At 38.0% G+C, this 144,179-nt stretch overlaps 1 protein-coding gene and 1 long non-coding RNA gene across 2 annotated transcripts; one reads left to right on the top strand and one right to left on the bottom strand.

Annotated features, from left to right (window-relative positions):
• The first annotated feature begins 32,324 nt into the window (after positions 1-32,324).
• On the top strand, positions 32,325-69,924 carry LOC121380256 (UPF0764 protein C16orf89 homolog). The gene is made up of 7 exons (XM_041509102.1): positions 32,325-32,789; positions 50,380-50,541; positions 50,870-51,020; positions 59,855-59,972; positions 65,405-65,564; positions 68,332-68,457; positions 69,495-69,924. The coding sequence occupies exons 1-7, from the start codon at positions 32,576-32,578 to the stop codon at positions 69,704-69,706; spliced, it is 1,143 nt and encodes a 380-aa protein (XP_041365036.1). The 5' UTR covers positions 32,325-32,575; the 3' UTR covers positions 69,707-69,924.
• On the bottom strand, positions 69,465-91,200 carry LOC121380258. Its single transcript, XR_005958899.1, has 3 exons — positions 91,144-91,200; positions 79,893-79,967; positions 69,465-69,675 (listed from the first exon to the last, which is right to left on the bottom strand). It is a non-coding gene; the product is annotated as an uncharacterized LOC121380258 (long non-coding RNA).
• Between the last annotated feature and the right edge of the window lie 52,979 nt (positions 91,201-144,179).

Genomic DNA, 144,179 nt, shown 5'->3' with positions numbered 1-144,179 from the left:
TTATTTGCTAATGGATGTCAAATATTTGGTAATTTTGACATGTAGTCTTTGAGAGGAAACCCGCTACATTTTTCCGTTAGTAGCAAGAAATCTTTCATATGCACCATCCTACAGACAGGATAACACATACCACGGCAGAAAGGATTTAATTATCTCCTGCGCCAGTGCGTTAATATCTATGTATATCTATGTATATAACAGTCAACCTCGACATACATATGCACCCTATGCATACATATTTCTTATAAAAAGTATCGAATAATTGACAATATAATATGTATATATATGTATATATATATATATATATATATATATATATATATATATATATATATTAGTCGTTTTCGAGTTGAAAGACGCTATATTATAGAGTGCTCAACCGTGTGGGAGCCAGATACATCGTTAAAAGTGTATGTTTATCTCTACATGACAGGCTTGTTTCGTGAGAGAGTTGAATTGCTCTCACTCATCAGATGTAGATTTAATTACTCCGTCAACGGAAAGCTGATGACGTAATGGACTCTGTGACGTCGAGGTTACGTCACTATGCAGGTCTATAGGTGAGCAAAAGATGTAACCTCTGCCTGAAGGAAAAACTGTTCATAATGTATAAACCTGAAACCAGCACACTAAACTCCAAGAATGAACTCGTATCAGCATGTCGACACAGACGCAAATACCTTCTGTGCGCATACCACACATCACCTATAGACCTGCATAGTGACGTAACCTCGACGTCACAGAGTCCATTACGTCATCAGCTTTCCGTTGACGGAGTAATTAAATCTACATCTGATGAGCGAGTGCAATTCAACTCTCTCACGAAACAAGCCTGTCATGTAGAGATAAACATACACTTTTAACGATATATATATATATATATATATATATATATATATATATATATATATATATATATATACACATATATATATATACATATATATATATATATATATATATATGTGTATATATATATATATATATATATATATATATATATATATATATATATATATATATATATAACGTTCTTCATTAAACAACGACTTATATTTTTTATAATAAAAAGTATCAGATAATTGACAACAGATTTACACCACTTTTGTTGGAGGTTATCAAACAATCGTTTTCTAAATTTAACTATAAAACAATTTTGTATTTCCAACATCCTACGCAATACAAACATAGTCAAATCCTGATCTGAAAAGAATATCTTTAAAATGAGTAACCCGATTGGTACATCCTGCTTCATCAAGTTTCCATAATATTTATAACACTGACGGGAAAGCCGGTCACGGGTTTACACATAAATCAGAATTTCTAACTAATCTGGCTAAATCAAAATAAAAGTATCTGTCTAAAACTTTTAACTTTAATTACCGCTATATTGATGATCGTATATCATTCAGTAATAGCAGGATTACAGATTATCTTCCATTGATATACAAGAGTTAGAAATAAATGAAACATCTGAAGGTATTAAATCAGTTTCCTTCTTCGATCTATGCATAGAGATTCAAAGCGACTCTGGTCCCCAAACTAAGCTGTACGACAAAAGGGATAACTTCAACTTTCCAATAGTCAATTTTCCCTTTATGTCGAGCAATATACGTCCTGCTCTAGCTTTTGTTGTCCACATATCACAAATGCTAAGATACCTTATATAATGTAGAACATGCTCATATACAGCAGATCTGAGACAACGTCATATCATTCTGACACAGAATTTGTTCCATCAGGGTTATCATGTCAAGGGACTCCAGGGTTATCATGTCCAGTGACTCCAAGGTTATCATTATCATGTCCAGGGACTCCAGGGTTATCATGTCCTGAGACTCCAGGGTTATCATGTCCAGGGACTCCAGGGTTATCATGTCCAGGGACTCCAGGTTTATCATGTCCAGGGACTCCAGAGTTATCATGTCCAGGGACTCCAGAATTATCATGTCCAGTGACTCCAGAGTTATCATGTCCAGAGACTCCAGAGTTATCATGTCCAGAGACTCCAGAATTATCATGTCCAGGGACTCCAGAATTATCATGTCCAGTGACTCCAGAGTTATCATGTCCAGGGACTCCAGAGTTATCATGTACAGTGACTCCAGAGTTATCATGTCCAGGGACATCATGTCTAGAAACTCCAGAGTTATCATGTCCAGGGACTCCAGGTTTATCATGTTCAGGGACTCCAGGGTTATCATGTCCAGGGACTCCAGGGTTATCATGTCCAGGGACTCCAGGGTTACCATGTCCAGAGACTCCAGGGTTATCAAGTCCAGGGACTCCAGGGTTATCATGCCCAGGGACTCCAGGGCTATCGTGTCCAGAGACTCCAGAGGACATTCAAAACGTTTTATGACAGACATTTGGGGGCTATATCTACTAAATACTATGTATCACTGACCAAAATGATGACTGACGCTATTCTGTATTTTGAACTTATACATACTTTTTCATCTCTTTGGTGAAACTCTTGCACAGTTATTATTTTAAAATCGTTTTAGATAGTAACAGACTTGACAGCTGTGGTGGCAGTACGCCATCGTTGGGGCAGGCTATGACACATTTTCGCAAACACCTGCTATCATCATTGTTATGATAGTAATTCACGAGTGCATGTTAATGATATCATCACAGCTGTACTTATTCTAATTAGCTCTGTCCGCTGCTAGTTTTGATTTAGTAAACTGGTCTGGGAATGGCAGTTCTCTTTGTGGCGATGCAAGAGGGATGAAATCTCAGATAAAGGATCTTCCTGGGAGTTGTTGTCCTATAGACGAGGCACTGGATGGAGATTCACGGAATCGTCCACTATTTTCCCAAATGCCCATTGGACTTTGCTTTGTGCGGAGATACGGCCCTGATCATGTGTCATGATTTTGTCGTTCATATTCATTCAGTTTGTGGTAACTTACACCAATATTTTTATAGCTTTAGTAGTGTAAATACGTTGTAAAGGAGCTCTACCACATTTACCATAACACTACTGGTGTTTTCCCCTAATTTTAAAAATGCACTTATACATTTTTATCTGAGCATCCTCAATAATTTTACAATAACATGTACACCATACTTCTAACCATAACATAGCATATGAGTTACTGTAGCCTGTAGGTGGGATTGGGTGTGGGGTGGGTGGTGGTGTGTGGGCTGCCCTTTTGCGTCCCCTACCCAGTGCTTGAGAAAATACTCAAATTCGGGCAAAAAGGAAAGATATATTCGGGCAAAATGAGCTGACCTGAAACATTTTTTTCATGTATTTCCATCATTTTACCCATAATATTACCTGTAATCCATATAAATATGCGTAGTGATTCATGACATAATATTACCTGTAATCCATATAAATATGCGTAGTGATTCATGACATAATATTACCTGTAATCCATATAAATATGCGTAGTGATTCATGACAGTAATGCTAATATGAATAAATGTTGTTATCCAGATTCGGGCATTTTCGATAAATTCGGACAAAAATAAGTCTGTCCCCTACAAAAATAGGAGCCCATACGCCTATGCTATAACACGAGACAAACTCAAAGCTCTTTCCATTCAATACCATTTTTTAAAGCTTCAATAGAGGACCTCTAATTTTAAAAACAATGACCTTGTTCTTATATATTTTTTAAATTCAAAGCCATTACAAAACACTTTTAATGCATTAATTGTCTTTTGTAACTGTAAATATGTATCAGAAATAGATGATACATATAATGTTTTAAAATCATTTGAAATAAAATCATCTTGTCCACCACATTCTTCCATAGTTTTTACAAGCCTATTAATAACTATAATTAATATTTGCGGACTCAATATACATCCCTGTCGGGTACCGGTATTGCAATGACAATAGTCTGATAAATCATTTGATGTTCTTACACATGCATTAAGTTTAATATACATTGATGAAATTAGAGATAAATAGTTACCACATATTCCAACTTCAGCAAGGCTTTTCAAAAGAAATATATGATTAACATTATCAAGAGCCTAAGAAAAACTAAAAACGACAAGAACATAGCAATGAAAAATTATGACCAATAGTAGAATAATCTGATCTAAAACCAGCTTGGGATTCATCAATAATATTATTGTTATCACACCTTTCTTGAGGAAACTCCTTGCATGTGGGATCAATTAATTATATACCTCTATAATTATTAACATCATCACTATTACGCGATTTAAATAAAGTACATTTAATATGTTTACCTCGTATATTTGGGAAAATACATTTGTCAAATTTATTATAAAATAAGCTGAACAATACATGAAGAATTAGGTTTTGCGAGGCCTTTAAAATATTTGAAGTGATACCATCTGGCCCTGATGATTTGTGATTTGTTAGATCATTTATATGATTTACAATTTCTTCTGTAATTGGGAGCTTTATGGACATATTATTTGTATCAGTATTAATTTTTTTTCACTATTTATAATTAATAATTAATAATAATAATAATAATAATAATAATAATAATTATTATTATTATTATTCATAGCCAATGCATTTGTTTAAAAGAAGGGAAGAGAAGTACTCGATCAATAGAACTAATTTCTTGTGATATATTGGAATGCTGTTTCCCTTGTTTAATATTAATTACCAAAAGAGTTTGTGATTTGTTTTTGCGTCTATTAAAATTTCTCTCTGTTTAATAAAATAAGGACTACTTTTTCTATTAAAAGTATTTTAAAATTCTGTTAAAAATATCTCCGCGAGCTCTTAATGCTCTACATTTTCTGTTTCAAATTCTCTAAAACATCATCTCACCAAGGTGGTTGCTGATTTTGATTTTTAGTATAAGAAGAAAGGAAGGAAATGTTTTATTTAAGGATGCACTCAACACATTTTATTTAAAGTTATATGGCGTCGGGCATATGGTTAAGGACCATACAGATTTTGAGAAAGGAAACCCACTTCATGGGCTACTCTTTTCGATTAGCAGCAAGGGATCTTTTATATGCACAATCCCACAGACATACATACCACGGCCTTTGTTACACCAGTTGTGGGGCACTGGGTGAAATGAGAAATAGCCCAATGGGCTCATCGACGGGAATCGATCCCAGATCGATTGCGTATCAGGCGAGCGCTGTACCACTGAGCTACTTTCCGCTCGCTAGTATAAGAAAAACCCATATACTAGTAATCTCTTAGTATGGGGGCGAGACGTAGCCCAGTGGTAAAGCGCTCGCTTGATGCGCGGTCGGTTTGGGATCGATCCCCGTCAGTGAGTCCACTGGGCTATTTCTCGCTTCAGCCAGTGCCCCACGACTGATACATCAAAAGCAGTGGTATGTGGTATCCTGTCTATGGGATAGTGCATATAAAAGATCCCTTGCTGCTAATCGAAAAGAGTAGCCCATGAAATGGCGAAAGTAGGTTTCTTTCCTCAATATCTGTGTGGTCCTTAGCCATATGTCCGATGCCATATAACCGTAAATAAAATGTGTTGAGTGCGTCGTTAAATAAACCATTTCTTTCCTTCCTTCCTCTTAGTATGGCTTGCAGCCTCTTGATAATATATGTCACAGTTTCATTAATATTATAGGTGACTATTTCCAAAATACATTCTTCTGAATCTATGAGTAAAGACTCTAAACAGGCTAAGGAAATATATTTGATCTCATCAGTTCAGACAAATGTTTACCCATTTGCTACCTTTCTCTTTTTCCTCTTGGGTACAGAAGTTATCATCATTGTTAACTGAAGGTATAGAGTCAAATTAAGTTAACAATAAAGTGGAAAATTATTCCAAAATCAGAAAATAGTGGGACAAAAGAGAAGAAGAAGCAACCATGTAGTCCACCACACTGGCACCATTATAAGTATAGCAGGTGAAATATCCATTTTTATCACTAACTAATCTACCATTTAATACACGAATACCAAAAGATCTACACAAATTAAAACGTTTTGTTGTCCAAAGTTATTGTCAGTTAAAGCATCTTTAGTATTGCGTTGCATAAGGGGTCTATGTTATCATTCTAAGTCTATAAAATATAAAAAGTCCTTTATCCGTGCATGATCAAACAATTTGTTTAATGAAAACAGCTGTCATGATACATTAGCTGTCTATTTTGAACAGAACTCATTATTTTAATAAAATTAAGCAGGGCACTATAAAGTCTAGTTAAAAGCATTTAATGCATTAACGGCTATACATTATTATCAATGCTTGAAGAGGTGTTTATGTACGGTGGTATGTGCATTATAACTTTAACCACACTGGCGTCTGTTTAAATTAGGAATAAAGTACTTTACTTAAATAAAATGTGTTTTATGTGTTTATATACAGGAAAACAATATTGGGCAGATCATTCAGTAATCAACATTTGAAATCTCTCTTTTTTATATTTCATTCCCCATTTCTAAAAGCTTACATAAAACATGTTGATTTTGAAAGGAATATTTTTATTAACATTTTTGTTTGTGTCAAGTTGTTGATAGGTGTATGCTCGTCATTAATTTTAACCACACACACACGCACAACATAAAAGGACAAACAAAAAACCCAAAAAACCCCCAAAAAACCCCAACAACAACCAACAACTACAACAACAAGACCCCCAAAAAACCCTCCAAAACACACAAAAATCCCAAAACAAAAAGAAAACCCCAAAACAAACAGCAACAACAACCCAACAACACAAAGCAACCCCAAAAGACCCCCCCCAACCCCAACCCCCCCAACAAAACGAAATAACAACAGCAACAACCGAAATATAAAATAAATCCCCAAAGAAAGAAAAAACCCCAACAAAAAACAATAAATGAATAAATAAACAAAAAACAAGCAAGCAAACAACAACATACAACCCCCAAAACAAACAAACACAAAATACAAATATAAACCAACAAATCAGCACCGAAACAACAACAACAACAACAAAAACCCAAACAAAAACTAAAAAAAAGAAGCAAAACAAACAACAACAAAACCAACAATATTAACAACAAAAACAAACAACAACAACAACAACAAAAACCTAACAAAAACAACTCAACAACAAAAACAAACTGAAACACAAGCAAACAAAATAAAACAAAACAAAACAACAGCCCTCCTAAAAAAACCCACCCAAAAACAACTAACGAAACGAACAAACAAACAAAATCAATAAATAAACACAAAAACAGAGACAAACAAACACACAACCCCAAAAAACAAACATAAAATTCAAACACAAATCGACAAAAACCCCGTCCCACCAACAATTAAACAACATCAAAACATCGACATCTAAAACCCCTCCAGAAAGCTACAAATACGGTCCTTTGTGGAAAAAACCTTATTTGACTGTATCCTGATTTACTGACCATTCGACCGAGAGTTGTTTTTGGCTTGGTACGGCCATAATCTCGTCATAAAACTAGCTCTTTCCTTTATTTACATCCGAGTCACATCCCCGTCTTCGATCGCCATTTTTCCAGACGCATGACGATTTTCAATTCATTAAGGGGTTAATTTCCATCGCCAAATTAAATTATTCTTCTGTGATTAAACCAAAGAAGTGAGTGACGTTTGGCGTGATTTTATTTGTACAACGTAGCTCCAACTAACCCTGTTATTTTCTGCTCTGACCTTAATCGGTAAAAAAAAGAGTCTGCAATATATTCTGGTAGACAGTTCACAAGAGGACGTGACCTGGAGAGTAAAAGAGCAACAGTCAAGTAGAATCTAGTATTTGTTATCACCTTCAAGTATTTTCATTAATATTGCTTTATATTGATCTTATGTCTTAGGTCAGTTGTTTCCAATGAAATTATAATTAGTGATTGCATTCAATTCCACAATCTCTTTAAAGGACACGATGTAGCTCAGTCGTTGAGAGGTCCCTCAACCTGTATATGGCGACCGCTGACATTTACCCCCCAAGAAAAAAAGAAGAAAAAAAAAAGAAGAGAAAAAAGAAAACAACTCCAAAAGTAAGAAACAAAAGCCCCCCCCCAAAAAAAAACAAAAACAACAACAACAAAAAAACCCAAACAATACAACCCAAACCCACAACACCCCCAAAATGCAAATGTCTCCACCCCCAAAAAAGCCAAAAACACAACATCAACCCCCCAAATAAAATATTTAAATAATAAAATAAGTTAAAAAAACACACCACCAACAACCCCCATAACAAACACAAACACAAATAAGCACAACAAAGAGACAAAAATACCCATTTGCGAGGCTTGGCCAAAGCATGTTTAAAACAGCCTCATTAAAAAATGTATCCAATATTGATTACCAATATGCATATAAACGGTAACTAGATATAACATTTCGAACAGAAAAAAATATATTTTTCAATTTTAATATATATGTAGAGGCCTATTAATACCCTAATAAGTTTGTTTAATGTTTAATAATTTAGCAACTTTGTGTAAATACTGCCCGATATTATTTGTATTAAACATATTAAAATGTTAATTAATGTTTAATAATGCTTAACGTCAGATCAGGAAGATACCAAAATGCTCAGTATCATATTCGAAACATTACGAATGTAGTATCTCCCCTTGGTGCAAAAGCTTTTCTTGTAGAAGGAGCTATAGGAAATGCTTTACAAATGATGCTTCCAGCACGACAAATTCTAGTTTTTATATCCCAAGGTGGATCTAATTAACGCCTACGCTGAAAATCGAGACCACGGGATGTTCAGTTGGTAATACTATAACAGTCAAATGTTACCAATTATAGCCATCGACTCGACTGACCATCGACGAATTCTGTATTATTTAATACACGTTTAGGCATATTATTAGTGTCTATCTTTCAACATGGTTGTCATTTAGTTATTTCAGTTTCAATCCAACTATGGGTCAAGCATGCTGTCCTGAACACCCAAGTGCACTGTATGAATCGTATGTCTGGCAAGGATAAAGCTTAATGCTGGCAGTGAAAGAGGAGGTATCACATCGCTATTCCTCGTGTCATTACTTTGCGTCTTGGCTTTAATTTAATAATAATAATATAGTATACTGAAATGCCTTTCCAAATCTGTCTAGGTTGACTGCTGTATTATATAATTAACCCATTATAACTAACCTGTCTTGGATGCCCACGACAGGCGTGTTTGCCAGTTTTTATTTAGCCGTATTTACAATGTTAGTAAATTCATCTGGGAGAGGCAGTCCTCTTTGTGGCGGTCAAAATGATATAAAATTGTCCAGTTGTCACGGGGATTCTATAATACCCGCAACTGAATAAAACACGATTATCAAAATATCTCTCCTAACTGTATATCTATTAGATCTCTCTGTAACAGGCGGTTAAACCCTAGTATGGCTCGTCTAGGTATGATCAGAGATACGATCTTATATAAAGTATATATTATTATAGCACGTTAGTTCACTAGAAACACAACAAAAACACAATACACTTTGGAATCTGTATTAACCTACGCTGACAAATGTACAGCCGTAGTAGTTAATTAATAATAACAATAATAACAACCCAGAACTGATCACTTAATTAGTTAATCTCTAGGTGTCTAGTTACACAATATGCGAATCACTTCACCGTGACACAACACCCACACGTGTGATAATTGAGACGCTTCCAGGATAAGTTAATTAATAAAGGAATTGCCACTCTATTCCTAACTGGTTAATTTTTAATTAACCCTTACTACTCGTTCAGTAACGTGTGATAATTGAGAAACGCTTCTTGGGGAACTTAATTGATAAAGGAATTACAGCTCTATTCCTAACTGGTTAATTTTTAATTAACCCTAACTACTCATTCAGTAACCTTGTAACACAGAATTAATACTGGTACCTATCACAATAAAGACAATAACCTACAGTTTACCTAGGTCTTCTAGGATGACTGGCTAAGCTTTATATTACCAACTACTCATATAAAATATAGAACAGTAAGACTACGATTTACTTCGTCAGATGACCGAAGACACTGTCTAAAGAATATTGGTATAATACAGTATTAAAATATTAAAAGTCACATCAATCACATCAAGGTTATACACAGAGCAGAAATAAAATATTTACCAGTCCAAACGGACAACGTTCCCGGGAAGCCTGCCTTTTCTGGTTCCCCTCGATATCTCTAAAAACTAGCTATTTATTATAAAATCAGAATTCGCCTGGGGGTACAAGGCGGTACCTCCCCCTATCATCTGTTATTCCCACCGCGACCAAGCGGTATTATTTCTCTCTGATCGTCAGACTTACTGACGCCATCGTCGCCAAATCACGGTTGTAAAAACCGCACTCGCAGAGGTATTACGTAACTACTCGCCACATGGCTCCGCACCTGGGCTAAGAGTGTACGGTCGCGCGAAGGTATTACGTAACAATCGCCCATCTGGGCTAAGTGCAATTAGAACTGCACACGGCCTTCTAACACAATTAATATCGCCACAGGCGAAAACTAAAATTAAGAGCATGTACCGTCACACACCCCCACCTCAAAAAGGATATTTCCTCTACTCTAGGAATAGGGATATATACTACATTATAACAAAAGGGTGCGTTAACCGACGCATACGGGCATTTATAACACATGTAATAATAAGGTGACTACCAGTAATCACAATGAGTCTCTGAGTCCCTGGTATACAAATATAATATATATAAAAACAAAACAGAAATCAAGCATGTCAACACATTATCATAACGTTCAACTTCGGGACAGGGCATCAGCGATTACATTGGATGTGCCCTTGATATGTTCAATGGTAATTGGGTATTCTTGCAGAAGAAGACTCCATCTCAAAACTCTCTGGTTGGAGGCTTTCATTAGGATGGTCCAGTCCGTCTTCGTCTTCTTGGAGCAGCACAGCTCCAGCACCCACGTCACTGGCACCCACAGCTAGCTTGAAAAGCCTTCGGTACTCTCGTGCTGCCATCACGGGAGACGAGGAGAGTATCTGCTTGAGACGGTTGAATGACTTCTCGCATTCATCTGGCCAATGGAACTTCGTTTCCTTCTTTTTCAGCGTCGCACGTTTTCCAGGTTTTCTCCGATAGGCATGCTGTCAAATCGGTGTAGCGTTCGGTTCCAAGCGCACATCTTGGCTTAAGGTGTTGGTAACCGTTGGAAGGTCCTGACAAATGGAAACATTGTCTTGTTTCAACGTAGTCAACTTTGTGCGCTGGGGGTTCAAGTCTGCTAGAATCTGGCCGTTGGCCAACTTGACCTCTGCAGTCTTGACGTCATCACAGGAAATTGAGTGACTCTCAATTTGGACCGGTCTCTCTGGAACTATCGGCAGTCTGTCAAAATAACCTTTTAGCAATTTGATGTGACAATACCTACTTTTCCTAACCCTATCAGGAGTGTTTATCACATACCCTGTCTCATTAACCCGTTTGTGCACAACATAGGGCCCGAAATACCTGTTCTGTAATGAACCCCGTTTAATGGGAAGGTACAGCAGCACCTTATCCCCTGGTTTAAAATTCCGACTCCTAGCCTTCCTATCACACACTGATTTTATTTTGCTCTGAGCATGGCTCAGTTGCGTCCTAGCTAGTTCGGTCGCCGGCAACCTCCGATCTCTAACTCTCTTATTTATTAATACTCCCTTGTCCACAGTTAACAAGGTAGTGCGAGCTGCCAACAAATTTGGATCAGACCCCTGCTCTAGTACTAACTCTTGTCTATTACAAGGTAAATCCCCTCTATCAAACACAACTGGTTCAATTCCCCTCTGCGGGAGATCAACGGGTTCCACCACATTTAATTCCGCAGTTGTCTTATCTACCATTTTACTGATAACCTCATCCACTCCAATTTCATGGCTCACACACGTATCAGACAAATCACAAATATCCTCTAGGTCCCGTGCTAACCTACTGGCCATAGCCCTAGTCTTTACACACGCAGGATATTTAATCTCATCAACCTCACACTCTTCTATTGGTAACGTGCTGTCTTTAATTAACAACTGGTCACATTTCGGCTGACAACACTGACTAGTCAAATCATTTCCCAACAAAACTCCTATGTTTTCAACGGGCAAGTCCTTCACAACACCCATAATGACTGGTCCCGTCACAAACTTCGAACACAAGAAAACCTTATGTAACCTGACAACCATATTTTCTCCAGTAACCGAGGTTAAAGCCAAACTACGTCCTATGTCTGAATTTTCAATACCAGCTAAACACTCTTGCGTGATCAAACTCTGACTACACCCGGTATCTCTATAGATTGATATTGCCTTAGTACACAACTCTTGTTTCACATCACAAACCATACCAGTGGACACATACGGGTTTACTTTCTCTGCCATGGGACTAACCATTAACTCTCTCGCTAACGGAGCTGACCTCACTAAACCGACCACTTGCGCATTATCACGTTTCCTTTTAAAACAGTCCCCGATAAGATGGTTATCCTTTTTACAGTAACTGCAATGTGGACGAAAAGTTCGTGCATTGGCTGATAATGCAGGTCTATCCTTACTTTGCCCACCAGGTGCATTCCTTGCCGGACTAGCTGACCAACTAGATGACTCTCCCCGATAGTTACTTTCCCGGGAAAAACCTGGCTGAAATTTCTTCTTATCACCCTGTTGTAAAGAGCTACCCTGTACTGCCTGAGCTTTGTGTATTAACACGTAATCATCTGCCACTATGCCTGCCACCTCTATCTTTCTGACATCACGATCCTCTAAATGAATACGTAAGCTAACTGGTAATCCATTTTTAATGTCCTGTAAGATCAACAACTCCCGTAACTCGGTATATGACTCTACCTGATGAGAAATCACCCATTTATCAAACATCCCTGCCTTCTTAGCCACAAACTCACTATAAGACTGACCCTGCGTTTTTCTCAACTCGCTATACCGTAAACGATAATCCTCAGGTCGTAATTCATAAGCCCTCAACACTGCAGCCGTAACTAGGTCGTACTGAGTTGCTCGCGCATCACTCATTGAATTATAAGCTATACTAGCCTTCCCCTTAAACGTAGACACGGCTAACAATGTCCACTTAGACTGCGGCCAATTTAGCTGCTTAGCGGCCCGTTCAAAAAGTTGAAAGAACATATCTACCTCCTGGTCATCAAATACCGGCACTGATCTATAAGCCTCCGACATGTTAAACCCATTTCCGGCTTCTGGTCTGACTTCTTCAGTATTCAACTTTAACTCATGTTCCACTTTTAATTTTTCTAACTGGAATTCTCTATCCCTCTCTTCTCTTTCTCTCTCTCTCTCTCTCTCTCTCTCTCTCTCTCTCTCTCTCTCTCCCTCTCTCTCTTTCTCTATCGCTATGTCTATCTTCTCTATTTCTCTCTTCTCTCTCTCCCTCTCTATCTTCTCTATCCCTCTCTTCTCTTTCTCTCTCTCTCTCTCTATCTCTATCTTCCTTTTCTCTATCTCTATCTTCTTTTTCTCTTTCTCTCTCTCTATCTAATGCACGTTCTTCTCTTTCGTACTCAAGCTTTTTAAAAGCTAACTGTTGTTCCATACTCAAGTCACTTATCTCTATCTCTGGAACAATCTCACTTTCTTCCATAACAGGACTATCACCAAAAACTTCCTGGATAATAATTGTCCTTATATCTCCTAAGGTTTTAGCTGATGTTAAATCAATTTCTCGCTCACCCGCGATTTCAACTAACTCGGCCTTACGTGCTCGCTTAATCTCCACTACACTGAGCGTAGGCCTATCCAGCAAATTCTTATCCATGTTTAGATATGACGCACTTATTATTAATTAATTTTCTAGTGAACAACGTTGCTACTTCTGGTAAATTTGTAAAAATAATTTATAAAGCCCCCATTTACAAACAATACTTTTTTAAATATGAATGTCCCGTTTCAGATCCGGGACGAGCGCCCCAATTTTCTCCTCCTGTCACGGGGATTCTATAATACCCGTAACTGAATAAAACACGATTATCAAAATATCTCTCCTAACTGTATATCTATTAGATCTCTCTGTAACAGGCGGTTAAACCCTAGTATGGCTCGTCTAGGTATGATCAGAGATACGATCGTATATAAAGTATATATTATTATAGCACGTTAGTTCACTAGAAACACAACAAAAACACAATACACTTTGGAATCTGTATTAACCTACGCTGACAAATGTACAGCCGTAGTAGTTAATTAATAACAACAATAATAACAACCCAGAACTGATCACTTAATTAGTTAATCTCTAGGTGTCTAGTTACACAATATGCGAATCACTTCACCGTGACACAACACCCACACGTGTGATAATTGAGACGCTTCCAGGATAAGTTAATTAATAAAGGAATTACCACTCTATTCCTAACTGGTTAATTTTTAATTAACCCTTACTACTCGTTCAGTAACGTGTGATAATTGAGAAACGCTTCTTGGGGAACTTAATTAATAAAGGAATTACAGCTCTATTCCTAACTGGTTAATTTTAATTAACCCTAACTACTCATTCAGTAACCTTGTAACACAGAATTAATACTGGTACCTATCACAATAAAGACAATAACCTACAGTTTACCTAGGTCTTCTAGGATGACTGGCTAAGCTTTATATTACCAACTACTCGTATAAAATATAGAACAGTAAGACTACGATTTACTTCGTCAGATGACCGAAGACACTGTCTAAAGAATATTGGTATAATACAGTATTAAAATATTAAAAGTCACATCAATCACATCAAGGTTATACACAGAGCAGAAATAAAATATTTACCAGTCCAAACGGACAACGTTCCCGGGAAGCCTTCCTTTTCTGGTTCCCCTCGATATCTCTAAAAACTAGCTATTTATTATAAATCAGAATTCGCCTGTGGGTACAAGGCGGTACCTCCCCCTATCATCTGATATTCCCACCGCGACCAAGCGGTATTATTTCTCTCTGATTGTCAGACTTACTGACGCCATCGTCGCCAAATCACGGTTGTAAAAACCGCACTCCAGAGGTATTACGTAACTACTCGCCACATGGCTCCGCACCTGGGCTAAGAGTGTACGGTCGCGCGGAGGTATTACGTAACAATCGCCCATCTGGGCTAAGTGCAATTAGAACTGCACACGGCCTTCTAACACAATTAATATCGCCACAGGCGAAAACAAAAATTAAGAGCATGTACCCTCACACCAGTAAAGGAACTCCCCGGAGTGGCTGTCCTCCTATAAACAAAAATACGAAAAATACATCGGCTATTGGGTGTCAAACTATGGTAAATGCAACAAAAAAACCCCCAACAACAACAAAAAACAAACAAATCCTATAGACAAGACACTAGATATAGATTAATTGAATATCAACCACTATTTTGCAAAATACCCATTCGACTCTACATTGTGCAGAGATACGGCCTTCGTCACCGATAACGGTTTTGTCGTTCACGTTCTGGCGGAAGCCTGTCAAAGAGTTCCCATACTCGTTATTTTTATTACTAAATGGTAACTATTGTGCATGTGGTATGCTGCCACTTATATACCAGGTTCATTTCATTTCACCTTATTTTCATGCTTATAACCAATTAAGGTTCAAACACGCTGTCCTGGGCACACACACACACACACACACACACACACACACACACATCAGCTATCGTGAGCTGTCTGTCTAGGATAGTGGGTTAATTGTTAATTGTTAGTGGTTAGAGAGAGGGAAGAGGATGTAGTGACGTTACACCTACCCACTGAATTGTTACAACTCGCTCTGTCTGTTTATCTATCTATATATGTATGTATTGATGTATGAATATCTATATATTGTATGTATGTTGAGGTTGACGGTTACATACATAGATATTAACACACTGGCACAGGGGATAATTAAATTCTTTCTGGCCTCACAAATTGTCCCATGCCGTTGCTGGGACTCGAACCTGTGACACCGAATCGCCCACAAATTGTTAGACTAACCACAATGTGCTCTGAGCTATCGAGGCATCCATAAAAAGGATGCTATTTAACTCAACCACATGCATATTATTATTAACATATATATATGTGTGTGTGTGTGTGTGTGTGTGTGTGTGTGTGTGTGTGTGTGTGTGTGTATATATATATATATATATATATATATATATATATAGACAAACAGATAGATGAATGGATGGATGGATGGATGGATACTTATATAAATTTGATATATACACAGATATATCGATAGACAGACAGACGGACAGACCGACAGATAGATAAATAGATAGATAAATTTAATTTAAAGCAGATTGAAAACAGCAGGGAAAATAAATAAACCAACGACAAGTCATCGGAAGGAATGTAAGCCTGTTGCTATTCCAAATACTTACATATTAAACATGAACTGGACATTGCGTCTTTAATGAGTGAACAACAATCTATTTGTTGATATATTCTGCGTCATCCATGAAGAACAATCTGAATGATGATTGTCGCTGATCACTGAATATTTTATTTTTGTATTCAAGAAAACGATAGGCTGGATTAATTCTACAAGTTCATTTCCCTTTCATATTAATCATAGTGTCGATAAGGAAGCTATTACTTAAAATCAAACATCATCATACTGACAGCCACGTGGTTTTATATTTCATGGATGGTAATGTTTGCAGATGAAAAGATAGTACGACTTATGCTCTTAATAATGAAAAGGAAGTTGGTTTGATGTTTGATATACCCATGCGGAGATAAAGAATACCTTTTAAAAAACGTCATTAACTATAAATAGTTGGATCTAGAGGATAAAGGTATTTTTAAAGACGTTTTTGTAAGATGAATTTACTGAAATCAATAGGAAATAAAAGAAATGCATTTGATCCCGGAAATCGGCAATGCCGTGGAGCTTGTAATTCTCCATGGCTTCTGTTTTGCTGGTGATTATATTCGATATTTTGTCCTTGGCATTTTCTTTATTGTATGTGTTGTTATTACAATGCGATGATATAATATCTCTGCAATTCCAACCCAACCGAGATATAATGAATACCAAAAAACCCCGTGCATAAACAATGTAATTGTGTTTTCTAAGAAGAGATTAACACATACCGAGATATTGGAGAATAACATGCTAATATACCGTTTACCATTTCACAGAATGAAGCATTTGTAATCAAGTAAATGTATTCTGATTGATATACTAACCATAACCTTGAATACCTGATATGCGTTTCTTTTTGTGTTCAGTATATTTAAAAAGCGTATATTTTAAACTCCTCAACTTACATTACAGACATGAAAAGAAAATCTGAAGTCGCAAAAATGCACTTCACCAGAACCAAGCTTTTTATTTTTATTTTTATATATGAACAAGATGAAAAAACCCACAAAACAAAACAATATATAAATGGATATACGTCGAAGTTGTAGCATCTTAAGACCAACAACATAGAGACACGAATCCAGAAGTTTAATTTTGACTATAGCAATTTCTAACATTTAAATAAAACAGTTTTTCAACCATATGTAACTGGATAATAGGATATAAAGAAAATGTGATCGCATTTTGGCCACCCTTGCATTTGTTATTTACAAGGGCGAATGTGTAGATTTGACAATGAAGGCGGGGATGTGACGTATTAAGTTACTCTTTTCAACTGAAAAAAGTTAGTTCCTCGTAGGAAACCAAACCAAACGATATGTGAGCACGCGGTCCTGCATGGCTATGTGGATTTTCGTTTCATGAATGTTTCTTCTCTCCTATGTTATAGCGTGGGGGTGGGATGTGACTCAACGGTAAAGCGTCTCTCTCTCTCTCTCTCTCTCTCTCTCTCTCTCTCTCTCTCTCTCTCTCTCTCCGTGTATGTGTGTCTGTGTGTGTGTGCGTGTGTGTGTGTGTGTGTGTGTTTCTTATGAGTCGTGTACCGTTTAGTTAAATAATATATGTTGACGTTTGTTTTCATCAAATGGCCTAACACTCTAGGAACTGAAAATACATTAAGTGCCTTGAAACGGTAACTTGTTCTTTTTTTCACTTTATGAGCTTACGATCTGATCGACGAGAATCCTCTTCATAAAACGTTACAAAGCCGCTGATTGTTCCCAGTTTGCGGGACGACTTAAGAGCTTTTAACTCTTTAACGTCAAAGACAATGAACTGAAAATTAGATTAGAAACACGGGTTCACGTGAGCAGAAATGATTTAATGTAATTGAAGGCGTCGCCAAATTGGCCACACAAATATTAATTACGGGCCAACTCGATAAACAGGAAGTGAGAATATCGGATCCAAGATAGTCTTCAGATGAGGGACCAAACTCAGGAGTTGACCTCGATAATTACATTGCTTTCTTCTTATGCTCCGAAACACACCGGAACTAGATCTGGGTTTGGGTCTGGTGAGTCCGGCGTTGTCAAACTATTTATAACGCATTGTTTTATATGTCGTCTGCTTCCAGGGCCCCGTTCCACGAAGCGATCTTAGCGCTAAGACCGCCTTAAGTGTAGAAGGTAGTTATGCATTAAAGTGATCTTAACGCTAAAATCTCTTCGTGGAATGGGGCCCAGATCTGGAATAAGTTCAGTAAGCCGTTTGTCACTAACGTTTACTAGACTGGTTTTTACGCTACCCATTGAACTGAATGACCATTTTTGGAACCAATCAAAATAGTTCGCAAACGTTTGCGAAAAACGACTGGCTGAACTTAGGGCTATAGTTAGTGCCAAATCAGATGCGGTGTGTTTTGTCAAGTTCGATTCAGTGCATTTCCTTTTGGAATGGTACCATACTAGGCAGACTCAGACCCAGGTTCGATGTGTTTTTGGCATGAGGCATATATGGCGCACTTGTCATGTCTGTCCCTTGGCCAAGATCTTTAGCTGTACCATGTGTGTTTTCGGCATGAGGCATATATGGCGCACTTGTCATGTCTGTCCCTTGGCCAAGATCTTCAGCTGTACCATGTGTGTTTTTGGCATGAGGCATATATGACGCACTTGTTATGTTTGTCCCTTGGCCAAGATCTTCGGCTGTGCCATGTGTGTTTTCGGCATATGCATATATGACGCACTTGTCATGTCTGTCCCATGGCCAAGATCTCCGGCTGTACCATGTGTGTTTTCGGCATGAGGCATATATGACGCACTTGTCATGTCTGTCCCTTGGCCAAGATCTTCGGACCTGTCTGATACTGAAAAATCTTTTGTCCCCAGTTGCCGTTTCACGCGTGTTAGAGTAGCACTCGCATATAACAAACAGCGTCTCAACATGTCAAAGCTAAACGTGAAACTAACTTAAAAATAGATCAATGAATACTGCCATGCCTGCCATTGATGAAATGTGTGACGCATCTTGTTGTAATTATAAGATATTATTTCATTTTAAAATGACACATTTATACACTATATTAGATATCTAATAAATTATAATGTTGAATGGACAATCTTAATGAATGGAATATTTTTTTTAACGACACTTCAGCTGGGAACCAAAACATGTATTAACTAGTGGGTATCAAAAACACAGGTAAGTAAATCAATAACGTGTAATAAGGGAGAAGAAATCCTCGATCTGTGCATTGTAAAATGAATCTGTCTGATACAACACTCCATTTGTTTCTATAACGCGATACGCGGCGTAGACAGTCGGCATCATAAATAAAATATCGACACAACAGTTTTAGCTTACTTTCCCTGTCAGTTTCCAAGTACGTTTTATTTCCCCGTGGCTCTCGTTTCCAAACTAAATGTCCCGGCGGAAGACGATTTCGTTATTATACCAATTTTTAACAAAGCTATTGTATTCTCCAATGAACGCGCCAGCCCGGGCCAATATCAATTTGTACTGGCGCAAATTAATGACATTAAAGTTTAACGGGGAGGCGACAATGATTCCCGGGAGTCCGCGAACTAACAGCCATAACTGAGTTCGGTTACCACTATTAGAAGCAATACCGCAGCGCGTGTATCTTATTTAATATTTAATGTTGGTATAAGTTAGTCTTAACAGGGTCGTGAATATGGCCAGGACCATGTCTATGGCCTAAAATAAAAAAAAGGTGGGGTGTAACACAATATTTGTAGTATATAACACAATTAAGGTAAAATCATATTTGGTCTTACTCAGCAAGACAAAAAAGGAAGTAATTGTTCCAAACTAAAAAAAGATAACATTTTCGTATTTTTCTAACCTGCTTAATTCAGTTACCATCACTCCAGGGGTTTTCTTGACGGCATGCAGACGAGATATAGATCGAACATTAAACTTGTAGACCTTCGTTAAAAATTTTAAGTCAAAATTACCTCTTTTTTTTCAATATTGTTAAATAGTCCGATCCTCTCTTCTTTCTCTCATTTATTTTTGGTCTGTTCTTACGAAAATGCTCCAGATTATATAAATATTTGGCCGAGCAGTCAATTCCTTTTTATGTTTGGCGATTTAACTTTTTAATTAAAAGTCAGAGATTGTGCCCGGGTTAGACGTGCTTGAAACTTAATTGAATATAGGCACGTTAATATGTTATCCAATCCAATCCAATTCAGTTACGACCATGCTTGTTTCTCAATTCTGTGTACAAAGGTTTTCAAACACAGTCGGATGTATTCGTAATAACAAAACAATAAAAATTCTTTTAAAATTATACACTGAAAGTTTCCTAGCGTTCTAATACGGTGCTGAAACTTTCATGACCAAGTGTATTATTAGTGCGGAGTTATGCATAATAAATTTGGTTTTATTTGTACAATATGCATTCATCTAATTGCATACACTTTCCTGCAGACAGAACAGTACATAAGACGACCTTTGATACACCAGCTGTGAGACACTAGTTGGGACGGTCAGGTATAGGATCGATCCCCGTCAGTGGAACCATTGGTCTATTGTTCGTTCCAGCCAGTGCACCACGACTGGCTTATTAAAAGGCCGTGGTATGTGCTATCCTGTCCGCAAGATGATGCATATAAAAAGATCCATTGCTACTAACAGATAAAGGTAGCGTGTTTCCTCCCTAAGACTATTATGTCAAAATTACCAAAAGTTTGATAATCTAATGGCCGATGATTAATAAGTTTAACTTTAACTTTGATTTGGACAGTAAAAACCCAACTAAAGAATGGGTCCAGCATCGGGATTCGATCCTTTGACTTAAGCACCTCAGGTGAGCACTCTACCGACTGAGGAAGATCCTGCCTTAAGTTTTTGTTTTCATCTCTCTTTTTTTTTTTCCGAGTTTATATCCAATTAAAGTTAAAGCACGCTGACCTGGGCACACACCTCAGATGTCTGGGCTGTCTGTCCAGGACAATGGGTTAGTTGTTAATTGTTAGTGGTTAGTGAGAGAGAAGAGGATGTGGTGGCCTTACACCTACCCATTAAGTCGATAAAACTCGCTCTGGGTGTGAACCGGTACTGGGCCGCGAACCCTGTACCTACCAGCCTTATGTCCGATGGCTTAACCGCGACACCACCGAGGCTAGTATTTCACACACCGTGTCATTTACTAAAGTCGGACACTTGTCACTTTTACCAATTTGGGCGCTGTGCAGTGTCATATAATTATATAAATGCCAATTCCTCTTGGTGTTAACGGTTAAACGTCAGAAACGTCTAGTCATACACATCTGAAATAATATTTTCTGCGTTATGTTGCTTGGTTGAAGCCGTGGGGTTAGACTCGTTCAGTTGATGATTGATGATTCATGATAGTTTTGGTTTGTTTTCGCTATGGCCAAATACATTGATTGAAAACATATTTTATTGCATAAACAACAAAAAGATTGGGCACAAGTTTGCCAACTTACTAGGCCCTCTCCTAAATACATACAATATAATGACGACAATCACTTAATTATAATATAATAGTAATGTATACATATACAATTCGTATACAAGTGTATTTTAATAACAATCAAATTGAGGAAAAGAGGGTATTATGTACAACAGGATTTTGAAAGAAACTAGAAAAGAAACACGCCCGTTGTAGCACACCTGTTTACCAACTCCATCTTGTTAAGGTATGCATGTACATAGTATGTGAGGTCCATACACATAGGAGTACATCCTCCCACTTCTGACGTCTATATGGTAAAGTGGAGAGAGAGAGAGAGAGAGAGAGAGAGAGAGAGAGAGAGAGAGAGAGAGAGAGAGAGAGAGAGAGAGAGAGAGAGAGAGAGAGAGAGAGAGAGAGAGAGAGAGAGAGAGAGAGAGAGAGAGAGAGAGAGAGAGAGAGAGAGAGACACACACAGAGAGAGAGAGAGAGAGAGAGAGAGAGAGAGAGAGAGAGAGAGAGAGAGGGAGGAGTGACGGAGGAAGACAATCACCAAACATCGTAATATTGAAAACACATACCCCCAGCCCTAAAAAAAAACAACCAAAAAAACCCCACCGTCATCTTTTTACTTTCTCCTGGTGTGCATTTTTTTTCTATTTGTAATAAAAGTGACCATTGATATGTGTTGGTAATTAATGATGCTATGTGTTTGTATATAAATTATTTGAATACAGTGCTGGTTGTTTTGTTGGGGAGTTTTATGGGGTTTGTTTTACAACAAAACATAGCAATACTTTCCCAAAACTAAAACCACCATCATCGCCACTATCACCACCACCACCGCCACCACCACAACAATAAAAAAGCCAAACAAATTTAACACAGCATTAACAACAGTACAATTATAGCATCATCATCATCATCTGTGATAATGTTTGATACATTATTTACTGAAATAATTGTTGATCTATTGATTGGAATGGTTCGTGTTTCTATTTGTGTGCAAAACTGCGAGCGAGGTGTGGCGAGTAGAACCGGTGCTGACAAATCGTTCTTAATGACCTTCTCACATATGATACTGATTGATCACACCAACACTGACAGAAACCACTAATAAGAGTGATTACAACCAAAACCCTCGTAGCCCACTGGTAAAGCGCTCGCTCGATGCGCGATCGGTTTGGGATCGATCCTCGTCTGTGGGCCCAGTGCACCACGACTGGTATATCAAAGGCCGTGTTATGTGCTACCCTGTCTGTGGGATGGTGCATATAAAAGATCCCTTGAAGTGGCGAAAGCGGGTTTTCTCTCTCAATATCTGTGTGGTCCTTAATCATATGCCTGACGCCATATAACCGAAAAATAAAATGTGTTCTTTCTCTCTCTCTCTCTCTCTCTCTCTCTCTCTCTCTCTCTCTCTCTCTCTCTCCATAGTGGTGTCAGGAAAAAGGTTAAAGTTTGTTTTGTCTAACGATACCACTAGAGCACATTGATTTATTAATAATCGGCTATTGGATGTCAAACATATGGTCATTTGGACAGTCATAGAGAGGAAACCCGCTACATTGTTTCATTACTAGCAAGGAACTTTTATATGCACCATCCCACAGACAGGACAGCACATACCACGGCCTTTGATATACCAGTTGTGGTCCACTGACTGGAACGAGAAATAGCCCAATGGGCCCACCCAAGGGGATCGATCCTAGACCGACCGCGCATCAGGCGAGCGCTTTACCAGTGGTCTACGTCCTGCCCGAAATAAGGGTTAAAGTTTTTTTGACTTTTTAGACATACGTAGTTTTACTAAGGAAACAAACGTTACTTATATTTCTTCAGGATAAGACTTAAATTATGTTAAAGAAATGCGTTATTTACATCGCTTGTATGCCACAGGCCATCATTAAAACAAAAATGTTCACATACAAGTATCAAGTACTTTAGAAGAAGACCAAAATATCAAAATATCACAGAAACATTACAAAGGCGGAGAAAACTCAACAACCTTATCAAGACCGAAATATCGCTATTTCCGGAGATAATTATACTAGGAAACAAAAGAACAATTATGGGGGCGTGTGTTAATTTAACCAGTAAAACATTAAATATTCAAATTCGAATATTCTTGTTGCATTTTATTATTAATTCGAAAATGTTAAGAGCAGCCATCATAAAAAACCCCAACAACATTATAATGAATATTATGGTAAATATGCAGCATTATGCAGCATTGTTGTTTTATTATTTTCGAAATTCTGTTGACTTCCATAATTAGAACCCCGGCTGAGTACATCTGACTTATTGCTAATGTTAAATGTAGAAGACATGTACAACAATTGAATACATCTGACTTATTGCTAATGTTAAATGCAGATGACATGTACAGTTGAATACATCTGACTTATTGCTAATGTTAAATGCAGATGACATGTACAGTTGAATACATGTGACTTATTGCTAATGTTAAATGTAGATGACATGTACAACAATTGAATACATCTGACGTATTGCTAATGTTAAATGTAGATGACGTACAACAACCGAATACATGTGACGTATTGATAATGTTAAATGTAGATGACATGCACAACAATTGAATACATCTGACTTATTGCTAATATTAAATGTAGATGACATGTACAACAATTGAATACATCTGACTTATTGCTAATGTTAAATGTAGATGACATGTACAACAATTGACTATATCTGACTTATTGCTAATGTTAAATGCAGATGACATGTACAGTTGAATACATCTGACTTATTGCTAATGTTAAATGCAGATGACATGTACAGTTGAATACATGTGACTTATTGCTAATGTTAAATGCAGATGACATGTACAGTTGAATACATGTGACTTATTGCTAATGTTAAATGTAGATGACATGTACAACAATTGAATACATCTGACGTATTGCTAATGTTAAATGTAGATGACGTACAACAACCGAATAGATGTGACGTATTGCTAATGTTAAATGTAGATGACATGCACAACAATTGAATACATCTGACTTATTGCTAATGTTAAATGTAGATGACATGTACAACAATTAAATACATCTGACATACTTGAAGTCCGTCAGTTCTAGTCATTTCTATTACGACCATCACATTCCAGCGAAAAAAGGTCTGTAAATCAGTATAAACACTCCAGTGCGATAGTAGTAGTAGTAGTAGTAGTAGTAGTAGTAGTAGTGGTAGTAGTAGTAGTGGTAGTAGTAGTAGTAGTAGTAGTAGTAGTAGTAGTAGTAGTAGTAGTAGTAGTAGTAGTAGTAGTAGTAGTAGTAGTAGTAGTAGTAGCAGCAGCAGCAGCAGCAGCACTTCTATAAACGGTTACAATACAGCAGCAGCAGTACAGCCACCACAACAATGTAATGTCAATACCACCAGCAGCAGCAACACTACTAGCAGTAGCGGCACCAGCAGCAGCAGTAGCAGTAGCGGCAGCAGCAGCAGCAGTAGCAGCAGCAGCAGCAGCAGCAACAGTAGCGGCACCAGCAGCAGCAGCAACACTGCCAGCAGTTGCAACAGTAGCAGCAGTAGCGGCACCACCAGCAGCAGCAGCAGCAGTAGCGGCACCACCACCAGCAGCAGCAACACTACCAGTAGTTGCAACAGTAGCAGCAATAGCGGCACCACCACCAGCAGCAGCAGTAGCGGCACCACCACCAGCAGCAGTAGCGGCACCAGCAGCAACACTACCAGTAGTTGCAACAGTAGCAGCAGTAGCGGCACCACCAGCAGCAGCAGCAGCAACACTACCAGTAGTTGCAACAGTAGCAGCAATAGCGGCACCACCAGCAGCAGCAGCAGCAGTAGCAGCACCACCACCTGCAGCAGCAACACTACCAGTAGTTGCAACAATAGCAGCAGTAGCTGCGCCAGCAGCAGCAGCAACAAACTAAAGTTTATTTTGTTTAACGACACCACTGGAGCACATTGATTAATTAATCACCGGCTATTGGATGTCAAACAGTTGGTGATTCTGACTCGTAGTCATCAGAGGAAACCCACTACATTTTTCCTAATGCGGAAAGGGATCTTTTATATGCACCATCCCACAGACAGGATAGCACATACTACGGCCTTTGATATACCAGTCGTTGATCACTGGCTGGAACGAGAAATAGCCCAATGGGCACACCGACTGGGATCGATCCCAAACCGACCGCGCATCAAGCGAGAGTTTTACCACTGGGCTACGTCCCGCTCTGTAGCAGCAGTAGCGGCAGCAGCCAACAATAGAGGAAATAGCTAACACAGCGGTAGTCACTGTGAAAAACCTATTTATTAGCATTACAAATGTATAACATCGGATCTATTAGTCATTTAACATTCATATGAAAAACAAATTTTGCAAAAACTATTTTTTTTAAAACATTAAGTTTTGTAAATTCCTTCCACCAACACAATTTACTTTGGCTATGTTTACAAAAACTACCCAAGAGACCAACTAAACCTAAATTAGTATTATAACAGTCAAACTAAGACTAAATATTCTAACGGACCAACTATGACCAAATGCTCCGATAGGTCAGCTAAGACTAAACATTTCAACAAACGAGCTAAGTCTAGAACATATATATTCCAACAAATCTGTTAATTATATACAGTGCAACCAATCAATTAAGCCTACACATTCCACCAGTTCAACGTAGCCTAAATATCCCAATAGACCAACTAAGCCTAAATATTGCAATAGTCCAACTAATCCTAAATATTCCAATAAATCATCTAAGCCTAAATATTCCAATAGTCCAACTAAGCCCAAATAGTCCAAACGTCCAACTAAGACTAAATATTCCAACAGTCCAACTGAACCTAAATATTCTAATAGTCCACTTAAGCCTAAATATTACAATAATCTAACTAAGTCTAAATACTAGAACAGGGCAACTTGGCCTAAGCATTTCAACCAACCAAAATGAGTCTAAATATTGCATCAGACCAAGCTTAAACATTCGAATAAACCATCTAATTGTAGGCATTCCACGAGATAACTAAACCTAAACATTTCATCAGAAACATTTAACATTTCAACAAATCAAGCATGGCTAAAGAGGTCAACAAACCACTCAAAACTAAAAATAGGGCTCTATTTCGCTTGCCCACTCTTTGTGGTGCAATTATTTCTAAAACAACCATTAAGATGATTCATTGTTTGAACATCATACATTTTAAAAAACAACTGGGCCTGAATGGCCAGTTTGACTGGATATATATATATATATATACACATACATATATATATATATATATATATATATATATATATATATATATATATATATATATATATATATATATATATATATATATATATATATATATATATATATATATATATATATATACAGTCAAACCTGCCTTCGCGGCCACCTCCATATGGCGGCCACCTGTCCATGACGGCCACCCTGAGGTCCCCCAATGAATTTTACTGTATATTTTACCTCTATATGGCAACCACTTGCTCAACGCGGCCAGCGGCCACACTTTTGTCATAAAAAAGCGAAAATTAACCTGCTATCGCGGCCACAATTGTTTTTTAGTGCAAGTTATAAAGAAATGTCGGCAATCGTAAAAAAAACCGTAAGATGTTTTTGTTGATATAACTAATTGGCTTGATAAACAGCGGTCGTTTAAAGGTCGTCGGTCGCTTAGCTGTGTTCGTTAATTAACAAGTGTTTTTAATCTGGATTAACGGTGCGATGTACTAGTCATCGGCGGTGGTCATTAAATGCAGTTGATAAGAGGGTATCTAGCCTAAAACAACTGGAGTTAAACGTGTCAACTCTAGAAGGAATTAAATACTGCTGCAGATTATTTCTGATATTTATTTTCAAAATGCCACCTAAACCCAGTAAGCCGATCGCGTTAACGTTGGAACAGAGTAGAGGTCATTAAAAAATCAGAGAAAGACAAATTGAGTGCTAGAAAAATTGCTGAACATTTCGGGGTGGGTAGAACTCAGATTGATGGCATTTTAAAGAGAAAAGCGGAGGTGTTGGCAGATTATGATAACAACCAGCCATCTGACAGAAAAGGGCAGAGAAAACTTACAAGCAATGAGGATATTAACATGTTGGTTTGGAAATGGTTCCAAGATGCCACTGCTCGTAGAATAAATGTAAGCGGTCCACTGATTAAGGAGAAGGCGTTAAAATGTGCCGAAGATTTGGCAATAGCGAGTTTCAAAGCGTCAAATGGGTGGCTGGATTCATTCAGGCATAGGCACAACATCGTCGCAGGTACACTAAGTGGGGAGCGAGGTGACGTAAGTGACATTGCAGTTCGGACTTATATATGACCTGCATACGGCGGCCACCTCTATGGCGGCCACTTTTGTCATGTCCCACGAGTGGCCGCCATAGACAGGTTCGACTGTATATATATATATATATATAGGTACCGAGGTCAGATATGTCCTGATACCGAGTAGAACTACTATCCAGGGCAAGTGCTCTACTGGGATTAAACATAGACGAACGGGCTCTTTTATATGCATCATCCCACAGACAGGATAGCACACACCACGGCCAGAGAAATAGACCAATGAGCCCACCGACGGGGATCGATCCCACACCGACCGCGCATCGAACTATCGCTGTACCACTAGCAGTGCCGGATTAACAACGTAGCAGATGTAGCAAATGCTTTCAGGGGCCCCGCGCTTTCAGGGCTTTTTTTTTTTAGTTTAAACTTTATACAGCACGAGCACGGCGTGCTAAAAGTGAAGGGCGCGTGCAATTGATAGATAGAAATTCTGTCCCGGCATAAAAACGCACGCGCGACTGTGTTGTCATTGGTAATTTGATAATCGGAGCCTGAATCACACTTGTCTACTGGCCTAAACTTTGACCCACGTTTTCGGGGCATACACGCAGTTACATTATAGTTTAATGGCATTTGCACTGGTTTTTAATACTGTTGGCAAGATTCCTTTTGTTTCGACAATACATCTGACTGATTGTTCAAACATTAAGGTGTGATTATGTAGTATGTAAAGCTATAATAATAGTGGGCGTGGGTTGAGGGGGGGGGGGGGGGGGTACGTTTACTTTTGTAACTAGCCAGTAGTAGGGGCCTATGCTATGTTTTGCTACGGGCCCCGCAGTTGCTTAATCCGGCTCTGACCACTGGGCTACGTCCCGCCCTTAGAATGATGGAAATACACGGTGAAAAGGTTTCAGGAAAGCCCATTTTGCCAGAATATCTCTGTTTTGCCCGAGTTTGAGGATTTGTTCCAACCTTAAGGGGAGGAGGGCAGTTCCCCCTGCTCCCATGACTCGTACGAATATGACGGTTTTTCCCCCCTTAATCAGGGCCGTAGCTAGCGGAGGGGAGGGGGGAGGGGGCAAGTCCGGAACAAATTATAGTAACTTAAAGAAAATTCTCTTCTTAACCGTTTGAGAAGTTTTTAACTATTAACTAGTGTTGCCCCCCCCAAAAAAAAAATATCAAATTTTTTCCCCACAAAAATCCTAGCTACGACCCTGTTAATGATATCAGTATGCAGTATAAAGCTAATCCTATTCCTTATACTGTCTTGTTTATATTGCAGACTCTTATAACTGGTGCAGTTGATAAAGTACGAGTTAATAGGTACAAATGCATACCACAATTGTATCTTTCATTACGAATTTACGACACAGTTCACACGTCTGCTTACATATGCATGCTTAATCACGTGATAACAATATGACATCAACATGTGTGGCATTTTGCCAACACGTCCATTACGAGCATTGGTTATTGGTAGTAAAGTAAAAAAAAAAAAGAATGTCAATAGCGCAGGCTCGCACCATAAAACAGCGCTTGTTATCTGATAAAAATCACAGCAGATGCCAGAAATCGGTTCGCATATTCACGACAGGAAGTAACATTTTATGCGATATCGTTGTCGCTATAATGTCTGCAACCGGAAGACAACGGTTTGCTTTTCGGAAGAGAGATGGTATTTGATGAGATTTGTACACGCATTTAGCGGCAGTTGTATATCGAAAGCCAATATAACCAAGTTTAACGTACGCAACTGACTGGAGAATATTTGTCAGCAATGCAAACACAGGCAGCTAACGTTTCATCCAAATCAATGTAGATAAATCAGGCTGCTGTTTTAAATCCATACAAAATACATAAAATAAAACCAAACAGGAGCGGGTACAGGATTCGTATAGGGTGTGGGCGCAACGTTCGAAAATTACACCTACATTATTCAATTGATACCCTCATATATATTACTTATCTGGCCATCTTCCTCAGAAACATCAAAAACAACCAGGGGCAGGACGTTGCTCAGTGGTAAAGCGTTCGCTTGATGCGCGGTCGGTTTGGGATCGATCCCCATCAGTGGGCCCATTGGGCTATTTCTCGCTCCAGCCAGTGCATCACGACTGGTATATCAAAGGCCATGGTATGTGTTATCCTGTCTGTGGGATGGTGCACATAAAGATCCCTTGCTGCTAATCGAAAAGAGTAGCCCATGAAGTGGCGACAGCGGGTTTCCTCTTTCTATATCTGTGTGTTTCTTAACCATATGTCTGACGCCATATAACCGTAAATAAAATGTACTGAGTGCGTCGTTAAATAAAACATTTCTTTCTTTTTTTCTCATATATATTACTTATCGTCCTCAGAAGCACCAAAACAACCAAGATATTACATATCCACCATCATTCTAAAACAACTACCTGCAAAACAACAAAAAACAACAACAACAACAACAAAACAACAACCCTAGATTCCCCAACATCCTTTACCCCAGAACACATGAAAAAGAAAATTCTAATCTGCAAAGCATAGCAGAGCATTTCGGGGGTATTTCGATGTTCAAGGGGGAGGGAAGGTACACCCCCTAGTACACTTCCACTCCATCTGCACCTGTACGATACTTGAAACATAAAAAGTGTCCCAAACGGTGTAATTCTTTTGCTCTTCGAGTTCTTCATCCCAATATCTATTTATCAAATTATGGATTCTTTGGAAGAATTAGAAAGACATCGTAACCGGCCTCGGTGGTGTCGTTGTTAAGCCGTCGGACATAAGGCTGGTAGGTACAGGGTTCGCAGCCCGGAACCGACTCCCACCTAGAGTTTTTAAAGACTCAATGAGTAGGTGTAAGACCACTACACTCTCTTCTCTCTCACTAACCACTAACAACTAACTCGCTGTCCTGGACAGACAGCCCAGATAGCTGAGGTGTGTGCCCAGGACAACGTGCTTGAACCTTAATTGGATATAAGCACGAAAATAAGTTGAAATGGAATGAAAATGAAAGACATCGAGAGAGAATGTTCGCACAAGAATTGGCAAGCTTATTTTTATGGCGTACTAGATAACTGCCAAGCATCATGATACCAGCAACACTGGTTTAAATCAAATGGCAGGAATTCATTGAAAAAACCAAACACAATATTTTTTATGATCACAGATCCTGTTACACATCTCGCCTACGGCATTCGAGGCACTTTGGGGCGAGACGTAGCCCAGTAATAAAGCGTTCGCTTGATGCGTGGTAGGTTTGGGATCGATCCCCGTAAGTGGGCTCATTAAGCTATTTCTCGTTCCAGAGAGTGCACTACGACTGGTACATAAAGGCCGTGGTATGTGCTATCCTGTCTATGGGATGGTTCATATAAACGATCCATTGCTGCTAATAGAAAAAGAGTGGCCCACGAAGTGGCGACAGCGGGTTTCCTCTCTCAATATCGGCGTGGACCGTAACCATATCTTCGTCCCCTGCGCATGCTATAACCTCACCGTGGTGCAGGGGTGTAACATTCTCTTTGAGAATGGCCAATACAGCCAATATTTTTGCACAGTTCTTTACACTGTTTTTATTTAAATCTTGAATTGTTATATTGATGTTGATCATCACCTTATTTGTTTGCATTACCATAGTTTGACACCCAATAGCCGATGTATTTTTCGTGCTGGGGGTGTCGTTAAACATTCATTCATTCATTCATTCATTCATTCATTCATTCCATATTTCCGACGCCATATAACCGTAACAAATGTGTTGAGTGCGTCGTTAAATAAAACATTTCCTTCCTTCCTTCGAGACACTTTAAACTTCTCTATCAGAGGTAGATGCACTTCAAATTTAGAGCCAGACGAGATGCTATTTGGTAATACATCCACCTATACAAAATTTAAAGTCTAGATTTCGGTACTAACTTTTTTTCCGATGTATTACTTTTTTTTCAATTTTAAAAAAATAATACGTATGGGCAAATATAGTGAAACAAATAAAAAATATAAAAACAAATATACAAGAACCCACCCCACAAAACCCCCCAAAATGCAACCAAAAATAAAAGAAAGCCAACAAATAAAAAACAACAAACCCCAAACTCCCCCCAACCCCCCCCCCCCCCCCCCCACCCCCCACCCCAACAAACAAAACCTAATAAAGAATTTAAAAAAAAAAAAAATTAAATAAAAACCCCGATCTACTCTACCTAATTTGGTTTCGACACGTTACCGGAAAAACACCATTTTTTGTGTGGTTGTTATCCTAAAGTATTTTTTTTTTAAATCTCAAATGAACACAAAGTTCGTTTCCGGGTCGTGCATTATTCAAACAACATATGCATGCATTGAACCGCGTGCGATCCCTATTATCGCTCTGTGGAAACAACAACGCCAAGAGTGTGTGTGCGTCTGTGTGAAATCGATGGAATCGCGGTGCCACTACGATAGGTTCGTCACAGAAGGGCTGGAACTGTCGTCGTCTGAATGTTTTCTCCCGACACAAAAGATCACTGTCACCTACGCTCATCAGTGTGGGATCAAACGGACAGTAGTAAATAACCAATAGAACACTCGCAAATCGTCGTATGCCATGACCACGTGTCAACAGGGGTGCGACTTGGCGACCGTTTTGTAAGATGGTCGCGAAAGTCATGAGACATTTTCGAGAAAGTCGCGCACCTTGAGAGAATGAGGCCGGGAACGTGCGCGAGTCTGGGGTTGCTGCTGCTGTTTTCCGTCTGTCCGAGCGTCCATCTGACCGAGGTCGTGCTTGACACCGGCAACAGTACCGAAAGTCAGCTGGCTTCTGCCATTCGAGCACTGAACTCCGCGCTACACTTTTTTCACCAGGAGTATAGAAATGTAAACTTGGATGCCATAATCGGCACTAGAACAGTCGAAGGTAAGTTTGCATGTTATGTATAAGGTGAATTTCGTTTTCTGCCTTCAGTTTGTTTATACGGGGCGGGGTGTAGTCCACTGGTAAAGCGCTCGCTTGATGCGCGGTTGATTTGGGATCGCTCCCCGTCGGTGGGCCCATTAGAAAGCCGAGGTCTTGTTAATATTAATTTTCTTTTCTTGCTACTTCTCGTTCCGGCCAGTTCACCACGACTGGTATATCAAAAGCCGTTGTATGTGCTATCCTGTCTGTGGGATTGTGCATATTAAAGATCCATTGCTACTACTAAAACAATATAGCGGGTTTTTTCTCTAAGACTATATGTCAAAATTGCCAAATATTTGACATCTTATAGCCGATGATTAATACATCAATGTGCTCTAGTGGTATCGTTAAACAAGAACAAACTTGTTTTCAATTTGTTAAGTTCCACATTGTATTTTATAACTTACGTATTCAATATAGGCTAATGGGCTTTTAAGTTAATCTATATATTTTTTATAAGGTATGTAATGAACCAAAGACCTCGTCAATGATATTAACAATTTTTTTCTGTTGATGAAACAAAATTCAGTGTTAAAATGAATTCAGTATCGCACATAAATCGTTAAAATATTTATCAAGATATGATTAGAATTTGTGTAACAATTTAATTGAAAATAGATCTGTACCTTGTACACCAGTTTTTACAAAGGGTATCTATGCAATGTCATGCTTATTTTCTTTCCATACAATGAATAATTTTATAATACAAATTAATATAAGCCAATGTCCTTTTATATTCATAGCATTTCGAATTTCATATTAATAACATTTCGTATTTTATATTCATAACATTTCGTATTTTATATTCATAACATTTCGTATTTTATATTCATAACATTTTGCCTCATTATTATTTATTAATAAAAACTACACACACACATTTCATTTCATTTCAACTTATTTTCGTGCTTATATCCAATTAAGGTTCAAGCACGCTGTCCTGGGTACACATCTCAGCTATCTGGGCTGTCTGTCCAGGACAGTGGGTTAGTTGTTAGTTGGTTAGGGGTTAGTGAGAGAGAAGAGGGTGTAGTGGCCTTACACCTACCCACTGAGCCCTTAAGAACTCGCTCTGGGTTGGAGCCGGTACCGGGCTGCGAACCCTGTACCTACCAGCCTGTAGTCCGATGGCTTAACCACTGCGCCACCGAGGCCGGTTCACACACACATCTAGTTTTGATAAACTCCTGTGTCATCGCTTTCAATAGTTATCGTTAACAGCACCCCTGCGTGTGCTGTAACCTCACCGTGGTGCAGGGGTGTAACATTCTCTTTGAGAATGGCCACTACAGCACAAAATTGAAGTTTTGAGTACAATTCAGTATCCGTAAAATTCTGTGATAGTTGTGTTTTTGCACAGTTCTTTACACTGTTTTTGTTTAAGTCTTGAATTTTTATATTGATGTTGATCATCACTTTATTTATTTGCATTACCATAGTTTGACACCAAATAGCCGATGTATTTTTCGTGCTGGGGTGTCGTTAAACATTCATTCATTCGTTAACAGCTTTCATGCAACACCCGAGTCGGTTACCATGTTTTTTACCACGCAACACAAACACAAATCAGTGGAGGAAGGAAGGAAATGTTTTATTTAACGACGCACTGAACACATTTATTTACGGTTATATGGCGTCAGACATATGGTTAAGGACCACACAGATATTGAGAGAGGAAACCCACTGTCGCCACTTTATGGGCTACTCTTTTCGATTAGCAGCAAAGGATCTTTTATGTGTACCATCTCACAGACCGGGTAGTACATACCACGGCCTTTGATATACCAGTCGTGGTGCACTGGCTGGAACGAGAAATAGCCCAATGTGCCCACCAACGGGGATCGATCCCAGACCGACCGCGCATCAAGCGAGCATTGTACCACTAAGCTACGTCCCGGCCCCTAAATCAGTGGAATACGGCTCAGGTCAGGTGTGTTAAAATTAAGAATTGTTCACACCGTTATGTGACGTTAATGAGCGACCACTGCCAAAGGATTTTAAAAAATGGCATGTTTCGATAAAGAAAACAAGGGGAAAAGAAGAAGAAGAATAATAGAAGAAGAAGAAATTTTCTTTTGTTTTTTCAAAGAAGATTTTTTTCTTTTGTTTAATGACACCACTAGAGCACATTGATATATTAATCATCGGCTATTGGATGTCAAACATTTGGTAATTTTGTGACATAGTCTTAGAGAGGAAAACCGCTATATTTTTCGAATAATAGCAAGGGATCTTTTTATATGCACCATCCCACAGACAGGATAGCACATACCAGTCATGGTGCACTGGCTGGAACGAGATATAGCCCAATGGGCCCACCGACGGGGATCGATCCCAAGCCGACCGCGCATCAGGCGGATTTTTTTTTACGACTGGGCTACGTCCCGCCCATTTTCACAGAAGCAGAATGGCACAAACTTCTTCCTAAAACATATCACAAGTTTATATTACGATTCAACCATTGTTTAAAACAAACATGGTTCACTGCACGTATCATCATATATGAATTTAATCAAATTTGTTATTTTAAATATTCATTCCTTTGAATTGACAAGTTTTTAAAATCTAGGTCATTTTCATCAACTGTATAAACAATAAAACCGCTTTCTGGTTTTTTTTTTTTTTGCAATATTGTTTTCATATATTAGATATAAATCGAAAAATGGACGAATTACAAACTCTCCCATACTCCCCCCCCCCCCCCCCCCGCAACTAAACCAACACCCAACAACAAAGAAATCTATAACATCTGTTGTTAATTCTCGTATAATAAACATGTTTTCAATATTATTTCTTTAATTTCATTTAGCTGTACATTATGATTTAGTTCTACATAAGAAATCTTGAGCGAAAGTTCAACTACATATAATCTATCTACAAAGTGTGAGTTACAATTATTATTATCAAAAATTTTCGAACAGTGGTTGTTTCTTTTTAAGTTAATTATCTCTCTGGAGAATTGGACACCACATTAGGTTTCGTATCTCTTCAGTTCCGAAGTTCATTATCATAATCAACACTTATTAATTGATCATCTCAAACATAGTATAATTTTTTGTTTTAAACACCTACTACTAATTTTTTTTTTTTCAGTTTGATTTAATTTCCTTAAATGAAATATTTTGATATGTGATATATATTTATTATGCCACAATTACTAAACATGTTTAAATTATTAAAATATCGCTCCTGCCACACTCCCTATAAAATAACAATACCCGCTATTGAGTGACAAATGGATGGGGAAAAAAGGATGATAATCAACATGTTTTGATCAGAGCATCGAAACAGTATACGGAGCTCTGGTATAAACAATTGGTCAAATACACGCACACAAACAACACATAGAGAAACACGATACTTTTCATAAAATAATTATGCGAGACTTTAACAATACACAAACACAATAAAACACACACACACCCTGAACTATTAACACTATTTATATACTACTCAAAAGAATTTAAGGGTCAAAAATTTATAACCAAATAAGTTTCAGAGTGTATTAGATTGATGATGTAAACTACACCAAATTTTTTATTTATTCTTCCATATTTACAAAAACCCACAAATAAACGTCATTGTATACAAGAAAGTCACATGACATGCTGTCAAAGTTGAAGATTGTCAAACATGGATTTTACACATTAGAACATTCGTTTAATAGTGTGTGAATCCACCCCTGGCGCGAATACACTCGACACATCGTTGCCTCATGCTGTTGATCAGACGTCTGAAGAACTCTTGGGGAATGGCCTGCCACTCTGCCATAAGAAGTTGACCCAGATCATGAAGGTTGGCCGGAGGGGCATGGTTATCCCGAACTCTCCTGCCTAATTCGTCCCAGGCGTGCTCTATTGGGGCCAAGTCAGGCGAATATGCGGGCCAATCCATCCTGGCGATACCTTGTTGTCTGAGAAAGTCCGTTACCACCCTGGCGCGGTGGGGTCTGGCATTGTCATCCTGCAGAACTACCCCGCCGCCAATCTGCTGAAGGCCTGGGAGAACCAACGGCCGGATAATCTCATTCAGATAGCGGATTCCATTCAGATTGCCATCCACCACATAGAGGGGGGGTCCTGTGGTGGATAGAGATGCCGTCCCACGCCATGACGCTGCCACCACCGAACCGGTGACGTTGTCTAACGTTAACGTCAGCGAAGCGCTCCCCAGGACGTCTGTAGACACGAACCCGACCGTCGTTGAACTGGAGACTAAACCTGGACTCATCAGTGAACATCACTCGACCCCACTGAACACGTTGCCACCGCAGATGAAGCGTGCACCAGTGACGTCTGGCCGTTCTGTGACGTGGTAGGAGTGGTGGTCGAACAGCCTGGCGACGGCAGCATAGATTATTGGCTCTCAGACGATTGCGTATGGTTTGATCAGACACTCGAGTTCCAGTCGCAGTCCGCAAATTGTCACGTAATCGGCGTGCAGTGGTTGTGCGTTGACGTAGAGCCATATTGGTGATGTAGCGGTCCTCTCTATTTGTAGTGCTTCGGGGTCTTCCCGAACGTGGACGATTTCGAACAGAATTCGTTGCTTGGTACCGTTGCCACAGTCGGCCAACGACACTCTGACTGACACCAAGTCTCAGAGCAACATTTCTTTGCGTATTGCCATCCTGAAGCCAAGCAATAGCCCTTCCTCGATCTTCGATAGTCAGTTGAAGTCGTACCATTGTCGAATTTGGAGTGTGCACCGTACACGAACGCAAGCTCCAATTATACGGAAATTCAGCATTGGGAACATGGAATACACGTGCAAAGCGTGCAAATGAAGCGCTTTGTGAAAAAGCAAGTTATGGGCACTTAGCAGACCTTTCGCTTTCGCCCTAATTTACGTGCAAATGTAAGCATGTTTTCGCCATTAGAACTAGTCGACAGTGTCAATGACAGTGGATTTTAATGGAACAATACCATGCGTGACATTATGGTCTAGCTAATATAATTGACATTCAGAAAATAATGTCGAAAATATCGTCTGACCCCTAAATTCTTTTGAGTAGTATATATAACAGACGAAGCATTTTAAAAATGAAAAACATATTACGTGTGTATATATATATATATATATATATATATGAAAATAATACAGTTAAAGTTTGTTTTGTTTAACGACACCACTAGAGCACATTGATTTATTAATCATCGGCTATTAGATGTCAAACATTTGGTATGTTTGACATATAGTCATAAAGAGGAAACCCGCTACATTTTTTCCATTAGCCGCAAGGGATCTTTTATATGCACTTTCCAACAGACAGGAAAGCACATACACAGCATTTAACCAGTGTTGGTGCACTGGTTGAAACAAGAAACAACAATCCGTTAAATGGATTCACCGAGGTGGTTCGATCCTGCGACGCAAGCACCTCATCTTATATAAATACTAATGGTTGTAAAACGTACCTAAAATACAAAAAAGTTAAAGTTTGTTTGTTTAACGGCACCATTAGAGCACATTGATTTATTAATCATAGGCAGTTGGATGTCCATCATTTTGTAATTTTGACGGATATACTTAGAGAGGAAACCCGCTGCATTTTTCCATTAGTAGCAAGGGATCCCATAAACAAAATAGCACATACCACGGCCTTTGATATACCAGTCGTAGTGGACTGGCTGGAACGAGAAACAGCCCAATGGGCCACCGACGGGGTTCGATTTTAGACCAACCGCGCATCACGCAAGCGCTTTACCATTGGGCTTAGTCCCGCCCCGTAATTTCTTAAGAGATTTTTTTTTAGAAAATTAACTTTGAAATTCTTTTGTAAAACAAATATTATAAGAGTTGGCAAGAGTTTAAAACTCAATAATATGCTGTTATATCGGTTTAAGAATTATTCACAATATAGTTAAATTCCAGTAACTGTACTCTACCAAATAGAATCCCATAAACGGCAATATTAAAGCTACACATACTATATGCAATGTATACGTATTCATCAACCTAAAAGAAATGTGAATAATACATCTCCCCAAAAATATTAAGTGAAGAAAGTCACAGAATAGTAGTACTTGGATTTACAGGTACCCCATACATGTTTCAAACACACAGCTACTTGACTCAGTGGTATTGTGCAGATATCATTTTATATAAAAAAATTAAAACAAAAATAAAACAAAATAAAGCTATAGCAAAAAGATATCATTAAATAACATGTCATAGATAAACGTGTTAAACTGTTAAACGATTAAACAATACAATACACAATACAGCTCTCTCTCTCTCTCTCTCTCTCTCTCTCTCTCTCTCTCTCTCTCTCTCTCTCTCTCTCTCTTTCTCTCTCTCACACACCATCTTTGTCCCACCCCTCTATCCCCTTTTCACCTCTAACTACCCCTCTCTGTCTGTCTAAATCTCTCTGTATCTCTCTTCCTTTCTCTGTTACCTTTTACATTTTGTTAATTGTTTTGCCGCATGTTCTATACATACGTACTTATACGATATACTGAATAATTAAGGCGTCAGCATCCTGCTATACAAGGTATTCCTGGGGGAGTTTGACAGACCGGAGCAAAAGGACTACACACACGTGGATGCTTTACAATTCTACCTAGATTATAACATTGGTACATTGTTAAGCTCTGTCTGCTACCAAAATAAATCCATAAATTTATTTAGCAAGCAAATGGGAATTATTCCATAATACCGCGAAGAATGAAACACACACGGTCCCACTCTCGCTTTCTCTCTCTCTCTCTCTCTCTCTCTCTCTCTCTCTCTCTCTCTCTCTCTCTCTCTCTCTCTCTCTCTCTCTCTCTCTCTCTCTCTCTCTCTCTCTCTCTCTCTGTATCTCTTTATGTCTATATGCCTGTCTGTCTCCCTCTGTGTTTGTATGTTTGTCTGTCTGCCTGTTTGTCTGTCTCTCTCTGTTTATCTCACTCTCTGTTTTTGTCTCTATGTCTCTGTCTCTCTCTTTCTGTGTCTCTCTCTCTGTGTGTGTGTCTCTCTCTCTCTCTCTCTCTCTCTCTCTCTCTCTCTCTCTCTCTCTCTCTCTCTCTCTGTGTGTCTCTGTCTATGTGTCTCTCTCTGTCTCTCTCTCTGGATGTCTCTCTCTCTCTCTCTCTCTCTCTCTCTCTCTCTCTCTCTCTCTCTCTCTCTCTCTCTCTCCTACATCTATGCACGGACAGATAGATGGATGCATATATGTATATTTGTGTGCATGTATATAGTATTTATATGTATGCAGGACCCTATACATGTATTTGTGTACATAAGTGTATTTGTGTGTTTTTGTATTTGTCTGTATGTGTATATATAAATAGATAAATAAGTATACAGACAGACAGGCAGAAGACTTAGAGAAATATAAATACAAAGAGACCGAGAACAGACTACAGAACCTCTCCACATTCCATATTCGCAGAATAAAACGTTAATTTTTGTGTTGTTTAACGAAACCACTAGAGCACATTGAATTATTAATAATCGGCTATTGCATGTCAAAGATTTGGTAATTTTGACGTGTATAATCTTAGAGAGAAAACCCACTACATTTTTCATTAGTAGCAAGGGATATTTTATATGCTCCATACCACAGACAGGGTAGCACATACCACGGCCTGTGATATACCAATCATAGTGCACTAGTTGGAACGAGAAATAGCCCAGTGATCCCACCGACGGGGATCGATACGATATAAACAAGCGGTTTACCATAGAGCTACAGGGAATAGGCGGAAGATGCTCTCCACATTCCAAATTCACCATTGTAACATTCGCAAAATAAAGCTGATATTTTCCTGTTTAACTAGTTTTTGGAGGAAACCACTGTTTTTGCTTAATTATGTAAAAAATATGGACGAAATAGTTCAATTTATACTTTATTTATCACAAATAAATGTCAAATATCGAAATATGGCACATGAATTGCTTCCTTTAAAAACATATTTTTAATTATTAGTTTACTATAACACAAAAACCACGCAAAACGCATATAACACATCTGTCTTATTTGACATAACTATTTGTCAAAACTAATTAAGAAAAACCACTAATATAACTGAGAGAAAACGAGTCGTTACGATGCCATTTCACGTTTTATTTTTTTCCGCATAGATATCTAAACCAATGTTTTTAGCGGTTTATTATTTCAAATATATTTTCTCCCCATTAATGTCTTTGTTATAAGATATAGACAAATAAATACTAGTTTATCGCTGGTCTGAAATTAGTTGGGGGTTTTAATGAAAGCGATAAACACTTTCCCTGTGTTCAGTGACAGCGAGCGACGCTAACGTTCGCGTACGATGTGACTAGTCACCGATGTGGTCATTTGATTTAACATGAAGCGCATGAACCAGTCCAGCGAACGTTATTCTGCTCAGTCTCGAGTCGAGAAATTGTTCCATTTGTACCGGCCTCGGTGGCGTCGTGGCAGGTCATCGGTCTACAGGCTGGTAGGTACTGGGTTCGGATCCCAGTCGAGGCATGGGATTTTTAATCCAGATACCGATTCCAAACCCTGAGTGAGTGCTCCGCAAGGCTCAATGGGTAGGTGTAAACCACTTGCAACGACCAGTGATCCATAACTGGTTCAACAAAGGCCATGGTTTGTGCTATCCTGCCTGTGGGAAGTGCAAATAAAAGATCCCTTGCTGCCAATCGGAAGAGTAGTCCATGTAGTGGCGACAGCGGGTTTCCTCTCAAAATCTGTGTGGTCTTTAACCATATGTCTGACGCCATATAACCGTAAATAAAATGTGTTGAGTGCGTCGTTAAATAAAACACTTCTTTCTTTCTGTTCCATTTGTATATCGAACTTCTGATATCTCGAGGTAACTGATACGTTAACGAAGTTTGACTGTATGCCAATAAGATAAGAAAAGATAAGCTTTATTGCATATAAACACTCCACGTATGGAACTGAATGCAAAACATGTATGCTATTTACAACATATATTGGTACAAGCATGACACATACAAACACGATTTTAAACTACTGGCAATAATAACTAACTATTGGTTAATACAGGTATAATCATAAACAAGTTTACACACTGCACCTGCGCAAGCAGGATCCTGGTTTTGCATAACAAATATACATTTTTCATGCACATACATCATGCTGAATATGTTATTATGTAAAGTTAAATATTCGTATAATTTAAAGTGTGGAGTATTATATTGCACACATATTATGATGTGATGATATTCACCTTCAATCAGATTGCGCTGAATACATAACCGTTCTTCTACTAGAGTAAAGGGTTTTGTTTATATGACACCAGTATGAGTTTTATGCTGGAGCGAAGACGAGACAAAATAGCCTCGGGCCATTCCGGAAGTTTTAACGTAGAGCGTAGGCAATCAATTACTATTATTACTAGTTTTAAACCCAGGACGGTATCTAGTCTAAAATAATTGGAGATGGTGGGTGGGGGAGATGTTAAAAGAATCAGGGACTGTAATACTCGGTGTTCTCCATCTAGACATTTTAATCGGGGTGGTGTGTGGTGTGTGTGTGTGTGTGGGGGGGGGGGGGGGGGGCGGAAGACATTAACATTATTACCAGAGGACACCGTTTAAAAACAAATTTCGTGGGGAGGGGGGTGCGAGAACATTAACATTATTACCAGTGGAAGCCAGTTTGGTATGAGAGAACCTTTAATAACTTTAATGAATACCGTAACTCGCACTCGAATTGTTGATACGATGTCCACCGTGGGTTGCTCTGTAAACAGAAAGGTCTCTTAGCGATGACTCTAACTTTAATTTGACGCTGCTATATGAAATATTTCTTTGGTTTGTAATCATGGTTATGTAACGCGACTGTTTCGTAATGCAATCTGCATAGGGATTTCCTGGCCCAGGCAAATCGTGAATATTTACAAGATCAACACAATAATTAATTGATATTTTATTTACGTAATGTAACTCTGTGGAATCAGTTTATTTTGGTAAATGTTATTCTCCGGATGCGAGAAAATGTATAGTATAAATTTAAATCTCTAATAAAGTCTTCCCAATATAATTATAGCATCTTTGATCAATACGAAACACAAATACAACTAATGCTTCAAATAATATAATGCAAATCATTCCAACGTTTTTACTGTCAACATATACAGAATACTAAATGAGTGACCATCAGGTTACGATTACACTTACAAGTTATTGTGACGGTACATGCTCTTAATTTTGTTTTCGCCTGTGGCGATATTAATTGTTTTAGAAGGCCGTTTGCAGTTCCAAACTGCACTTAACCAGGTGGGCAACTTGTTACGTAATACTTCTGCGCGACGGTCCTCGATCGGTACGCCTAATACACACCCAGAGCAGGTGTGGAGGCCATGTGGCTAGTAGTTACGTAATATCTCCGGTAGTGCTGTTTATGGCCAGGGGATTGCTCGCGGAATGGCGACAGTAAGTCTGGCGATCAAAGAGAAATATACCGACTCTAGGAGAGGTGGAATATCAGATGATAGGGGGAGGACCGCCTTGTACCCCCAGGCGATATTCTGTTTTATAATAAATAGCTAGTTTTTTTGAGATATCGAGAGAAGCAAAAAGGACAGCTTCCCGGGAACGTTGTCCGTTTGGACTTAGGTAAATATATTATTTCTGCTCTGCTGTATCACCTTGATGTGATTGATGTGACTTTAAATATTTTAATACTGTATTATACCAATATTATTAGACAGTGTCTTCGGTCATCTGACGAAGTAAATCGTAGACTGATTGTTCTAACATTATACGAGTATTTGGTAATAATTAGCTTAGCCAGTCATCCTAGAGGACCTAGGTAAACTGTAGGTTATTGTCTTTATTGTGATATTTACCAGTATTAAGTCTGTATTACAAGGTTATTGAATGAGTAGTTAGGGTTAATTAAAAATTAACCAGTTAGGAATAGTGTTGTAATTCATTTATTAATTAAGTTCCCCTAGAAGCGTTTCTCAATTATCACACGTGTGGGTGTTGTGTCACGGTGAAGTGATTAGCATATTGTGTAAACTAGACACCTAGAGATTAACTAATTAAGTGATCAGTTCTGGGTTGTTATTATTGTTGTTATTAATTAACTACTGCGGCTGTACATTTGTCAGCGTAGGTTAATACAGATTCCAAAGTGTATTGTGTTTTTGTTGTGTTTTCTAGTGAACTAAACGTGCTATATAATATATACTTTATAAGATCGTATCTCTGATCATACCTAGAGACGAGCCAACGCGGGTATATACCGCCCGTTATAGAGATATCTAATAGATATACAGTTAGGAGAGATATTTGGATAATCGTGTTTTATTCAGTTACGGGTATTATAGAATCCCCGTGACAGTTATTTGAAATCTAATGAGAGTGATTAGTATGGTATTCATTTTTCTTTTCACAGATCACAAAAAAAAAAACACACACAAAAAATCAGATTAAAAAGAAATGTGAAACTTACGGCGTTTGTGCTTGCACATGTAGAAGTATACTGTTAACTCTCTCGTGTTCCATGTCGCGAAAAAGAGCTCGCTTGTTGTTTTTGCATAGATCAATATTTGATGGGTAATTATTTAGAATATGAAATAAATTCTTAACCTTATTGATAACCAAAACGTTATTTAAAGAAAATACATTTGGTGTTTCACGAGGAATGCAAACGATTAAAATGTAATCTTTTGAAGCTTAAAAATACATAAACATTAATCTTAACTGTAACAAAAGTATAGTTGATGAAAAAATTAAACAATACTGTTAAAAGAAATTTGAAAACAAAACATATTACATACAAAATGACACCAGATACAAAGTTGACAAGATGTAGCAACCTATATAATAATACTTTTACAAGTGCTACTTATTTAGATTTACTACCCACAAAAATGAACGTTCTGCAATTATACAACTAAGAATATGCTCACATAATTTAAATATTGAAACTGGAAGATATAAAAAAATCCCAAAACTCCAAAAGAAGAAAGATATTACCCTTTTTGCCCAAACATGATTGAGACAGAAATGCACTTATTACTACATTGTAACAAGTTTAAGGAATTAAGAAACATATTTAAAAGACTTAATCATTAAAAATAACCATACGCAAATGATTGCCATCCATGATGAACTTAAATTAGATTTATTAATGCTAAACCTTTTAAATATACACGATTGTACTAATATAACTTAAGTAAGTTTATACTTAAGGCTCAAATACTTAATTTGACATTTGTCATATCAATTTTATGTTCACTTTTAACATTAATGTTAAATAACTAGATGTGTATTTATGTATATGTGTTTATGGGTTGTACACTATGTGAAATGATCGGCACTCCAAAATACACATATTCGTACTCATATTTGTAATGACGCTTGGTCTTCACGCACCGGGTTTTCCTTGTGGCAAAAGTGGGGCGCAATTAATTTGGGTAATTTTCAAACAAGCTGATTTTGTAAAAAAAATTAATAGCTAAACCTTTATTCAATTGAGAATTTTTTTAAGGTTTGATAAGCAAATATTCCATAAATATATGCGCCATATTCACTAACTCCCGCTTGGGTGTGGTTTGTATGGGTGTGCACGTTGTCAAAAAAGTCATCTTTATAATTATGACCCTATTAGTAATTTCCTTGAGACTAAAAATACCTGTATCTTTCTTTATTTTTCAACCATAACGGGTAATTTAGGAAGCCAGGGGTTGGCTACCATAAATTTCAGCTGAAGATTCACAAATACATGTATCTGGGATCTTCTACCAAAGTTCACTTATACGCCACCGATTTTGCTTGTATCAGTTTCAGTGGACAATGTTGCTTCGATATCTAGATTATCACCATAGAGCAGCCAATCAGGTGTCTTTAAATCGATGACGAACATATATAAGATATCGCCATGTGCTACTACAAATCTCATACATAGTGTTTTCTTCAGCAAGTGGTTTTTTAATTTTATTTGTCCGTTCGTTCGTTTTTGTTTTGTTTTATTTTGTTTTTAAAACAAGAGTCTCATCGGATATTGTTAATAAGTCATTCAGAATTATCGACTGTGGCCGTATTTTCAGTTTATAAATTATAACATTAACCGCTGACGAAAACAATAAATCTATGCAAATGTTAATTTTGTTTTCGCCAAACTGAACGTCAGATGTTTAACGCGTTCATTAGTTTGTACCATTAACAGGCCTACTGGGACCAATAAAAACATTTGATGTTTCGTCACAATTCACAAAACAAATAGATGCCCAGGAGTAAAGTAAAAATAATAAAAAATAAAATAAAAGGGATCAATGTTTCCGAACTAAGTATATCACTAAAGATCGTTGATGCCCGTCAATAAACTGGTACTGTTGCGGGCATTACGCCGTCATGTATAGACTGATATTGTTCCAGCCATTACGACGCCGTATTTACCATGTGTGGCTTTCGTTCGGGCGTAAGTACGTTAACAAAATGTGTTAGACCAGTCGAGAAAAGCTTTCACGTGCGTAATTGACTCGAATCGAAATGTACACACACAAACACAAAGGCACGCCCAAGCGGTAAACTTGATTGGCAGCTAATGCATAGATCAATTTTGCTGTTGAGTGAATAGTACCACTTATTACGGCTTTTGCAGTGAAGCTAAAACCTTAAGGTGAAACTTCTACCACGAAACAAATGAACGGAATAAATGTTTGATGACAACGCCAGTAAAGATAGACTATTGCCGCGTCGCTCTGTTTTCTAAGAACAGTGTTTTACACGGTAGATTTAACACAAAAAACAAATGACACAAAACTCCGTTTTAAAACGGATTTCAAACTTCGCTAATATATAATTTAAACTGACAGTGTCATTAAGAACACGTAATATATAATTTTGTGATACAAAGAGAAAGCTGACCTAAAAGCAAAACTCCATAACCACTAGGTTAATAATGCAATCGTTTTAAAATTAGTGTTTTATTGCATCTATTATGTTTTGGAAAGGAAAACAAAATAATGTTTATTTATTTATTTGCACTCAGCATGTTTTATCAGCAACTACAGGAGCAAATGAAGCGTTTTCTAGCGTAAGGATGCTTTTTTATATAAAAAATGGCACCAATATTATTCTAAACTATAGAAATATACCTTGTACTGTGTTTTTATACCAGTCAAGACTAGTATATGAAAGGCCGTATTATGTGCTGTTGGGCGGGAAAGAACCTAATTGGAGAATGGGTCCATCGAATGGATCTTACGACCCAAAATACCCAGACGTGTGCTCTACTGACTTGTTCTGTCCTGGACACTTTCTTCGTATATTAGTCAGAAACGCAGAACATATTGGTAAATACATTCAGAGAAATCTGAAGACTCAAAATTACGTAAATTGTTATTAAAAAATTGGGACTAAGACAGAGGCCTATATAGTAAGTATACATCCTGGTTGACGATCGTTCCTTCAATTTCAGGTACTGATCATAATCCATTTGGTAATCATTGTAAAAAAAACCCATAAGATTACCAGATGTAATATACAGCGGCATGTTCCCTCCTGAACGTGCTATGGAAATAATATCTATTCATTTCCGTTCGTTTCTAACTAAAGTCGTAGTATATATGCTGTCATGTCGGTGGGAAAGTGCATATAAAAGATCCCTTGCTGCTAATGGAAAAATGTAGAGGATTTGCTCTGAAGACTACGAGTCAAAATTACCAAATGTTGATAAAATCAATGTGCTCTAGTGTGGCCGTTAAAGAAAACAAACTGTAACGTTACCTATCAGTGGATGAGTGTTGGTAATTTTCGATATGCTTCCACAATCTCTGACTTCGCCAGAAAGTTCTGTCCAAATCAGGGAATGTTATTTCAAATCGAAACAATTCTTTTGATGCCCACAAACTTTCAAGGTTCGAGCATGTCCCCCTGATATGACTTGTGCCTTTAGAAGGCGGAGTGAGGTATTTTAAAACAAGTCACACTATTTCTTTTGTAAAGTAGACCAATCAGAAATGAACTGGAAGTTGTTTTGAATTAGCATATTACTTGTTACCAAATTACAAAAGAGTTACAAAATACTTATATGACCCGGACTCAGTCACTTGTAAGACTACGCACAATGTTTACAACACTCTAAACTCAAATATCTAATGACATTATACAAATTCTATTTGTATGGCATTACCATGACGTTAAAGTCCCAAACGCTATTAGAGTCTTGAGTCTAGGACTTTGAAAAGCGCGGGGCCAGAAGCTGTGCCCAGAGTGGACCATCTTCATAAATCAAGGCTAATATTCGTTCCTCGTATTCAGCCTTGATACATGTAGTCAAGATTACTGATATCCACTACTAGCGCCCTCTATTGGAAGAAATTTTGTAACACCGATTATGTCCATTACACGATGACATCGCTGACCAATCACAGCATCGGTAACATGTGACAATCTTGAAAGCAATATCAAAAATTAACCGCCGAAACCTTTTTTTTAACATATCGTGACAAACACGACACGTTTCCACGGACGCTGACGCTGCGGTCTTTGTTTACAATAACAAGGGAATCTATAAGGAGCGTTGCGATTCGTTGCAATCAGATCTCATCGCATCCAATGAAATTTAAGCATTTTGTGGCACGATTTCTTGACGACATGTATCAAGGCTGAATACGAGGAACGAATATTAGCCTTGATTTATAAAGATGAGAGTGGACATGCATGGACATCGACATTTTGTTTGCTTTGGAATATGCTTATTTTCCCTTATTACTGCATCTGTGATGATTGTAGGTATATAATTTGTAAACTGAATGCTGCCAATCCTCTAGGTAACTCCTGAATAGGAACTGCTGTGTTATACACCTGGTCTCTCCTGAATATTTCTGTATTAGCAATGAAGTTAATTAAATAAAATAATTTGGCATCGGCAATACCTAATTATTGGCTAGTTCCGTTGTGTAAAGCAATCCAGTCAATACTGGGTATATACGCTATCCCAAAAGGCCGCTGTTGTCAGAATAACAGGTTAATGCGAGGTCAGGTTTCTGACGAATTGTATTAATTGTACAGTAAAGCTTCGTAATGAGTTACAACACATTGCTACTTAAAATAGACACTACTACCACCATTACTACTACTACTACTACTACTACTGCTACTACCGCTACTGCTATTGCTACTGCTACTACTACTGCTGCTGCTGCTACTACTACTACTGCAACTACTACTACTAATCGTCGTTACCATCAATTTCATCATCATCAGTGACACAGTTATCACCACAACCACCACTATCACTACCACCACCGCCACATCATCATCATCATCAATGTATAAAACTAGTTTCCACAGACTCACCAGATATAATCAACTTAATTGCTTAGTACGGAAGGTTTAATAATGAAATGTTATAGTTCAATAAAACGACTGGCAGGGATGTTATAGACTCAGGACACACGTATCCAGCTTGCCCTACTTATCACTTATCTCTATGGTTCTGTCCCTGTCTGACTGACTGACCTTGTCCGTTCGTCCGTCCGTCCATCTGCGCTGCCTTTTCCACTTTGAGGTTAATCTTTTCTCCATTATCTTATATCCAATCCTTCAACTTGTTTTACCATGCAACCTCAAACACAGATGTCTGCTATATTTAATGTTGCTGTGCTAAAAAAAATGACAAACGTATTTCGCCACGAGTCTGAGCAGATACTCCGGAACAGGTCCATATATTCAATTATCTGTAACTATAAAATCCCAGACAATGAGTTTGTCTGAAGGTGAGAGCGGATTATCTTGCTGAAAATCAGAATGTGATTAACAACGTTTTACAGCCAAGGTCCGCATGTATTAATCTCAAAACAGAAAAGCTAGCGAGAACACAGTTTGTATGACATTAACACTTGGACTACATACGTTTCGTCCAGTTTTCAGACACATACGACGGCTTTTGATACACGCAGCCCGGTACCGGCTCCAACGCAGAGCGAGTTCTTAAGGGCTAAATGGGTAGGTGTAAGGCCACTACACCCTCTTCTCTCTCACTAACCACTAACCAACTAACAACTAACCCACTGTCCTGGACAGACTGCCCAGATAGCCGAGGTGTGTGCCCCGGACAGCGTGCTTGAACCTTAATTGGATATTAGGACGAAAATAAATTGAAATGAAAAACAAACAAAACCCAGTGGGCCCACCGAATGGGGATCGATCCTAGACCGACCGCGCATCAGGCGACGCTTTACCACTAGGCAGTTTCCAGACTAAAATTTTAAGTTTTTGTTTGCACTTATTTTCGTGCTTATATTCAATTAAGGTGCAAGCACGCTGTCCTTGACACACACCTCAGCTACCTAGGCTGTCTGTCCAAGACTGTGGGTTAGTGGTTAGTTGTTGGTGGTTAGTGAGAGTGAAGTCGCGGTGTCGTTAACTCCGCTGTGAGTGGAAGCCAGTACCGGGGTGCGAACCCACTACCTACCAACCTTACATCTGATGAAATAACCACTACACCACCGAGGTAGGTTTTTATATATTTAACAAACAAAAATATTATTACTGTTTAAGTAGTCAGGATTTCGTTTTGAGAGGGGCACCCACATTGTCTATGAGTCGTGTTATGACGTATGCATTTCTTTCTTTATAATTAAAGGCTCACTGACTGTTCTCCTGAATAGACTGGACTCCTCGGGACAAAGTGAACTGCTACCCAAGCAATACATTCGCAACATCCGGGCACTTCGAGATTTGGCTGGAACCGTCAGCGAATTAGCCACCCCATACGTGGCTTTGAAATATCCACATTATTATAAACGTGAATTTTGTAGTAGTTTATTATATATAGTTTATATATATATATTAGTTTTAGGACATATGATTTTTTTTTAACGAATATGCATATAAGTGCTTAAACATTAAAAAAGTAATTATCAACAGCCAGTAAATGTTTTCATTTTTTAGAAAACACAACAAATGAGTAACACTAGGTAAACATTGCATTCTCCGATTTCTCCCTGAAGTTAAATCAAATCATTCAAATTGAAACATTCCTGAACTAAAACTCATCGGAAAACCACTTTCTCTAGCACAATACTATGCATATGTAATACTTTTACAATTTGTTATTACGTATTGTTTTACAGGTATAGGCGCCATTTTGAGCAAAGGATTCTGGGAACTGGACTATCCCAGCCGAGATCTAAGTTCGTCTATGGTGATATGGCCTCATCGGAATCACGAAGCAATGCGCGAAAAATCCTCCGATCTTTGTCTGTCTGAACTGTTCGGAACAGGGTAGGTTCACATTGTTAATGTATTTGATAGAGTGTCCACATCAGTGGACCCATTCCCTGACATCAAAGGCCGTGGTATGTGCTGTTCTGTCTGTGAGAAAGTGCATACGATTGCTGCTAACTGACAAATGTAGTGGGTTTCCTCTAAGATTATGAGTAAACAATTAACAAATGTTCGATATACAATAGCCGATGATGAATAAATCAATGTGCTCTAGTGATGTCGTTAAACAAAACAAATTTTAACATTTCATAGAGTGTAGGCCTGGTACACGTAACTGTATACCGCGTGTGCGCGATACTAATAACAAACAGTGTGTTTGTGTGGGGTGGGGGTGGTGGTGGTGGGATGGTGTGTACGCGCGTGTGTGGTGTGTGGTGTGCGTGTGTGGTGTGTGTGTGTATATGTATGTGTGTGTATGTGTGAGATAACTCTCTGATATCATCACTGTTTTTACACTGATTCAGGAGTACATGCCATCACAGCTGTATGTGTGTGTATGTGTGAGATAACTCTGATATCATCACTGTTTTTACACTGATTCAGGAGTACATACCATCACAGCTGTATGTGTGTGTATGTGTGAGATAACTCTCTGATATCATCACTGTTTTTACACTGATTCAGGAGTACATGCCATCACAGCTGTGTGTGTGTGTATGTGTGAGATAACTCTCTGATATCATCACTGTTTTTACACTGATTCAGGAGTACATGCCATCACAGCTGTATGTGTGTGTATGTGTGAGATAACTCTCTGATATCATCACTGTTTTTACACTGATTCAGGAGTACATGCCATCACAGCTGTGTGTGTGTGTATGTGTGAGATAACTCTCTGATATCATCACTGTTTTTACACTGATTCAGGAGTACATGCCATCACAGCTGTATGTGTGTGTATGTGTGAGATAACTCTCTGATATCATCACTGTTTTTACACTGATTCAGGAGTACATGCCATCACAGCTGTATGTGTGTGTATGTGTGAGATAACTCTCTGATATCATCACTGTTTTTACACTGATTCAGGAGTACATGCCATCACAGCTGTATGTGTGTGTATGTGTGAGATAACTCTCTGATATCATCACTGTTTTTACACTGATTCAGGAGTACATGCCATCACAGCTGTATGTGTGTGTATGTGTGAGATAACTCTCTGATATCATCACTGTTTTTACACTGATTCAGGAGTACATGCCATCACAGCTGTATATATTCCATTAAGCTTTATCGTGTACAAATTTGGGTTTTCTAAGCTACTCTTGGGAGTGGCAGTCCTCCTACACGCAGTGCAGGAGAGATGAAACATCCTGTTACGGATCACCTAGGGGAGTAGAGGTCCTCCTTACGACAAACATCTAATAGTGGATCGTGATAGCAATCACAACTTTGCCCTAAACCTCCTTTCAAATCTGCCTTGTGCAGAGATACGATTTTACAAAGGAATACAGTTTCGTTATTCAGATTCCATTATATGGCAATATTTCTCAGTGACATACAGAGTATAGATATTTTAAAAATTTATATTACGAGTCCGAAAGGAAATCGAAGTTAAAGTAAAAGATGGTACATTCTTGCAATTTTTCTCTTTATTTAAAAAGAAAAGAACATTAAAAAAACCCAACCCACAAAGAAGAAGAGAGAAAAAAAAAACGAAAACAGAAAAGTAATTACGAAAAACAAATAAAATACGCCCACAAAGAACAGTCTGTGAATTTATTTCCCCAATTTCTGTTATCGAATAGTCCGACTGACATATTGTTTCCCCATGCTGACGTCATCGATGATTCAGACAATGCAATCTGAGTGAGATTAAAAGATCTGTAAGGCTGCGGTAAACGATAAAATTAAGGACTGTAAATCAATCTGTTGCTGTGATTGTACACTGATCTTCTAAATTTGTTACGCACTTGAGCGCTTCTAGACTACAACGTTACCAGTGTTGTCAGCAATACAAAATAATGGCACTTGCTGAGTGTGGGATGATAACAGTCTAATAAAATTCAGTGTACGCGATGGATGATATAGCATATACAATATAATGGTACGCAAACACTAACTGCGCTGCGGAGGATGAAATCATTATGATATTAATATAAAAAAAACCTTAAAAGCGCCCAAGCTCGTGAGCCTTATTTCTCTAACTATGGATTATAAATGGAAATTACATTCATTTGGAATACCACACCTAGTTATTGTATGATCCAAAAACATTTTAATTGAACTACGATCGAGGGAATTCCATCATACGCTTCATTTTTAAACTCGTATTGATTGTACACGATAAAGCTTATCAATACGCTGAAATAAAATAATAAACAGTCGGAACTCACCATTTATTATTATTATTATTATTATTATTATTATCAGGCGCGTGTGCGTGGAATTTAGCAGGGATAAAGTCTAGACGGTTACAGCGCTCTAGTGCTTGGTTCAAAAACTGTTTTCCAGTGTCACCAATGTGGAATACGACAGTCGTTTTTCGTTAAACGTTTGCAAATTATTTTGACTAATTCGCAAAGTGGTCATTCGGTTTAATGTATAGCGTAACAAAAATAACAGTATAGGGGCCTACTGTCGCATGTTTTGTCATCCAAACGTTGGCTTAATTATTACTTAACTCAGTTGAATGCAGTTCTACGTGCAGGGACAAGTTCAAGCTATGTCTCCATGTGCGCGTATGCGTATGCGCGAACGAGTGCGTATCTAAAATTTGGCTTCAATGTATTTAGATTTTGGTGTCTCCATGTGTACGTAAGCGTCTACGTAAAAAAAACCTACTCACAGAATCGGTAAATGTAGCAATTTTTATCTATGCTCACGCAGTACGGACACGTAAATTCCATAAAATTACGTCATCGGTGAATTTCCCACTAAATTTGAAGCTAACATTGTGTGCGTCTTTTCGTGATTTCAATCTTTTCAACATGAAAACCACTAAAGTGTCGAAAGTATTGGTGGAAACACGTTTCATCTAGTAACAATTCAGCTGCAAGATGATGGTATGTATCATATTCCTTCCTTTTTTGACCGATAGGATGAACCCACCACCGGTGCTTTCTTCTTCCCCTCTTTCTTAAAGGTGCAGCAATTGTCAGTGCCAGTAACATGTCGTCATCCTCCTCTTCGTCCAGAAGGGCTAGAACGTTTCCTATACTCATATTTCGGTGGCCACTTCCTCAATTTACACTTTGTGACGTCACGCCAAAAAAATTACGCATTCTTCTACGCACACATGGAGACAGTCATTACGCATACGCATACGCGTACGCACACGTTCGCGCATATGCATACGCGCACATGGAGACATTTTTCTAGCCACCACCCCCTAGATAAAACACCGCCCCTCCACCCCAAAAAGGTAGTAGTAAGCTAATAATAATAATAATAATAATAACAACAACTATGTATTATTATTATTATTATTATTATTATTATTATTATTATTATTATTATTATCATCACATGTATTATAATATTGGTAAAATCACGTCGCGGTGCGATGGGTAGAAAATATGTATTTTGAGTTTTATTGCCCCTTGCAATTTTGCGCATTTGAAATATGACTAAATACAGCAAAATAACCTTTTTGTCATACAGTGTATTTATTTGCGGTAAAAACAACTTTAATTTTTTTTTTACGTAAGGAGCCTCAAAATTGCAATCGGTTTAAAATCATTAAGTTCAAGCCCTGTTGATAGTATCTGTACTATCCGAAGTTAGTTTCTCTTTTAGAGAATCTACCTCAGCAGCTGATAATTAAATTTATTTATTTATTTATTTATTTATTTATTTATTCTTGTTATTATTATTTTTATTATTATTATTATTATTATTATTATTATTTTTTAAATTTATTATTAATTTTTTGTTAGTACTGTAGGGGCAATAATTACGCTATTCATGTGTCTATGGAAACCGTTCACAAAAGGGTCGCTAGATTCATATACTCTCCCATCCCCCCCCCCCCCCCCCCCCCCCGTCTTCCCTGTTCAGAAAACGTACTGTTCGTACAGTACTTAGTATGTATTCCTCCTGTTCCAGATGGTTCGGTAATATGGATCAATCAAATACTTGTTTACCGCCTATATACATTTTTGCTGTGAATATAGCCAGTCCTCGTTCGCGCTGGCTATATACACGGCGTCATATATATAGTCACATTGTATATAAACACCGTCTAGTTCAGAGTATTCTTTAAAAATGTAACAATTCCTATTCCAAGTCAGCTGTTATGGAATATTCTGCATATTAATGAATTTAATAAAGTGAAAAATTAAGGTGTTTGTGATCTAGATGTTTAGAGTTTTTTGCGCACGACTAACGATACATTTACCTATAGATGCAAAGGCCTAACTAGTCGGGATTGTCGACGTTTAACATGTTTCTGTTAATAAAATAAATTAATGTATAAGCTTATTATCATTCACTACATGTTTTAATTAATTTTTATTAACTTATTTTCATTTTTTTTTTTTTTCTGTTTACCCTACGTCGCAGAGGACGGTCAAGCGGTCTCGTTACACAAGTTTGGTAAATCGTTTTGACATTGCGGTTATTCGGGGGTTGCCCATCACGTGAATACACAAATAATACGTCACACCTCTTCGCTCCAAATAGCCGTTATTTTTTTCCTGAATTATAGACCGTTGACATAATTCAATTATTTTTACAAAATATCAGTAATAAGTGGGTTATGTTAGTTATGTAGATGGTTAAGTAAAGTACATTTAGCGACAAATTAAATGTGTATATTTTCAGATAATACTTTGTTAGGTCATTAATTAGGTCAACCATCCGTGACAGAGCGCCTTTAAGACGCCTTTAAGACTTTAAATTTCAAATTCATTTAATAATAATAATTGGTAAAATAATCCTAGGTAGGTGCAGGAATGACCTACAGGTCCTTGTAATTCCAAAGCTTTTGTTCGAAAAGTATCATACCTATAGTGCGTCCCACAGGGAACGCCTTTTTCATACTATGGGATTTACTCCAAGTTTTTTTATTTTATGTCTGATCCGATTGCTTTCTAAATTGAACACAAAAATAGTATAGAATTTTTTTTGTGGAAGCTTGACCCGACCCCCCTACAATCTAGATCCCTCCACCACAAAGCATATTTTTCTGCTAACGCGTCTGGTCGCACGTACGTTTTGCCTTCTTTTTATTTATTTATAAATTACCCGATGCATCTCTTCCAAATCTGTAACCCCCCAACAACCTCAAACAGATTATATTTGTGTGTATATGTGTATGTGTATGTATGCATATACATATTTATGTATGTGGGTATGAATGTATGAATATGTGTTTGTGTGTGTATGTATGTGCGCGTTTGTGTGTGTGTGTGTGTTTTTGTGTGCGTGTGTGTGCGTGTGTGTATGTGTGTGTATATGCGTGTGTGTTTGTGTTGTATATGTGTATTTGTGTGTATGTGCGCACATACGAGTGGGTAAGGGTGAGAGTTATATGCGATGTAAAAACCCCATTCTACTATCCATCTTTAACAGAAGGATAATAACAGAAAAGATGATTTCAAAACGTTCAGTTACACTGGCGAGAAGACACTGAGTAGCCCAATTGTCCAAGGAAGTCGTAAAACGTGCTTTGTTACCCGTTGAAATTAGTTCAATTCAAGTCCCTACTGTGTTAACGAAACGCCGCACAGCAGAGACAAGTTCAGGAGAGCGGTCACTCGCGGTCGCTCGCTAGACTGTATTTTTGTTGTTGCGCATAACGTTAAATGAATGTGATATGATAGAAGACGGCTGTACCAGTCGCTCGCAACCCTAAACGCCAAAGGTTGATGGCTGGCTGGTGAGCACAATCCAATTTGTATAAGATGCGGTTTGTACAGCGAAATCTTTTGAAATTAATCTCTTCAGCATTAGCTAACTAAAAGAAATACGGTATAATTGGCTTCGTCTATGTTAACAGCACCGACATCATCATTATAATTATACAGTAAAGGATAATTTTTTTCTGACAACCATTCGTTACCCACCTACGATCATTACAATGACAGACCCTAGTTTTTAAGCACTACGACGTAGGTTTCACTACTAGAGCCTATAGAATAGAATACAATAGATGTTTAACGACACACCAGCACGAAAAATACACCGGCTATTGAGTGTCAAACTATGGTAAATGCAAAAATAATGTGATGATAACCATCAATATGAAAATTCAACAGTTAAATTAAAACACAGTGTAAAGAATTGTGCAAAAAATACAAATGTCACAGATAGATAATATTAAAATTTAGAATAAAAGTCAGTATCACGTAAAACGTTGTAATAGAAGTTCTGGATGGAATCGAAAGGATTCCATCACATTTCTTTGAGCAAATATATCTTTTCTAGTTTCCTTGAGATGCATACACTCCACCAAAATGTGGCGTACCGTCAGATATTACTTGTATTTTATTGTTTAGAATATCCAATTCCGTACATCCGATGTGTGTATGGTCATCCTGGTGTTTGTACTGCCACGAAATGCATTTTTGTTCATAATTCTAAAAACGCAAGTACTTCTGAGAAGTAAAAGTTATGGAGGAGATGAGCTCTAGTCTAGTTCTTTCACGCACTCTTTGTTTCTTTTTATTGTAGCTTTATCCAGTTGTGTTACAGGTTTGTAGATCAATTTGTAGTGCGCCACGACTGGTATAACAAAGGCCTTGGTATGTGCTATTCTGTCTGTGGGATGGTGCTTATAAAATATCCCTTGCTACCAATGGAAAATATGTAGCGGGTTTTCTCTCTAAAACTATATGTCAAAATTACCAAATGTTTGACATCCAATAGCCGATGATTAATAAATCAATGTGCTTTAGCGGTGGTGTTAAACAACACTAACGTTATGGATCGTAGGGGCGCTTAACCACTGGGCTACGTCCCGCCCGTCTTGAAAGCGTACTTAAATTGAAACATAACTTCTTCTTTTTTTTTTCTTTTCTTTTTTAAAACTTTTTTTTTAAAATTCATAATCATACAGTTAATACAATAACTTTACATAACAGATCCAATGTTAAATTGAAACATAACTTCATCATCAGTAACGATATGCTAAGGTATCGTTACATATTAACAATAAAAAACACAACCTAGAACAAATTAATAAATGGAGACAAAAACTGGTGGCACAATTTGTCAGATATTAACAAAGTCTCGGATGACGTTTTATTTTTCATATACTTGTATCATCAGCTTGCGCGTACTAACGTTTAATGATTGTGTATCACGTTTTACTTAGGGAGAGTAAAGCATTTACGAAGAAAAGTATACAAAATTACATTTCAAATAAATGTATGTTTTCTTTAGGATATTTTATTAACATACAGTACATTGTAATGCAATACACGTTTGTTTTCTTCCTCTCGTAAACTGGTCTCCAAATAGCCAAATGCCCTTTCACGAGATAAATAATATATGTTACTGTTGAAACTCGTGGGCATATGCTGCCATAATGATGTATATTTTAGTACTAAGATGTGTGTGTGCGTACGTGCCTGCGTGTGTGAATGAGTGTGAATGGATGTACGTGCGTATGTATATGTATTTATCCTATACACCCATAATGTCCATGTTATAAACTAATTTGATATTTACAATTATTATATACATAGCAATGAACTATATTGATCTACAGAAACCATAAAAGTGATTTTCAGTGAAAAGTCATATTTTCACTGTATTTTATTTACAATGAAAAATATAGAAATCATATTTATATTTTTGTGAATAAGTTCATGATTCAGTTTTCTCCCTTGTAACTTATTGCGATCTGATTATTGACGTTAGTGTCGCTTCATCGTTTTTACTTTACATTTATGATTACCAATGCAACTGATCGTATTTGAAAACATAAAAGAAACTAATTTAAACAACAGTACCGGTACCTATAAAAAATGTATGTGAAGTGTCATGTCAGTAAAATATCTGAAATTGATCGGGTACGAAGCAAAATAATGGTGACACAATAGTATCTTTGTGGTATTGGCTAGTCAGAGAAAACTATCCAAACTCCAATGACGTACACATACTGCCCTCCTGAACACGTGACCGGTTTAAGAACAAGCTTATCATATTTTCTTTAATGGCAGTTTAACACAGTTACGATTGTGCTTTGAAACTGACGATTTTGTATAATTTATTTTGAAACCTTTCTTCTGTTTTCTAACGTGATGATTCTTTCCCAAACTTTAACTTTCAGAGGAAACCCGCAACATTTTCCTATGAACAGCAAGGGTTATCTGTATTAGACGTAGACCAGTGGTAAAGCGCTCGCTTGATGCGCGGTCGGTCTAGGGTCTATCCACGTCGGTGGGGCCATTGGGCAATTTTTGGTTCCTACCAGTGCATCACGACTGGTATATCAAAGGCCGTGGTATGTGCTATCCTGTCTATGGGATGATGCATATAAACAACCCCTTGTTTCTAATGGAAAAAATGTATAGCAAGTATCCTCTCTCAGACTAGATCTCAAAATGACCAAATGTTTGACATCCAATAGCCGATGATTAATAAATCAATGGAATGGTGTTCTACCTCGAAATAGCAGAGCGGTAAGAAAAGAAGGGTGCTCGAAGAAGAAAACCCGAAATTTGTAGTAAATCATAAAAACTGGAATAATTTAGAACTAAAAAGTGATTATTATACTCTCAAAGAAGAAACGCAAAACCACATTGTCGTAACATTTGGAGAATTGATTTAATTATGAATGGTGAGCGATACCAAATGTTTGACATCCAATAGCCGATGATTAATAAATCAATGTGCTCTAGTGGTGTCGTTAAACAAAAATAAACTGTGTTTTTCTTTCCCAGGGAGAAGACGACACAGACGTGTCGGATATCTGACAGATGCTGGGACATGATGACCAAGCCAGGATACAGCGGTTACTCTCTGTCCCACGAAGTGTTCTACCTCGAAATAGCAGAGCGGGTAAGAAAAGAAGGATGCTCGAGAAGAAACCCGAAATTTTGTAGTAAATCATAAAAACTGGATATAATTAGAACTAAAATTGTATATATTTGTTTGACTCGGTCCACGAGGTCTTTTAGACATAACGATGAATGAGAAGTTATAAAATAAGCTTACGCAATATTTCTGTATGCAATATACGTGTGACATGGTACACGCGAAATCTTCACATGCGATCAAAAACAAAAAGCGAAAAAAAAGCAGCAGTGAGATTTGTTTAGAACGTGGGGCGAGACGTAGCCTAGTGGTAAAGCGCTTGCTTGGGATCGATTCCTGTCAGTGGGCCCACTGGGCTATTTCTCGCTCCAGCCAGTGCACCACGACTGGTATATCAAAGGCCGTGGTATGTGCTATCCTGTCTATGAGATGATGCATATAAAATATCACTTGCTGCTAATCGAAAAGAGTAGCCCATGAAACGGTGACAGCGGATTTCCTTCCTCAATATCTGTGTGGTCCTTAACCATATGTCCGACGCCATATAACAGTAAATAAAATGTGTTCAGTGCGTTGTTAAGTAAACCATTTTCCCTCCATTTTTCTTCCTGTTTAGAACGTTAGCATCTAGATCAGAGTCCTAACGTGTTATAAAGATAATGTTATCCCTTTTTCTTCTATATTACGATCATTCGTAAATCCATATCTCTAATTTGTTTGATATTAATACGCAGTGTGCAAGACTGCATTAAAAAAAACCCCACCCGAAACGAGAACACATGTAATAATATAGATCATCAAGCCTGCTTTCAAAGAAAGTCTGTAGCAGGTCGCCAACCGACACAGTCTGACACACACCGACGCGGACCAAAAAACTATGTTTGGGAATACAGTTGCAGACAGCTGCGTCCATCTGCCGCTCTGCCCCGGATTGAATCCCTGGCCTCCAGAGGCCGAACCCTGGGGCTGACATGCTAGAAACCCTCGTGGTATATGAGCATGTTAAAATATTATCGCATCGCATCGTACCATCTGCCTCAGTCTGCGTCGGTCAGCGACTGCAACAGACCGGCCTCGGTGGCGTCGTGGTTAGGACATCGGTCTACAGGCTGGTAGGTACTGGGTTCGGATCCCAGTCGAGGCATGGGATTTTTAATCCAGATACCGACTCCAAACCCTGAGTGAGTGCTCCGCAAGGCTCAATGGGTAGGTGTAAACCACTTGCACCGACCAGCGATCCATAACTGGTTCAACAAAGGCCATGGTTTGTGCTATCCTGCCTGTGGGAAACGCAAATAAAAGATCCCTTGCTGCCTGCCGTAAATAAAGTAGCCTATGTGGCGACAGCGGGTTTCCTCTAAAAAACAGTGTCAGAATGACCATATGTTTGACGTCCAATAGCCTATAATAAGATAAAATATCAATGTGCTCTAGTGGCGTCATTAAATAAAACAAACTTTACTATTGCAACAGATTTGATGGAAACCAGGATTTAAAATGATTGTATTCGAATTTATAATGCAAGACTATTTCCAAATCACGACCAAGGAAAGAAGGAAATGTTTTGTTTAACGACGAAATCACGACCAAAGAAACGAAATCAGTTAGTTTTAGGACATTAGCCTGCCCCCATTATCCAGGGTGTCACCATCTAAGACATTACCTCCAAGACATCTTCCGTACATCATCTATCTATCCATGCCTTCCATCTATTCATCCATCCATCCATTCATCCATCTATCCATCCACCCACCCATCCATCCATCCAAGACCCACCCATCCAAAACCCACCCACCCACCCATCCATCCATCCATCCACCCACCCACCCATCCATCCATCCATGTACCATCTACCTACCTATCATCCTGCCTGGTCCCCTGCACACCTTTCTACCTGGGGCACGGTCTCAATAAGTCAATCGGGTCAGTCATTATGTCTGTTTACATTATCTACTATATATATTTCTAATCTATCTTTCTAATCTGTCTGTCTATCTAGTTATTTATCCATATATTCTAATCAGTCAATCAATCAATCAATCGATCAATTAATCAATCAATCAATCTACAGTGAAATCTCTCAAGACCGGACCCTCTGCAAACCGGAATTCCTTCAAAACCGGACGTTTTACAGAGTCCCTTTTTAAAAAAACCAGTACAGAACTTAGCCTCTTTGAACCGGATCCCTCTTAATACCAGATATTTTATTAGTCCAAAGGGTGTACGGTTTAGAGGGGTTTCACTGTATCTATCTGTCTATCTATCTATCTATCTATATATCTATCTACCTATCTATATGTCTGTCTGTCTGTCTATCTATCTATTTATCTACCTATCTAAAAAATTGTTTTATATATATCCATCTATTTACCTACCTTGCATATCTATACATTGTATGCACTTTGAAAGTACCACCAGTGTTCTACTTTTAGCAGTATTTTGAGCCGGTTATTTAATTATATGAACACGGGCTTCCTTATTTACTTATTATTGGAATCCTTTCAAGACATTTGTTGTTCAGACTGGAGACATTTTTACTCTAGACCCACGGCTACTGACAAACAAGTATTTTCAGCAGCCACAAAAGTGGAGATTTCGAATCAGACGTATCGTATTTTCCGACATCACTTGTGGCCATAAACCTTCATCTAGGTTTTCTTTTGGCCGTGGTTAAACATCTTCAGACCGTCATCGACGTTTTCGTGGCGAAATAATTGAAAGGGAGAGGAAAAGAACGAAAGCTTTTACCGTTGTTCTTGAGAAATTTGATAATTACAGTATATGACGAATCCGGTTAGAAGAGCGACCATTGGATTCTTCACTTGTCTTTCGGCTGTATCCAATTATTCTAGTGATTAAAAGGCGTAGAAAATAGAACAGCGAGTGCTTAATTTAGCAGTCGTCACGTTACATACATTGAAGGTAAAATCTGGTTTATTGTTATAAAAAAAACAATAAGTCATTACCAACAACTGACAACAGAAGGTGGGCCCAAAATGTATTCAGTTTCCAAACATTCAATGAAAAATTATATGAACTGGTGTATGAGTGTGAATAATTTATTTACACCAATGCAGATTTTCAAAACGTATCTCCCATTTAGAGCATACGTGCAACTTCATACGAACAGCTATATGTAATACAGCTCTCAAGTATAGGAAGGAATGACCACACAGATATGGAGAGAAGAAACCCGCTGTCGCCACTTCATGGGCTACTTTTTTCGATTAGCAGCAAGGGATCGTTTATATGCATCATCGCACATACAGGATAGCACACACCACAGCCTTTGATATACCAGTCGTGGTGCACTGGCTGGAACTAGAAATAGCCCAATGGGCCCACCGACGGGGATCGATCCCACACCGACCGCGCATCAAGCGAGCGTTTTACCACTGGCTACGTCTCGCCCCCTCTAATACAAATAGCCGTGGCTGTTAATGGAAAAAAATGATGCGGGTTTCCTTTGAAAGTTAAAGTAGAAGGTTTCCTCTGAAGACTACGAGTCAGAATTACCAAATGTTTGACATCCAATAACCGATGATTAATTAATCAATGTGCTCAAGTGGTCTCGTTAAACAAAAACAAACTTGTAATCAAAACTAGAAAGTAGTTAGAACAGCAATGAAAACAGTAACGACATCTTAGAAAGCAATACACTTTTGCTATATTCATTCATTCATTTCAACTTATGTTCGTGCTTATATCCAATTAAGGTTCAAACACGCCATCCTGGGCTGTCTGTCCAGGACAGTGGTTAGTGGTTAGTTGTTAGTGAGCGAGAAGAGTGTGTAGTGGTTTTACACCTACCCATTGAGTCGTTACAACTCGCTCTGGGTGGGAGCCGGTACCGGGCTGCGAACCCAGTACCTATCGGGCTGCAAACCTAGTACCTACCAGCCTTATGTACGATGGCTTAACCACGACACCACTGAGGCAGGTTTTTGTTATACTAGTGATGACCAGTGCTTTATTGACTTCTAAAAATGTTCTATTAATGACAACATTTACTGTATTAACCTGTATCCACTTGGACTGGGTAATATGCTGAATTATTACACTGAATTACAATAACACAAAGAGCGGAATTTACAAAGGTTGTTTGTCTTAAACGCAGGTGTTTAATCATAGTAAAAACTGTTTACGGCCACACTGCAATGGAACATAAAGGCTCTTTTATTGGTAATATCACCAACATTAAGTCCATAAAACGACTGAACCGGGGTCGAGGCTGTGTGTGATGGCCCTTTGAACCGTAAATTGAATTAACAAAATAGTTGTGTTTACAGTTAACCAACAGGCATTATTTCAGTCATTATTAGAAATAGATTATAAAGAGTGGTTAGACCTTTGGGGTGATAGCCAGAAACTAGCTTCAGGGTGCCCGTACGTATAGGGAAGCAAATAGTATCCTTGGCAATAGACGATGGAGAAAGACAGCGGAAATATATTTTTAAAGGCACTGTCCTAATGCTAGGCTCAGACTACCAACTACCAGGACAAAGTTGGCCAACTTTCTGCTATCACTACGTCTACGACTGTCCAGTTGCTAGTCTGAGCGCTGTTACAACTCGATCCTCGTCGTATACAACTTGTACGATTAGTTGTTAATTTGATCGCACCCACCGTACATTGGCTGTTGGGGGAAATTACAACGAAACCGTCAAGTTGGCCAACTTCGTCGTTACAGTTGACAGTCTGAGCCTAGTGTTACAGAGCATTTTAATTATTAATCTTTATTGTTTATACTATCAGTGTCTGTATATATAAAAAGTGTTTCTGATTGCCTAAATGTTTCTAGAAGCCGATGCTAGATTTTACTTTCCAATAATTTTGCATGTGTACAAGAAAAAGGTATTATAGCAAAGCTACTACACTCATTATATGCTAATATAACGATGGAATTACTCACACACTGTAGGACTTTACTTTTTAATTATGATAACCGCACCGACATGCAGAATTGTGTTTTATCTTGTCATTTAGATTAATGTATATATCTTATTGTTTTATTTGTGCTGCCATTGTTTTAACTGTACTATATTGAATTGTTTACTTTATTTGTCTTTTAGATACTTTTAGCGAATAGTCTCTCATAACTCAGTATAGAGTGGCACATTGCAATTTTATAATTTATATTGCTTTTATGTATATGCTATATGCCTAAATGTTTGTAGAAAATCTAGCATCGGCTTCTAGCTATATATGCTATATTTCATTCTGTTGTAATGAGGTGAGACTTTAATAAACTATCTATCTATCTCATTAGGGTGACCACAAACACATTGAATATACAGACTCTGATATTCTAAACAAGAAAATTTATTTAACATGTTAGTCAGAACATCCTACAAAGGCAGCAAACTCAGGACTGTCCCACGTATGGCTCCACTGTCATCACCAATTTCAAGACATTGATGTTGTCTGATTTTCAGTATATCTATACTTCATTTCAGTTCGGCTGTCTTCCCCAAGTACTGACAAAGATCCTGATGAACAGACAGCCCAGCGTGACGGCTCTCAGAGAAGCGTTTTGCGCCAACATGTTCGAGGAGGCCAAACTGATCGAAATCGATGGATTCATGGTGCACCGCCGAGACCTCTTCATGGAGAATGGTAAGTCAGTGATGATGGTGATGATGATGGTAATGATGATGGTCGTGGTGGTGGTGGTGGTGATGATGATGATGATGATGTGGTTGATGGTAGCGATGATGAAGATCATGGAAAGTTTGGTTTGTTTAACGACACCACCAGAGCGCATTGACTTATTGGATTTCAAACATTTGGTAATTCTGACATAATCACAGAGAGAGGAAACCCGCTACATTTTTCCATTAGTAGCAAGGGGTGATTTATATGCATCATACCACAGCCAGGATAGCACATACCACGGCCTATAATATACCAGTCTTGGTGCACTGGCTGGAAAAAAAAAAATGAAGATGATGATGGTAATAATGATGATGATGATGGTAATGATGATGATGTTAATGATATGATGATGATGGTGGTGATGATAATGATGATGATGATGATGATAATGATGTTGATGATGATAATGATGATGATAATGATGTTGATAATGATGATGATAATGGTGGTGATGATGATTATGATGGGTATCATTTATTGTTAAATATACTTGAACCTCTTACAACACTGGTATGTCTGTTAAGAATTAGTTGTTTCTTAAAAATTGAAATAGTAATAAAAACCTTCAACCTACGTCATAGCAACTGGTCTAATGCGCGAACTAAACGTTCGCTTCGATGTAGATTTTGTGTGTGTGTAAAATAGCACCTGTTTTCCTTAATTAATGAAGAAAAAACACACAATCGTACTCTTACACATTTGTTAAAATCGTTTCAAAGAATTCCCAGCATTTGTAAACACTTACAATAATTATCAAAATGTGGTATAAAGCACACTACAATAGCTTCTGAAAGAAATCAAAGTGTTAAAAAATATCAAAACATTTCAAAGCTGCGTTTTGACACAAGCAAAAATTTAACCATACGGTGTTTGATGCCCTTAATAGTCTTATTATTTTGTTGAATAACAACGAAATCGGTAAATATTCAGCACAGGTGTAAACATTTAGTCCGTGTATTAGACCAACCTCTGAGACGTAAATTGAAAGGATTGGTAATTTATTTTTAAATCTAATAATTCGCCCGGCACTCTCTCTACAAACCAACATTTTAAAATGTTATCTGCAGAAACGTAAATGCTGATTTGCTTCATTATTTGAAGTATACCGATTTTTTACCCATCCTTACAATCCAAAAGCTACAGGCACTATCCAATTATCAAAATTCTAGGACGTGCCAAACAATTATGTTTTTATAAACTGTCTCTCATACGTGAAATTTTGTTTTAATCTGTACCAATATACAAAACATTTTACAGTTAATTTTTTTTAATGTTATTATCCAATTTACAAATGTTGATATATCTTAATATTTGAACCTTACCTTTTAATAGCCGAAACCTGTTTTTATATTTTAAAACGTCGAAGATACTTTTCATACACATAAAAATGGTGTTATTTTACGGGTACATACGTATTTCGTTTGTATCTGTCTGTCTATTTGTCGGTCGGTCTGTCTGTCTGTCTGTCACTGTCTAATTAGACTATGTATAATGTTAAAATAGTTTTGAAGTAAAATCATTTTATATCTCCAATGCAGTTGGCAGCCTTGTTGTTGTTTTTTGTTTGTTGTTTTGGGGTTTTTTTACGGTACTGTACACACAATATTATCACTACTAATATATATATTTAGATTACTATCAAATCAATATATTTGCTTATTATATAGAAGTTTCCTTTGGCCAGAAAATAAAAGTGCAATACCTTGCAGTTTAATAATTAATTTGTGTCATGGCGACAGAATTGATATAATAATAAACACCAATTCTCTCGCTGACTCTCATTTCTTCATATAATTTTTGTAACATTAATTTTCTTCCTTTGAAGATTCTAGATGATTAAATCCTATTGTCCTGTAACGTGGCTATTCGAGTGTCACGGCAACCGCAGACAAACATGATTGTGTACTCGTGTTTAGTTTCATTGTGTTTCGAGTTAATACCTTATTACTTGTTTTGGTAGTAGTAGGAAATAATATTTTATTTATGTTTTCATTTTATTTTCACTTATAACAAAACAATTCCTGCAAAACACAAACAAACCACGACCAAAAAAAAAAAAAAAAAAAAAAAAGAAAAAAGAAAAGAAGAAGAAGAAGAAATATAAATAAATAAAAGAACAAAACCGAACAAAACCTCCACACAAAAAAAAAAAAATTCCACAAAACAAACCCACACACAAAACCCCACCAAAACCAAGAACAAAAAACAACGAAAAACCTCCGAAAACCCCCATAAAATCCCCCAAAACAGAACTAAAACCAAACAAAAATAAACAGAAACAACAGCAACAACAACAACAACAACAACAAAAAAAGAAGAAAAAAAAGCCTCCCTTAAAAGTCACAACCCAAAGAAACTCCAAAACTAAACAAACAGTAAAAAGAGAAAAACCCGCAACAAAAAGCAACTAAACCCCCCCCCCATAAAAAACCCCAAACAAAAAACAAAACAAAACCAATAAACAAAAACACAAAAAACACCCCCCCCACCCCCCAAAAAAACAACAACAACCCAACAACAAGAACCCCCCCCCCAACAAAAACAACAACCAACCAACAAAAACAAAAAACCCAAAAAAACAAAAACATCAAAACAAATATCCACACGAATAAAAATAAATTGTTATCTATTTATTGCTGAATACATTATTCTAAAATGACATCTTTTTGCTGAAACAGTCTGAGACATTCATTACAATAACAATATCATCGTATTACCATTTAAACAGCTGCCCTGTGCGGAATGCTGGGATACCGTGACTTCTTCAATTCTGATTGGCTGGAGAAAATCCTGAGCTGGCAGACGCCAGGTCGAGGCTGCTACGTGGCATCACCGCTGGAGGTTTTCCCACATGGTAAAGTTTGTTTTTTATTTAACGACGCCACTGGAGCACATTGATTTTTTTATCTTATCATCGGCTATTGGACGTCAAACATATCCCACATGGTATGATATCCTAGTCTCTGTCCTGGTTTCCATACATCGATACAACCGGCCTCGGTGGTGTCGTGGTTAAGCCATCGGACACAAGGCTGATAGGTACTGGGTTCGCAAGCCGGCACCCACAACGAGTTTTAACGACTCAACGGGTAGGTGTAAGACCACTACACCCTCTTCTCTCTTATTAACCACTAACAAATAACTCACTGTCCTGGACAGACAACCCAAATAGCTGATGTGTGTGCCCAGGACATCGTGCTTGAATATAATTGGATATAAGCACAAAAATAAGTTAACATGAAATGAATAACATCGACCCAGACACTGCAGAGTTGGAACAGGTTTCAACTTAAGGCTCATATCTGTAAGGGGCGCGTGCGTGCGGTTCAGCTAAACAAATCGGGGGTGTGAGGGTGTGCAAGGCCCCTACACTGAAAAGGGGCAGGGGTGTAAGGCACTACCCCGACTTCAATGACAGCTAACCACAACCTGCTGGTCTGGGTAGACAGCCACCATAGCTGAGCCATGAGTATCCAGAAGAGCGTTCTTGAACCTTAATTGGAAGCGTTCGTTGGATGCGCGGTTGGTCTAGAATCGATCCCCGTCGGTGGACCCACTGGGCTATTTCTCTTTCCAGCCAGTGCTCCACAACTGGTGTAACAAAGGCCGTGGTATGTACTATCCTGTCTGTAGGGTGGTGCATATAAAATCCCTTGCTCGAAAAGAGTAGCCCATGAAGTGGCGACGGCGTGTTTCCTCTCCCAATATCTGTGTGGTCCTTAACCATATGTCTGACGCCATATAACCGTAAATGGAATGTGCTGAGTGCGTCGTTAAATAAAACATTTCCTTCCTTAATTAAAAATAAGCACGGATGTCAAGTTAAGATAGAATGAAACTTATATGAGATTGACCATTCAGTGTAATTGGTATTGTTTTATTTTTCTTTAGATGATGTTGAACTTGAACAAAGCGAAGAAATAATCGATAACAAATCTCTCAAGAAACGTAACGCCTCGACAAAATCTCGTGTGAAACGAGAAGAGAAGAAACTGCCGGACGGTTGTTTGTGTCACAGGACCACAGTCGCCGCTGGTGCGCTTGCGCAGTACGTCCGATACATCACGGAGGTCTGGGTAATGGAAAAAGAACAACAACAGTAGTTGCAACACTGAATACTTTCAGTAACTAAAGAACCAGACCTCTATACAAGATTTTAAAACGCATCTACATTTGATGTACACAATCTTTAAATTTTATTGAAAGAGCACAGACCAACATATAGTAAATTTTATTTTAAATGTATCAAAGCATCCAGTGTCTATTTCTTATACAAATATTGTGTATTATTTTCGTTATTAAAATTTGTTTTGAAAGATAATGCATTACATTTCTTATGTCTCCTTTGGATGGGTAAAAAATGTGTCGGTAACGAAATTCATTTCTATTGTTTCTGTTCCTGAGTTTTATTATATACAATGTACATACCAATTAAATATTACTATGTAAATACAGTCCCGAATAGGACATCACTAGAGGACATTGGTTTATTAATCATCGGCTATTGGATGTCAAACATTTGGTCATTCTGACATATAGTCTTAGAGAGGAAACCCGATACATTTGTGCTTTTGTAGCAAGGAATCGTTTTTTGTATGCACCTTCCCACAGACAGGATAGCACATACTTTGTTATACCAGTCGTGGTGCACTGGATGGAACGAAAAATAGCCGAATGGGCCCACTGACGGGGATCGATCCCAGATTGTCCACTGTGCTACGTCTCGTACCTCTTACACTATGAATAAGGGTTTTGGTTACAGTCATTTCATTTCAACTTATTTTCGTGCTTATTTCCAATTAAGGTTCAAGCGCGCTGTCCTGAGCACACATCTCGGCTATCTGGGCTCTGTCCAGGACAGTGGGTTAATTGTTAGTTGTTAGTGGTTAGTGAGAGAGAAGAGGGTGTAGTGGTCTTACACCTACCCACTGACTCGTTAAAACTCGCTCTGGGTGGGAGCCGGTACCGGGCTACAAACTTTATACCTATCAGCCTTATGTCCGATGGCTTAACTCTTATCGGAGGCCGGACTCGGGATAGGCGTGCCCGAAACCATAGAGGTATATGGGCACGTTAAAAACGTATCTAAGTCTAAGATGGCTTAACCACGACACCACCGAGGCCGGTGGTTACAGTCACTCTCTGCCGTTGGTGTTGTAATGATCCCTTATTTCTTTCCATCAGTCTGCCATCTCTACGCCTCGCCATTCACCCCCCCATTTGACACCCAACAGCAAGTAAAAGTCCCTTTCATGCCGGGGTGTCGTTAAACACCCATCCATCCATCTATCCATCCATCCATCCATCCATCCATCCGTCCATCCATCCATTCCGCCATATAACCGTAAATAAAATGTGTTGAGTACGTCGTTAAATAAAACATTTTTGTCCATCCATCTATCCATTCCTTCCTTCCTCCCCACTTAAGGTTACTGCCCGCGGCGTGTTATTAAATTAGCAAACTTAGGCTCGTACTTAGAACACCACAAAACCGAATCCCCGAAATAAGCCAAAGACATTGATTTTGTGGGCCTGTTCATTGTACAGACAAGAATAGAATATGAATCTCCAAGATAAAAGTTTATGCCCGTCTTTCTGCATTAAACCCATCACTCAAAGAGATCAGCGTGGATTTGCGCTGCCATCTTGATGATGTGTGAAGATCTCTTCAGAGCTCTGGCTTAAAAGACGTCTTACAGAACGACCCCGGCCTCGGTGGCGCAGTGGTTAAGCCATCGGACTACAGGCTGGTAGGTACAGGGTTCGCAGCCCGGTTCCGGCTCCAACCCAGAGCGATTTCTTAAGGGCTCAGTGGGTACGTGTAAGACCACTACACCCTCTTCTTTCTCACTAACCACTAACCAACTAACAACTAACCCACTGTCCTGGACAGACAGCCCAGATAGCTGAGGTGTGTGCCTAGGACAGCGTGCTTGACCCTTAATTGAAAATAAGCACGAAAATACGTTAAAATGAAATACAGAACGACTTTAACGTTCAGGAAGAAGGCGATGATTATTTACGACAACCAAATGCTACACAAGTTCAAATTTGTTTTTATTCAAAACTCTCTACCAAAATATTTACAAAGATGAGAAGACTTCGACATGAAATTGTTTTAATAGAGTGAAAACAATTGCTGCCCTATTTTAGATTATCGGGAACCATTTAAGATATTACAACATTGATTCCATATAAATTTACATTATGCAGGGAGCTAACATCCGTCCTGCACTCAGCCATTCGCCATGCCAGAGACTGGATCTATAGTCCGTCCCATCCTTTTACAACAATGTTTGTTTTTTTTTTTGTAAATAATTTCAGTTTGGTTTGACGTAAGAAGAAAAGTAAAAGTGTTTTAAAAATAACAAAAATATACTATTTTTATGTGCAATTTAGAAAACAATCGACTTAGAAATAAATAACTAATAGTAAATTTCGTAGTATGAAAAAAGTGTTCCCTGTGGGACGGACTATAGAAGAGACATACCTGGGCCCAATTTAACATGGGGCTAGACGTAGCCCAGTGGTAAAGCACTCGCTTGATGCGCGGTCGGTTTGGGATCGATCCTCGTCAGTGGACCCATTGGGCTATTTCTCGCTCCAGCCAGTGCACCACGACTGGTACATCAGAGGCCGTGGTATGTGCTATACTGTCTATGAGATGGTGCATATAAAAGATCCCTTGCTGCTAATCGAAAAGAGTAGCCCATGAAGTGGCGACAGCGGGTTTCCTCTTTCAATATCTGTGTGGTCCTTAACCATATGTCCGACGCCATATAACCGTAAATAAAATGTGTTGAGTGCGTCGTTAAATAAACCATTTCCTTCCGAATTTAACAAAACATCGTAAGCCTAGTTTTGCACGTAAACGTAAATCTACGACTAAAATACAATTATTATTACTATTATAGAACACCGAATATAGTTTGATTTACACATATTTCGTAAAATGCACCATCTTCCTTCCTCAGTAATGTAATTTTCTGCGTGAAATAGATGCCAAACGCATGTAAACGTATAACCGATATAACTGCTAGTCGCAGATGTAAACTTACGCTACAACAGCTTCCTCTGAATGTTACGATGTTTTGTAAAATGAGACCTTAGTTGACATGGGCATGCCAAAAGTGTTTGGAAATTGGAAGCTCAAAATTACCCTCCTTGACCTAGTCTCAGGGGAGGGATGGGGAGTGAGGGGGATTGCGATCTTTGGATGAGGTCATATTCATAACAACCAATTGGCATGAATTGTGGATAACGAGTGGGAAAATATGACGCACTCAAATGACAGGCGATGCATCGATGTGTCATACCATATACTGTAGGGCTGGGCGGTGTACGGTATATACCGTTCGGTATTCCTATCATGTCAATACCGATTTACCGTACCGAGCAAATCTCAAAATACCGAAATTTCGGTTTTGAAAAATGTTTTCCAAGATTTAGTAAAGCAGTAACAATATATCTGACGAACGCAAAATGGCTGGGATAAAAGAGCGGAAGAAGGCCTTGTGTATGGAATTAAAAAAAGTTTGTTTTGTTTAACGACACCACTAGAGCACATTGATTTATTAATCATCGGCTATTGGATGTCAAATATTGGTAATTTTGACATATACAATTGTTACTTCCCCGAAAAGACAACTGGACTCGGTGAAGATATTTTAACAGGGTTCTTTATTCCGGAGAATAAGGATATATAGTCAAACAAACCCTATAAGCAAAAATAGCATTATTAAAATACATTCACACTATACATAAACAGTCTTAAAACACCATATTAAAACGCATTAAAATATATATAAATACTCTGCAGTCTAGTTATTATCTACAAATAATAGCAAATCGCTTGAACAAAAGAAAGAACGATACACTGAGCAATAGTTAACATCGCCACAGTAAACATCAAATATAGACATAATACACATACAGAATTACCGTACGTTAAACAACTGAACATTAATCAATCGCCAATAATCTTAAATCATTATTTACAGCAAACAATTACACATATGGCGATATACAGTATAATAAAATAAAGGTAAGCTACACAAAACATTATCTCCACAGGTGATACGGTTTACCTAGACCCATTGAAATACCAATACCTTTAGCTGTGGGCTTTAGGGCGGTAACATGATGAAAAAGCGTCAAACGTCTACAAGAAACAAGTAAACTAAAACGAATACATTTCTAATTTAATATACACACATACACACTATTCACATACATTTCTAAAACAATAATAACGACTCATTTAATTATGGCTTGGCTATAGGAATATCCATTGTTGTTACAGCGTAAGTGCCACGCCCAAATTCTAATACTTACAGTAATTCAGTTTATTCCTTTATCAAAGTAAATGTTAATTGAAGTAGTTATTTATTTAAACCTTATTTGTAATTTATAAACTGTACTTTATATGTTAGTAAAATAGTAAAGTGAATTAGAAAAGTAGAAATATAACTCACCAATTATTCCAGTGTAAGATTGAAAGCAGATGAGTGCGTGGCCTGTGCAGCTCGTGATGTGTCAAGAAATGTCAGGTGAGTGACAGTGAATAGCCACCAACTGGGTCAAACACAGCTGGCCAGTCTATTGGTTGATGTCACTGTCCCTGGTCAGAGGTCAGATGTAAAGACAGGTAAATGCATGTCCCTACAGCTCCTAGCCAAAAGTTTAGGTGCATGTGCGTTGTGCATAATAAAATCATTAAAACAATAAAACCTACATGGTTACACAATGTAGTCTTAGAAAGGAAACCCGCTACATTTTGTTTCTATTAGTAGCAAAGAATCTTTTATATGCACCGCCCCATAGGCAGGATAACACATGCCACGCCCTTTGATGTACCAGTTGTGGTGCACTGGCTGGAGCGAGAAATAGCCCAAATGGGCCCACCGACGGGGATCGATTCCAAACTGACCGCGCATCAGCTTTGCTTTACCACTGGGCTACGTCTCGCCCCTGTGTGTGGAATTTAATTGTATTTAAAAGAAATTAGAGCCTTAAAGGGACACGCCCTAGTTACGGCTAGTTGTTAACCATTACGGCGTTGTTTTTCGCTATTAAACCCATTTTTTCACAAATAAAATTGCACTTTACTTACATTTTATTATTTAGAATACACATTTCCATTCACCTGAAGTGCTTTTTGGTAATCCTGGTAATCCTTATGTTTGTAAAACCACGAAATGCATTTTTTGTATTTCTTAACAACAGGCGTGCACTCGAGAAAAAACCGTTAAGCAAGCGAGGTTCAATCTATTTTTAGAGCGAATCTTCCTGTGTAAACGTCACAGACGTTGGTATTCCACGTGACCGTTATCATTTTTGGTTCGGTTTGTTTTCTCGTGCACGGTTCGCGCAATCAACATCCGATTTGTTGTCGTTTGCTTGTTGTTCATTTGTAATATTTTTCTTCACAGTTCGTGAACATTTTCAGTAACAATAAAGTTCAGACAAGTAAATGTCTCAATACAAAACGTTACAAACCCTTAAAACCAATAATTTTGCTAAGTCTTACGATATCTGGAGAGGGGATACAACCAGGACAGAACAGTTGGAACATGTCCAGGAGAGGTGAAAAGAACGCACCCCAAGTTTGTGCGCACTCTGTGAAATTTGTCGTGACGTAGGCATTGTTGTGCTTCGAGCGACATCTACCGGTGACATCAGAATACTAACTTTCAAAATTATTTCAAGCAATTGGGACATGGGGATTCCCATGGTATTTATCGATATAAAACCTGCTTTTTCACTCCATTTGATAAAAACGTGATCTAAGTGTGGTACAGGTTTGTAGATTAACCAAATTATAATTTATTTTCGCTGAATGGAACTAGGGTGTGCGGCTTTAAGTCAGGCATGCTTTAAAGCCGGTGTTACGGGGATCCTATAATACCCGTAACTGAATGAAACACGATTGTCCAAATATCTCTCCTAACTGTATATCTATTAGATATCTCTGTAATAGGCAGTTATACCCGCTTGTGGTTCGTCTAGGTATGATCAGAGATACGATCTTATATAAAGTATATGTAATATAGCACGTTTAGTTCACTAGAAAACACAACAAAAACACAATACACTTTGGAATCTGTATTAACCTACGCTGACAAATGTACTGCCGCAGTAGTTAATTAACAACAACAAATAATAACAACCCAGAACTGATCACTTAATTAGTTAATCTCTAGGTGTCTAGTTTACACAATATGCTAATCACTTCACCGTGACACAACACCCACACGTGTGATAATTGAGAAACGCTAACACACACACGTGTGATAATGGAGAACGCTTCCAGGAGAACTTAATAAATAAAGGAATTACAACTCTATTCCTAACTGGTTAATTTTTAATTAACCCTTAACTACTCATTCAGTAACCTTGTAACACATAATTAATACTGGTACCTATCACAATAAAGACAATAACCTACAGTTTACCTAGGTCCTCTAGGATGACTGGCTAAGCTTTTTATAATTATTTAGGACAGTGAGCCTACAGATTACTGCGTCAGATGACCGGCAACACCGTCTAAATAATATTGGTATAATACAGTATTAAAATATTTAAAGTCACATCAATCACATCAAGGTTATACAACAGAGCAGAAATAAAATATTTACCAGTCCAGTCGGACTAACGTTCCCCGGAGCCGTCCAATATGTTTCTCCCTGTATATCTAAAATCATAGCTATTTATTCAAAACTCTCAGAGACAGCGAATATCGCCTGGGGGCACAACGCGGTACCTCACCTATCATCTGATATTTCCACCTCTCCCAGAGTCGGTATATTTTCTTAGATGACCAGACATTCTGTCGCCAGTTCGCCAGAAATTCCATGGTCGCGCGGAGGTATTACGTAACTACTGGCCACATGGCCTCCGCACCTGGACTAAGTGCATATTGTGATGAACGGTCGCGCGAAGGTATTACGTAACAAAGTGCCCATCTGGGCTAACTGCACACGACCCTCTAAAACACTTAATATCACCACAGGCGAAAAGAAATTAAGAGAATGTACCGTCACAGCCGGGTATACCGAAAATATCGGCATCGGTATCAATATTGTGTCAATAAAAAAATAACGTATCGATACCGAGGTAAATCGCCCCCAAAATACCGATACCGAACCTCAAATTTCAATAACGCCCAGCTCTAATGTACTAATGTCATATTTTGAAAAGGTATAATAGGAAACGTTAAAACAATTAATATTATGATATTGTCACAGTGCAACATTTACACCTAAATTCAAATGCAATTTATATATTTAGATGTGCATTTACGATTCAATGAACTGCTATTATATAACCTGCCATTTATGCAATATCTTAGCCCTTAGTTAATTAGGGGCAAGCCTTCAGACCAATTAGCGTGAAATTAAATATCGGCATATCAAGGAGACTATAGATTTTAATTGTTGTCCCCCAGATTAAGGATTATAAACCATGACAATTATGTGTCAACAAATATATTCATCTTATAAATGTTCGTTTTCTAGACATAAGGAGGACAGGTCTGCTGTCCATTCCTTTGCGGTTATCAATCGTGAACCGGCCTCGGTGGCGTCGTGGTTAGGCCATCGGTCTACAGGCTGGTAGGTACTGGGTTCGGATCCTAGTCGAGGCATGGGATTTTTAATCCAGATACCGACTCCAAACCCTGAGTGAGTGCTCCGCAAGGCTCAGTGGGTAGGTGTAAACCACTTGCATCGACCAGTGATCCATAACTGGTTCAACAAAGGCTATGGTGTGTGCTATCCTGCCTGTGGGAAGCGCAAATAAAAAATCCCTTGCTGCCTGTCGTAAAAGAGTAGCCTATGTGGCGACAGCGAGTTTCCTCTAAAAAACAGTGTCAGAATGACCATATGTTTGACGTCCAATAGCCGATGATAAGATAAAAAATCAATGTGATCTAGTGGCGTCGTTAGATAAAACAAACTTTACTTTACAGTCGTACTGTCAACTCTATCGGGAGACGTGTGTCATTCACCCAAGAGCTGAGACATATAGTATCTGTATTACCACGTTGTTAAAAATGTTTCATGTTGGAAATGAAAATACAACCTACAAGCCAACTTGTGACTTCTGTTATTCATTTACCATTCCGGTAAAACAATATAAGGGAAACTTACACTGTGTTAATACACAAAGACGAGTGTAACAAATAGCGTTCGCGTGGTAGTTTTTTGTATATGACATACGATAAACTGATACTGCCAAAAAAAGAAGAAAAAAAAAAGAAAAAAAAAGAAAAAAAAAAAGATAAGAAAAACAACCAACCAAACAAATAAAAAACCAACAAGAAGACAATACAGATTGTGTTTTATAGCTCTGCAAAAAATTGCTACAAATTGGCATTATTTCAGACATGATTTTCGAATATAGCGAATAGTGCATGTATAATAATGCTGATATTACAATTAATGACGACGACTGTACACTGGTATAACAGGAAGACAGTTTTTGTAAAATGATACGATACACTAATATTGCAAGACGGAAGAAGCTAGGAAAAAATGTATGGTGTTTTACAGTTCAATTAAAAATAGCAGTATACAGTTACCTCCCCTGTGTTCTCGCGAAAATAGTTCAATTGTTGTTTTTGCATAGATCCATGTTCGAAAGGGAATTATTTGGAATCTGATTACGCTTATTGATAGCCAAGAAGTTATTTTTGAAAATTACATTTTTTTTCTCACCTGGAGTGCAAACGGTTTAACTGTAATGAGGCTTGGTAATCATGCACCGGGTTTGCCTTCTGATAAAAGTGGATAAATTTGGGTAATTTTCAAAAAAGATGATTTTGTGAAACATTTAATAGCTAAATTTTTATTCAAATGAGGATTTTCGTAAGGTTTGATGAGTCAAGTTTCCATAAATATATGTGTGATATCCGCCAATTCCCGCTTGGGTGTTGTTTGTATTGGTGTAAACATTGTCCAAATTGTACCCAAAATCATGCAATTTGGGGATATATTAAAAAATTGGGGGCATATTATGATGGAAATAACACAAAATTTAAATCAAATTTATAATTATGACCCATTTGTAATTTCACTGAAGGTAAAAATACGTGCATCGGTCTTTATTTTTAAACTACAGGTGGGCATTTAGAAAGAAAAGCAATGTTTTATTTAACGACGCACTCAACACATTTTATTTACGGTTATATGGCGTCAGATATATGGTTACGGACCACACAGATTTTGAGAGGAAACCCACTGGCGCCACTTCATGGGCTACTCTTTCCGATTAGCAGCAAAGGATCTTTTATTTGCGCTTCCCACAGGCAGGACAGCACAAACCATGGCCTTTGTTGAACCAGTTATGGATCGCTGGTCGATGCAAGTGGTTTACACCTATCCATTGAGCCTTGCGGAGCACTCACTCAGGGTGGTATCTGGATTAAAAATCCCATGCCTCGATTGGGATTCCAACCCAGTACCTACCAGCTTGTTGACCGATGGCCTTACCACGACGCCACCGAGGCCGGTAATGTGGGCATTTAGAATGCCAGGGGCTGGCGTGCATTAATCGCAGCTGATTTTGTTGTTGCATTTACCATAGTTTGACACCCAATAGCCGATGTATTTTTCGTGCTGGAATAACAGTGGTCTTCTACCTAAACAGTTACAAACTATCATATTCTAGACAACGCCATAGCATGGTTTGCGGAAAACATGATCATATGACAAATGACGCACCAGTTTGACAAATGGTGTACTGATTTGACAAGTGACGCGCTGACATCGCCGTGAATACACTTGAGTAGAGTAATTAATTTCACCCCAAAGCTTGCATTATGGGGAGCCATTTAAAGGGACATTCCCGACTTTGCTGCATTGTAAGATGTTTCCGACTAATAACATATTTCTATGATTAAACTTACATATTAAATATATTTTCTTGTTTAGAATATCAGTGTCTGTATATTCAGTGTGTTTCTGGTCGTCTTAATATTTGTAAGAAGCCCAAACTGGATTTTGTTTTAGGAAATAAAATGAAATTTAACGTAGTACTAATATTAGAACGACCAGAAACACGTTTAATATACAGCCACTAATATTTTATGCAGAAAAATACATTTGATATGTAATTACAATCGCTAAAAAGTCTCTGTTAGTCGATAACATCTTAAAAATTGCAGCAAACTCAGGAATGTCCCTTTAAGATATTACCATATTGAGAATTGATATATAATCCTTATATAGTACTATATTTTAAACAGAGAAATTCACATGCATCGAGGAAATAAAAATTGTTTTCACTCACCTTGAACTAGTCTCAGAGGAGTGATGGGAGCCAGAGTAAAAGGTCCCTTAAACGACGAGGTCTGGATATATATATCTATATACCGAGAAAAAGAAATAAGAGAGCACTTTTATTAAATTAACCACTAACGTAGTAATATCTATATAAAATACAAATATGTAATATGGGACTGAATGTCAGTAATGTCAGTAAAACGGTTATCTTCCTGACACGATGGATGAGGGTTTTGGTTGCAGTCACTCTTTCCTGTTAGTGTTGGTGTTATTCCTTATTTCTTTCCGTCAGTATATAATAGGAAATCTGAACAACAAATACCGTTGTTACAATAAGAACAATGCGCTTTGTCCCCAAGACTGTCATCCCAAGACTGACCCTACAGGAAGACTGCCACTCACAAGGCTGACCTCACAAGACGACTGCTACTCACAAGACTGACATAACTGGACGACTGCTACTCACAAGACTGACATAACAGGAAGACTGCCACTCAGAAGACGACAGCCACCCACAAGACTGACATCACAGGAAGACTGCCACTCGCAAGACTGACCTCACATGGAGACTGCCACTCACAAGGCTGACCTCACATGAAGACTGCCACTCACAAGGCTGACCGCCACTCACAAGGCTGACCTCACATGAAGACTGCCACTCACAAGGCTGACCGCCACTCACAAGACTGACATCACAGGAAGACTGCCACTCGCAAGACTGATCACCACCGGGATGGCCATACAGGAAGAATGCCACCCAAGACTGGTCATACAGGAGGACTGCCACTCATAAAGACTGATCCACGGTAAGACTGCCACTCTTAAGAAGCACCATACATGAAGATTGCCACTCTTAAGAAGCACCATATATGAAGATTGCCATTCTTAAGAAGCACCATACATGAAGATTGCCACTCTTAAGAAGCACCATACATGAAGATTGCCACTCTTAAGAAGCACCATACATGAAGATTGCCATTCTAAAGAAGCACCATACATGAAGATTGCCACTCTTAAGAAGCACCATACATGAAGAATGCCACTCTTAAGAAGCACCATACATGAATGTCACGGGGATTCTATAATTCCCGTAACTGAATAAAACACGATTATCAAAATATCTCTCCTAACTGTATATCTATTAGATCTCTCTGTAACAGGCGGTTAAACTCTAGTATGGCTCGTCTCTAGGTATGATCAGAGATACGATCTTATATAAAGTATATATTAATATAGCACGTTAGTTCTCTAGAAACACAACAAAAACACAATACACTTTGGAATCTGTATTAATCTACGCTGACAAATGTACAGCCGTAGTAGTTAATTAATAACAGCAATAATAACAACCCAGAACTGATCACTTAATTAGTTAATCTCTAGGTGTCTAGTTACACAATATGCGAATCACTTCACCGTTACACCACACCCACACGGGTGATAATTGAGAAACGCTTACAGGAGAAGTTAATTAATAAAGGAATTACAACACCATTCCTAACTGGTTAATTTTTAATTAACCCTTACTACTCGTTCAGTAACGTGTGATAATTTAGGAACGCTTCCAGGGGAACTCAATTAATAAAGGAATTACAGCTCTATTCCTAACGGGTTAATTTTTAATTACCCCTAACTACTCATTCAGTAACCTTGTAACACAGAATTAATACTGGTACCGATCACAATAAAGACAATAACCTACAGTGTACCTAGGTCCGCTAGGATGACTGGCTAAGCTTTATATTACCAAATACTCATATAATGTTAGAACAAAAAGTCTACGATTTACTTCGTCAGATGACCGAAGACACTGTCTAAAGAATATTGGTATAATACAGTATTAAAATATTTAAAGTCACATCAATCACATCAAGGTTATACACAGAGCAGAAATGATATTTACCAAAGTCCAAACGGACTAACGTTCCCAGGAAGCTTCCTTTTCCGTTTCTCCTCGATATCTCTAAAACACTAGCTATTTATTATAAATCAGGATTTTGCCTGGGGGTACAAGGCGGTACCTCACGTATCATCTCATATTCCAACTCTACTAGAGTCGGTATATTTCTCTCTGATCGTCAGTCTGGCTGTCGCCAACCGCGAGCAATCTCCTGGCCATAAACAGCACTACCGGAGATATTACGTAACTACTCGCCACATGGCCTCCACAGCTGGACTAAGTGCATATTGGAATGCCCGATCGCGCGAAGTATTACGTAACAAGTTGCCCACCTGGGCTACGGGCAATGAAACTGCACACGGCCCTCTAACACAATTAAAATCGCCACAGGCGAAACAAATTTAAGAGCATGTACCGTCACACACCCCCACCTCAAAAGGGATATTTCCTCTACTCTAGGAATAGGGAAATATACTACATTAAAACAAAGGGGTGCGTTAACCGACGCATACGAGCATTTATAACACATGTAAAATAAGGTGACTACCAGTAATCACACTGAGTCTCTGAATCCCTGGTATACAAATAAAATATATATAAACAAAACAGAAATAAAGAATGTCACCACATTATCATAACGTTCAACTTCGGGACAGGGCATCAGCGATTACATTGGATGTGCCCTTGATATGTTCAATGGTAATTGGGTATTCTTGCAGAAGAAGACTCCATCTCAAAACTCTCTGGTTGGAGGCTTTCATTAGGATGGTCCAGTCCGTCTTCGTCTTCTGGGAACAGCACAGCTCCAGCACCCACGTCACTGGCATCCACAGCTAGCTTGAACAGCATTCGGTAGTCTGGTGCTGCCATCACGGGAGACGAGTAGCGCCTCTGCTTGAGACGGTTGAATGACTTCTCGCATTCACCTGACCAATGGAACTTCGTTTCCTTCTTTCTCAGCGTCGCACGTTTTCCAGGTTTTCTCCGATAAGCATGCTGTTGACGCGGTGTAGCGTTGGGTTCCAAGCGCACATCTTGGCTTAAGGTGTTGGTACCCGTTGGAAGGTTCTGACAAATGGAAACATTGTCTTGTTTCAACGTAGTCAACTTTGCTCGCTGGGGGTTCAAGTCTGCTAGAATCTGGCCGTTGGCCAACTTGACCTCTGCAGTCTTGACGTCATCACAGGAAACTGAGTGTCTCTCAATTTGGACAGGTCTCTCTGGAACTATCGGCAGTCTGTCAAAATAACCTTTTAGCAAATTGAAGTGACAATACCTACTTTTCCTAACCCTATCAGGAGTGTTTATCACATACCCTGTCTCATTAACCCGTTTGTGCACAACATAGGGACCGAAATACCTGTTCTGTAATGAACCCCGTTTAATGGGAAGGTACAGCAGCACTTTATCCCCTGGTTTAAATTCCCGACTCTTAGCCTTCCTATCAAACACTGATTTTATTTTGCTCTGAGCATAACTCAGATGCTTCCTAGCCAGTTCGGTCGCCGGCAACCTCCTATCCCTAACTCTTTTATTCATCAATACTCTCTCAGTTAACAATGTAGTGCGAACTGCCAACAATTTTGGATCAGCCCCCTGCTCTAGAACTAACTCTTGTCTATTACAAGGTAAGGCCCCTCTATCAAACACAACTGGTTCAATTCCCCTCTGCGGGAGATCAACAGGTTCCACCACATTTAATTTGTCAGTTGACTTATCTACCATTTTACTGATAACCTCATCCACTCCAATTTCATGGCTCACACACGTATCAGACAAATCACAAATATCCTCTAGGTCCCGTGCTAACCTACTGGCCATAGCCCTAGTCTTTACACACGCAGGATAACTAATCTCATCAACCTCACACTCTTTTATTGGTAACGTGCTGTCTTTAATTAACAGTTGGTCACATTTTGGCTAACAACACTGACTAGTCAAATCATTACCCAACAAAACTCCTATGTTTTCAACAGGCAAGTCCTTCACAACACCCATAACGACTGGTCCCGTCACAAACTTCGAACACAAGAAAACCTTATGTAACCGGACAACCATTTTTTCTCCAGTAACCGAGGTTAAAGCCAAACTACGTCCTATGTCTGAATTTTCAATACCAGCTAAACACTTTTGCGTTATTAGACTCTGACTACACCCGGTATCTCTATAGATTGATATTGCCTTAGGACACAACTCTTGTTTCACATCACAAACCATACCAGTGGACACATACGGGTTTACTTTCTCTGCCATGGGACTAACCATTAACTCTCTCGCTAACGGAGCTGACCTCACTAAACCAACCACTTGCGCATTATCGCGTTTCCTTTTAAAACAGTCCCCGATAAGATGGTTATCCTTTTCACAGTAACTGCAATGTGGACGAAATGTTCGTGCATTGGCTGATAATGCAGGCCTATCCTTACTTTGCCCACCAGGTGCATTCCTTGCCTGACTAACTGACCAACTAGATGACTGTCCCCGATAGTTACTTTCCCGGGAAAAACCTGGCTGAAATTTCTTCTTATCACCCTGTTGTAAAGAGCTACCCGGTACTGCCTGAGCTTTGTGTATTAACACGTAATCATCTGCCACTATGCCTGCCTCCTCTATCTTTTTGACATCACGATCCTCTAAATGAATACGTAAGCTAACTGGTAATCCATTTTTAATGTCCTGTAAGATCAACAACTCCCGTAACTCGGTATATGACTCTACCTGATGAGAAACAACCCATTTATCAAACATCCCTGCCTTCTTAGCCACAAACTGACTATAAGACTGACCCTGCGTTTTTCTCAACTCGCTATACCGTAAACGATAATCCTCAGGTCGTAATTCATAAGCCCTCAACACTGCAGCCTTAACTAAGTCGTACTGACTTGCTCGCTCATCACTCATTGAATTATAAGCTATACTAGCCTTCCCCTTAAACTTAGACACGGCTAACAATGTCCACTTAGACTGCGGCCAATTTAGCTACTTAGCGGCCCGTTCAAAAAGTTGAAACAACATATCTACCTCCTGGTCATCAAATACCGGCACTGATCTATAAGCCTCCGACATGTTAAACCCATTTCCGGCTTCTCGTCTGACTTCTTCAGTATTCAACTTTAACTCATATTCCACTTTTAATTTTTCTAACTGGAATTCTCTATCCCTATGTCTATCTTCTCTATCCCTCTCTTCTCTTTCTCTCTCTCTCTCTCTCTCTCTCTCTCTCTCTCTCTCTCTCTCTCTCTCTCTCTCCCTCTCTCTATCTTCTCTATCCCTATCTTCTTTCTCTCTATCTCTATGTCTATCTTGTCTATCTCTCTCTTCTCTTTCTCTCTCTCTCTATCCCTATCTTTATCTTCTCTATCCCTATCTTCTTTTTCTCTATCTCTATCTTCTCTTTCTCTCTCTCTCTCTATCTAATGCACGTTCTTCTCTTTCGTACTCAAGCTTTTTAAAAGCTAACTGTTGTTCCATACTCAAGTCACTTATCTCTATCTCTGGAACAATCTCACTGTCTTCCATAACAGGCCTATCACCAAAAACTTCCTGGATAATAATTGTCTTTATATCACCTAAGGTTTTAGCTGATGTTAAATCAATTTCTCGCTCACCCGCGATTTCAACTAACTCGGCCTTACGTGCTCGCTTAATCTCCACTACACTGAGCGTAGGCCTATCCAGCAAATTCTTATCCATGTTTAGATATGACGCACTTATTATTAATTAATTTTCTAGTGAACAACGTGCTACTTCGAGTAAATTTGTAAAAATTAATTTATAAAGCCCCCATTTACAAACAATACTTTTTTAAATATGCATGTCCCGTTTCAGATCCGGGACGAGCGCCCCAATTTTCTACTCCTGTCACGGGGATTCTATAATTCCCGTAACTGAATAAAACACGATTATCAAAATATCTCTCCTAACTGTATATCTATTAGATCTCTCTGTAACAGGCGGTTAAACCCTAGTATGGCTCGTCTCTAGGTATGATCAGAGATACGATCTTATATAAAGTATATATTAATATAGCACGTTAGTTCTCTAGAAACACAACAAAAACACAATACACTTTGGAATCTGTATTAATCTACGCTGACAAATGTACAGCCGTAGTAGTTAATTAATAACAGCAATAATAACAACCCAGAACTGATCACTTAATTAGTTAATCTCTAGGTGTCTAGTTACACAATATGCGAATCACTTCACCGTTACACCACACCCACACGGGTGATAATTGAGAAACGCGTACAGGAGAAGTTAATTAATAAAGGAATTACAACACCATTCCTAACTGGTTAATTTTTAATTAACCCTTACTACTCGTTCAGTAACGTGTGATAATTTAGGAACGCTTCCAGGGGAACTCAATTAATAAAGGAATTACAGCTCTATTCCTAGCGGGTTAATTTTTAATTACCCCTAACTACTCATTCAGTAACCTTGTAACACAGAATTAATACTGGTACCGATCACAATAAAGACAATAACCTACAGTGTACCTAGGTCCGCTAGGATGACTGGCTAAGCTTTATATTACCAAATACTCATATAATGTTAGAACAAAAAGTCTACGATTTACTTCGTCAGATGACCGAAGACACTGTCTAAAGAATATTGGTATAATACAGTATTAAAATATTTAAAGTCACACCAATCACATCAAGGTTATACACAGAGCAGAAATGATATTTACCAAAGTCCAAACGGACTAACGTTCCCAGGAAGCTTCCTTTTCCGTTTCTCCTCGATATCTCTAAAATACTAGCTATTTATTATAAATCAGGATTTTGCTTGGGGGTACAAGGCGGTACCTCACGTATCATCTCATATTCCAACTCTACTAGAGTCGATATATTTCTCTCTGATCGTCAGTCTGGCTGTCGCCAACCGCGAGCAATCTCCTGGCCATAAACAGCACTACCGGAGATATTACGTAACTACTCGCCACATGGCCTCCACAGTTGGACTAAGTGCATATTGGAATGCCCGATCGCGCGAAGTATTACGTAACAAGTTGCCCACCTGGCCTACGGGCAATGAAACTGCACACGGCCCTCTAACACAATTAAAATCGCCACAGGCGAAACAAATTTAAGGGCATGTACCGTCACAATGAAGATTGCCACTCTTAAGAAGCACCATACATGAAGATTGCCACTCTTAAGAAGCACCATACATGAAGATTGCCACTCTTAAGAAGCACCATACATGAAGATTGCCACGCTTAAGAAGCACCATACATTAAGATTGCCACTCTTAAGAAGCACCATACATGAAGATTGCCACTCTTAAGAAGCACCATACAGGAAGATTGCCACTCTTAAGAAGCACCATACATGAAGATTGCCACTCTTAAGAAGCACCATACATGAAGATTGCCACTCTTATGAAGCACCATACAGGAAGATTGCCACTCTTAAGAAGCACCATACATGAAGATTGCCACTCTTAAGAAGCACCATACAGGAAGATTGCCACGCTTAAGAAGCACCATACATGAAGATTGCCACTCTTAAGAAGCACCATACAGGAAGATTGCCACTCTTAAGAAGCACCATACATGAAGATTGCCACTCTTAAGAAGCACCATACATGAAGATTGCCACTCTTATGAAGCACCATACAGGAAGATTGCCACTCTTAAGAAGCACCATACATGAAGATTGCCACTCTTATGAAGCACCATACATGAAGATTGCCACTCTTAAGAAGCACCATACATGAAGATTGCCACTCTTATGAAGCACCATACAGGAAGATTGCCACTCTTAAGAAGCACCATACATGAAGATTGCCACTCTTAAGAAGCACCATACATGAAGATTGCCACTCTTATGAAGCACCATACAGGAAGATTGCCACTCTTAAGAAGCACCATACATGAAGATTGCCACTCTTAAGAAGCACCATACATGAAGATTGCCACGCTTAAGAAGCACCATACATGAAGATTGCCACTCTTAAGAAGCACCATACAGGAAGATTGCCACTCTTAAGAAGCACCATACATGAAGATTGCCACTCTTAAGAAGCACCATACATGAAGATTGCCACTCTTATGAAGCACCATACAGGAAGATTGCCACTCTTAAGAAGCACCATACATGAAGATTGCCACTCTTAAGAAGCACCATACAGGAAGATTGCCACTCTTAAGACTGACAGTACAGGAAGACTGCCACTCTTAAGACTGACCCTGCGAGAAAATTCACAATACTGACCAGGGACCCGTTCCACGAAGCGATCTTAGTGCTAAGATCGCTTCGTGGAACGGGTCCCAGTTCGACAGTAAACAGATAAATAAAATATAACCAGTTACTGTAATATCGGCTGTATTCTAATATTCGCTGGATAGTAACCATTTATTCTTTACATAGCTGTTTCGAAGACTTGGTCAAAATAGTGAAAGTCAAGTTGTAACAGCAATGGATATTTTGTAATTATTATGAACTTTCCCCCCACATACGATTAAAAAACCAGATTATGGTTATAAAGGGAAATAACTCCTGAACTATAATCTACTCTTAACAAAAGCCAGTTACCTCCCATGAGATTAACTTTTAAATTTTCTTGGGTCAAGGCTTTGGAGTACTCTGTGTAACAATTTGTTAAATTTAGACAACCAAATAGTCACCAGATACTGTTATGTGTCCAACATCAGTGACGTAGCGAGAGGTGGGTGGGCCACAATCAAACCTTTTTTTTCATTTTTTTTTTACTGTATTAAATTTTGTAAAATCATACATACATACATAGTATTGGTTGGCCCCCCATTAGTGGGTTGCCCCCCCCCCCCCCCCCCGATCTAAAACCTGACTACGCCAGTGTCTAAAATACACATGTTTGGTTAAATTTAATTCTTTTTGAGTTTACTAACATGTTAGTGACTAGTACAAACGATACAAGAAGAAACCCAACATTCTATATAGCCGATGGATAATTAATCAATGCACCAATGGTATCGTTAAACAAAACAAACAAACTTTTAAGTGTTTTCAACGAATTTCGTCAATCATTAATTTCATTTCATATGACCTAGATGTTATATAGCTGTGCTAACCAGATTTCAAAAAAGTTTGTTTTTTGTTTAACGACACCGCTAGAGCACACCCCTGCGTGTGCTGTAACCTCACCGTGGTGCAGGGGTGTAACATTCTCTTTGAGAATGGCCAATACAGCACAAAATTGAAGTTTTGAGTAAAATTCAGTATCCGTAAAATTCTGTGATATTTGTGTTTTTGCACAGTTCTTTACACTGTTCTTTACACTGTTTTTGTTTAAACCTTGAATTTTTATATTGATGTTGATCATCACTTCATTTATTTGCATTACCATAGTTTGACACCCAATAGCCGATGTATTTTTCGTGCTGGGGTGTCGTTAAACATTCATTCATTCATTCATTCATTCATTCCGCTAGAGCACATTGATTATTAATCATCGGCTATTGGGTGTTAAACATATGGTAATTTTGACATATAGTTTTAGACAGGAAACCCGCTTCATGTTTCCTAATGCAGCAAGGGATCTTTTATATGCACCATCCCATAGACAGGATAGCACATACCACGGCCTTTCATATACCAGTCGTGGTGCACTGGCTGGAACGAGAAATATCCCAATGGGCACACCGACAGGAATCGATCCCAAACCGACGGCGCATCAAGCGAGCGCTTTACCACTGGGCTACAACACGCCCCACGTTGATTGGTAATGATACCTGTCATTTTGTTCTCCCTAAATTGTTTAAATCATTGAGTTTAAAAACATGCTACTACATTGATACCACACAACGGAAGAATTTTCCTTTCTTAATTATTAAAACCTTATTTAAAGAAATGTGCCGAAAATTACTGGCCCATAGTTAATTTTGTTTCATTTCCGTGTTAGCCAAATATCACAAAATGTCACAATTTTGAAAATCAAATTGTAATAAAATGAAGGTATATTAATAAATTTATATCAGTTACCATCAGTATTTGACGTTTTCATAATATAATTATTGAGAGGGACAGATATAAGAAAGTGAAAGAGAGCGATATATATATATATATATATATATATATATATATATATATATAGAGAGAGAGAGAGAGAGAGAGAGAGAGAGAGAGAGAGAGAGAGAGAGAGAGAGAGAGAGAGAGAGAGAGAGAGAGAGAGAGAGAGAGAGAGAGAGAGACACACACACACACAGAGAGGAGAGAGGACAGAGACAGAGAGAGTGAAAGAGAGAGTGTGAGAGAGAGAGAGAGAGAGAGAGAGAGAGAGAGAGAGAGAGAGAGAGAGAGAGAGAGAGAGAGAGAGAGAGTGTGTGTGTGTGTATGTATATATGTGTAGCCTATGTATATGTGTATGTGAGCATTTGTGTGTATGTATGTATGTATGTGCGTGTATGTATGTGTATGTATGTGCGTGTGTGTATATGTGCGTGTGTGTGTGTGTGTATGTATGTATGTATGTATGTGTATAATTAAATTTCCGCTACATTCTAATAGAATATATCACCGTTGTGAAGTATAGATAAGGCTATTCCAATCCAAGTAGAAAATGTTTTTGTCTCGAAGGTTGGAATTGCCTTATCTACGCCTCACAATGCTTGCCTATTTAATTACAGTTAACAAAACATTAATTTTGTAAGCTACGATTGTTTATGTAGAACGATTCATAAACATTTCACCTACAAACTCATTTAATCATACGCTGAAAAATATAGTCGACATTATGCAACGACATAAAACTGTATCAACTTAACAATGAATATAAAGCTGAAAATATTAATTGCAAATGGCAAACCGAATTCTGAAAAACATGAGTTATGACGTCAACTAAGGATTATCTGTTATTTCTTTTACGTTCATAGGGGTATGAAAAAAAAAAAGAAGTCATTTGCAAAATGTGTGAATCGGCGAAGATGAACGTAAAAGAAATAACAGATAATACTTATAATTAAAGGGACATGCCTGAGTTTGCTGCAGCTTTTAATATGTTATCGACTAACAGAGCCTTTTTAACGATTGTAATTACATATCAAATATATTTTTTTTGCATAAAATATTAGTGGCTGTATATTAAACGTGTTTCTGATTTTTCTAATATTTTTACTAGGTTAAATTTCATTTTATTTCCTAAAATATTATTTTTTTGTACGTACGAAAATATTTTAAGACAGAATCCAGTTTGGGCTTCTTACAAATATTAAGACGACCAGAAACACATTGAATACACAGCCACTGATATTCTAAAGAAGAAAATATATTTAATATGTAAGTTTAATCGTAGAAATATTTTATTAGTCGGAAACATCTTACAATGCAACAAACTCAGGAATGTCCCTTTAAATTTGAAACATACATACCAATAATAACATTGTTTTGTTTAAGACAATAACGCTCGGTATGACAAAGTACCAATATAAAATGACGTCATCAGGTATGACGTAATTTTTACATTAATCGGAAAATGAACAAACTTGCTTTGATACAGCTGGACCAATGGGATGACGTTATTTAAGAATTGTTTCTAAATTTTTTAGGAATTTATCGATGTATAAAAGTCACAAATGGTATAAAATCGCGTAGCGTAGCGAAGCGATTTTATACTACATTTGTGACTTTTATACATCGATAAATTCCTAAAAAATGAGAAACAATTCTTATAATTACAAACAGTACAAGAAGTGTACCTTAAAACACTCAAAAATAATTTCTTTCGTTCTTACCGTCAGCCATGTTCTGTAAATAAGCGTAGGAATACATGTATACATACTATTGGATGTTTTTTTGTTTTTGTTTTTTTGACAGAATAAAAACAAATAAAAAATATATTGTAATTTGTATTTATTTATAACATGAATATCTCATCCAGTTTCCCTTATTTTTTTAATCAAGAAAACAGGTCACTTCCTTGTTCTATTTTTAAAACGATCACCGAACTGGGTCATTGGGCTTCTCGCCCATCCAGCTAAAAATAGTTTCAATCGATCTTGGTCTTCCGTGATGACGTATTTTTATGAGGTTTATGGAAGGATAACGCTTGGTTTTTTAGTGATGTCAGCCAATCAGAATACAGTAAATCGTATAAATTAGTAAAGTTTGTAATTATATTGTAATGGATGTAACGGAAATTTAATTATTCGTCATAAAACATGAATTATGACAGATGTTTGTAGAAATCGTCTAGTCCCGGGGTGCTAAGACAGATTTATCTAGCATCGTGCCAAAACCGGCAGCTCAACTGCCGGCGGCGGTCCCTTCTGCTTCGCCGCCCCTCACTCCTCGGAAGCAGCAGACGCCAGGAGCGGCAAGGGGGGGGGGGGTCAAAGGTGTCAGCTCAACTGGCAGTGGCGGCTCCTCCCCCTGCAGCACCAACGCCGATGGAGTCAACACATCCTAAAGTGACGTCGCTTCCAGCCAGCCCACCGGCGTCTCCACGTGTTGTTGCGCAAGCTTGTGCTGAGCGTGACGCCAAGAAGAGGAAAGTGTCGGTTCAGGACCCGTCCGACACCCAACCCACGACTTGGCAAATTGCCTGCGACAAGCTGTCTGGAAGGTACCAGTGCGTTAAGGGGGAGTTTACTGCTACCTCCCAGCTGCCAGGCCCTTACGTCACCAAGAGTTGGAGACCAACACCATCTGGTCAAGGGCGGTACCAATTCCAGTACGTCGAGAAGAGTCACACCTTCTACTTGACGTCCGAGCGGAACGGGGTGTATCGGCAAGGACTGCTGAAATCAGACATGGATAATCCAATCGTCCATCGGATTATCAGGCTGATACTTCCGGAAGACTACCCAGCCTTACTTCGGGGAGAGTACTACATCGACCTGCCTCACTTCTTCCCGAGGTTCCGGGCCGATCACCCAAACATCTCACCATGAGTTCCGCCAAACCTCTCCTAGGACAGGAACCTACTTTTTGGGGCTTACTTGGACTTGAAATCTTTTGGACGTGGGTCAAAATTTTATGTTTATTTTTTTGTAAACAGTCCGACACACTTTACTTTGGCAGCCCGTCTAAATTGTTCAAATCACACTAACAACGTTTCGGCCGAGCACTCCAATATTATTTTTGGATTTTAAATTTTATCCAGACATGTCGAATGTAGCAGCTCCTTTTGGCTTTAGGTCCCTTGACCTAACTACTAAATTCGTATTCCAAATTCCGCCACCTTAAATTCACCCCCCCCCCCCCCCCCCAGCCTGGACCATATAGATCGGACTTTAAACGTTTAGACCTCCGTTCAAACTTTTATGTCGAAATTACTTCTCTTTTTTTAAATATATTATTAAATAGTCCGATCCTCTCTTCTTTCTCTTATTTATTTTTGGACTGTCCTAAAATGCTCCAAATTATATAAATATTCGGCCGAGCAGTCAATTATTTTTATTATTATTTTTTTAAATTCTATTAACTTTTTTTTACTAATTGCTATTTTCAAAATTCTGCCCATTTTCAACTTCTGTCCTGAGTCATGCCCCTGGCTATCCAGAGACAGGACCCGGGATAGACATGCTCGAAACCTTAGTGGTATATGGGCATGTTAAAATTATCCGCTCCGCTCCGGTCAGGGAAGATCATATTTTATGACGTCATTTATATGGGTAAGTTGTCTTATTGAGCGTTATTGTTTATGGACCAAAAATAAATCAAAATAAAGTATGAACTTTTAATGTTATTATTAGTAAATATGTTTTAAATTTAATTATAAGGATTTTCTGTTATTTCTTTTACGTTCATCCGGGTATGAACAAAAAACAAATCGAAAACAACAACAACAACAACAAAAACCCAACAACAAACCAACCAATCATTCTCAAACTTATGTGAGAACGACTTCGCCGATTCGCACAGTTTGAGGATGATTTTGTTTGGTTCATTTAAGGATTGTCTGTTATTTCTTTTACATTCATTTGGACCAATGGAATGACGTTATATTGTAATGAATGTAACGGGAATTTAATTATAATTAAGTGTACATGCGTGTGTGTATAATTACAAACTTTCCGAATTTATACGATTTACTGTATTCTGATTGGCTGACGTCACTAAAAAACCAAGCGTTATCCTTCCATAAACCTCATAAAAATACGTCATCACGGAAGACCAAGATCGATTGAAACTATTTTTAGCTGGATGGGCGAGAAGCCCAATGACCCAGTTCGGTGATCGTTTTAAAAATAGAACAAGGAAGTGACCTGTTTTCTCGATTAAAAAAATAAGGGAAACTGGATGAGATATTCATGTTATAAATAAATAAAAATTACAATATATTTTTTATTTGTTTTTATTCTGTTAAAGAAAACCCCCCAAAACATCCAATAGTATGTATACATGTATTCCTACGCTTATTTACAGAACATGGCTGACGGTAAGAACGAAATAAATTATTTTTGAGTGTTTTAAGGTATACTTCTTGTACTGCTACGCGATTTTATACCATTTGTGACTTTTATACATCGATAAATTCCTAAAAAATGAGAAACAATTCTTATGTGTGTGTGTGTGTGTGTGTGTGTGTAATGTGTGTGTATGTGCGTATATGCTCACGTGTGTGCGTGTGTATGTATGTATGTGTATACCCTATGATAAAACACACAATCAGAAAATCGATTCTGTCAACCTCGGTATGATTTCCTCTGCCCCCAAAATAATCCACCCATTTAAAAAAGAAGCTAGTCTGGTGCCATTAAATGATTTAAATCTTCTTTTCATATTTGTTTTTCTGCAGTGATGTGATTCTTCATTGTCACAAGCACTGCAGTGTGTATCGCGCCAACTCCTGGTCTGGTGTTTTATGTAGTGGTGTGATACTTCATATCGTCGCAATCACTGCAGTCTGGGCGAGACGGTTATCACGAAATCTGAGCGTCGCAATTATAGGCTAAGGACGAGCTTCAGGAAATGAGTTAACGTGCACATGTATTATAATAATAGTATCTCCTGTAATCCCCATCTTGTCACTACAGAATATTATGTTACTTGTTAAAGCGAATGCCGTTCGTTGTGTAATGGCCTGGGCGAAATAAAATTTTGTTCTGCGGCTGTATCAATCGAGTTTCTCGTCTAAGCCAGTGCTCCACGACTCGTATATATCAAAGAACGTGGTATGTGCTATCCTGTCTGTGAAGTAATGCATGTAAATGATCCCTTGCTACTAATGGAAAAATGTAGCGGGTTTCCTCTCTGAGACTATACGTCAAACTGACCAAATGTTTGACGGTACGTAGCCTCGTTGTAAAGCGCTCGCCTGATGTGCGGTCAGTCTAGGATCGATCCCCGTCGGTGGGCCCATTGGGTTATTTCTCGTTCCAAACAGTGCACCACGACTGGTATATCAAAGACCGTTGTATGTGCTATCCTCTCTGTGGGATAGTGCATACAAAAATGTAGCGAGTTTCCTCTCTAAGACTATACGTCAAAATTACCAAATGTTTGTCATCCAATAGCCGATGGTTAATAAAGCGGTCTCATATGCCGTTAAATTACGGCCAGAGTGTAAATGAAGTTCAGTTCAGTTCAGTTAAACAAAACAAACTCTCTTTTTTGTATCACTCAAGCGATGTGATGTGTCAGTAGAGCGCTAACTTACAGTGATTGGGTCGAAGGATCGAATCCTCTCAGTGGACCCATTTTGTGATTAGGTTTCTTTGTAGGTAGCTCTAGCTTCATTATATTTCTTAATATATACCGTATGTGTTCGTAATTACGAAATTATTTTGACGCAAAATCCATTTTGGGTTACTACTGTAGTAAGGTGACCATGTGCAAAAAATAATAACAAACTCCACGCTTACCTACGATACTACATGATACCACTTATTTTACTGAAGGAAATGTTTTATTTAACGACGCACTCAACACATTTTATTTACGGTTATATGGCGTCAGACATATGGTTAAGGACCACACATATATTGAGAGAGGAAACCCGCTGTCGATACTTCATGGGATACTCTTTTCGATTAGCAGCAAGGAATCTTTTATATGCACCATCCCACAGACATGATAGTACATACCACGACCTTTGTTACACCAGTTGTGGAGTACTGGCTGGAACGAGAAATAGCCCAATGGGTCCACCGACGGGTTATTTTTTATTGAAGTACATACGTTTTGGCGAATAGAAAATGAAGTTTGTTTGAACCTCAGCGGCGTATACAATGGTTAAATTATTTTTAAATCATTTAAAACAAGACAAACATTGCATAGTCTGGTGAATTTAATGCTCATTAATTCTATACAATAAGGAATTGTATTTATAGGTAGTACTAAACCAAATAAGTTCCGGAGGGGTCAAAGTTCTAGGTGCACCCAACTTTTGACAGAGAAGTGAACACAAGTCCTGTGATTGGTGATAAATGTGAATGTGTTGGTCGTAAAAAAAAGAAGAGTTTCATCTGGGCCAAATATGTATGCAGTTTTATTTCATCTAGTGCCACTGTCTTAAGTAACCTTGTGCTTGAAAAAAAAATACTCTAATTTTGTACGGAACTAGGGTAGTCATAGACGCTACCCGTTATCTCAGAAATTAGCAGCTTGACCCCCAGTTTCACTTTAGGGGTGAGGGGTGGTAGTATTTATATCCGTGGCGTTTATTAATACGCTGCAGGTAGGAGTTTAGCCACATATGTTATTATTGTCGTCTATGGGATTTGATTTGATAGTATATACCCTTTAACAAGTGCCGGAAACTCTTGTGAATATAGGCACGCAAATAAAGTAACAGTAACAGTAACAGTAACAGTAACAGTATTTAAAGAACAAAAACAAACCTGCATTTTTAATTAAATAAGCATTTTTAACTTGTAAATTTGATAAATATATCAGGGTTATATTTTTAATTAACAACCACTGTTTCATCTTCACGAGAATTTTTTGCTTAAAACTAATTTCGCACACTCCATCAATAAGGTGCAAATTTATTTCATTCTTTATATTACTACTGATAATCTCACATAATTCCTGTAAGGAATGGCTTATGTACTTTCATATTCTATTTTATATTACATTTTATTACCGTCTTATTCAGACCACTCAATACATTTGTATATGAACGAAAAATACAAATCCTAAATCGCAACAGAGCTTTCTAAATGGTATTCATAGTGTCTTGTTTGCGCTATTTCTCTTTTCATTTCACATCATTAAATAACAAACATTTTGTCTTCATTTGAATTTATATTCTTTCATTTTCGTTAAAAAGCGCTATTTTCACACACCTCAAAAATTGTATATATTTTTGCCCTTCTCATGTTTGCGCCGTTTCTCTTTTTAAGTTTCTTTTTCTGTAATTATGTTTATTTATCTCTTCTAGAAGTGTTTCCTTCTCTGTGTGTAGTCTTTTTTTTTTTTAGTATACACTGTCCCTAAACATACAAACAGCCACACCCGCAGGGCTGTTTCCCTTTCTTAAAAACGAAACCCTGGTGTGAGACCGGCGATCTGGAAGGCTAAGAATTAGCCACTGGGCAATTTCACCAAAGGCGGAATCGCCACCAGCGTACGCGCGTTAATGTCCCAAAACCTGCCGCATATTTATACATCAAAAACCTGAAAGTGGCTTTTCGTTTGATGATCATGCATGCAGGTTACGGGACATTGACGATGTTGTTCGGGGTACATTCCCGAGCAGTTACATTCCAATACCATACGGTCCGGAGTGTTATCCAGACGGTTAACAACTTGTGCACCTGAATCTGTTCCTGTATCCGTGGTCATCGGAGGGAACGAGATGTTGGCGATAAAACAAGCCCCGAACGCATGTGTGGGGGGCCAAGATGGGGACGCGAATGGGATCGACACGTGTGGCACTTTTGTTGAGAACAAGTGAGTCATAATGACATACTTGAGGTCACGAAGCATTTGAAACTGTTTCGAGTACTTGGAGAGTTTTGTTTTTAATTTCATGATCTTCTGGGGGTCATCTTTTCAGCAATCTTTTCACAGCGACCTCGTCCGATGATCGTGAGAACGTTTTGGTTTTATGTACGGCAGGTTTGCAATAAAAGTGATTTTACCGTCTGAATATTGTTCTTGTTCGGTGAACGTTTACTGTACACGAGGGAATGGCGCTAGTCTTGTCCGTTTGTCTGTCTGTTTGTTTGTTTGTCTGTATGTCTCTCGTCTGTTCTGTTCTGGAAGAATAGTGTGGCGATTTGTACTTATTATACTCGTCGTAACCAGCAGTTCCCATATCTAAAAACATTAAAAAAGAGAGTTCCATTTCAGTTTAGTGTTGCTCTCTCTCTCTCTCTCTCTCTCTCTCTCTCTCTCTCTCTCTCTCTCTCTCTCTCTCTCTGTGTCTCTCTCTCCTCTCCCTCCTCTCTCTCTCTCTCTCTCTCTCTCTCTCCTCTCTCTCTCTCTCTCTCTCTCTCTCTCTCTCTCTCTCTCTCTCTCTTTCTCTCTCTCTCTCTCTCTCTTTCTCTCTCACACACACACACCTATAAATCGGTCAACTCTCTACAAGATAAACTTTAAAATGTTCATTATTAAATTTGCATTTCAGTTCTTTAAAATTCAAAAACAGTTCGAAAATAAAAATATATCTATTTGTGCAGACTGTCCCAAAGAATCTGTTTACACTTTAAAAACTACTCAACTAATACTTCAGGAAAAAACACATGTTAAACATTTCATTATTAAATCAGACATTAGATTTTTTTCAAACATTCAATACAAATTAAAAAATGTAGACAAATATATGTCGTTTAGTTTGTGGATACTGTCCCAGAAAATCCTCAAACAAAGTTGACAAATAACGAATGCAAACAGTCAGCTGTATTAGAAAAAGCTTTGCTGAGGAAATCCTGGCAGAATTAGAACTACCTGTATCTTTATTGTAATGAAAGAAAGAAATGTTTTATTTAACGACGCACTCAACACATTTTATTTAAGGTTATATGGCGTCAGACATATGATTAGGGACCAAACAAATATTGGGAAAGGAAACTCGCTGTCGCCACTTCATGGGCTACTCTTTTCGATTAGCAGCAAGGGATCTTTTATATGCACCATCCCACAGACAGGAAATCACATACCACGGCTGTTGATATACTAGTCGTGGTGCACTGGCTGGAACGACAAACAACCCAATGGGCCCACCGACGGGAATCGATCCCACTCCGACCGCACATCGAGCGAGCGCTTTATCACTTGGCTACGTCCCGCCCCTTATTGTAATGAAGACAAAACCATAATTATTTTCAGGCTTGGTAAAATCTGTAAGCATATTGCAGCTATGTTATTTATTGGAATATGCTTAGCAGTGTGTGTGTGTGTGTGTGTGTGTGTGTGTGTGTGTGGGGGGGGGGGGGGGTTCTATCTTTAATCCATATACAAAGGAATCGCGACTCTGTGATGCTTATAAATTGTTCTCCACTCTCTACACTGTACTCTAAATATCGATGTAATTTTTATACGTATGCAAAGCATCCAATTTTATCACTCACCTTTGACACGCAGTAGCCATATATATTTTTCGCATTTTATTGGCATGTTCGTAAATATTCGTTCTTTCGTTCGTTCATTCGTTCGTTCGTTCGTTCGTTTATTTTACCGGCAGCAAGGGATCTTTTATATGCACTTGCCAACAAACAGGACGGCACGTACCAAGATACCGGCAGCATGGCGGAACTGTGGATCTTTAAATTGTATGTGCATTTTTCAAAAGACAAAACAGCACATGCCACGGTATCTGATTCATCAGTCTGACTGGAATAGAACAAAAATTCCATTAAAGGTGATTCATCCTACAATTAACTGTTGAATTTTTATATTGATGTTGATAATCACTTTATTTGTTTGCATTTACCATAGTTTGACACCCGATAGCCGATGTATTTTTCGTGCTGGGGCGTCGTTAAACATTCATTCATTCATTCATTCATTCATTCATTCATTCATTCATTCATTCATTCATTCGTTCATTCATTCATTCATCCTACAATTTATCGCTCCTTACGCAAGCGCTCTACCAATGAACTACACCCCGCCACTCATCGTTAACCGTAACGTGATCTAGCGCGTGTGTCGGAAATTATACGGTGTTGGGGCGGATGGGTGTTCTGTATTGTGGCGAGTGAAGGTTTTAGGGGGTGTTTAATCATGCTACTCCGGAAAAATTATTTTTTTAAAAGACAATTTACTGGGGGCGGGGGATCCACCCCCGGAATCACCCTGGACACGCGCCTGGTGATCCATATTAATATTACTAATTCACCCACCCCATGGTACGAGCATTTATTTTCGCAATAGAATGAAATATTAAATGCATTAAGATCCATCGTCTATAAAGATTCGGAACACAGATAATAACAATAACACAAATTCGTGATCCTACTTCTTCTGCTTGTTATCTTTGTCAGTGAACGATATGACAGAAGAAAAAAAGAAACGTTCCCTACGTCAATTAACCTTTTAACAGTGACAGTAAACTGCCAACTTCCTACAGCGTATTTTACTCGACAGAACGATATAATAGTAGTTTTAAAAAAAGACACGATACCTATAGAAAATGCTAAATCCCGTTCTCCCCACCACACGTGGATACGCGCTTGTCTTATGGTTCTAGTCACTGAGCGTAACCGTGTTTTCGCTAAGTTCAAACGCTTTTGTACGAATTACAGAAATGATAAATCGGATTTGAACTCGTAGTGTAGCCATTATGTGCGAGTCTCGGTTCATTATAAAAGACGCCTGGGATGTTTTAATGTGATTCCAGCTGCGATGAGCAGTTTTAAGAATAACTCCGTATGTTTTGCAATGTCGCGGGAGGGTGTGAAAATGTGGGGCTTTTTTATTATTCAAAATGGGATAATAAGTGTAGTAATTAAGGTGTACCGAATAAAAGGTAATATAGAGGGTATTAGGTGCGAAAATGCGACCTACTACTAACCAGCAGCTGACAAAACAGCGATATATACTCAGCAAAGTCAGTGAAAGGCCAGTTAGTTAGTTTGTTGTTGTTTAACGACACCACTAGAGCACATTGATTTATTCGTCATCGGCTACTGGAAAAAAGAAAGAAATGTTTTATTTAACGACGCACTCAACACATTTTATTTACGGTTATATGGCGTCAGACATATTTTTAAGGACCACACAGATTCTAAGAGGAAACCCGCTGTCGCCACTACATGGGTTACTCTTCCAATTAGCAGCAAGGGATCTTTTATTTGCGCTTCCCACAGGCAGGATAGCACAAACCATGGCCTTTGTTGAACCATTTATGGATCACTGGTCAGTGCAAGTGGTTTACACCTACCCATTGAGCCTTGCGGAGCACTCACTCAGGGTTTGGAGTCGGTATCTGGATTAAAAATCCCACGCCTCGACTGGGATCCGAACCCAGTACCTGCCACGACGCCACCGAGGCCGGTCGGCTACTGGATGTCTAACATTTGGTAATTCTGACATATAGTCTTAGAGAGGAAATCCTCTACATTTTTTCATTAGTAGCAAGGGATCTTTTATACGCACCATCTCACAGACAGGATACTACATACCATGGCCTTTGTGTAAGGGCTGGGACGAGAAATAGCCCAATGGGCCCACCGACGGGGATCTATCTCAGACCGACCACATACCAAGCGAGCTCTTTACCACTGGATTACGTCCCCTAACACTATGAATAAGGGTTTGGGTTACAGTCACTCGTTGCTGTTACTGTTGGCCTTTGATATACCAGTCGTGATGCCCTGGCTGACCGGGCTCGGTGACGTCGTGGTTAGGCCATCGGTCTACAGGCTGGTAGGTACTGGGTTCAGATCCCAGTCGAAGCATGCGATTTTTAATCCAGATACCGACTCCAAACCCTGAGCGAGTGCTCCGCAAGGCTCAATGGGTAGGTGTAAACCACTTGCACCGACCAGTAATCCATAACTGGTTCAACAAAGGCCATGGTTTGTGCTATCCTGCCTGTGGGAAGCGCAAATAAAACATCTCTTGCTGCCTGTCGTAAAAGAGTAGCCTATGTGGCGACAGCGGGTTTCCTCTAAAAAAAAGTGTCACAATGACCATATGTTTGACGTCCAGATAAGATAAAAAAATCAATGTGCTCTAGTGGCGTCGTTAAATAAAACAAACTTTACTTTTCTTTTGATGCATTGGCTGGAACGAGAAATAGCCCAATGGGCCCACCGATGGGGATAGATCCTAGACCGACCGCGCATCAAGCGAACGCTTTACCACTGAGCTACGTCACGAAAAAAGGTTTGATGGTCCTTGGTTAGTGTCATATTATTTCAGAAACTTTTGATCACAGATGACATCCAAACATTGTTTCACTAAATTTCGACCCGTGATACACGCAAAAAATCTTGCACACGATTTGTTTTTCGAAACATTTATGAAAACTACCGAACGGCGGATTTGGATTCGTTACTCGTTGGTTTATAACGATACTTGATATTGTGTTCACTGTAAATTATTACTTAAAGGGACATACCCTAGTTTCAACCCGTGAAAATTAGCACTAAGTTCAGTTAAAGGGACAGACCCTAGTTTCAACCCGTGAAAATTAGCACTAAGTTCAGTTAATCTACAAACCTGTAACACATTTGGATAAAGTTACAACTGAGTGAAACATGAGCCTGTGACTTTGAAATGGTGAAATACCCTTTAAAAATAGACTACAACTCGACTCCATAACTGTTACTTCTCAGACGCACATGCGTTTAAAAAAAAAAGAAGAGAAATGCATTTTGTGATATTAAAAACACCAGGATGACCAAAAACACTTTGAATGTACGGAAATGGATATCAGTTATAAAAAAAACGGCTCTAATAGTAAAAAAAATATGCCTTAGTGTTTAAAAAGTAGGGCATGTCGCTTTAAATCATTAAGTTAAAAACATGACACACGGTCAACGCCGACACCTTACAACGGAAAAATCTGCATTTTTTTTATTGCCATATTTAAAGAAAATACATTAATTAATTTTGTTGAGTATATTAAAAAATGTTTGGTTCCAGGTGTGTGGCGTAGGATAATAACTCACTTAAGTGCGATGAATCTTTGGACTGACCCTAAAAGAATTAAACCCGACAACAGCCCCTTTCAATAATGTTCCCGTTAAATACGTAGATGCTGACGGTTTTCTTCCTGTAGTGTGTGTATTAGTGGTTAATATGTGAAATATTTGTTATCGGCGAACTCAAAAATTGGTAATGTAAAAGTATTTAGCGTCAAACATAGGATTTTGCTTTTTGCATTACAGCGGAAATCTTTGCCTACCGTGTGGTAGGCAGCCATCTCGTGTTTTCGTTATATACTTATCTCTGCCGGCAGAGAGCGATCATAACTATCCAAATGTCCGTCTAGCTCTCGAACAGCAGAGTACTCAGGCATAGGGGAGTCGGGTGATGCTCCTCCGAAATAAATACTCAAAAAAGGGAAAATTCGCTTGAAGCAGGGAGGAAATCGACCCCCCCCCCCCCCAAACCCTCATGTGCACACGTGTCTGAAAAACAAACTCCAAACAAAGACAACAAATTATTGAAACACCATTCATGTGTTAGGTCCTTTTCATTTACTGACGTAACAACAGAAAGAACAGATCCTATCGTAATTTGGCGCCACATCTCATGACGGAATCTCCTGAAAGAACAAATTGAAACAGACAGTTGATCTGATAAAATAGGACCCTAAGGAGGTACCTTGCATAACATATCAGGAAGAACGCCATAAAAATAATCAGCTTGGGGCTTTATTGAATTTTACAAACTTAAAATAATATGAAAGTCACGTTCCCGGTTGAGTTTAATTTTTAGTCCAGTTTGATATCAGTTTTTTGTATAGCATTGTATTTAATTACATGTTTAAGACACCCTATGTTTGATATAGTTAAAATTTCTAAACAAATAACATAGTAATATAGAGTGGTTTCTAGCTATACAAAAGGGGCACATTTAAAATAAGAAAACACATTTTCGTGTTCTTACACTATTTACAGCCCTGGAAAGAATGAACATGTAATATGATTTGATTAAAATTCGACCCTTTATTATTATCATCATCGTCATCATCAGCATCATCATCATCATCAGCAGCAGCAACAGGTGCAGCAGCAGCATTATCAGCATCACCATCATTATCATCAATAAATCAATGAATCAATGCATCAATTATCTTCGTCATCATCACCCTAACTCTTACCATTACCACTCCCCTCATCCTCCCAGTTCTCCTCTACCAGGACCCCGTTTCACGAAGTGATCTTAGCGCTAAGATCACCTTAAGTGCACAAGGTAGCTATATGCACTTAAAATGATCATAGCGCTAAGATCACCTTACGTGCACAAGGTAGCTATATGCACGTATAATGATCATAGCGCTAGGATTGCCATACGTGCACAAGGTAATTATATGCACTTAAAATGATCATAGCGTTAGGATTGCCATACGTGCACAAGGTAGCTATACGCACTTAAAATGATCATAACGCTAAGATCACCATAAGTGTACAAGGTAGCTATATGCACTTAAATGATCATAGCGCTAGGATTGCCATACGTGCACAAGGTAGCTATACGCACTTAAAATGATCATAGCGCTAAAATCGCTTCGTAAAAACGGGGCCCAGACCCTCACACGAGATCCTCTTTGTATAAAACCATTTTCATTCATTTTATTTCTTTTTGCTCTCTTTTTTTTTTGCTCCAAGAAAATCGACAGTTACGCCCCTGAAGGAATGTTTTTTCAATAAATCGGCTAACGAAGATGACAAGTCGTTTGTATGTGTGATGCACGCCTTCCATGCTCTGCTCCCCGGGCACGTCGGCTCCAATTAGTGTGACATGCGATCACGGGAGAACAACAAAGCTGTCACGGCCCCGTCAGCGCGACATCCACGGCCTCACTCGAGAGAGTACCTCGGTAGCCACGCCGATTCACACGAGACCTGCCCTTGCGTAAAGTCGGCGAAATGCGCCTTTTCTTATCGAGACAATCGGGCCGGTGTCAGTGAGGACGAAACGCGCGTGTGTTCACTAGACCATCATCATGGCAAGATAACAGTAAAAAAAACACGAAGGAAAAAAAAAAAACTGCTGAAAGCTTGACAAAAAAATAATGAGTGACATTACTGAGGTGAAAAAACCCATATGGGATGTATGGTTATGTCCTTTACGGAACCACTTTAAGATATATCCAAGTGGGTCTCAAAAGACTTGTGACAGTTTAGATCACGTGGAGCGATTGGGCGAATGAGATAGTTGACTCGTTACAGCACTTGATGTCTTGTGGCCGGTGATCGGATGTTTTAGTGTCAAGTGGGTGAGAAATTATCCGGCCGCAAAATAATCTCAAGTGTTTAACAGGGGTGATGAGAAAGAAGAAAGAAGACGAAGAAAAAAGAAATAAAGATTGTCACTTCGACGCTTTATGACACGATTGTTGTTGGATTTGTCAACTTGCAAGGAATGTCTAAAGGCGTAAATATAATATAAAAAATACTCATAAAATATGGACGTGTTGTTCTCGTGAACGCTAGTGCATATCGTGCTTAACACGTCAAGCGACAGAACAATTGAAAACAAACTTTAACTTGTCAAGTGACTTGGTCATATTAAAGATTTTACAATAGACTTGGAAAAAGGGTTAATTAATTTTTGGATGTCATATTGCAAATAGCGAGGGGAAGCTCACAAAGTATCAGTATAATAATATTAGTTGTAGGTTTGATTAGAAACATTTTATTGCATATAATTATACATAAAATGATAAGGCAAGGTATCCAGTTAACTTCCTATGTCCTATTTAAAAAGTTATAAATGAAAGTAAATAAGAAACATAATTTGCATTAAGTAGATAACAGTGACTATCTACAGATGTATAAAACGAAAAGTTAAAGTTTGTTTTGTCTAACGACACTATCCAGAGGACATTGGCTATTGGATATGAAACATTTGGTAATTTTGACATATAGTCGTAGAGAGGAAACCCGCTACATTTTTTTTCCGTTAATAGCAAGGGCTATTTTATATGCACCATCTCACAGACAGGATAACTCATACCACGGCCTTTGATATACCAGGAACTAGAAATAGCCCAATATGCCCACCGACGAGGATGGATCCTAGACCGACCGCGCATTAGGCTGGCACTTTACAATTACGACTCTGTACAAAATGAATGCTCAAAGCAAACATTTCGTTAAAAAGACTGTTCTGAGTTAGTTGCAAATGTAATAAGTTTCCAACCGACTTAAACGCACATACCCTAATTTTAACCAGTGAAAATTAACACAAAGTTTAGTTAATCTACAAACCTGTAACACACTTGGATAAAGTTGTAACAAACAAAAAAATCGACTCCATAACCGTTTCTTCTCAGACGCACGTGCGTTTAAAACAAAAAGGAAGAAAATGCATTTTGTCACATTGAAAAGACCAGGATGACCAGAAACACTTCGGATAATCTAAACAATAACATTTAATATTGACAAAATACGCCTTAGTGTTTAAAAACAAGGGTCTGTCACTTTAACAGGGTTCGTAGCGGTCTTTAAATTCTTTGAAAGTCTTTGAATTGTAATAAAAGTCTTTAAATTCTCACAAATCATAGCCAAAGCAATGATGATATGTTTTACAGCTGCATGCATTTGATATTTTCCAGTTACAAGGTTTAATCTGTCATGATGAATGTAAAAAAAAAAAATTGTTTTGCCATGGACAGCAACGTAAACGAACTGATCTGGTATTTTGATCGCATTCTATTGTCTTTGACCGCTGTGTAAAAATCTTTGAAAGTCTTTGAAAATGGCAGGTAAAAGTCTTTGAAAGTCTGAATTTGTTTGGTCTTTAAAGGGACATTCCTGAGTTTGCTGCATTGTAAGATGTTTCCGACTAATAAAATACTTCTACGATTAAACTTACATAATAAATATATTTTCTGGTTTAGAATATCAGTGTCTGTATATTCAATGTATTTCTGGTCGTCTTAATATTTGTAAGAAGCCCAAACTGGATTTTGTCTTCAAATAATTTCATACGTACGAAAAAATTATTTTTTTTGGAAATAAAATGAAATTTTTACCTAGTACAAAGATTAGAACGACCAGAAACGTGTTTAATATACAGCCACTAATATTTTATGAAGGAAATATATTTGATATGTAATTCCAATCGTTAAAAAGTCTTTGTTAGTCGATAAAATCTTAAAAATTGCAGCAAACTCAGGAATGTTCCTTTAAGGTGATGAACCCTGTTTAATGACGAAAATTACATTTGGAATGCGTTTTTTTTATTTTTATTTAGAATATCAGTGTCTTTTACTTTTAGAATTTACTTTCAAATAATTTTGTATGTACAAAAATATACATTAGGAACTAAAACGAAGTTTGAGATACTATAAATACTACTACGACGACCAGAAACACACTGGATATACAGAAGTTTGTTTTGTTTAACGACACCACTAGAGGTGCCACATTGATTAATTAATCATCGGCTATTGGATGTCAAACTTGTCTTCTTTTTGTCAGTCCTTCACATACAAACACACAGCCCATGTAGATGTCAAACATTTGGTAATTTTGACTCGTAGTCATAGAGAGGAAACCCGCTACATTTTCCCTAATGCTCTCAAGGGATCTTTTGTATACTTTCCCAAAGACAGGAAAGCACATACCACGGCATTTGTCCAGTTATGGTGCACTGGTTGGAAAGAAAAAAAAGCCAATCAGCTGAATGGATCCACCGAAATGGTTCGATCCTGGATATACAGACACTGGCATTATAAACAGGAAAATATATTTAATGTGTAATTTTAGTTAATAAAACGATTCTGTAAATCAGAAGCATTTTAAAATGGCAGCAAAATCAGGATAATCCCTTTGAAATTAGGTTATAAAAATAGCATTGTGTCAAATTAGCAGCCTTTCATATACTAATCGTGTGGCATTGGTTGGAACGCGAAAAACACTGAAATAACAGATCCACCGACGACTTTCAGTCTTTTAACCAAAGCAGACAGACAGACAGACAGGCAGACATACAGATAGGCAGACAGACAGACAGACCGACATAGAAGCACCTCAGGCGAGCGCTATACCAAAATGAGCTGGAGGATCCCGTCCCTATATCGCACCAAAGGACGCATGCTCTACCATTGACCTGTGTGTTGTCTTGTTTGTGTGAAAACGTGCATATAAAAGATTCCTTGCTGCTGACGGATATAAATATAACGGGTTTTCTCTGAAAACATCCAGTAGCCGACGATGAATAAATCAATGTGCTCTAGCAGTGTCGTTAAACAAAGCAAACTTTATTTCTCCACAAACATGACAGCATATACCACATTCTTTGAAATATCAGTCATGGCGCATTGGTTGGGACGGGAAAAAAACCCAGTTAGAGAATAGGTCTCCGGGAGGATTTAATCCAAATACCTTATAAATTAGACGAACGCTCTACCGACTGTCACTGTCACTGATCTAAGTCCCTGTTACTGATCTAACTATGTCTCTGCGACTAATCTAATTCCATGACAATGATCCAAGTCCCTGTCACTGAACTAACTACATTATCTGTAACTGATCTAAGTCCCTGTCACTAATCTAAGTCCATGTCACTGATCTAACTAAGTCTCTGCAACTGATCTGAATCCATATCACTCAACTAAGTCTATGTCACTGATCTAAGTCTCTGCAACTGATTCTATGTCACTGATCTAAGTACATGTCACTGATCTAGTTCCTGTCACTGATCTAAGTCCCTGTCGCTGATCTAAGACCCTGTCGGGGCGAGACGTAACCAAGTGGTAAAGCGCTCGCTTGATACGCGGTCGTTTTGGGATCGATCCCCGACGGTGGGCTCATTGGGCTATTTCTCGCTCCAGCCAGTATACCACGACTGGTACATCAAAGGTAGTGGTATGTGCTATCCTATCTGTGGGATGGTGCATATAAAATATCCCTTGCTGCTAATCAAAAAGAGTAGCCCATGAAGTGGCGACAGCGGGTTTCCTCCCTCAATATATGTGTGGTCCTTGACCATATGTCCGACGCCATATAACCGTAAATAAAGTGTGTTGAGTGCGTCGTTAACTAAAACATTTCCTTCCTTTTTTAAGTCCCTGTCACTAATCTAAGTCTCTGCAACTAATCTAAGTCCATGTCACTGATCTAAGTCCATGTCACTAATCTAAGTCTCTGCAACTAATCTAAGTCCATGTCACTGATCTAAGTCCATGTCACTGATCTAAGTCCCTGTCACTAATCTAAGTCCATGTCACTGATCTAAGTCCATGTCACTGATCTAAGTCCCTGTCACTGATCTAAGTCCATGTCACTGATCTAAGTCCATGTCACTGATCTAAGTCCATGGCATTGATCTAACCAAGTCTCTGCAACTGATTTAAATCCATGTCACTGATCAAAGTCCCTGTCACTGATCTATAGTCCGCCCCATTCTACAAAAATGTATATAATTTTAGTTTGGTTTGACGTAAGAAGAAAAGTAAAAGTGTTTTGGAAATAACATTTAAAAAAACCCCTATCTTTGTGTGCAATTTAGAAAACAATCGGCTCAGAAATAAATAACTTTTAGTAAATTTAGTATGAAAAAAGCGTTTCCCGTGGGAAGGACTATAAATCTCTGTCACTTATCTAAGTCCCTGCCACTGATTTAAGTCCCTGCTACTGATCCAAGTCCCTATCACTGATCTAAGTCCTTGTCACTGACATAGTCTTTGTCTAGTTGAACTTTTGAGAAAAATAACTAAAATGAAGGACAGGCAGGCTCACAACCACAACAACTAGAAGTGACGGGTGGTACCAGAATTAGGTGGGTGGCACAAGCATCAGTTGATCTTTAACACCTTTCATTTCATGGCGTATTATCTGACGAGTGAATATTTTTGTATTTGAAATCCCCCGCACGTGCTGCACGACACGCGGTAATTCCGCGAGCGCGTGAACTTGCACACGCCGTCTGCAGGTACGACAGGAATAATGTATGCACGCGACTAGCACGCGACGAATTAGTCCAAGAGTCTGCCAAGCGGCGGGAACGTGCGCCTGATACAAATGGCCCCGAGCAAAGTCATCCACTATTTTGTGACTCGATCTGGCGTCTTCTTCGATGTCATCGAGCTAGTTTAAATAAATATTAATATTACAAACATATTCCGCTAAGGTTTTAAAACTGTTTGAAAACAAAAGTTATTTGCCGATTTCTGTATGGACTTTCCGTTTTCCGTTTCATTATTTCATGTCGTCTTCTACTATTACTATTACTACTACCACTACCACTACTACTACTACTACTCCTAGTACTACTACTACTCCTACTAGTACTGCTCCTACTAGTAGTACTACTAATCCTACTACTATTACAACTATACTACTGCTACTACTCCTACTACTACTCCTCCTACTACTACTATTACTATTCCTACTACTTCTACTACTACTACTCCTACTGCTACTACTCCTACTATTACTACTACTCCTACTACTATTAGTACTACTACTCCTACTACTACCGCTACTACTCCTACTACTACTCCTCCTGCTACTACTACCACGACTACTACTACTACTACTACTACTACTCCTACTACTATTACTACTACTACCACTACTACTACCACCACGACGACTACTACTACCACAACGACTACTACTAATGCTGCTGCTACTATTACTACTACTACTCCTACTACTGCTCCTACCACTACTACCACGACTACTACTACTACTACCACCACGACGACTACTACTACTGCTGCTGCTACTACTACTACTCCTCCTACTACTACTACTATCACGACGACGACTACTACTACCACGACGACTACTACTACTGCTGCTTCTACTACTACTCCTCCTCCTACTAATACCACGACTACTACTACCACTACTATTACTGCTACTACTACTCCTCCAACTACTACTACGACGACTACTACTACTACTATCACGATCGGTGCTACTGCTACTATTACTATACTACTACTACTACTACTACTACTACTACTGCTACTACTACAACTACTACTACTACTACTACAACTACTACTACTACTACAACTACTACAACTACTACTACTACTACTACTACTACTACAACTACTACTACTACTACTATTAAACTATAGTCCGTCCCATCCTCCTACAAAATGTTTTGTAAATAATTTCAGTTTGGTTTGACGTAAGATGAAAAGTAAAAGTATTTTGGAAATAAGAAGAAAAAAAAGTGTTAAATTTAGAAAACAATCGACTCAGAATTAAATAAGGTAGCAAATTCCATAACATGAAAAAAGTCGTTTTCCCTGTGGGACGGACTATAGTTATGTATATTTATTATTATTATTTTTTATTAATACTTTTTAAATATTTAATGCTTGGGAATTTGCTTTCTGATAATATTGTTATGTTTTGTAATAGTATTATACTGGATATGTTTTATTAAAAATTATTCAGAAGAAAAAAACCCCACTGAACATATTAACAGATGTAATGCATTTATTTAAAGGGCGCGGCGTAATGGTAAAGCGCTCGCTTGGTGCGCGCTCGGTCTAGGGTCGATACCCGTCGGTGGGACCAATGCGGGTATTTCTCGTTCAGGTCAGTGCACCATAATTGGTATATCAAAGGTCGTGGTATGTGCTATTCTGCCTGTGTGTTTGTGCATATAAAAGATCCCTTGTTACTAATGAAAAAAATGTACCGGGTTTCCTCTCTAAGACTATATGTCAAAATTACAAAATGTTTGACATCCACCAGCCGATGATTAATACATCAATCTACTCTAATGGTGTCGTTAAACATAACATATTTCTAAATTTATTTATGTACTTGTATTTATTCATTCATTCATTCATTCATTCATTCATTTGTTTGTACTTATACTTTTTAAATATTCAACGTTTGGCAACTGTTCGTGATGTAAATGTTTCGTTGTGGGGGGGCCACAATGACATGAGGCGGAATGCCAAAGGAACTTTGAGGGAGGTTTGGATGGGGATCGTTAAAACAGAAAGAAAATTAATATATAATATTATAACTGTCGAAAAATTTAGGGGGCGGGGGAGGGCCCCTGGGGCCCCCTAGATCCGCCTCTGCTGTGTATCTCTATATTGTCAATGGCTGCCTGCTTAGTTAATTTTTAATTCTGCAACGCCATTAACACTTCCGGGCTTCCACAAATAAACATGCTGATTTATAGTAATTTGAAAAAACCCATAAAAAATTACTTTATTTTTATGTTCACTTTACGAATATAGATTTTACACTCCCACGGGACACAGAGACAAAGGATAAAAAGAGAAGAGTTTTCATGCAACAGAAACATATATTATGCAGGGATAGCCGTGATTAAAAGGTTAGGTGGATACTTCAGCTATCGCAATAATTGCCGCCCCTGATTTTACATTTGTCCGCTCTGATTTACAATTGTCACGGCCGGTTGCGCACCATGTCCTCGATTGCAACATCAAAACTATAGTCTTTATTTTCGAGCTCGCTTTTTTTTTCTGCAGTGTGAGCAAAGATTAATTGACCCGTTTCCACGACACAAATACAGCCTCAAACGGTTAAATACATTCGCCGTGCACCTGTTGTCGTGGTTCCTACTATATCGATCCTAACAGAACAAGATCACAGGAACTAAAAATGACTGATTGCCTACCTTTTGAGGGTTTACTAGTTTCGTGCTCTTTAGGGACCATACAGACGATTCAGCTGCTCGTGATTGGCTGGTGGGAGCGCGAGCCGACTCGCGCCATATTTTGCACGTGTTACATTCATCAAGGTGTATGGGGATGATTTGATTAAACAGAAGAGTGGATAATTTAACACTTGCATGCTACATTATTATTCTCCAATAATTTCTGGTGGCGGATTCACCTTGATAGAGATCGATGTATTGTCCGTACGTCTTTAAGGCCGAACAATACGAAATGATTTCCATTTGGGAAATACTACTTAATAATCATACTGCTTAATAATAATAATAATAATAATAACAATAATAATATTCATAATGATGATGATGATGATAACCACCAACTCCATCATCATAAGAAATTACAAGATACGAATGTAATATTTTGTTATGATGTTAAACATTAAAATTTAAACAAAAATAATGGTCCGAAGTCTAATTATTTGACTACACGCGACTTCCAATATACTTCAATACGCATATTAATAAAGATAGAGACCTCCTATATATAACTATATACATTAATTGAACTCCAGTATTCGTGTTTGCTATTTTTGGTGTTTTTTGCTAGTTTTTATATTATATTAGCAATTTTATTATCACAGCTGATTTTCAAACGTTGTTTGTATGAATTGACTAGTAATGCACGCAATGTTGTTTGTGTACGCTACGTTGTTTGTCAAAATTATGACTAGTAATGCACGCAATGTTGTTTGTGTACGCTACGTTGTTTGTCAAAATTATGACTAGTAATGCACGCAATGTTGTGTGTGTATGCAACGTTGTTTGTATGAATTGACTAGTAATGCACGCAATGTTGTGTGTGTACGCTACGTTGTTTGTGTAAATTGTGACTAGTTATGCATGCACAAATCGTGCTCGCGGTTGTTTTTTTGTATATTGTAGCATTTATAAAGAAAAATGCCGAAAATATCTACTGTCTATGAAATAACTTTGCAATGTAAATAACCAAACAAGGTGCAAAAAAAAACAACCCCACACAGGAAATAACTAATACTTTGTTCATTTTAGATTATGAACTTCAACCATATATAAATTTATGAGCTTGTTTCCATGCGTATGTAAAGAAATCAAGTATCAAATTAACAAAACATTCGGGATTTAAATTTCTGAACACAACTTTTCTTGTGCTAAACGTAAATCTACGACTGAGCTTCTTTTGGATATAGGCATGCTAATAAATAGAGTAAAATAAAGCTACGACTGAAAATATAACCTTTTTGACCCCAAGACATTTTGACAGTTAGATACACAACTAATTAGACAGAAATTTTGTCTCAATCCCCGCAAATATTCCCTGGATACACGTGAAAGACAAAAACTATCAGAAACGTTTAATATACAACCACTAATATTAGAAAAATATATTTAATATGTAATTACAGTCGTTAAAAAATCTCGGGGAAGGGGGGGGGGGGGGGGGGGGGGGGACGTAGCCCAGTGGTAAAGCGCTCGCTTGATGCGCGGTCGGTTTTGGATCGATCCTCGTTAGTGGGTCCATTGGGATATTTCTCTCTCCAGCCAATGCACCACGACTGGTATATCAAAGGCCGTGGTGTGTGTTATCCTGTCTATGGGATGGTGCATATAAAAGATCCCTTGCTGCTAATCGAAAAGAGTAGTCCACGAAGTGGCGACAGCGGGTTTCCTCTCTCAATATCAGTGTGGTCCTTGACCATATGTCCGACGCCATATAACCGTAGAATAAAATGTGTTGAGTGCGTCGTTAAATAAAACATTTCATTCATTCATTCTCAAATTCGCCCTAGAACTGTTTATAAATATATACATATATTGTTTATGTATACTTGATTTCTCCTTATTTAACATTTTGGCTTTAACTTCTAAAACAGACTTTGAAGGTAACATTAATATCTAAGTTTCCAAACTGACCTTTTAGTTCCTAAAAGGAACAATAAATGTACAAGACATGTACGTACAATTAATCCCTTTCAAATATGTTTTTTTACCAACATAAAATATTATTGTTTTGGCTGACACCATACAGTAATAGAATGAAGGAAGGAAATGTTTTATTTAACGACGCACTCAACACATTTTATTTACGGTTATATGGCGTCGAACATATGGTTAAGGACCACACACATATTGAGAAAGGAAACCCGCTGTCGCCACTTCATGGGCTACTCTTTTTGATTAGCAGCAAGGGATCTTTTATATGCACCATCCCACAGACAAGATAACACATACCACAACCTTTGATATACCAGTCGTGGTGCACTGGCTGGAACGAGAAATAGCCCAATGGGCCCACCGACGGGAATTGATCCTAGATAGATCGCGCATCAGGCCAGGCATACAGTAATAAAATATATATCACCTTAAAAACTCAATATACAAAGATGATCGTGAAATATTGTACGAGAACCTTTTCAAGACGAAAAGCTATAAAAACATACACACGATTATTGATGCATATCGCTACATTAATGTAAAAAACATCCTGATCTATAGTCGTTGTTGCCAAACGCAAAGATCTCTATCTGTTAACATTTGTTAATAATATTTCGTCAACATTTACTATGCGTTGATACATTTGAGAAAAAAACAGGTAACAATAGAAAGCCCAAGCGAGACACCCGCTTGATATGATATGGTGAATTAACCACTTGCCCATAAAGCTGCACGCATGTTTTGCCATGCATTTGGGCGTTTTGTGTTGAATGTACACAAGAGATTACACACAACAATGCATGGGTATATTTTACGATTGTTATCGTCAGTAGACCGAACTGACGAGCAAAATGTATCAATACTTTTTTTTAAAGAGAAAATCATCATTCGCATCAAGGTACATCATATAACCTTTATTTTATTGACATACCTTCTATTTTATTATCCTTAGTGAAAGTGATAAAGATGATAGACAGACAGTCAGACAGACAGACACAGATAGACAGACAGGCGACAGACGGGATGGAACAGGGGTAGATGCATAGGAAGGTAGACAAATCGATACTGGCCTCGGTGGCGTTGTGGTTAAGCCATCGGACTACATGCTGGTAGGTACAAGGTTCGCAGCCCGGAACCGGCTCCAACACAGAGCGAGTTCTTAAAGGGCTCAATGGGTAGGTGTAAGGCCAATACACCCTCTTCGCTCTCACTAACCACTAACCAACTAACAACTAACCCACTGTTCTGGACAGAGGGCAACGATAGCTGAGGTGTGTGTGTCCAGGACAGCGTGCTTGAACCTTAATTGGATATAAGCACGAACAAATAAGTTGAAATGAAAAATAACAAATCGATCAATCGAAATATATAGAGATATATAGACAAACACAGACAGACACAGACAGACAGACAGACAGACAAACAAACAAACAAAATGACAGACAAAATGATAGGCAGATGTCGAAAAAACAACAACCCCGTTCTAACATTTAAAAAAACAGAGAAAAATTTGAAAAGAAATTATAGGATATTAAACGAACTTCCATTTCGTATCATGTTTATGTCCCGAGTGAAATTTCACGAGGGACATAAACATGATACGAAATGGTAGCGAGTTTAATATCCTATTTATTACCCATAATCGATCTTAAAGGGACACACCCTAGTTACGGCTATTTGTTAACCATTACGGCGTTGTTTTTCGCTATTAAACCCCATTTTTCTCAAATAAAATTGCACTTTACTTACATTTTATTATATACACATTTCCATTCACCTGAAGTGCTTTTTGGTAATCCTGATGTTTGTAAAACCACGAAATGCATTTTTTGCATTTTTTTCACAAGTCGTGTTGTCGAGAAAAAAAACGTTAAGCAAGCGAGGTTCAATCTATTTTTAAAGGGGAGATTTCCATTTCAATGTCACAGACGTTGGTATATCACGTGACCGTTATCATTTTAGTTCGGTTTGTTTTCTCGTGCACGGTTCGCGCAATCAACATCCGAGTTGTTGTTCATTTGCGAGATTTTTCTTCACAGTTCGTGAACATTTTCAGTAACAATAAAGTTCAGACAAGTAAGTGTCTCAATACAAAACGTTACAAACCCTTAAAACCAATAATTTTGCTAAGTCTTACGATATCTGGAGAGGGGATACAACCAGGAGAGAACAGTTGGAACATGTCCAGGAGAGGTGAAACGAACGCACCCCAAGTCTGTGAAATTTGTCGTGACGTAGGCATTGTTGTGCTTCGAGCGACATCTACCGGTGACATCAGAATACTAACTTTCAAAAGTATTTCAAGCAATTGGGACATGGGGATTCCCATGGTATTTATCGATATAAAACCTGCTTTTTCACTCCATTTGATAAAAACGTGATCTAAGTGTGTTACAGGTTTGTAGATTAACCAAATTATAATTTATTTTCGCTGGATGGAACTAGGGTGTGCGGCTTTAATTTATATCATTCATCTCATTTCGTTGACGTTCCTGTAAGGTTGTAGTGCGCCAATTGATGACGTCATCGTGTGACGTCAAACGTGTTGCGTCCCATTTGGCATTCTAGTAGGACGTATCACTTTGATATGTACCAAGATATTTTTAACCGTATGGGTAATAATTTCATTTCTTACACACCCGTTGGTGAGAACACCATTCGTTATTTATGATAACACTCTTCAGTTACAAACATACGTGTGTTATCATCCAATCGAGTAGGCACGATCGAAATTGAAAGCTCTATGGCGCATAATAAGTTAACTGTAAACGCAAGCGCGGTAAATAAGTTTTAGGTGGAAAGGCGTGTTCGAAACCCTAGTGGTATATGAGCACGTAAAACTAGTTACCTACCTATCTTAGTTGGAAATGGCGTTTAAATATGTTTTAAACCTGTTTTTGAGGACTGTAAGAAACAGAATTTATACTGATTATTTGAAAACGTATTTAACTCGCTTGCGCTCGTTTGATACGTTTAAAAAAAAATAAAAAATTAAGATAAAAGTTACCTAACGGCCACTCATGTAATATTTAACAGAGGCGGATCTAGTGGGGGTGGGGGTGGGGTGGGGGGGTGGGGGTTGGGCGTTGGGGGAGGGGGGGAGGCACTAAATTTTGCGATAGTTATAATTTTATTATATATTAATTTTCATTTTTTTTACGATCCCCATGCAAACCTCCCCCAAAGTTCCCTTGGCATTCCACCTCATGTCACTGGGGCCCCACCTAAGTGGATTTTCTGGATCCGCCACTGTTATTTTCTATGTATTTGTTTAAATTAAATACCGCTTTGCATCATTCATATTTATCTGTCTGTCTGTCTATCTATCTATCTATCTATCTTATGTATGTATCTTTCTGAGACCAGGTCGGTGGGCCCATTGGGCTATTTCTCGTTCCAGCCGGTGCACCACGACTGGTAGCTCAACGGCCGTGGCATGTACTACCCTGTCTGTGGTATGGTGCATATAAAAGATCCCTTGCTGCTAATCGGAAAGAGTAGCCCATGAAGTGGCGACAGCGGGTTTCCTCTCTTAATATCTGTGTGGTCCTTAACCGTATGTCTGACGCCATATAACCGTAAATAAAATGTGTTGAGTGCGTCGTTAAATGAAACATTTTCTTTCTTTCTTTCTATCTGAGACCGGAAACAAAATTTACGTCGTAAATTTTTTTACTGATATAAACTTGCGCCACGTGGTCGGAAATGATACAATACGTTGGTGCACGATTTAACGTCAAGAGTTTTAATCTAGAAACACGAGAAGTTGTTGGACGGCAATCACACGCTAAGTTGGTGCACGTTTCAACGTGAGCAGTTCCAGAAACACGTGGCCGGAAATCACACGCTTTGTTGGTGAACGTTTTAATGTCAACATAATTTTAATCTAGCGCCACATGAACGGAAATCACACGCTATGTTGGTGGACGTTTTAACGTCAACAGTTCTTGCAACAAGTGGACGGAAATGACCTGATACGTTGTTGCACGTTTTAACGTGACAAGCGTTCTAAACTAGAAAGACGTGGACGGAAATCACACTTTATCTTGGTGAACGTTTTAACGTCAACAGAGTTCTAAACTACGCAACACGTGGACGGAAATGACACGCTATGATGGTGCACGTTTTAACGTCAACAAAACTTTAATCTAGCAACACGTGGACGTATAAATCACACGTTATGTTCATGTATGTTTTACGTCAACAGTTCTAGCAACAAGTGGACGAAAATGACTTGCTATGTTGGTGCACGTTTTAAACGTTAACAGAGTTCTAATCTAGCAATAAGTGGACGTATAAATTAAACGTTATGCTGACGCACGTTTTAACATCAACAGTTCTAGTAACACGTGGACGGAAATCACACGCTATGTTGGTGCATGTTTTAACGTCAACAGAGTTCTAAACTAGCAACACGTGGACGTATAAATCACGCGTTATGCTGACGCACGTTTTAACGTCAACGGTTCTAGCAACACGTGGGCGGAAATCACACGCTATGTTGGTGCACGTTTTAACGTCAACAGAGTTCCACACTGATCGCGAACAATAATGTTATCCCGTACAACGACGCCTTAAAGAAGCCAATTTTCGATATTTAATAGACTGTAGAATAAAATTAAAATTAGCTACCTTTGGCCGGCACCTGAAGGCGCAGTACCATGACGTCATAAAATGGCAAGCGAGGACAACTCCCTTTGTAATTTATGTCCCTGCTAGCAGTCATTTTGTACTCGCCGACTAGACGGGGGTTTAACAGTTTCATTTCTCTCACCCATTTTCCCCGTGAGGTTATTACCGCGCGCTGATACGTCACAGTACACTCTTTGTTACGTAGTTCACACCCCGCGGCGACCAGCTATCAGTGAAAGTATCATAAAAAATATTTTACCCCATGCTTTTAACATTATTAATACAGAGTATTTAAACATGTAAAACATTAGAGAAGTGAAAAAAAAAAGAAAAAAAAAAAAAAAAAAAAAAAAATGAAAGAAAGAAGAAAAAAACACACACACACCCGTTTACAAGCCACAAAATGTGTTTTGTACGCAAACAGCCTACACATTTAAGCATGGGTGTGGTTTTTGTTCTTTATTATTATTATTATTTCTTTACAAGTCATTAACTATTCAGTGTCTGAGGATATACAAATTTCTGATTCTGTTTTCGACGTTGGCGTTTTTTTTTTTTTTTGTGTTTTTCTTTTACCCATGGTGCATCATTTCCATAAGATAACACATACCTTTGAATAAATTATGTTCCACTTCAACCATATGTTGCTGTTTTCAATTTTACATTTCTTAAATGCTTTTTGTGGTTTATTTTGATAAGAGAAAGAAGCCATACAACTGCTAGATGGAACTTTTTTGTATTTCGGTTATATGTTATGCATGCACGGCGACGAGGGGGCGCTTTCTCGGAAAAATCAGCTGCCTGAACTGCAAAAAGATAATTAATACCGATAATATCACTAGTGCTTGTTTCGGTGTGACCTCTGACCTAGTTGACGACCCGTCACCAGTGCCGCGCTACGCCGCAATAGTGGATGGGATTAATAAACAATTTTTTTTTTCGTGCACGATCGAGTTTAACCCAGTCGTATTTGATTAATATTTCAAAACGTTACCTTGTATTTTGAGAGGCGTAGTCGACTTTGGAACCAGAAGAACAAAAGACACAACGTGGTTAACCGAACTCAAGCTGGGCTGTGACTTGGGTTCGGTTTTCTTTAAAGAGAGAAGAAAACTTGAAGAAAAAAATAAAATAAAAGAGCAATTATTTATGCCAAGTACTTGCAATTTGAGGTGTGTGCATTTGGGGGTCATGTGAATGAGAATTTGTTTGCAGCTTCTTATGCTTATGTTTTATAATTATCCCAAATAATTGTTTGCTTAAATCGTATACGTGTATGCTAAAGAAGAAGAAGAAGAAGAAGAAGAAGAGGAAGAGGAGGAGGAAGAAGAAGAAGAAGAAGAAAAACCCCACCCCCCCCCAACCCCACCCCCACACACAACATTCCCACTCATATACATGCACGCAGGTACTGGGAATATGAACTCAGAACTTCGCCAATAAATTCGCCAATAAATGATGTATTGACATTATTTCTTTTTAGATAGAGACACGCAATATCTTGGTGGCATAAGGTGTTTCTGGGGAGGACCGCCCTGTTATAAAGCTCATTTCCTTCATCGGAAAAAAACTCCTGCTCGATGAAACTGTCTGTGCATTACCAGCTCCAGCGGGAATGGATTTAGCTCAGTTGGTAGAGCAGTATCGAATCTCTTTGGAGGATCCATTCTGTGATTGTTTCTTTTTTTCTTTTATCCCAAATAGTGCCCCACGAGTGGTATATCAAAAGCCGTGGTATATGCTAGTATGTCTGTCGGAAAGTGCATATAAAAGATCCCTTGCTTCCAATGGGGAAATTGTATCAAATTTCTTCTGAAGACTACGCAACAAAAAATATCAAAAAGTCTGACATCCAGTAGCCAATGATTAAATGAATGAATTAATGTTTAACGACACCCCAGCACGAAAAATACATCGGCTATTGGGTGTCAAACTACGGTAATGCAAACAAATAAAGTAATGATCAACATCAATATAAAAATTCAAGATTGAAATAAAAATAGTGTAAAGAACTGCAAAAATACAAATATCACAGATACATACTGACTTTTACTCAAAATTTCAATTGTATCTCGAAGAAAACAAAGGGATTTGTGCTGTATTGGCCATTTTCAAAGAGAATGTTACACCCCTGCACCACGGTGAGGTTACAGCACGCGCAGGGGTAGCCAGTGATTAATAAATTAATGTACTCTAGTAGTCTCATTAGCCATACATGTTTTTTAACCAGCACAGGCAAACCGAACGGAAATTACAGTCACATTGAATTCGGTTTCGCGCCGCGTTTTGACGTAGGTGTTAACGGGGCTTTATTACGAACGCTATAGCACCGATTGGCATCAAACTCCTATTCAACAAATACGGATATGTCGAACAAAGTGGTAATAGAGGGATTAAAAGTTATTTTAAATAAACATTAATTACTAAGTGGCAAATAGAAAAAAAAGGTCCACGTTTGTCTATAATACTCCTTTTATCATTATTAAACATAATATTATAATGATGATAAAATAGCAAAATTTAACAAAACAAATTGATTATTTGAAATTTAAGAACCTTTAAATAGTATTAAATGTCGTAAAATGAGAAACTACAAAGAACAGTGGGGTTTACTAATAGAAAGAGAGAAAAATGTCGGTAAACGGAGTAATGCATCGAAAACAAATAGTTACCGTGGCGCTCAAATGTTCTGTTATACGAGTATTTCTCAAATTGAGAGAACAAGCGATTTTCCCCACGTGTACTGTCTAATAAATACGGGCGTCGATGAAAAGAAAACAAAGGAATATTTGTTTAACAACATTTAAATAAAGATATTTTATGTTTAATACATGTATAATACACTCAACAAAATTAATTAAGAGCCAGTATATATTTTCGGCATTTTTTAAAAAATATAATTATGTATATGGTACAAAATACATTTGTTTTTTGTTTAACAAAGCATTCAAAGCATGCATCAGTTTTACGTGCATTACTGGTTACTCGTGAACATTTAATCAAACAATGTTTGGAATTCACCTGTGATCAAAGTTTGCTATAGATAATATAACAGTAACAAAATAAAGATGTTAAAGTTTGTTTTGGTTAACGGCAGAACTAGAACACATTAATTTATTAATTATTGGCTATTGGATGTCAAATATATGGTAATTTTGACATATAGTATTTAGAGAACAAGGTGTTTTCCCCACGTGTACTGTCTAATAAATACGGGCGTCGATGAAAAAAAAACTAAGGAATATTTGTTTAACAACATTTAAATAAAGATATTTTATGTTTTATAAGCACCAGACATGGCACCGGGCTTATAAACCTTAAAGTCTAGACTTTAATAAAGTCCAGACTTTAACGTCATGGCAACGCCATTCAAATAGCATTACGTTAAAGTCTGGACTTTATTAAAGTAGAGACTTTAAGTTTTATAAACACGGGCCCAGGTACTTATAAAACCTTTAGAGTCTAGACTCAAGACTAACAGAGTCTGAGACTTTAATGTCATGACAACGCCATACTAATATTGTATGCGTGTGACGTCATTAAAGATAAGTCTGGAAACGTTTTATCAGCACGGACCCTGAAGTGTGTGTGGCGGTGGAGGAGGCAAAATATTTAGTGGATGTGGCACAGTCTCCAATGGGTGGGGGAGGGGGACACAAGATAGATTTTTTTCTTTATTTATATAGTTGATATAGAGGAAAACCCCCCACAAAAATACAAAATTTGCGTCCCTTCAAGTGGGGGGTGGTGTGGTGGTAGAGGCCCCCAGCCCATAGTTTTTTTACGGACCTACAGACTACTCCAACAGACATGATATAAAGAGGTATATACACTTTACCATAAACAGCTTAGTATATACCACGCTGCATTTGATATACCGGTACTAATCGTGGGGGAAAAAATACCCATTCCTGAATCCATCGCAGGCGATCGATCCTGCAAGTCATTGCACTTGAGGCGAGCGCTGTACCACTGAGCTATACAAAGATATGCAACCAGAGGTTCAGGACTGAACAGGGACCAGTTTCACAAAACGTTGTAAGCCAAGTTTTGTACGTAAACGTAAATCTTCGACTGTAAAACACAATCTGTAAACACGAATAGTACGTCGAAATACATATTAATAAAACGAAATTCGTCCTTGCTGTCATCTCTCCTTCGAAATGGCGTAATTTTCCAATGTGAAATAGTTAAAGTTTGTTTTTGTTTAACGACACCACTAGAACACACTGATTAATTAATCATCGACTATTGGATTCAAACATTTCTAAAAAAATTCCATTAGCAGCCAGGGATCTTTTGTATGCACCATTCACAGACAGGATAGCACAGACCACGGCATTTGACCAGTTGTGGTGCACTGGTTGGAACGAGAACAAAAATCAGTTGAATGGGTCCACCGAGGTGATTCGATCCTGCGACGCAAGCACCTCTGGCGAGCACTCAACCGACTTGACCAAATCCTTTTCATCCTTATTAAAAAAAAACCCGACTGTTAAAGGCGCAGACCCTAGTTTTAACCCGTAAAAAAAATGACACTAAGTTTAGTTAATTTACAAACCAGATCTCTTCCTGCTAATCGAAAAGAATAGCCAATGAAGTGGCGACAGCGGGTTTCCCGTCTCCATATCTGTGTGGTCCTTAACCATATGTCCGACGCCATATAACCGTAAATAAAATGAATTGAGTGCGTCGTTAAATAAAACATTTCCTTCCTTCCTTCCTAATTTACAAACCTGTAACTCATTTGGATAAAGTTACAATAGAGTGAAAGAAGAGTCTGTGACGTTGAAACCGGAAAATATCCTTAAAAATAGACTAGAACTCAAATTAATAACAGCTACTTCTCAGACGCACGTGCTTTTTTTAAAATATGAAAAATGCAATTTTGTTTTTGTATTAGAAACACCAGGATGACCAGAAACATTTCGGTTCTACGGAAATGGATAATCTAAAGAATAAAATATAAGTAATGTTTGATTTCAGTGATCATAAACGGCTCCAATAGTGAAAAATATGCCTTAGTGTTTAAAGGCATATTGTCACAGACCACTGACATATTAAATGGCCTAACAAAGTATTACCTGAACAAAGATATATTTGATTTCCCCCTAAATGTACTTTATTCAAACATCTACGTAACCACCATACTTCACTTATTAATGATATTTTGTGAAAATAATTGAATTATGGCAATGGTCCATAATTCAAAAACTAAAATTGCTAAATGATATTGACATGGATTTCACTCCATCATGGTTCAATTAAAGTGATGCGATAGCTAGATTTAGTTTTCAAAAATTAATGTAATTTTCATTTATTATCCATTTTTAGAGAAATAAGGTCCTTAAATCTGTGACAGTATGCCTTTAAAAACTAGGGTCTGGCCTTTTAAGACCGTCTGGTGTCTAACATAGCCATTTCGACACTTGGCCGTGAGAGACAGAAAACAATCTATAGTAATCCATTTGTAGCAAATTACTGGGGGAAAAAGATATTCAAAATATAACGACCACACACTATCACACCTTCTGGAACCAAATACATTTTACAATATACGGCGAAAGCAAACCGAATAAATATGACCATTGTTCACATATAAACGTTCTAGTGGAGTTGTGTGTTTTGTTAATAGCTAAAATTGCTCTTTTATGGTCACGTGCAACGATTCTCTTGAATGATTGTCCCTGAACCGTGAAATTAGCATCCATGCGTAGGCCTACCTCAAGCGGCCTCGTTGTACTGTATAAAAAAGCGTGTTTTTTTTTTAACGAGTCTTGTCATGGACGGAGGAACCGGCCAAGGCCGGCTCTTGTGCCCACGTCAGGCGTGCGCTACAACAGCTTGTTCTGAATGTGCACGTAAAACCCTATGACATGACATGACATTTTAATGAGTGTGAGCAAAATTACTGGTAAACTGGAGATGATACAATAGCACAATACTAATATTAATATTATGAATGGTCCGGACAAAACTGCATTATCGACAGAAAATATAAAGGAATATTAAGGGATTTTCTGAATTTACTTGTCACTGTAACCTGTTCCAACTCAATATATATATATATATATATATATATATATATATATATATATATATATATATATATATATATATATATATATATTCTCATTTAGTTAAAGGTTTGTTTTGTTTAACGACACCACTAGAACACATTAATTAATCATCATCATCAAACATTTGGTAATTCTGACACGTAGTCATCAGAGGAAACCAGCTATATTTTTCTAATGCAGCCAGGGGATCTTTTATATGTACGTTCTCAAAGCCTTTGACCAGTTGTGGTGCACTGTTTGGAAACAAGAAAAAACCCCAATCAGTTAAATAGATCCACCGCAGCGGTTCGATCCTGTGACGCAAGCACTTCAAGCGAGCACTCATCCGACTGAGCACAATCCTGCCCCTCTCATTTAGAGCACTATCTCAGGATATTGTAAGTCTATGAAACAGTATGATTCTCTTAATACATGTATTTGTAGAAGCTCAAACGTCAGTACATTTCCTAGTACATAATATGTTTACTCATACATACGAAATCGTTTGGAGCAATAGCCAGTTTGGATTACCACAAACATTAGGAAAAAAATAAATGTTTTATTTAATGACGCACTCAGCACATTTTATTTACGGTTATATGGCGTCAGACATATGGTTAAGAACCACACAGATTTTGAGAGGAAACCCGCTGTCGCCACTACATGGCCTACTCGTCCGATTAGCAGCAAGGGATCTTTTATTTGCGCTTCCCACAGACAGGATAGCACAAACCATGGCCTTTGTTGAACCAGTTATGGATCACTGGTCGGTGCAAGTGGTTTACACCTACCCACTGAACCTTGCGGAGCACTCACTCAGGGTTTGGAGTCGGTATCTGGATTAAAAATCCCATGCCTCGACTGGGATCCGAACCCAGTACCTACCAGCCTGTAGACCGATAGCCTGCCACGATGCCACCGAGGCCGGTCTCACAAACATTAGGAAGACCAGAAAAATATTAACTGTAAATACTATAATATTTTAAACAAAAAGATGCTTTTAACAAACACTTTTAGTGAATAAAACGACACTATTAGTGGGATCTGTATGCCCTGTTCTCATGCAGAGAAGGTTTGGACGTAGCCCAGTGGTAACGTGTTCGCTTGGTGCGCGGACGGTCTAGGATCGATCCCTGTCGGTGGATCCATTGGGCTACTTCTTGTTCCAGCCAGTGCTCCACAACTGGTGTAACAAAGGCCATGGTATGTACTATCCTGTTTGTTGGGTGGTGATCCTAGATCGACCGCATATCAGGCGAGCGCTTTATCATTGAGATACGTCCCGTCCCTTGGCCACAGTATATACTTCCATTTCTGTCTATTTCTTGCTCCAGCCAGTGCACCACGACTGGTATATCAAAGGCCGTGGTATGTGTTATCCTGTCTGTGGGATGGTGAATATAAAAGACCCCTTACTGCTAATCGAAAAGAGTAACCCATGAAGTGGCGACAGCGGGTTTCCTCTCTCAATAACTGTGTGGTCCTTAACCATACGTCTGACACCATATAACCGTAAATAAAATGTGTTGAGTGCGTCGTTAAATAAAACATTTCCTTCCTTCATGCAGAGATTTACTCGTGTAAGTATATTTGTGTATGTATTATAAATACTCCTATGAGTAAAAATATATTTACTTTGTGTTCACATGTGGTAATAGTGACAGATGTAATTTGATGTGGGCATATATCAATTTTATCAAAATATCAGTTGGTTTACAGCATCCGACATGAGTAGTCTGCTTATTGCAAAGAAGAGAGATTTTCAGTATTACTTAAGCGCAGGTCTTGTTCTTGGAATAACCCAGGTGTAAAAGGAGCGCAGGTCCTAGGAACAGTAGTCCTATCGGACCTCCATAGCTTAGGAATTATAGTCCTACCCGGACCTTCATTCCTGGTTTAATTTTAAGTTGTTTTTATCCTAGGACTTGTATTCCTACCGGATTTAAATTCCTTCTACAGCAGTGACACAGGGCGACCAACCTAATGGAAATATTTTTCCGGAATTTTCTGATATTTCCATTTTTATGCGCGCGAACGCCTTTTCAAAACAATAATTTAAAGCGTGCGAAAATGTCATTTTCATTAAAGTAATTTTAAACAGTGCGAAAAAGGTCATGTTTGGCATATATTTGCAAAATGACAATACAAATAAGTATATCATTATTTATATGCGAATTGGAACTTCCTCATATAAAGACACCCACACGCACACCAAAAATCATCGAGAACTTCACACAAAAGCCCACTTTATTAGCAAAAATTGTATTACAGTTTAAGACTCCCACCTACAGATTATCGATAAAGTGACAAACTTGTGACCAGTGTTATTTTTGTGTAGGTACATTGCCACATATGCACTATTTCATCATATGCATGTAGTTGGGTCGAACTGATTTATGGCGAACTGGTTCGGGGACGAAAAATTAAGACTGGCTGCCGTTTTGCACTACGTTTAAATTACATTACTACTACAGTAACACTTTTGGGAAGCCAGCGTACGAAAAAAAAGTCGCGTAATTGTTTATCTTACTTGAATAAAATAATATCGGTAGTGCGTCATATAGTAGATTAGTGGTGGCTAAATATTATTTAGTCAAATGTTGCACGTGAAAACCAATGGAAATAAACCAATTTTCGTTTCGGGTTTGTTTGTTTTTGTACGATCGTAGCGTTCTTCTGTTATATATTCATGCTTTCATCCACGGTGACAAAATTGCATACATCGCCATAGAACCGGTGCCTTCCCCGTAGGAACATAATTCTATGATACTTAAAATGAATACATAAACTATTCGAGTATTAAAAAAATAAGAAAGATTGTTTTTGTATATGGCTTCAGTTTACTCGAGATTTTAATTGGTCGGCTGTTGACAATAGATACGCCCGCGGTTTTGGTAATGGCACAAGCCTAGACAAAACGGAGCTCAGGTTGAAACGAGTGATAAAGACATTTAATTCTAAGAATGTAATACGATGTAGTTGCTTTAAAAAATAATTAGAGTGAATTTGAAAAATATTCCGGAATTCCGAGTACGTGATGAACATTCCGGATTTTTCGGTGGGGGTGGGGCAATGGACACGTTCGGGCAAAATCTTCACCATGTAATTCCATTCATTCTACTCACAATATTAGTTGTAATCCATGTAAAAATGCAGACTGATTTGTTTGGAATCCTATATAGCGTCTTGGTAGTAATGTGAATATAAATGTACGTTGTGCTCCAGATTCGGACATTTTCGTTTCATTCGGGCAATAAAAATCAGCATGCCTCCCCCACCCCTTCTCCCAAATAGGGAGCCTGAATGCCTATTGTGACCAAAACTATCAGATGTAAAATTGTCATGAGTAGTCTGTTTAAAAGTATCTTTGTAAATTGTGTGTGCATATTATTGACAGTATGATAATTGTTCAGGGGTTACTGTTTGGTTTAGTCGGTGTAGTAGCCCATCGAGCTACTAAAACCCACTCTTAGTCATTGGTATTTTTATTAATTGATAAACATTAATGAAAACCATTTAACATATTTTTTTTATCGATGGTATGGTTTGTTGGGACTAAGATATCATAGAGACTAGAGTCTGATATGTCATATGTTAGACCAAATTAATTTGTGAAAATGAGCAAAATTGCGAAAGCAGGCACATGTTCAGTAAGCTATGCAGGGGGGAGGTCTAGACTGTGGCAAATAGAAATTTGCTTTGAAGAGGGGTGTTTAGAAAACGCCACCCCACCCCACACTCTATGTACACGCGCCTGCAACATTATTGACAAAAAGTACAAATTTAAAATTATATAATACCAAGATAATTTATATAACGCAAATATCACATTTTAATAATTAAATTATTATTATTAGTATTATTAGTATTATTATTATTATTATTATTATTATTATCAAATACCAGTACATAATGTCTAACAGATAACTGTGTTGGTATATCGTATGGGCAAGTTATACTTATTTGTGAGTACTAATATGCTTCGAATTATGGAAAATGTTTTTGAGTTACTTTTAAATGATTAAACATTTATTAGTTGGAACAATACGCAATGAATAAAGACCTAGCTTGGTTCTGCTCATGTAATAAGGTCAACAAAATGTGTACAAACTCTTACAAATGATATAAATGGAAAATATTGAAATAAATAGAAAATATTTAAATAAAGAGAGGCGCTAGTATCCTAAGTTAATTAAATAAACCAAAAAGGAAACTGTTTTTTGTTATTGTTTCATTTATAATTTAATTTTTATGTGTACGACCGGACTTAAATTTTGATTGTCCAGGAATGCAAGTCCGGCCCGGACTTGATATCCTGGCAGTCAGACCAGTCCTAGGACTGGCATTCCTAGGTATATTAGACCTGGGACCTGCATTCCTAGGAGATTAAGTCCGGGCAGACAACTGTTCCTACGGACTTGTATTCCGTTTACACCGGAAAAGAGAATTTGGATGAGAGGACGATCTCTTGACTGGCAGCAATATAATGCGAAGGAAACTTTTGATAATGATCAATGGGTTAAAAACTTTCGAATGGCAAAAAAAAAAAAACCCTCTATTTCCTCTGTGAAGAGTTTCGCCCAAGTTTGTCCAAACCTGTTACACCATTTCTCTGGCTGCCATTGTCAATATATATATATCTAGATATGCACCTCTTTTATGTAACAGATTATAATTGTGCCACTTTGGAAATTTCAGAAATCTGTTTACAGTTCTTTTGCTCACATGAACAAATAAGAAATCTGTTCACATGACAAGATTTGTGAAGCAAGTAAATTTACTCGTACTCAAATACTCGTATACTTTTGCATGACCTCTGTTGCTCCTGCAAATACAATCCAAGAGTATATATAAACCCGTATTGAAATGCGTTCTCGTGACAGATATACTCACCCGTAGTATATTGACTTACGAGTTTATATATACTCATGTATGTAAATGTCTGCATGAAAATAGGGCTACGACTGGTATATCAAAGGTCGTGGCATGTGCTGTCATGTGTAAATATGAATGATCTTGTGCTGCTAATGAAACAATGTAGAAGAAGTCCTGTGAAGACTATTATGTCAGAATTACTAAATATTTAACATCAAATTGCTGGTGATTAATAAATCAATGTGCTCTAGTGATGTTAAAACAAACGAACTTTTAACTGTTTGATGGGAAAACAATGTGCTCTAGTGATGTTAAAACAAACGAACTTTTAACTGTTTAATGGGAAATCAATGTGCTCTAGTGATGTTAAAACAAACGAACTTTTAACTGTTTGATGGGAAAACAATGTGCTCTAGTGATGTTAAAACAAACGAACTTTTAACTGTTTAATGGGAAATCAATGTGCTCTAGTGATGTTAAAACAAACGAACTTTTAACTGTTTGATGGGAAAACAATGTGCTCTAGTCATGTTAAAACAAACGAACTTTTAACTGTTTAATGGGAAATCAATGTGCTCTAGTGATGTTAAAACAAACGAACTTTTAACTGTTTAATGGGAAATCAATGTGCTCTAGTGATGTTAAAACAAACGAACTTTTAACTGTTTGATGGGAAAACAATGTGCTCTAGTGATGTTAAAACAAACGAACTTTTAACTGTTTGATGGGAAATCAATGTGCTCTAGTGATGTTAAAACAAACGAACTTTTAACTGTTTAATGGGAAATCAATGTGCTCTAGTGATGTTAAAACAAACGAACTTTTAACTGTTTAATGGAAAATCAATGTGCTCTAGTGATGTTAAAACAAACGAACTTTTAACTGTTTGATGGGAAAACAATGTGCTCTAGTGATGTTAAAACAAACGAACTTTTAACTGTTTGATGGGAAATCAATGTGCTCTAGTGATGTTAAAACAAACGAACTTTTAACTGTTTAATGGGAAATCAATGTGCTCTAGTGATGTTAAAACAAACGAACTTTTAACTGTTTGATGGGAAAACAATGTGCTCTAGTGATGTTAAAACAAACGAACTTTTAACTGTTTGATGGGAAAACAATGTGCTCTAGTGATGTTAAAACAAACGAACTTTTAACTGTTTGATGGGAAAACAATGTGCTATAGGTGATGTTAAAACAAACGAACTTTTAACTGTTTAATGGGAAATCAATGTGCTCTAGTGATGTTAAAACAAACGAACTTTTAACTGTTTGATGGGAAAACAATGTGCTCTAGTGATGTTAAAACAAACGAACTTTTAACTGTTTGATGGGAAAACAATGTGCTCTAGTGATGTTAAAACAAACGAACTTTTAACTGTTTAATGGGAAATCAATGTGCTCTAGTGATGTTAAAACAAACGAACTTTTAACTGTTTGATGGGAAAACAATGTGCTCTAGTGATGTTAAAACAAACGAACTTTTAACTGTTTAATGGGAAATCAATGTGCTCTAGTGATGTTAAAACAAACGAACTTTTAACTGTTTAATGGGAAATCAATGTGCTCTAGTGATGTTAAAACAAACGAACTTTTAACTGTTTGATGGGAAAACAATGTGCTCTAGTGATGTTAAAACAAACGAACTTTTAACTGTTTAATGGGAAATCAATGTGCTCTAGTGATGTTAAAACAAACGAACTTTTAACTGTTTAATGGGAAATCAATGTGCTCTAGTGATGTTAAAACAAACGAACTTTTAACTGTTTGATGGGAAAACAATGTGCTCTAGTGATGTTAAAACAAACGAACTTTTAACTGTTTGATGGGAAATCAATGTGCTCTAGTGATGTTAAAACAAACGAACTTTTAACTGTTTAATGGGAAATCAATGTGCTCTAGTGATGTTAAAACAAACGAACTTTTAACTGTTTAATGGAAAATCAATGTGCTCTAGTGATGTTAAAACAAACGAACTTTTAACTGTTTGATGGGAAAACAATGTGCTCTAGTGATGTTAAAACAAACGAACTTTTAACTGTTTGATGGGAAATCAATGTGCTCTAGTGATGTTAAAACAAACGAACTTTTAACTGTTTAATGGGAAATCAATGTGCTCTATTGATGTTAAAACAAACGAACTTTTAACTGTTTAATGGGAAATCAATGTGCTCTAGTGATGTTAAAACAAACGAACTTTTAACTGTTTGATGGGAAAACAATGTGCTCTAGTGATGTTAAAACAAACGAACTTTTAACTGTTTGATGGGAAAACAATGTGCTCTAGTGATGTTAAAACAAACGAACTTTTAACTGTTTGATGGGAAAACAATGTGCTATAGGTGATGTTAAAACAAACGAACTTTTAACTGTTTAATGGGAAATCAATGTGCTCTAGTGATGTTAAAACAAACGAACTTTTAACTGTTTGATGGGAAAACAATGTGCTCTAGTGATGTTAAAACAAACGAACTTTTAACTGTTTGATGGGAAAACAATGTGCTCTAGTGATGTTAAAACAAACGAACTTTTAACTGTTTAATGGGAAATCAATGTGCTCTAGTGATGTTAAAACAAACGAACTTTTAACTGTTTGATGGGAAAACAATGTGCTCTAGTGATGTTAAAACAAACGAACTTTTAACTGTTTAATGGGAAATCAATGTGCTCTAGTGATGTTAAAACAAACGAACTTTTAACTGTTTGATGGGAAAACAATGTGCTCTAGTGATGTTAAAACAAACGAACTTTTAACTGTTTGATGGGAAAACAATGTGCTCTAGTGATGTTAAAACAAACGAACTTTTAACTGTTTGATGGGAAAACAATGTGCTATAGGTGATGTTAAAACAAACGAACTTTTAACTGTTTAATGGGAAATCAATGTGCTCTAGTGATGTTAAAACAAACGAACTTTTAACTGTTTGATGGGAAAACAATGTGCTCTAGTGATGTTAAAACAAACGAACTTTTAACTGTTTGATGGGAAAACAATGTGCTATAGGTGATGTTAAAACAAACGAACTTTTAACTGTTTAATGGGAAATCAATGTGCTCTAGTGATGTTAAAACAAACGAACTTTTAACTGTTTAATGGGAAAACTCCAGAACAGCAGAGGGGCGGGTCGTAGTCCAATGGTAAAACGTTCGCTTGATGCGTGATCGGTCTAGGATCAATCCCCGTCGGTGGTCCCATTTGGCTATTTCTCGTTCCAGCCAATGCTCCACGTCTGGTGTAACAAAGGCCGTGGTATTTGCTATCCTGTCTGTGGGATGGTGCATATAAAAGATCCCTTGCTGCTAATCGAAAAGAGTAGCCCATGAAGTGGCGACAGCGGGTTTCCTCTCTCGATATATGTGTGATCCGTAACCATATGTCTGACGCCATATAACCGCAAATAAAATGTTGAGTGCGTCGTTAAATAAAACATTTCCTTCCTTCCTTCCTTCCTTCCTTCCCTTCCTTCCTTCCTTCCTTCCTTCCTTCCTTCCTTCCTTCCTTCCTTCCTTCCTTCCTTCCTTCCTTCCCTTCCTTCCTTCCTTCCTTCCTTCCAGAACAGCAGTTTCGTCCAGATTATGCCAATAAAACAATAGGGCCTGAACACAATTGTGTGTTCAAGCCCTGACATAACGAAAATGGCTACGGTTAAAACCATTCTGTGGGGAAAAATCGATTAATATCTACAACAAAAAAGTGCCGTAGAGAATTAAAAACTCCACAGAACTGCCGACTGCCGGGAATTCAACTCTAGCTAGAAAAAAGGTTTGACGCTAAAACAAATTTCGATGTATTTTGTAATTTATGTTTTCGATTTTAAAAAATAATACTAGTATACAAGTGAAAAGATTATATACATAACATTTTATCAGGACTCTTAGGGTTTAACGTAGTATTAGTAAAATATAAAACTAAAAATATTAAAAAATAAATTTAAAAAGGCCAATCTACCATACCTAATTTTGTTCGTCACATATTTGTGTTAGGCTTAGGCATGCAATAGTAAACATATTTGTTCTATTAAGGCGACAAACTTGATCGTATATCACATTTCAGTCGACCACCTGGGATTGGACGGGTGGCGGGAAAATTAAATAACTATTTATCTATATGTAAGTTTACTGATCCATAGCCAGACTTTTCTTTAATACCAACATTATGGATAATCAAAGATTGCAACATGTCACCAATTTATGTACTTCGAGGTTTGATTCGTGCAATAGGCCGTGGAATTCCGAGAGATTATATTCTGCATTAGCCCTCGCAGCATCCCTCCACCATAATCCACCACATACCCATCCCCGCCCCGTGTCCTTAAACTTTTTTTTAATGCATTCTGAAACAAAACCACTTAACACGTCTTGCAAAAAAAAAAAAAAAAAAAAAAAGAAAGAAAAGAAAGAAAGAAAAAAAGGTTAATCCTAAAAAAAACCTCCACCACAGTGTACAAATAAAAATGTGTAAACATAATAGGTGTTTTAGAAATCGTAGACCGAGCGTCATGTGGCAAACGTTGCTAACCGCCTACTATTTTACTCGAATGAACGACCGTGTCAAGCGATGCGTCATCAGCCAATGAGATCTACGTTTAATATTTCACGAGCGCGGGGCCCCAGCTACTGTCTGGTCCGACCAATCAAGCGTGGCGAGATATCTCGTTGTAATCTGGCGAAGATAAATAAGACAGGTTGCTTCCGTGAGCTGATCAAACATTAATGAAGAAAACTCGATATCATAATTGAAAGTCACTGACATCCTCATAAAGAAACGTATGAAATATAAATTGTTTTCTTTCTCTTTTTCTCTTTTTGGTGGTTGAATACGAGAGTACGCTATTTGTTTCAAGGTGTAACGCATTTTAATACCTGAAGAAATTTGGTTGAAAATGACAGCCGCGAATCGTGTAACCAATTAATATTAATGTGGGGGAAAAAGGTATTCTGCATTAATTATGAAACACTTCACCTGGGTGCTGGGTAATAGGGTATAATGCGAGAGTTACGCAGACCGACTGTCGCATAACGCTCTAGGGTTTCTTGGTGGAATCGACGGGAATAAAGCAGCACGGAAACACCCGGAGACAGACTAAAGTTAACCAGCGGAGTTTCGGTGCTGTTGTATTATCTTTAGATGATGCATGTATGAATATTTTATGTCATAGAGAAGAAATGTTACTACTAAACATAACTAACTGAATCACATCGCTGACAGAGAGAGAGAGAGAGAGAGAGAGAGAGAGAGAGAGAGAGAGAGAGAGAGAGAGAGAGAGAGAGAGAGAGAGAGAGAGAGAGAGAGAGAGAGCGAGCGAGCGAGATAGAAGGAATGACTGTCTATCTATCTATCTATCTATCTATCTATCTATCTATCTATCTATCTTTCTATCTATCTATGTCTGTCTGTCTATCAATCTATCAATCATTCAATCAATCTATCTATCTATCTATCTATCTATCTATCTATCTCTATCTATCTATCTATCTATCTATCTATCTATCTATCTACCTAGTTATCTGTCTGTCTGTCTGTCTGTTTGTCTGTCCGTCTGTCTGTCTGTCTATCTATCTATCTATCTATCTATCTATCTATCTATCTACATATCTATCTACATATCTATGTGTCTGTCTATTAAAACGTATGTATGAGCGAGAGAGAGAGAGAGAGAGAGAGAGAGAGAGAGAGAGAGAGAGAGAGAGAGAGAGAGAGAGAGAGAGAGGGAGAGAGAGAGAGAGAGAGAGAGAGATCTCGAGAGAGAGGATTTAATGAACATAGATGAGAGATAGCTCGAGAGGAGAGAGAGAGAGAGAAGAAATGGAAATACTATCTATATATATTTATCTAATCTCTCTATTCTGAGATATTAAAAGACAGAGTACTTTTTGGGTCTGTATGTATATTAAAATACAGCGTACTTTTTAATTTTAATTCGGTTATTTGACACACACAAAATTTAACAATCAGTTAAACTTCTTCATTTATTGATGCAATAAATTTGAATTTGATATTCCTTAATTACGTGAATTACTTTTAATTGTTACGAAGACTTTAAATTATAATTAATCGCCAATGCGCCTTATCTTTAGAAAATAATATTTTAATAGTAGAATCTGATATACTGACAAATATTATTAAAGCCATGCTTTAAAAACACGTATAACACATTGGCAAAGTTAAGCCAGCCGATTGTTATAGCGCGTATTACATGTGAGAATTAACAAATGTGTGATACCCAATAGTCCATGATTAATTAATAAAAACATTGTTTTTTTTACTACATTAACATTTTACTTTTTTCACCTACATTTTAATTTTAAAAAATCGGACAAAAAATACATTGAAAACAAATCAGGTTCGGCCCTTTTTTTTAGTTAGGGTCGGGTTCTCGGAAACACATTTTAAACGCCTAACTAAAAGAATGAATGAATGAATGTTTAACAACACCCCAGCACGAAAAATTCATTGGCTATCGGGTGTCAAACTATGGTTAAGTGCGTCGTTAAATAAAAACATTTCATTTTCTTCTTTTGTTTTGTTTAACGACACCACTAGAGCACATTGATTTATTAATCACCAGCCATTGAATGTCAAACATTTGGTAATTTTGAAAGACAGTCTTAGAAAGGAAACCCGCCACATTTTTCCATTAGGTCACTACTGGTCATATGGTTCAACGTGCACATTCAGAGCAAGCTGTTGTAGGGCACGCCTGTCATGGGTGCAGGTGTCGGCCCATGCCGGCATCTCCGTCCAGGACAGGATTTTTTCCATTAGTAGCAAGGGATCTTTTATATGCAGCATCCCACAGACAAGATAGCACATGCCATGGTCTTTGATATATTAGTCGTGGTTCACTGACTGGAATGAGAAATAGCCCAATGGGCCCATCGACGGGGATCGATCCTAGACCGACTGAGCACCAGGCAAGCGCTTTACCGCTGGGTTTATAGGGTGTATACTACCAAATCAAATCCCATAGACGACAACTAACATATGTGGCTAAAACTCCTACCTGCAGTGTATCAATCGACATAAACACCATGTGTATAAATACTACCACCCCTCACCCTTAAAGTGAATCAGAAACAATTGTGGGTGAACTGCTCATTTTAGAGATAACGGGTAGCGTCTATGACTACCCTAGTTCCGCACAAAATTTGAGTATTATTTTACAGGTACCCCATGCATGTTTCAAGCACAAGGCTGCTTGACACAGTGGTACTAGATGAAATAAAATTGCGTACATTTTTTGCCCAAATGGAACTAATTGTTTTTAAAACCAACACACTCACATTTATTACCAATCATTCATAGGACTTGTGGTGTTAACTTCTCTATCAAACGTTCGGTGCTCCTCGAACTTTGACCCAGCTAGAAGTTATTTGGTTTAGTACTACCTTTAATGCAAAAGACAAACAATAATGATGCCTTAACCAAATTGTGTTGTGAATGGTATGGAATTATAATTTAGAACAGTAAACTAACTAACTAACTAACTAACTAACTAACTAAATGAATTCTATATTTGAACGGCTTCCGAGGAGATTTCCTAGCACCTGACAGCAAAATACTAATGTTATTTTTTTAATTTATTTTTTTAATGTTTTCAATTGTTTTACATATTTATATATATATATAAAATATTATATATACATAGTAGTAAAAAAAAAGATTTTGTGGTTCTTTAATTTTATTAATTTCAACTTAGGTTTGTGATTATATCGAATTAAGGTTCAAGCACGCTGCCCTGGACACACGCCTCAGAAGTCTGGGCTGTCTGTCCAGGACAGTGGGTTAGTGGTTAGTTGTTAGTGGTTACCGAGAGAGAAATCGGTGTAGTGGTCTTACACCTACCCAATGAGTCGTTAAAACTCGCTCTGGGTGGGAGCCGGTACAGCTGTCACATACACTCCCCTGTATTTGCACTCCCCAGTCGAGATTATACGTGGAATAAGCACTCTCCAGTGCATATTATACATGTAATACACACTCCCCCTGTCTATATTATATGTATAATATGCACTCTCTCTGATTAATATGCACTCCCCCAGTCTATATTATACGTAGGCTATAATACTTTTTAAGCACTCACATAATTATATTTTTGGTGTGGTTTTGCTGTTTTTATACCTAGTGCATTTTGTAATAGTTGGTATAAATCTCAGTGGCAAATCTAGACGAGGGTGTTGGGTATATAAATCAGGGGCGGACCAATAGAGAGAAACAACTCTCCTGGATCCGATATTACAAATTTGAAGAATAAAATAATAACTCATCATGTGTGGTGATCGGATGGATCTCAGAATCTCTTCACCCATCCCTTGCTTCCCTTACTTCTTTTAAATTTGACAGGAATTATGTGAAGATAACATTGCAAAACCTGGTCTTAAATAGGTTCATATTTTATAACCATTAAAGTTTGTTTTGTTTAACGACATCACTAAAGCACATTGATTAATTAATCATCGGCTATTGGATGTCAAACTATTGGTAATTCTGACTCGTAGTCATAAGAGAAAACCCGCTACATTTTTTCTAATGCAGCAAGGGATCATTTATATGCACTTTCCCACAGACAGGGAAACATATACCACGGCCTTTGTCCAGTTGTGGTGCACTGGTTGGAACGACCCCCCCCCCCCCCCCCCCCCAATCAGCTGAATTTATCCACAGAGGTGGTTCGATCCTGCGACGCAAGCACCTCAAGCGAGCACTCAACCGACTGAGCTAAATCCCGCCCCCTATTTTATAACCAAAACATTTTTACCTCAGACCCACACCAGTTAGCCTAAGTGCCACCTTTTAAACCCATGGGTAGATCTACATATCACAATCATCATTCATGCCACAGCTGGTGTAACAAAGGCCGTGGTATGTACTATCCTGTCTATAGGATGGTACATATAAAATATCCCTTGCTGCTAATCAAAAAGAGTAGCCCATGAAGTGGCGACAGCGGGTTTCCTCTCTCAATATCTGTTTGGTCCGTAACCATATGTCTGACGCCAAATAACCGTAAATAAAATGTGTTGAGTGCGTCGTTAAATAAGCCATGTCTTTCTTTCTTTCTTTCATCATTCATGCATTCTTTGTTCATATCAGGGATCCGATATGGACGACCAATGTTTAAAAACTTTTTTTTTTACTAGAGGAAATTGTAGACAAAGGAAGAAAAGCGAATTTTAGACGACCTTGCAAACGATTTCCGTTGAAAATGGAACATTATTATACATAACAAAACAAAAATTATGATCAAATAAAGGTAACTTAATATTGGTGTATATTAGTAACATATGCGAATATCAGTAACATATGCGAATATCAGCGTGTAAAACAATAATATACATATACCATAGATCTATACTATAACTGTAAGTAATGATACTAATCAAGTATACAATTTACATTTATAACGTATACTATAATCTGCACTCCCCATTCATTATTATACATATAAACTACATTACTTATTCATTACCATACACACCACCTGCACTACCAATTCATTATTATACGTATAATATAAACTCCTCATTTATTGGTATACACATAATGTACCTTCATTATTAGACATATATCCTATACTACCCATAAATTACTTTACATATAATGGGCACTCCGCGTTCATTATTATACGTATAATCTACACTCACCATTCAATAGTGTACGTATAATCTACAACCCCCATTCACTATTATACGTATGATATACACTCCCAATTCATTATACGTATAATATACATTCCCCATTCATTATTATACGTATATTCTACACCCAGGGCTTCTAGGTGTCACCCCATCCATTACTATAAATATAATCTGTAATCCCCATTATTTCCTATACATATAATCTGCACTTCCCATTTATTATTATAAATATAATATACACTCCCCATTACTTATTATACACATAATCTACTCTACGTTCATTATTAGACATATATTCTATACTACCCATAAATTACTATACATATAATGTGCAATCTCCATTTACTATTATACATATAATCTTCACCCCACAGTCATTGTTATACACATAATCTGCACTCCCCGTTCATTGTTATTCATATAATCTACACTCATTATAATATGTAATACTAGTATGCATTCACCATTCATTATTATACATATAATATGCACAACCCATTCATTATTATACACATACTCTACACTCTCCATTCATTATTAGTCGTATAATCTAGACAACACATTCCGTTTTAAATGTGTAGTAATGACTGTGCATTGTAGATTGTGGAATGCAGAGTGTAGGCTGTATGTATAATAAAGAAACGTGTGTAAATCATGTGTATAATGAAACATGTGGAATGTAGATTATATGTAATATAATAAATGTAAAGTATATGATAATGCACCTGGCGTGTAGATTATATGTATAATAATGAATAGGGTGTCTACATTATATGTACATGTATACTAATGAAAGTGGAGTGCATAATATAATATGAATAATAATGCATATGGATTGTAGATTAGATGTATAACAAGCATTCTGAGAGCAAAGCTAAAACAATACATATCCCCTATCGGGCCCAACACATTTTCATATCGGGCTATAACTCTGTAGTAAATTGCAATGAAAGTCAAACTTGATCTGTAATAGTACTGATAAAGCTATACACAAAATTTCAGCTCAATATATTGAGGTATTGCAAAAACAAAGTCTGGAAAACTAATTTTTGTATCGCCAAAATTCAATGGCCATATCTTTGTCAAAAAATAGGTAAATCGTCATAAAAGTCAAATTTGGTTTGTAATGGTATATGATAAAATTATATTCGAAATTTCAGCTCAATATCTCGAGGTATTGTGAAAAAACCCACCATCCTGAAAACTATGTGGGACAGACAGACGGAAGACACAGACAGAAAGATGAAAACCTATAGTCCCCTCCGGTTGGACCGATAGGGGACTGATAATGAATGTGGATTGTATTCATTCAATAGCACTTAAATTATTATCAATCCAAAGTTCTTATGAGGCAATTACTGTATTCAGTATTTAAACACAGTAGTGGAGAGTACATATTATATGTATAATAATTATAATTAGGGGAGTGTAAATAATTCAAGGGAAGTGCGTATTATACGTATAAGAAAAACGGTGTGTGTGTGTGTGTGTGTGTGTGTGTGTGTGTGTGTGTGTGTGTGTGTGTGTGTGTGTGTGTGTGTGTGTGTGTGTGTGTGTATGTGTGTGTGTGCAAATTATACATATTAAAAAAGTATATATAAAAATATGTTTCCACTGAAACCACCTTAAAATTTTAAATTATATAAAAATATAAAAAATATTTGACGTTTCGTTAGTCTAAAAACCAACATCCTCGGGAGAATAAACAAACAAAGTGCTGGGCATATAACCACATTATACATATAATACTGACTGGGGAGTGCCAATCTAGGATTATGAGAAGGCGAGGGTGGAGTGGGTTGGGGGTATCATCAATATGTTCTTTCAGCTCCACATATCTCACTGAGGTGTATGTGTGTGTGTGTGTGTGTGTGTGCGTGCGTGCGTGCGTGAGTCAGTCTCTCTCTCTCTCTCTCTCTTTCTCTCTCTCTCTCTCTCTCTCTCTCTCTCTCTCTCTCTCTCTCTCTCTCTCTCTCTCTCTCTCTCTCTCTCTCTCTCTGTGTGTGTGTATGTGTGTGTGATGGGGGTCTGAGTGGAATTTTTTTTTAAAGGTGCATATTTCTGCAATAGACTGACTGACTGACACTCGTTTAACGTGTTCATATACCACGAAGGCTTCGAACACGCCTGTCTGCAATAGAATGTACTTTTTACTGATCTGACAAGGTATATATATTTTTTTATTGTATCAGGTGTTCCCCCAAACAAAACCCAACAAAAAAAAACACCCAACCAAACCTCACCAAACAAAAAAGAAAAAAAAGATAACCCTAATGAATATGCATTTTCTAAAATGTATGCGCTCTGTTGTTTTAATATTTCACCCTCATTACTATATGAATATTTGCCATACTCAGTGAAAAATATAGAAAAAAAGAAAGAAAGAAATGTTTTATTTAACGACGCACTCAACACATTTTTTATTTACGGTTATATGGCGTCAGACATATGGTTAAGGACCACACATGGACTACTCTTTCCGAATTAGCAGCAAGGGATCTTTTATTTGCGTTTCCCACAGGCAGGATAGCACAAACCATGGCCTTTGTTGAACCAGTTATGGACCACTGGTCGGTGCAAGTGGTTTACACCTACCCATTGAGCCTTGCGGAGCACTCACTCAGGGTTTGGAGTCAGTATCTGGATTAAAAATCTCATGCCTCGACTGGGATCAGAACCCAGTACCTACCAGCCTGTTGACCGATGGCTAACCACGACGCCACCGAGGCCGGTGAAAAATATAGGTTCATAGCTCAATCATTGTTAAATAGAAACATATTCAATATTGTAAGTAAACAAACAACAACAAACAAACAAAAACCGCGACGCCAACAGCTACTTATTTATGTGTCATTGTTTTCGGCACGATAGTATTCACGGATAATGAACTACGAGTAAAAGACAAAATAAGAGAAAAAAAGGGAAAAAATCATGTTGGAAGAAATCAGAAAATCTATTTGAAGACTGTTTGTGAGTAAGACGGTGGACACATTGACCATCGTTTCAAGTAAACAAAGGTAGGTAAAATGTCTCTTAGCTTTTAGCCTCTCATTTTATTTTGCTTACATTTTTTATTCTATTGGTATTTTAACAATATTTGACCAATGGGCCAACAAGTTTCACTGAATGTGGCAAATGTCCATATAGTAATGAGTGTGAAATATTAAAATTACAATCCTTATACCTTTCAGACAATTCCATATTCAATAGGGTTATCATCTTTTGGAGGGTCACTTAGCTTTTGGCGTCGCATGTTTTAACTTACAATTTTGAATCTGTTGCTTTTTTAAACAATATTTGATACTGAACCAAATAATTTCCGGCTGGGTCAAAGTTCGAACTTTTGATAGAGAAGTTAACCCCACAAGTCCTGTGATTGGTTATAAATGTGAGTGTGTTGGTTGTAAACAAAATTAGTTGCATCTGGGCTAAAAATGTATGCAATTTTATCTCATCTAGTACCACTGTGTCAAGTAGCCTTGTGCTTGGAACATATATGGGGTACCTGTCAAAAAAGTACTCAAATTTTGTACGAAACTAGGGGTGTTGTAAAAACATCTGGTTATACCGAAACTGAGCCATGAAAGGTACCATTTTCTTCAGTTAATACTTTGAGGTAGGGGTTGTAGTACTGATATTTATGGGTCATAGTTTGGTTGATATATTGCATATAGTGGTTTTAAACACAAACGTTAACATGGTCGCCTATGGGATTTTGTTTGGTATAGTCATACCTACAATTGTCACATAAGTGGACAAAAATCCATATAGTATTGGGTGTGGAATATCAAAATTCCTGTCCTGGTACCTTTTTAATAATTTTATATTTAGTAGGGTTTAGTAGGATTTTTTGTTTAGGCCACCCGGTATATGCAAAACCTACAAAGACAGAATTCTAAGCACTCTTGGGAATGCTATATTGTATTCTATGTACCCTACAAGGAAGAGCCATGTGTAGGTGCTGGGTGAGGGTAGACTCTTGTGTTTTGCTTGGCAGCTGGGTGTGGGGGATTTAAACATCTACCCCCTTTGGATCCGCCAATGGATTGCATGGTGTCGTTTAAAAAACATTCGTTTCCTTTCGACTTCCCGGACCGACAATTTGCCAACCAACTGCATGTTCCTCGTAACTACCGAACTGTGCGTTATTGATATGCGTATTAATACGCTTGACAAGCAAAGATTGTATCCATTAATGCTACTGACAAGCAAAGATTAACTTCTCACCCGAGAGTGTTAAACAAACGAAAACTGATACGTGTATCTTTTCTATTATTTAACACATCCGTGAAATAAAAATACACCTGTTCATGTTATTTATTATATCATATATTTTTCACTCGCCGTTGAATCAAACTTTAAGGTGGCATTACATAAAGTCTAAAGAAAGAAAGAAAGAAAGAAATGTTTTATTTAACGACGCACCCAACACATTTTATTTACGGTTATATGGCGTCAGACATATGGTTAAGGACCACACAGATTTTGAGATGAAACCCGCTGTCGCCACATAGGCTACTCTTTTACGACAGGCAGTAAGGGATCTTTTATTTGCGCTTCCCACAGGCAGGATAGCACAAACCATG

This window comes from Gigantopelta aegis, chromosome 8 (assembly GCF_016097555.1).
Source record: "Gigantopelta aegis isolate Gae_Host chromosome 8, Gae_host_genome, whole genome shotgun sequence".
Classification (NCBI taxonomy): Eukaryota; Metazoa; Mollusca; class Gastropoda; order Neomphalida; family Peltospiridae; genus Gigantopelta; species Gigantopelta aegis.
Note: the sequence above shows the minus strand (reverse complement) of the source record. Positions and strands in the feature narration are given on the sequence as shown.

Bases quoted from the DNA above. Each gene is read 5' to 3' on its own strand.
- LOC121380256 (XM_041509102.1), top strand. From the start codon at position 32,576: ATGAGGCCGGGAACGTGCGCGAGTCTGGGGTTGCTGCTGCTGTTTTCC. The intron at 32,790-50,379 runs GTAAGTTTGCAT...TTATAATTAAAG, and splicing joins CGGCACTAGAACAGTCGAAG to GCTCACTGACTGTTCTCCTG. The intron at 68,458-69,494 runs GTAAAGTTTGTT...ATTTTTCTTTAG, and splicing joins GCTGGAGGTTTTCCCACATG to ATGATGTTGAACTTGAACAA.